Raw genomic sequence first — 143229 nt, forward strand, 5'->3', positions numbered from 1 at the left:
AGCCCCAGGACCAGGTGGCGGGACTACATCTCCGCACTGGCCTGTGAGTGGCTAAAGATTCCCCAGGCAGAGTTGGTTGATGCTGCTAGGGAAAGGGATGTCTAGGGCCCCCTGCTGGAACTCTGCTGCCTCCGCGACCGACCCTGGATAAGCAGATGACGATGGATGGATGGATGGATGGATGGATGGATGGATGGATGGATGGATGGATGGATGGATGGATGGATGGATGGATGGATGGATGGATGGATATTTCATAAAAATGGTGTAATAGTGTAGACAGTAATAATAATGATAATTGTAATAATAATAATACCTATTATATAACTATATTACTTTTCTATATGGTCTATATGGGGTGGTATGTATACAGATGAGATTTGTGGTAGAGTTAAAACTATTGCTAGTGGGTTATACTATATAGAAATGCAAGGGTATGCACAGATCACCATTTAAAGCAGTTTTTTAAATAGCAGTGATTTACAGGTGATTTACAGAGTGTAAGCATTGTGTACAGTTGTGGTGGGTTATGTACTATAAATACTCACAGTGAACACTAATTTAACATCCATCATAAAAATAAGGTGCTGTTAGTCCAATTTTGCATCCCTGATGAAAACTGGCAGTGCATTCCACAATGTCGGTGCACAAAATTAGTATGCCACAATGGATTCACTAAGCTGATAATCAATCAATCAATCAATCAAAGCTTTATTTGTATAGCGCATTTCATACCCAGAGGCAACACAATGCGCTTTACAGAGAACAAGGGAGGTGGGCATACGACCCACTCTCTACATATTCCAGAGGGAAGCAAAAAGACAGTAATCACCCGGGGCCAGATAAGTGAGCTGTAAAAAATCCCTGACCCCTCTCAACAAGGCGATTGAGCAAGCTCCAGGAGTATGTTTGTCTACCGGCTAAGAACATTTATGAAGCAATACATTGCATTTAATTACATTTCAGAGTGAGAGAGGCTAAAAGCATCATAGGAGAAAGAATATTCTACGGACATGCTACATCATCCACAGTAGACACAGGGGTATCTATCGGACTTCGGGAGGTCTGCTGGTGACAGTGGGGCATCCACTGGACCTGGTTAGAAGATAGGAGGGAGAAAGAGAGGCACTAGGGAGAGGGAAGGCAGAGGGAAGGCAGAGCAGGGTTAGTAGCACATAGAGCCATTCAGACCACACAGATATTGAAACAGGCAACCTGGGGCAGGCTCCTGGAATATATTTGTCTAATGGCTAAGAACATTTAAAGAACAATAAATAATATTAAATTAAGTTTAAATTAAGTTTTCGGAGCAAGAAAGGCTAAGAGCATCAGGTCCAGGCCTAAGCCGGATGTGGACTGATGTGTGTCTGTGTGTACGTGTGTGTGTGTGTGTGTGTACTAAATACTACGATATCCACAGCTCCGCAGCTGACACTGGACCTGGTTAGAGGATAGGAGGGAGAGAGAGAGACACTAGGGGAGACAGAAAACGGTTAGTAGAACACTGAGTCATTGAAGCAACACAACAGTCAGAACAAGCCTGTTTCAGGATAACCAGCTTCTGTACACTACTTGATATACATACATTGCATAGCAGGACAAATATCAATGTATACAGAGGATTCACAGGTAGGTTTGAGGTTGCCTTTCTGTATCTCAAGGTCCTAGCTAGTGATTGTAGGCTAGGTCGAAAAGGTACGTCTTGAGGTCTCGCTTGAAGACCTCCGTTGTTTCAGCCCTTCTTAGGCACTCCGGTAGGGTGTTCCAGAGGTTGGGGGCATAGAAACTAAAAGCTGCCTCTCCATGTTTCTTGGTCCTGGCTTTTGGAACTGTTAAAAGTTCAGTGCCTGAGGATCTAAGTGGTCTGTTTGGCATGTACTTAACAAGCATGTCTGAAATATATTCTGGTGAGTGACTGTGGAGAGATTTATAGACTAGTAATAGTATTTTAAAGTCTATTCTAGAGTTGACTGGTAACCAGTGTAGTGATTTTAACGCTGGTGTGATGTGTGCCCTTCGTCTAGTCTTAGTGAGGACTCTTGCTGCAGCATTCTGTATTATTTGTAGCTTAGAGATTGCTTTCTTTGGTAGGCCTGATAGTAGAGCATTGCAGTAGTCCAGCCTGCTTGTGATGAAAGCATGCATTAATCTTTCGGTGTCAGCCTGAGAGAGAAAGGGTTGCACCTTGGCAATGTTCCTTAGGTGGTAAAAGGATGTCTTTGTAATATTCTTGATGTGGTTTTCGAAATTAAGATCTGAGTCAAGTATGACACCTAGGTTTTTAGCCCGGCAATTGGTGTCAATTTCCAGAGTTTTTAGGTGTGCAGCTAGTTTCTCTCTTTCAGCTTTTTCTCCAGTGATCAGTACTTCTGTTTTGTCCTGGTTTAGTTGGAGGAAATTATGTGACATCCATACATTTATATCTGTAATACACTTGACAAGGCAGTCAACCAAGCTGTAGTTACTGGGTGTTACGGAAATATAAAGTTGAGTATCATCTGCGTAGCTATGGTAGCTAATATTGTGCCTCCTGATGACACTGCCAAGGGGCAGCATGTACAGGCTGAAGAGTAGAGGTCCTAGGATCGATCCTTGGGGCACCCCACAGGTCATAGGGATCTTTCTTGAGCTATATTCACCGAGGGCAACGAAGAAATCACGACCGGTTAGATAGGTCTTAAGCCAATTTAGGACTGGACCAGAGAGGCCAACCCACTTTTCCAGTCTTTCGATGAGGATTGCATGATCTATAGTATCAAAGGCTGCACTCAGGTCCAGGAGGACAAGAACAGAAAGCTCTTTGGAGTCAGCATTAATTCTGAGGACATTTACAACTTTGACTAATGCCGTCTCTGTGCTATGGTGGGCACGGAAGCCGGACTGGAAAAGGTCAAGGGTACAACTTGTATCTAGGAAATCATTAATCTGTTTGAAAACAATTTTTTCCCGAATTTTACTCAAAAAGGGAAGGTTGGAGATTGGTCTAAAATTGCGAAAAACTGAAGTGTCTAAGTTGTTTTTCTTCAGTACGGGTCTCACCAGAGCAGTTTTAAGTATTGGTGGGAAGACACCTGTAGATAGGGAGTCATTAACAATGGATAAAATGTCATAGGATACAGAGTCAAAAATAGTTTTGAAAAAATCGGTGGGGATGGGATCCAGCAGGCATGTGGAGGTTTTGAGTTTGGATACTACTTTTCTCAACATTTCTGTGTCCATCAGTGTAAACAGGCTCATATGTCCATTACATGGAGGGAGAGGATCTGTGAACGGGATGCATGGCCTTTCCTGAGTGATATTCCTCCTAATATTCATAATCTTATCTCTGAAGTAAGCTGCAAATTCCTCACATTTGGAGGTAGAGAGCAGGTTTCCAGGTGTTTTTACGGCAGGGTTTATTAGGCTATCAATTGTTGAGAAGAGCACTCTTGAATTATTTCGGTTGATAGATATCAATTTTGAGAAGTGGTCTTTCCTTGCATTTCTTATTGCTTTATTAAAAACAGAGAGATGATCTTTAAGAATATCATGGTGGACCTGTAGCTTGGTTTTTCGCCATATACGCTCAGAACTTCTGCAGGTTCTCTTTAGTTGATATGTTTCCTCATTTCGCCATGGGGCTTTATTATTGGTTGTGATAATGTGATGGTCTTGCTGGGAGCCAGCTTGGGTATACTGGTGTGATGTAGTAAAAAGAGTCCATGGGAATAAATATGTTTTATTTATTTTATTTTTTTGTAAAGTAGGCCTACCTGACACATACACTTAGGTTACAATTTTCATTTTAATAATTTTCTGGAGATTTAAATTGCTAGGGTGAAATTGACCCCAAGGAAACCAAATGTAATGTAAAATTGAGGATAGCAGGAGGTTAAATGCACACAGAATTACTTAAACCTTTCCTGAGCTAGACATTAGCAAACAGATCTACAATATAAGCAGATTTATGGATGTCTGGCATCTTCATGTCATGACAACTAAAGCTCTTTAACAATTGGCTGGAGTTAAAATGACTTTTACCTGTAGCAAGCTGCCGACCCAACGAAGCGGAAAGATGAAGAGAATCACAGGTACTCTCACTTGTTCAGTCCTTGGCGAGGACCAGGAGGACATGTTCAGCTCTGAGGATGAGCTACATACAAGGGGTCTGCCTGGACACATGACATCAGTGGTGGTCCACTTGTCACCTCTAACATGTCACTTTCCCATGACTGCACAGCAACCTGGCAAACATACTTTTGCCCATTCCACAGGGTGTTCACACATAATTTTGCCTTCACTCTAAAGGAAATATGTTTCACATAGACCCCTAGTACCAGTCTTATCTACAGAGTGCACTGATGCTCTGCTACAGTATATCATAGTAAAGCCATTGAGCCCTCATGATCATGATGTACAAATTACCTTCACGTATTACCAGATATAAAATACCTTTATCTTTTACAATATCCTCTTTATGGTTTATTCTGTATAGATGGTTAATCAGTAAATGGGTTTGATTGTTTGTGTTTCTTATTGCTTTGATAAGGAACTCATGGAGATTCAAACAGATAACAAATCTGCACCTCATGATTGTTAAGACCCAGCTGTTAAGAGCCAAAACAAGGAGGGAGTCACACATCAAACTTAAGTTTAACAACTAATTTACATAAAGCTCTGTAACAATAATCAAAGAGGTATGGGATGTGAGTATCAGTAATATCAGTGGTGTAGTGTAGTGAATGGATGCAGTGAGAAAAAGAGTGTGACTTGGCAGTGAGTGTGACTTGACAGTGAGTGTGACTTGGTGAGAGCTATGGGGTGGTCATGGGAGCTGTAGATGGACAGCTCTTCTCTGCTGGGCCATGGGTCGGTTTCCACCTCCACTATCGTCCTTGGCATGCCTGGAGAGATATCAGATGTACCACACATATGTATTTGTTATAGTCTAAATATGTGATATTACATAGGCCTATTACAACAGTGTGGTCGGAGAAAGTCAACAACAATGTTTTAGTGAACAGCAGGCTAGGCCTACCATCTAAACAATTTACTAGGCTAGTTTTAGTGATTCAGCACCATGGACGGACAGACAAATGCCACAAATCTAGGTTATCATTAAAACAATGCACAACGGGAACACTAAATAATGCCCCATTTAATACCTGCACCATTATAATAGGTTGCAAAACCTGTCAGCATGGACATAATTACATAGTGTGTTATGCAGTGCAGACAGGAAACTTTCCTCTGGAAAGAGAGTGAGACAGTTATCTGAAAGACTACTGATACTGTCCCTTACCATACCAATCAATATTTGTCCTGTTCTATCAACATGTTTTACCTGACAGGATGCGTTACCCATGAATTAAACATAATATAATAATGGGTAGTAACCGTTAGGTCATCCTGAGAAGGTAGGCCAACTTTTCAGAACACTGGCTGTTTCAGAACACTACGCTACGATCGGCTTGTTGGTGCCTGGAATATTGTGTGCAATATGGCTGAATATTTATCAGATTTTGAGGATATAGAAGATGACTTAGAATATGATGGAAGCCGATCGTAGCGTAGAGAATGTGAGCCGCGAGTGTAGCCTACAGACGGAGAATAGCCGGTCTGCACGCTGTGCGCATGCGTGCTGGAGCAAGTGGGGAAGCTATTTCATTTCTAAAGACGTTTCTAAAGATCATATTACAGAGGCATGTGAAAACCACAACAAGCCCTCGCTCTATGTAAGCACAACTAGCGATTCCTAAAGACAGATTGATTAAAACAACCGTTTCGCGGCAGACAATAGATTTTTTAGAAGCTCATTCTCAGTGCCCCGTCCGCCGCCATTACATGGATATACTTGGCTCACGCTGGATGTTAAATTATTTCTACAGGCCTCCGAATTACACCAAAGTTATCTCGGTGAGTCAAACGTCTTATAATATGTCGTAAATAAGGTCCAGGTTGTCAAAAACGAACATTCTCCTTTAATGGTAGCGGTCAGTGGCTAAAGCAGTTACAATGATGATTACTACGTTAGCTATTTTGCTTTGAATTGGTTCAGGACAAAGGTAAGGGATAAAAAGATTGGAGTGAAAGGATGGACATGTGGAGGTTTGGGGTATAGTCCCATAAAGTAATCCCCACTAGGGCCTTGAACCCCCATCTCCCGGGCGGGAGTCCAATGCTCTCACCACTACTCTACTTGTGCAGCGGAGATTGGTGGGTCGGTTTTGGTGTCCTTCTTCCAGTCCCTAGTGTGGGTTGGGGTTAGAATATGGGTTGGGGTTGGGACAGGATCTGATCTATAAGGCAAGGGGTAAAGGTTGGAGTGAAAGGATGAACATGTGGACGTTTGGGGTATAGTCCCATAAAGTCATCCCCACCAGGGCCTTGAACCCCGTCTCCCGGGTGGGAGTCCTATGCTTTCACCGCTATTATACTTGTGCAGTGGAGATCAGCAGGTTGATTTTGGTGTCTTTCTTTATTTTGGTGTGCTGGGACTACTGCCTCTTGTGGTGCCAACAAAGAAATGCAGGTCAACATTGACCGGAAGGAGGGAGGGAGTGATAACCGGACAGATTTTCATTACATTACATTTTCACTGGAAGCCATATTTCAAAGTTTTCTCTAGGTATTGTAGTCGAGCCGAGTTGAGAGACTCCACGCTCTCGTAACGTCATTATTACTATTCTAGCACGCCATCCGCATGCACACTAGTCACATCGAGCTGTAGACCCCATAGACCCTGCTCTGCGGCTCTGCGGATATCCCCTGTTGGCTTTTATTACCAATGATAAAAGACTGTGAGGACAGCCAAAAGTCACCAGCATCTCTTCAAAGAACCATGGCACCATCTACTGGTCAATAGCTACACTGCACCCTGGAGCCTGTCACTGTCATCCAACAGCTCCTTCCTCCTGGTTGGTCTTTGGTATTCCAAGTTCCATATTGTTTTGCATAATTATGGAATGTATCTAGCCCAATTCCAGCCCTTTCTCAACCACTTCAAAAAAAAAAAAAACACATCCAGGTATTCAATTCAATAGCCTTTATCTATACTCGAAGGCCACTGAGGTTTGCCCTCACTTTCAGTGACGACGAGTAAGGTAAGGTAGAGCTATAGAAGGTAAGGTAAGGTAGAGCTATAGAAGGTAAGGTAAGGTAGAGCTATAGAAGGTAAGGTAAGGTAGAGCTATAGAAGGTAAGGTAAGGTAGAGCTATAGAAGGCAAGGTAAGGTAGAGCTATAGAAGGTAAGGTAAGGTAGAGCTATAGAAGGCAAGGTAAGGTAGAGCTATAGAAGGTAAGGTAAGGTAGAGCTATAGAAGGCAAGGTAAGGTAGAGCTATAGAAGGTAAGGTAAGGTAGAGCTATAGAAGGTAAGGTAAGGTAGAGCTATAGAAGGTAAGGTAAGGTAGAGCTATAGAAGGTAAGGTAAGGTAGAGCTATAGAAGGTAAGGTAAGGTAAAGCTATAGAAGGTAAGGTAAGGTAGAGCTATAGAAGGTAAGGTAAGGTAGAGCTATAAAAGGGAGCTGACTCCATGCAGAGCTGCTCCCCTGAGATGATGTAGAAGTACTGTACCTTAGAGCTGCCTCACATCACTAATTTATTCTGCAGACTTAAATCATCAGGGGCAAAAGACTCCAGATTTATTTAGACAATTCGCTACAATAGTGATATTAGTGGTCTTTAACTATTAAAAGTCCACCAATATCACTACTGCAACGAAATGTCATATATATACATATATACATATATATACTGTATATGATTTGACTTTATATGTTATTGTGTATTTGTATGAACTCGTCAACACTGTAAATGAGGGAAACCTCAGTGCTTTACGAGTATAAATAAAAGTTTGAAATGCATATACATTATATATATATATATATATATATATACAGAGCTGCTGAGAGAGAGAGAGAGGGATGGTACTTTCCACTCCTGCATTTTTCTTGAGTACGTACAGGTATAGTATGTACAGCTCCTGGTGTCTCTGGCAGTGACCTGCCAGCCTCATGCTCCTGGCTGCTATTTTCTCACTCACTCCTCATACAGACGCTTGTTGGTAACCTGCTCCTTCTTGTTGACGTTAAGTACTGCACGCAGCTTCTGGTGTAGCACCCATCTAGAGACTTCTGCAGGGTGGACTTCATGGTCTAGCCTTCACAGCCATCTTTTTTGCACTAGAATGTGTACTTGCTCTTTACACTGTCCTGTCTTGGCACTGTCCTGTCTCATCCCTGCACCCTGTCCAATGTTGTCTCCGTGTTATGCACCACGACCGAAAGAAAATTCCTAGTACGTTAAAAAACTGCATGGCAATTTTGATTCTGATTCGGATATGAAAGCAGACTACCGTCGTGTAGAAGAAGCTGAGTTTGATTTGTTTGAGGAGGTTGGAGTTCCACACATTGGCTATGCCATTCAAGCAAGCGCTTTCCTCACTTTAAGGTCTTGCTCGGAAGAGTTGACCCATGAGTCCAGTTACTTGAAGTCATTGACTTCCTTCAGAGCAGTGCCTGAGAGGTGGATGGTCCGGGAGGATGTTGTAGTTAATAACCTTGGTTTTCTTGGCATTTAGCCAAAGGCCAACCTTGGCACAATCTGTCTCCACTCTGCACAGGAGCTCCTGTGCTTGCTCTACATGGTGGAAGAGCAGGCTGATGTGGTGTGTGTAGTCCAGGCCCGTTAGGACTACAGCGGGGGTGTGGTCTCCACCTCCTAGGTGTTATAGTGAGTCTTAGTTCCTGCTTCCGTCCACTGATGGCGTCGCTGAGCGCAGAGTCCCAGGACTATGATGAAGAGGAAGGGGGCGAGGGCGTCCCCTTGCAACACCCCAGCCAGGATGTCAAACTCCTCTCTGATGCCGTCTGGGGTCCCCACCTTTGCTCTTGTACCCATGTTCATGGTTTCTATGGCCCGGAGTAGATTGGGAGGGACACCATAGGCTTTAAGTATCCTCATCATCACGCCCCTGTGTATCGAGTCAAATGCCTTTCGATAAAACACAGTACCGAAGTCAGGTTGTTCTTTGTTACCTCCTCGATGATCCTCCTTAAGGCCCAGATCTGGACCACGGTGGTCCTCCCCTCTCCAAAACCACTGAAGCTATTGGTGCATATTTAATAGGTTACTTCAAATTATAACAATAGGCACTACCTATCGTCCTGGTCCTGGCTAACCCAGTCCTAGGACCCAGCGGATGCCACTGATAGGCAGCCTTTATTTATTTATTTAAATTCAAGTACAGAAATTCTGCAACAATAGAATATATGTATACACAAATTAACAATATAATTATTGTTTATTATTAATTATTATTATTATTGTTATATTGTTTGTTATATAACAATATTATTATTGTATACACTTGGACAGGACACCAAATACAGCACATTGTATACACTTAGACAGGACACCAAATATAAAACAAAACAAAACACAGGGGTACCTTAATCAAAAAGTTCTAGAGATGGCGTATTAGCTGACATAATATTAAAATCTGGGCTCTTTTTAGCACTGAAACTTTTTCTAAAAGGCTGCCTGAGTGATTTACCATGTGACCAAAAGCTCTCTACCAGACACTGATGTCTTATGGCTACATACTGCAGCTAACCTTACAAAGTGCATAATATTGCATGCGGTATGCATACAATTAATAGGCTACACTACTTCCAGCTAAGTATGGATGAGAGAATACTGTATTTTCTCAATTAACGTGCCTAGTGAAATAAAGGTTAAATAAGTTAAGTGATTCAAGTTCATGGGTGATCTTAAAAGTACTCCTTTTTTGCTGATGATGAGGCTATATATTCAAGAAAGGAAAATCCTGGCACCCTCTGAAGAACAATGAGCTATCGCTGCTCCTCCAAATGTACAACAAAACAGAACCACAGGTAAGATTACTCAACAAAACACAGATCATGCAAATTGAAGTAGCTCCTGAAAGCATCGATATCACCTCAAACTCCATTTCAATGATTCCTCACTGCTTCCTCAGATGTGTTTCACTGATGCCAGTGCAACGTTCCTCCAGTCTTATTGAACCCAACAGTTTCATTACAGTCTGCAAAAATAACCAACAAATACTAGAGGTTGTGCCTATTTATTCATTATTATCTTTATTTGGTCAGCTAACATTATCCCAATACACACCAGTTGTGAGTTTTATATGATTATATGAATGCTATCTCTGCATTGTGTCAACATGGCTGAACACAACAACAGCTGAGTGCTCATAACGAGGCGTCATTAGTAAAATGGACAGACATTCACACAAGCACCCTAACCCTATGTTTCAGCAAATTCACAAGCATATGGGCTTCATTATAAATGTTTTCTATACAGATGTATTATTATTATTGAATAATATAAAGTATAATAAAATAATATAAAGTACATTTGATGATAGATAATACATTCCTAATGAGTTTGACTGATATCCTGGTTGATATGGATGAATAGAACACTATTGTGTCATAAGGCCCACTATGATGTCATCAGAAAAACCTCATAGTCACTAGAAACAAAGAAAGCTTCTAGAACACCCAAAACATTCTGAGAAGATAGAACATAATCAAAGACAAAACCTTCAGAGAGACATCACATCTATTTCATGATTGACACGCGACCATCATTAAGATGAAACCCGTCAGTGTTGGGGATCAAGTTTATTGCCCTGGTAAGTACTTTTAAGAAGATGATTTTATGAAGATGAAAATTAGAATACAGTAATTTGAAAAAAATATAACATACAGGTTTGTTGAAGGTTTAGCAAAGAAATGGTTTTGGTATGAAAAGGGTTTGGATTCTTGTAGAGAGGATATGCCTAACTTGTTAGCTTAGTGGACAGTTCATGTCAAAACCTATCCTAACACTTCTAAACATGTCAGTTCTGTGTATGGTTCGTGTTAAAAACGATTCTTCTGAACTTTTAAGTTGAGTAAGCAGTTTATTCTCAATAACTGCACTTCTAAACGTCTTTGTTCCCCCAGCTGGAGACTCTTCTCAGCACTCTCAGCTCCCTGCTCCAGGGTCCAATGCAGGACAAGAGGACGCGGTTGTGGCGCAGAGGAGTCACCGGATAAGTTCTCCGGATAAGTCCTCATCAGCCGTCCTCTTGCAGCAAAAGTTGGCCAGCCAGATGGCCCTCACGCCCTCTGGCAGCTATGTGGCGACTCAGCTGGGATCCAGCCGCACCATGGCCTCCAGCTTCCCTCCACCACAGCCTGCCAGCGCTAGCTGCCCTCAACAACAGCACAGGCCAAGCATCTCTACCTGCCCCAAGCCTAGCACTTCTATCTGCCCTCCACAGCAGGCTGGCTGCTCCAGCTATCCCAGGTCGAGCTCCCCTTGGCCTGGCAAGTCCATCTGCCCGCCACACCACCCTCCACCATCTGCTAGCGCCTACACCTACCCAAAGCCTAGTACCACTATCCACCCTGGTCCTAGCACCACTATCCACCCTGGTCCTAGCACCACTATCCCCCCTGGTCCTAGCGCTTCTGGATCCAACCCTGGTCCTAGCGCCTCTGGATCCAAACCTGGTCCTAGCGCTTCTGGATCCAACCCTGGTCCTAGCGCTTCTGGATCCAACCCTGGTCCTAGCGCTTCTGGATCCAACCCTGGTCCTAGCGCCTCTGGATACAACCCTGGTCCTAGCGCCTCTGGATTCAAAACTGGTTATATCGTTGATGAGGATGAAGTGGAGGACATGGAGGTGGATGACTACAGCGCCTACACCATCTCTGGCTCCAGCATCGGCTTCAGTTTCAAGGCCCCGACCAACACCGTCTCTGCTCCCATCCAGAACCAGTCTGTCCTCAGCAGCAGAAAGAGGAGCTGGGAGGAAACGGTGGACCCCAACAGCAGAGCCGAGGTGGATCCCATCCCCAAGAAGAAGAGGAAGACCACCAAGGCCAACACCGTCACTGCTCCCATCCAGAACCAGTCTGTCCTCAGCAGCAGAAAGAGGAGCTGGGAGGAAACGTTGGACCCCCACAGCAGAGCCGAGGTGGATCCCATCCCCAAGAAGAAGAGGAAGACCACCAAGGCCAGCCGTCCTCACAGACGCTGGAGAGCACGATGAGTCACCACACCAGGCTCCGCCTCTCCCTCTCTGAGGCGCAGGGACTTGTAGTACTAGTATATGTGCCTACAAAAACTTTTGTTTCTGTCTTATTTCTCCTGTTTTCCTTGTATTCTTCCCATAAATAACAATAAAAAATTGCTAAAAAAATACAGATGCAATGGTGTTTAAGCTTTTTTTGTACCTTGAAGAGTAGAGTAATATGAATGTGATATTAGAGTAATGTGATATTAAGATAAATAGGGATCGAATGCTGAATGCTGAGGACTGCTGAAACGTTGTCATAATCATCTGTGGTAAGCAATGGAGAAGTGCATAAGCACTGGTATCGGTTCACTTGGTACTATGGCACTCGGTATGGAGCAACTATGTGTCCTAAGATCCTAAAAACCCAGTCTAGATTGTTTTGATGTCTTCTTGTTCTTCCTCTTCTTTTAATTTCCATCAGACTAGGTACAGGAATTGCATTGCTGCCTCCCTCCAGTTAAAAACAACAACGTGTTTGGTCTTTGCAGATGTAAATGATGTAGTGTAGGTGTTTATAAATGATGTAGGTGTTTATTAATGATGTAGGTGTTTATAAATGATGTAGGTGTTTATAAATGATGTAGGTGTTTATTTGCAGACAGAGCAGGGAAGTGAGCTCTGATCCCAGGTGGACCAGACGCACATGGAGACTCATGCTAATGCCAGGTGTGAACTGACGTACTTAGAGCTTCACTTGTGATCGGATCACCCAGGATGCATTTTAATGCTAGGTGTGAACAGGACCATACAGCTGTAAGTGAGTAAATCCTGTAATTTGAGGGTTTTTAGTGTACAACGTATGAACTAGCTTCTATCTATTGACTTTATTAGAGTGAACCAGGTGCAACCAGCCATCCACGTCTGACCGCCCACTAACATCCCTAACTCTAACCCTACGTCTGACCGCCCATCGGCTAATGGATAGAGAGAACAGCTGAGCAGCTTCCCTCCACATTAGATCCACCCAGACCCTAGAGGTTCTACATTTTTTATTGAACACCCACTTTTTCTCCCTGGCCTTCAATTCTAGTTGAGCATGACTCCCAGACAAGTGTGTGAATTGTTGTATTTATGTGTATGGTTGTCTTTGTGTGTATTGTTGTGTTTGTGTGTATTGTTGTGTTTTGTAGTATTATTGTTGTTATTTATTTCACCTACCTGTACAGCACTCTGGTCAAACACAGTCATTTTTAAATGTGCTCTATAAATAAAGTTTGAGTTTGAGTTGAGAATCCTCATCATGTGACTGTATCTAAACATGTGACTGTATCACATCAACCTCACAGCGCGAGGAGGAAGCCCAGGGACCAGGAGGGAGGGAGTGGGACATGGAGACAGGGAAGCAGGCAAGATGGACCAGTATGATAGATGGACCAGTAGGGGATAGATGGACCGGTAGGGGATAGATGGACCGGTAGGATAGATGGACCAGTAGGATAGATGGACCGGTAGGGGATAGATGGACCAGTAGGGGATAGATGGACCAGTAGGACAGATGGACCAGTAGGACAGATGGACCAGTAGGACAGATGGACCAGTAGGGGATGGTGGACCAGTAGGATAGGTGGACCAGTAGGGGATAGATGGACCAGTAGGGGATAGATGGACCAGTAGGATAGGTGGACCAGTAGGGGATAGATGGACCAGTATGATAGATGGACCAGTAGGATAGATGGACCAGTATGATAGATGGACCAGTAGGATAGATGGACCAGTATGATAGATGGACCAGTAGGGGATAGATGGACCAGTAGGATAGATGGACCCGTAGGGGATATATGGACTAGTAGGATAGTTGGACCAGTAGGGGATAGATGGACCAATAGGATAGGTGGACCAGTAGGGGATATATGGACCAGTAGGATAGATGGAGGAGGAGGGAGGGAGCAAAGTTAGATTCACGTTCATTCCAGTAGTCTAGCATCATCTCAGAGGAAACCATCTTGCCTCCAAAACACATGGTGACATCACTGTAGGCTACTGTACTGTACTGTGAACTCCATCAGGGTAGGGCACATGAGCTGTAATGACATTACCATCTCCCCTTCAATATTTCTGCTTCAGTTAGCGTTAGCATCCTTTCTTGTGCTAATCACAGTAGCACACGTTCACATTTTGCTTACTCATTTAAGATGATTACATCTATAAATCCCCTATTGATTTCTCCAGATGCTGTTTAGTTGTCCATGTCCCTTTTTTATTGCCAGCTACATCACTGTTGCTGTGTAGCCTATTTCCTCCCTGCGGCTTTAACACTGAGCTATTCCTCTTCCCAATGGCTTTAGAAGGTATAAGCACGGCAGAAACAAATATCATAGAGAAATATTTAAGGCCTTACAAATATCTAATGTTTTCACTGCTTTACTGTTCTGTTGTCCATGCAGTGCTCGAAAATAATATCTAATTTCTATTTCGAAATGTTGAATATGTTGTATCTGTCCAGTCGCCGATAGGCAGCCTTTAACGTGTCTGCATGAAGAAAGACCCCGTAATACCTGTATTTCCTATTGCAAAATGTTGCACATTTTGAGTGCCCACGTGCGCATTGCTCCGCACAATCTATCCACCAGGGTCAGAGAACTTTACTGCGACCTATTTCTGTACAATGTCGATGTTCGATTTAAGAGTCCAGACACAACTATTGTAAAGGGAAACCAATCTCATCGATGGCATCGTCACGTGACTTTCCTTAGCAACGGTGACTGTCATCGGTTCCGCTCGGGAAGAAACAGCGCAGCCTCTCTGGGAGCGTATAAAACACGCACCGGTTAGGGCCCGAACTGGGTACTAGGATTACGCAGAATTGTCTCTCGGTCCGAACATATCTGGCGTATGTATTTGAGTTAAGACGACAATTTACACAAACGGAGACCTGCGTGAATTGCAACTGCGACAATCATGAGTCACCTCAATTCAGGGTAGGTAGGCTACCATTCATTGTTGCTTATATTAGAAAGCCTATTCAACAGGTGTGTGTGTGTGTGTGTGTGTGTGACAGTGATAGGCAGAAGCAGAATGCAGACACATCCTCTCAGGGCAGGTGCAAACTACTGAGGCTGGATTTTAAAATCTAATGAAAAATCTGTAGAAGTGAAATCTAATTGCATGCAATAAAATGCAATACATGCATGTGCATACACTTAAAAAGTCTGCAAAATGTAGTCTATAAATTTAATTTGCAATAAAATATTTAACTTGGAAACATTTAGTTGTCATAATTTCCAGGAGGGTACGATTTCTATACAGACTGGAAATTGGCCCACTCAATAGGCTGTTGTGGTTGTCTAGACAAGAACTGGATGATCATTCATGCTCTTCTTGGACATGCTCTAGTGACCCTATTCTGGTACCATGGCTCTAGAGCAGAGAGACGGGGTACAAAAGGGTGATTGGGTTAAGTGTGCTATCCATCCCCTCTAATTCTCAAGGAAATCAGACACCGGTAATGGATCCGACAGTTGTAGAGATCCTGTTGTCCCACTCACAAATGGTCTAGGAAATAAAATCTGCGTTGGAAAAAACAGGCAGGCAAGTACGTAGGGTAGACCTGACACTGTCTAGGTAAATAAGAAAACAACCTTGTAATGGTTTCCTTTGGTCAAACAGGCAATTAGCAATTAATGCCATCTTGTCAATCAACCCTTAAGGGTCAATGACTCTTGTACAGAGGTGGGCGATGAGGACTTGGTGTATTTTGTATTGAAAATCTCCTGCCTAAAACATTGATCACTGTCTTCCCAACATGGGGCTTTTGTTTTGTTCAGACTGCTTTCAGCCTACAACAGTCTCACAGACAAACACCTCACCGGGTACTTCAACAACACCAGGATCAGGAGACATCTTCAAAGAGTTGGACTGGTACATACATGATGATGATGATGATGATGATAGAAGTGATCTACAGCACATTGACTATAGAACGTGTAAATAGAGTATGAATGTGGCCAGACTGGCCACCATTGAGACTGAAGAGCCCTGGACCTTCTTTAACCCAGTCTGTGTGTCCGATCAGATCACCAGGAGTGGGAAGATCGTCCCAGATAAGGAGTACCGACACAAGCTGATCCAGAGGGCTCATCAGAGGCATGTACGCGAATGCCTGGCCCAGGCCATCTTCCACAAGGTTCTGGACATGGAGGTGAGGCGGTCAAACCGGTCACTCAGCCTTCGGCCCGGAGTGAGTGGTGGTCTTGGTTTACCTCTTTGCATAATGCAATATGTCCTCCTCTGTCTCTTCCTCACCAAGCGCGTCCATCAGATTGAGATCAAGCGGAAACTGGAGGAGTTTGCCCGGAGAGAAAGAGTGCATAAAATCAAGGTAGTTACGTCATAGCCACACAGACATGCTCTATGGCATGATCACATGATCATTGGTTGGTTCTAGTTACCGTACATCATAGATAATCTACTGCTGATAAGAGTGACTTGATTAGGTAGTCAGCTCACAGTTGGCAAACAAACATAAGTAAGCTGACCTGTCCCATGTTATGTAGATCAGAAGAATACATCATCCAGTTCAGTGAACAACAGCATGATCTTGTCGCTAGGTTGAACGCTCGAAGAGATATGAGGATGATGTCATCCATATCCTGTCTCCACGGCCCCCCACCCGCCCGAAGGTCTCCCGTGCTGACCACTCCGGGCCAGAGGGGGAGCACTCTGAGTCCTCTGAATCTGTGAGTCACACCTCTCTGTTGCATAAACAGTGTGGTTTGCACACGCATAACAACAATTGTGTCAATCATCAACTGTGTGAATGAATGTGATGATGATGCTTGTCTCAGGACATCCGTACTGACACGCCGCTGCTGTGGTATTGACGGTAAAGAGAGTTCATTATTGGCACACAGGAAATGCCTGCCTTTCAGTCTTGGCATGTGTGGTTTGTTTTTAAGCAGCTTTTAATATCTATTTTCTCTTGATGGTTTCTATTGTGGGTATACAGTATGTCAGCATAAACTGAATCCTAACATAATTCCAACTGCAGTCTCTGTCATCTCTGTCAAGATGAATTACTGTCATTGACACAGTTTTGAGAATGAGGGTCTTTGGAACCCACTGCCTGTGTGCGTGGGTTCCACCAAATTCCACAGGGGCGATCCACAAAATTCTGGGCCCTATACATTAACAACATTAACAATCTCTGTGGGCCCCCCGCCCCCCCTGAAGATTTTTTCACTTAGACACAACCCCCCCACCCCCCCGCCACGAAACAACTCTTTCTCTTCTGCCCCACCCCACCCAGCTCAATGCGTGACACTTGGCAGCCCTGTCAATTCTAACAAATTCCACAATTTTCAAGGGCCCCCTCCCTACTGGGGCCCTGGTTAGTCAGCTCCATTCCCCCCACCCCTGGAACGCCCATGCCTGTGTGTTCTGAGATAGTTGCCAGGTTTGAGTTGACATAGGCTTACTGGTCAGCCGATTGGAAGGGCACTTCTGCCTCATGTTTGTTCAGTGTTTCGTGTATGAACGTTACTCAAAGCCAAGTGGTGGGATTACAAGGACATTATCATTATCATTTATTATTGAAACATAAGATGTGTCAGGTCTTAATGGCTGAATAAACATATTATGAGGTACGAACGAGAACAAATGAATGACCGAACGCCTGCTTGGGTTTCTTGGCTTTGGTGGCTCTGTTTATATTTCCTCTCCTGCCTAAGCTGGCAAACATCTCCCCCAGTGTGTTGGGGCTTGTTCCATCATAACACTGCTGAATTTCCAAAAACGGGTTTCCATGCAGTACACCATAAAAAGACAGCTGGTTGGTAGTTACGCTTAACATTGTTAGCATTGTCCAAAGAAATGTATAGTACACTGAATATGTACACAATGCATACTGGATGAACAGTACATAATGTATTGAGAAAGAGCATGTTTTGAATCTAATCTGCACAATGATGAGATTTTACTCATTAAACATGCACATACAGTAACAATTATACACTAGGCTACTTTAAAGTCTAGACTTTCAGCAGACACAGGTGTGCTCTCAAAGACCAGGGGGAGAGCACACATTACTCTTGGTTTTAAAGTCCCTTCATTGGTTAATTTTAGTTTAGATATTATTTTATTGGTTGTTTAATCACTCAACAATCTCAATGGATATTTTAAGGTATGTGCCAAGCAGATCCCTCAGGTAGTGTCTATGAGGAGGTGTAGTGTTGAGGAGGTGTAGTGTCTATGAGGAGGTGTAGTGTTGAGGAGGTGTAGTGTTGAGGAGGTGTAGTGTCTATGAGGAGGTGTAGTGTTGCGGAGGTGTAGTGTCTGTGAGGAGGTGTAGTGTTGAGGAGTTGTAGTGTCTATGAGGAGGTGTAGTGTTGAGGAGGTGTAGTGTCTATTAGGAGGTGTAGTGTTGAGGAGGTGTAGTGTCTATGAGGAGGAATAGTGTCTATGAGGAGGTGTAGTGTCTATGGGAGGTGTAGTGTTTATGAGGAGGTGTAGTGTCTATGAGGAGGTGTAGTGTTGAGGAGGTGTAGTGTCTATGGGAGGTGTAGTGTCTATGAGGAGGTGTAGTGTCTATGAGGAGGTGTAGTGTTGAGGAGGTGTAGTGTCTGTGAGGAGGTGTAGTGTTGAGGAGGTGTAGTGTCTATGAGGAGGTGTAGTGTTGAGGAGGTGTAGTGTCTATGAGGAGGTGTAGTGTTGAGGAGGTGTAGTGTCTATGAGGAGGAATAGTGTCTATGAGGAGGTGTAGTGTCTATGGGAGGTGTAGTGTTTATGAGGAGGTGTAGTGTCTATGAGGAGGTGTAGTGTTGAGGAGGTGTAGTGTCTATGGGAGGTGTAGTGTCTATGAGGAGGTGTAGTGTCTATGAGGAGGTGTAGTGTTGAGGAGGTGTAGTGTCTATGGGAGGTGTAGTGTCTATGAGGAGGTGTAGTGTCTATGAGGAGGTGTAGTGTTGAGGAGGTGTAGTGTCTGTGAGGAGGTGTAGTGTTGAGGAGGTGTAGTGTCTATGAGGAGGTGTAGTGTTGAGGAGGTGTAGTGTCTATGAGGAGGTGTAGTGTTGAGGAGGTGTAGTGTCTGTGAGGAGGTGTAGTGTTGAGGAGGTGTAGTGTCTGTGAGGAGGTGTAGTGTTGAGGATCTGTAGTGTCTATGAGGAGGTGTAGTGTTGAGGAGGTGTAGTGTCTATGAGGAGATGTAGTGTTGAGGAGGTGTAGTGTCTGTGAGGAGGTGTAGTGTTGAGGAGGTGTAGTGTCTATGAGGAGGTGTAGTGTCTATGAGGTGTAGTGTTGAGGAGGTGTAGTGTCTATGAGGAGGTGTAGTGTCTATGGGAGGTGTAGTGTCTATGAGGAGGTGTAGTGTCTATGAGGAGGTGTAGTGTCTATAGGGAGGTGTAGTGTCTATGAGGAGGTGTAGTGTCTATAGGGAGGTGTAGTGTCTATGAGGAGGTGTAGTGTCTATGGTCCTTTGGAACAGTCTGCTTGGGGATCTGAGAGCAGGGGTGGGGATCCTGGGGGGGTCAGGGGGGGACATGTCCCCCCAATATTTGAGATCATTAAATTAGTCTCCCCCAATATTTAGATTGGGGTAGTGGCATTCAAATGACCATACAGCCGCGTAGGAAGATGTCCCCCCAAAAAAATACTCTTTGTAAAATTTCAATGTAAATGTCCCCCCCCAAAGTTGGATACGGATCCCCGCCACTGTCTGAGGGCCCATACAGGCTAGGGATTTTAAGTGGAACCATGAGAATTTAGCCTGGCTGAAACATGAGGGTGTTTTTGTGCATAGCTGAAAGCCAGTGCACCATAGGTGCGTGGCTGTAAGCCAGCGCAGCATGGAGAGCAAATATCGGGTTGTCCCTCTCTCCCTTCCCAATTAATACATCCCTATGTGTTCCCCTGCAGTTCGATGTTGCTACCACAAGAGGCAGTGGTCCCAGAACATCAAAACAAAAGACTATGAGACTCTTTCAAAAGCTCTGGTGGCCTAGTGGTTAAGGAGCTTGTCTACCATGCTGAACGTTGCGAGTTCAAAACTTTTGGTGTGGACAACATTTTGTCACTGGATGTTATAGAAGCTATGTAAAAATGTGGTTACCTGGTGGTTCTATGTCAGTTATTGAATATATGTGCAGTAATTGAACATTTGAAATACTCCTGTTATGAAATTATACCTACGGTATATGTGTCTCAGTAATTACCCATTATAGGCTATACTTTGCATGTATTTACCAGGTAAGAGACAGGAGAGATCCCATGGGAACAAAACTTTTTTTTCATCTTTAAAGAAATGTACAGTCTGTTTTGCAGATGAATTAACTGTGTTAAACTGATTGTGCCACCACTACATCAAAGTCCCAGAACATCAAACACTATAGCTGTTTTTCCACTGTCGGGCCGAAGGCAGTTTCGTTTGGCTCTGTTCTGTCTCGGACTCATGAGAACCATTACCATCTGTTTTTTCACTGTTGGGCCGCTAACAGTATGGAGGAGGATTTGGTTTATTTTGGACTATTTCTGGTTTTTCTTTTTATGCGCCTACATGAGTGCACAAACCGTACCTGGCGTGATGGTGTTGAAAGAAGCAGACAGATAAGAAAGAGAGAGGAAGATACTGTAGTAAGCAGGAGGAGGACACAAATCAAAGTAGGTAATAACTAACGTTACACACTAACTACAAAAAGTAAACCTGTTGCGTTCTTGTGATTGGAACAAGTTTAGGTAGGCTACAGTAACATTATATTACACAGGCTAGCAGCAGTGTTTCCCCTATGATACAGTTGCAGAAGACAGCCTAAGCTGGAACACAACCAGACAAGGGATTTGAGGCATGTTCAAGTAACTAACTTTGGCCAATACGACTGGCTAACGGCTAGCAAAACCTAATGAAATGGTGAGTCTTGCTTTGCAGCTTTAGGGTGCGTGTCCACCGGCAAGCTGAATGTAGCTAAACAGCGCCAAGCTTACAGCTTCTTAGAGCGCACTAGAGCTGGGGTTTAGAGCTGGCAATGTTTTACACCTATGTTAGCAACGAATGTCGTGTTTTTGCAGACTGCAGATTAACTAGCCTGGTTAAGATAGCTAGCTAATGTTAGCTAATGCTAACGTTTGCTGTCTCTGCAGTTTTGCCAAAAACCGACCGCTGTCGTCATCAGAATAGCCTTTTACAGCCTGTGCTCTAGCACAAAAAGTTATTTTTTTCAACTGCAAAAAAAGCCTAGAGCTCACGGCGCTATAGCGCTAAAAAGCGATTGGAACACAGCTCTCGTCCCTATAGCACCCTAGACCTCATTAATGATTGTAAACTACAAGAAAACAGCGGCAGCTCTAAAATACAGCTTGTCGGTGGACACGCAACCTTATGCATTTCAGATTGATCATGTTGGCAATGTGTGTGAATTTGCCAATCTGCTATGTGAGAGATAAGAACCTGTTGTTGCATGTCGTTGACAAAAGCTTCCCCTTATTATGGTGTCAGAACGATGGCTTATGAATGTGATGTTATACAGTAGCCCAGAGATGGTTAGCACTGGCAGGGCTATTTCAGTTTGATAAAAGGCGTTGTGGTGTTTGAGCACGAGTTGTCGTGATGGACTTCGTTTTGGTGTGGAATAATAGCTGTTTACGTTTTGATAGGAACAATTAAATTGTCCCAAATTATTGGTACCCCTATCAGTGGCGATTACTCCTATAAGCTAGGGCACGAAAATTGACTTAAATGCGTCTTATATTCTGCCATATCGCTTCATTTTCATCCGTGTTTAGCGTTTTGGTAGTGCTCCGTCGCCCCCTACAGTCCTCATGAAAATACAGTCCACGTTACGGTCCGTTGACACCATGCTTACTAGGGCGTTATTCACTTAACATTGTAGGCCAGGTAAAATGATTCTAGCTTACGGAAGTCAAGACCAAATCAAAACCAAATCAAGACCTGGGGCGGTGGGCTAATACGCTTAGTAGCCTAGTACGCTAGTAGCCTAAACACTGATTAGTGAAGTAGGGGAGTAGGCTATTGAGTGCTGTGCCCTAAGGGGGTGTATTTTATCGTCCTGTCATTCGTGGTGCTTGGCCATTGTTGTCATATAATGGCTCTGTAGTTTATTTAGTGTGTCCCTAAAAGCTTGGTTGTTTCGGCCTAAATATTGCCCTCTTATTCACTCGCTCTCAAAATATTGGCCTTTGTTGATGTGTTAAAAAAAACATCAGTAGCCTAGGCTACTATAGTTTTCCTATATGTTTTTACATATAAATGCCAATGCTCAGCACCCTTCTGGTGCTGTGAAACCCATGCAGTGTATTTCAAAAGTATAATCTTTGTGTGGCACAGAACTTCAAGGAGGCCAAAACCGTCGAATCAACAATTTATTGAGCATGCCTAACACAGGGCCGAATCTCTAGGCAATACTGACTTTCTCATCAAGGTGCCAAGTTTATGTCCTGGCTTCAGGCCAGGATCACATGACGAACACATTTGCATACAAGGAATGTTCATTAACACAAACATGGTCACAAACGGTCAACTAGTCTTCTTGAATGGTCAATGGGTCAGATGAGCTCTGCCCCCCTCGGACACGGATCATGTTACAAACTGTAGGCTACTGGCTCAAGAGGCAACAATTTGCTATCTTATTAACTCAGGACAGGACAAAGGAATGCTGACTCAGAGACAAAGGACATATGTTAAACTCCTTATATTAACACTGTTCTAACTAAAGTGAAGTTTATTCATTATTCTACTAAAATGATTACTACATGAGAGTAATACAGTATAACACAGCATAAAAATATACTACACCCATCAGGGCATGCTTTGAAAGCGCATCCCCTCAAAAAATTGTGCGCGCTGCGCATGCTTCGTTGGTCCTGGCTTACCCGGTTGTAGGACCCACCAGACGCCACTGAACCCTACGTGCGTAGTTTCTCTCCCTATCGGCGTGTGTGTGTACGGGGTGTGCGGGGGGAGGGGGGCATTGGGAGTAATAACAATGTCGGAGAAGACCCTGTGCAAGACCCCACGGTACGCTACTGCATTATAGACAGACAGTCCTCATTACAATAGGAGTAGGACACTTCAAATCCTATAGTAATTCATTTTTGTATGGGATACAAGTCGCTCTACGCCTACATGTGGTTTATTTTCGGTGATTATACTGACTGTTGACTTGCACAGCTTTAGGTGGTGATGGAGGAATGAGCTTAATGTTTGATGCTTTTTTGTGCGTGGCTGTAAGCCAGCGCACCTAGTATAGCGTTCGTCCGGTTATCACTCCCTCCCTCCCTTACTCCCTCCATTACTGCGGACAGTGTTGGCCTGCATTTCTCTGTTGGCACCACAAGAGGCTGTAGTCCCAGCACACCAAAATCAAGAAGGACACCAAAATCAACCCGTCCATCTCCACTGCACAAGTAGAGTAGTGGTGAGAGCATTCGACTCCCACCCTGGAGACTGGGGTTGAAGACCCGGTGGGGATGACTTTATGGGACTATACCCCAAACCTCCACATGTTCATCCTTTCACTCCAACCTTTACCCCTTGCCTTATAGATCAGATCCTGTCCCAACCTCAACCCATATTCTAACCCCAACCAACGCTAGGGACTGGAAGAAGGACACCAAATCCCACCCGCCGATCTCCACTGCACAAGTAGAGTAGTGGTGTGAGCATTGGACTCACACCCAGGAGAGCGGGGTTCCCAGTGGGGATGACTTTATGTTATCAACAGTGTAACTGCTTTAGCCACTGACCGCTACCATTAATGTTATGGAAGCTGCTGCTAGTTGTTGTGAGCTCATGAGCTAACTGGCTATCCAGCTCTTATTGTGCTGGATTAGCATTGGAAGCCTTAGAACTGATGTGTCCAGGTGACAAGACCCATCTTTATTTATCAGACATAATTTCATATCATTTCAATTCACAGCTATTTCAGTGGCAGGACTAGCTTCCGTCCTACCAGTCCTGAACAGAAACAAGCCAGCCACGCACATAAGCCAGGCTAGACTTGGCCTGGTTTCATCAACACTGAAGGAGGGGGACTTAAGAGACCCCTGTTCCTTGGTTATCGGTGTTACTCTGTGTTACTCGGTGTTACTCAGTGTTCAGGCATACACCGGTCATTCCCCGTTGCATTACTTGCCCAGCGTCCCACCGTAGTATTGCTTTTTAAAAACACATTTAGTTCATTTTCGTGTATCAGCACCTCATCAGATATAAAAATTCTAATTTGTAAAATAGCGTGTTATCAGTACTTGGTGACGACTCAGCTGTCCTCCCTCCATGCGGCAGGCAGAATGAGTGACGGCTCCCGACACAGAGCAGCACAGTGTCAAATTCCACTCCTCTAAAGTTAGAGCCATCAGCCCTCAGCCTTCTTCACTGTCCTTCATGAACTTACTATTTTAAACTTCACACAAGCGGCTCTAAGTAGCCTAAAAAAGCTCTCGTTGCCATGGCTGTTTATGTTTAATGCAAACAATTTTCTCTTAAAAAGCTGTTCAAATGTAACCGACCAAAGAAAACATGATGCACGCGGAACAGACGCTTGTAAAAAAGTAGAGCCTACGACTACTGGTAACATCGGTGTTGTCATGAGTTTATTAACCGGTGGGAAAAGATCCTCACCTAGCATCCCTAGCGTGTGTACATACGTCCGCCACACATGTACCAGAGCCCACCACCAGGGGGCAGTCGCCAAAATTCATTTTTACCCATTGCCAACTACTTTTTGCTTTGTAGACAAAAAAAACCCAATGCTTTGTCTCAGTAAAAGCATGTAGTCTAGTCTACTGAGGAGGCCGTCTACTTTGTAAATCCACAGAGTTCAGAGCTTGGAGGTGTTTAGTAGCTCTTTTTATGCTTATTATTATTTAGACCCTCTAGAATGGATCCACTATGGCGCAGTAGCACTATGGACAGTGGAGAGAGACATAGACCAAATGTACAGTAGATTATATTATCATCTTATTACATGGCCTGTTTTCAGGTCCCCTATTAGTTGATATAAGTCTCTGGGGTCCTCAAAACATGTCTTTGAATATTAAATATAATAATATTTCAAACGCCACTCAGATTAAGGGTTTTAGCATGCCTCTGTACCCCAGTCCTGTGGCCGTTTTGTAGCTTTAACGCTAATGAGCTGCTGCTCCCCACCCCCACTCCATCATCATCGTCTCCAGACGTTCAAACAAAGCAAATGCAACAGGATGTTTCTGAATGGCTAGTTAACTGGCAATTATTTCCCCAAACTTTCTTTTTCAGTTGGGGGTGGTATAATTCTCCTGAGTCCTGTTCTGAGGGGGGAATCAAATCTGAATGGCTTATTGAATCACATTTTCTGAATTTGGCTGCCAAAAAGAAAGTGACTGGGTCTTCTTATTTCACAGTTTGTGTGTTAGTAGGCATGAGCACTGAAAAGCGTTTTCATAATAGGGGACCCTTTACAACATTGTTGTGAGGTTCACTGATATTTTAATTCACAATTTTACTTTCAAATAAATGCTCACATTTTAGACCAAACAAAAAATACCATTGGCCTATATGCCGGCTGCATACTGACGACATGCATCATGGGTGGGAGACAACATTTGCACTTGGTATACTTTGTCTATTTTTTCCATCATACTTTTATTTAGATGTATTACTCACGTTATTTAGTCCTGGATTTTTTTAACTAGGGTCAAATTTTTTACTGTTTTGAATGTTGTTGATTGATGGAGATCATTTTCAGCTGTTTGCATGCTATCACTCATTCTGGCGTTCACTGCTCGCTAATGCTAGCGCAATCGAACTGAACCAGCTAGCATTCAAAGAAAACTCACTTAAACCCTCCACAGTGCGCCCAAAACAAATATGAGGACCGTCTGTCGGGGGTTCATTTGAATATTAATCCATCCATCGTTTTTCAAGTCCAACATTGAACCCAACCCATTCGTTTCTTCGGACCTGTATGGCTCTCTGTAAATTGGGAGGCAGAGCGATACTTCTACTTGCCACATAACTAACCGGCGCTATTGTCTTCACAACAACAACCCGACAACAACGAACAGAAGAGCAGACTATTCTCTTACTATCAACACAACAAGTTGCAGTGGCCACGTTCGAAAGAGATATGTCTGACTTTGAAGAGGATGTTTAAGTGAGTTTTGTTTGGAGTGTTTAAGCGAGTTCAATCAAATCAATCAATCAAAGCTTTATTTGTAATAGCGCATTTCATACACAGAGGCAACACAATGCGCTTTACAGAGAACAAGGGAGGTGGGCATAGGTCCCACTCCTACATATTCCAGAGAGAAGCAAAAAAAACAAACAGTATCACCCAGGGGCCAGAAAAGTCAGCTGTAAAAATTCTTCCCTGACCCTGAGTTTTCTTTGAATGCTAGCCGGTTGGGTTGGACTGCGCTTCAGTAGCAGAGTGTTCAGTAGGGTTGATTGTGCCCGGCAGCCTGGATCCTCGAGGCCCAACACAGCCCCAGGGAAGATGCAGAGGCCAGTGCGTCTGAAGCCCATCACCACAGCCCCCCAGAGACACAGATCCCCTCACAGACCCCATGACTCCTCCAACGATACTGACCAGTCATTCAACGGCACTGTAAGACCATCATCATCATCATCACACACACACACACACACACACACACACACACACACACACACACACACACACACAACATAAAATAAAGTGTTTACATATACAACAGGTACAGTATTGTTTATTTAATTTTCAGGTGTAGAGAAAATTTTAAACCAGTATTGTTTATTCCATTTTCAGAAAGATTCCAGGAGGCATTTGACCACGGCCGAGTTTTCCCGTGGTATCTCCCCCTACCGTCTTCCAGTCATCAATAACTTCCTGACCCCGGTGCCCCCTCCACCTAAGAGGAAAGAGAGGGGGGTAAAGGGCACCCCCAACGGCACACTCCGGGGTCGGAGACTGCGCCCCACCACAGCCCCTAGTGGCCCTGGTATCATTGAGGTCTGTAGGAGTATGTCGTTTACACACCTGAGCACTCTTGTCACACCCCATAGAGACTATTACAATTTCATGGTGCATATGGTCATTGTACATATTATTATGTTCAGTTTGTTGGCAGAATCATTTATAAACTTCACCAAAACCACATCTAATATCTAAACAGACATGTTAAAACTCATCTGTTCAATTCTACCGTGTTGTCGTCCAGGACTCCCCAACGCTCAGGATGTTGGTGCAGAGTAAAGTGTGTGTGAGCATGGTGTACTTTGGGAAGACAGTGCACCTGTCCCACGACTTCATCGACATGAGGGACGAGGTGAAGGTTTTCCAGCAGCACTGTGGAGGAGAGAACCTGTGTGTGTTCAGGGGCAAACTGAGGGAGGGAGGTCAGTATTGGAAACCTACTGGGTCGTTTGGCCTTCAGCTTTTTAAACAGTAAACCCCAGGTCGTAACATCGAGTAGAATAGAATCTGGACCTTTGCACTTCTTCTTGTAATTGTTTTAATTGATTTTATTGATTTTGTATGCATTTGTCTGTTTGTGTCTATTATGAACTCGTCAACCCTGAAAATGAGGGAAACCTCAGTGCTTTTACGAGTCAAAATAAAGGTTTGAAATGAAATTAAAAATAGAATCGGAACACGACCCGTCAGCCCCCCGTCTCCTTCTTCGTTCTCCCGTAGAGATGTTCCACTTCGTGTCTCGTCGGCACCGCGGGTTCCCTTTCAGCCTGACGTTCTTCCTCAACGGGCTGCAGGTGGAGCGCCTCAGCTCCTGCTGCGAGTTCAAACACAGGAAGGGCTATCGGCTCGGCGGAAGGCACGGCCATTTTGGCGTCACCAGCGTGGAGGGGGCCTCGCCCTGCTACAGGTAAGACTCCGCTAGTCTGGCTGAATGTACTGCATGAACAGATCGTTTAGGTTGCTGACAAGAAAGGTCAGCCAATGGAATTGAAATTGTACTGTATTTTTCACTCATTTCATAGCAGTAGAACATTTCCCGTAAAATTATATTAAATTATGGTTCCTTTTATACTGTACTGTATGTTTATATGTAAGCACTCAAGGTTCAAATGAGAATATGTATTTATTATTTCCAGATGTATCATAGCCATGGGATTGGACAAGAAGCCCACCCCACCTCCCAGGAGAGCCCTGGAGAATGTTGGGAGACATGTCTCCACCCCCAGTCCCCAGGAGACAGCTGAGGACACTTCCCAGGTGGAGGAGAAGGTGGTAGGGAAAGACGCTGGCTCTGAACCGGCCAGCCAGCCACAGGACATGGAGACTGAGAGGAAAGAGGACTCGCCGCCCGGGGAGGACAAACCCAGAGACGGTACCGTATCTAAACAATTAACCGACAAGAATTCGACCAGGATGCCATTGCACTGTATAATCTGTATATGGCACAGGAGCTCCAGTAGTGGCTATGATGAAAATACACCGAATGGAAACTTCTCACCGTTATTACAGACTCACACAGTCCGTTTTAGTTTGGAAGGGCGTACAGTAAGATGATAGCTTTTCGTGCTGACAGACTATGAAGAGGACTTTGAGGCAGACGACGAGGGACCTGTTGAGGACGGGGGGGAGGATAAAGACAAGAACACTCTCCTTCCATCCCCTCGGAGAGAGGGAGAGGAAGATGGCCACTCTGACGCTGAGGAAGACAAAGGTGAGCCAACCTCAACTTAAACTTGAATTAGTAATGGTCAAATATTTTGCTTTATTTTTTTCAATTAATTAATTAATTAATTGTTTACATCATCCAGTAGAAGAGGGAATTACAACACAAACATTATTTCGGATTCTTTCTAATTCTTGAGAAAAGAGACTACTAACCATGTCCTGGACATTAACACATTATTTTTGCATACTTTTTTGTGATAAAAAAAAAAAAAAAATAGTGACAAAAAGAGGAAAACAAGGGGACTGATAAACGTAATATCAGAATTAAACACCTAAGACATCCTTTGATCATTTATTAAATACTGTGTCTAATGGAGTTGACATAATCCCTCCCAAAACATTTTTTTTGGGGGGGGGGGGACTTTTATTTATTTATTTTTGTCTAAAATAATTTGTCAAAATTTCGATAAGAAAAATTAGCGTGGAGAAAAATGTGGCCCTTTTCTCAAGAAATAATGAAAAGTGAACAATTGTTAGTTTACAAACTCTTATCTCTCATGTAGAGGAGAATAGGTTGGGTTCTGCCTCCAGCTCAGACAGTGACAGTGAGCCTGGACCTGAAGCCAGAGAGGACCAGCCAGCAGACCGGCCCAAAGAACCTGAGGAGGCTCCTCAGAAAGATCCGGATGGAGTCACCACTGACATAGCAGCAGAGAAAGACAAGAAACCCATAGGGAACACCAACGCCACCGAGGGTGTCTCCTCTACCCCACCCCAGACCACGGGTGGGGACACAGGGACACAGGACACCCCAGAGGACAGCGCAGGAAGGACAGCGTTGGAGGTGTCGGATACCAGTGGGCCCTCAGAGACGGAGGGTAAGAGAAATCAGGACACTCTTGGCGCTTTGGAGGAGAGCAACGCTGAGAGACCAGTGGACCAGTCCATAAAGGGGGAGGAGCCAGTGGACCAGTCCACACAGGGGGAGGAGCCAGAGAGGGGTACGTACGCTCTGCCTGAGTGAGAGATCAGCTGTATCCTTCCCTCTCCGCCATTTCCACCATCAGACAGCCAATCACACCTTTCCATCTGCAAGCTCAGTCTGATTGTTATCAGAAGTATGAACTATGAGTTTGATACAAATCTCTCAGGCTTTTAAATGAAATTGAGAAGATGGGTCCAGGTTCTGATGGTGGAAAATGTGCACCTGTATGTTCAATCTAAAGTTGTGTCAAATGAGCTCTGGCTGTGGCTCAGATCCTAGTGTTTTTTCTCAGAGCCTCTCTCATTGTCCTTTACACTTTGTAATCAGAATGAGAATATTCTATGTTTTTGGGCTGCCGGAGTGGGACCATGCATGGATGGTTAAATCTGTGTCTGTGTGCTAATGAATCCCAGTATTTTTAGACTTGCATTTCATAAACAATGTAATTTGTAAAATACATTTTTATCGAATGTTTTAGTATGGTTGACCTTCTAACCTTTAATAACAACTTTTCATTGTCTGTGTCATTAGTCTAAAAAATACTGAGCTGCGGATTGTGAACATCTGTGATTGATTTTACCATGTCATTCTCTGTCATGTTGGCAGTTTTATTTTGCAGCGTACAGTTTGTGCTTTGAACAATGATTATAATGCTTGTTTGCTGGTCTTGGCTTGTTTGTCATTGCACATGGGACATTTGCACGCTATTTTGTTAGTCAATTTTGTACCATTTTCGCCAAATTTGCATGTGTGAAAATTAAAGCAATGCGCTCTTTGATGTTCTGCTTCATTTTCCTCTGTTCTGTCTTATGTCCGATCATTGCTTTCATTGAAACATTGCAGTTAATTTTGATTATATTCCTCAGAATATTCAAATGGACAAAAAGGTTTTGTTTTGTAGTTTCTTTGTGGTCAGTGTAAACTGCATACTTCACTTCTCTGTCTCTCTCCCACGCCTAACCCAAGCCAAGTCTGTGCAGGAGAAACTAGTGGCAGCCATTTTGAAGGAGTCCCAGTGCAGCTCAGAGCCAGAACTGAGTGACACAAGCACAGATGACAGCAACGGTACTAGCATTGATCTATTCCCAATAACCCTTGTACAATGTATTGGAATGGATAGTTGTTTTCTTTACGGTTACATTTGAATGTTTATTGACATTTATCCAAATTGACAACAAAAATTTTCTCAGCAGATGCTGGACCGGAGAAAGCAGCCACCTTTACCCTGAAGAGGCAAATCAGGCGACTTGAGGTGAAGTGTGAGGAGACGGTGGTCAGTGCTCAGGAAGTGACCTCTCAGATTGAGGTAGAACAGCGCCAGTGCAGAGCAGAAAACAGAGGAACATGACACCACACCAGAGTCTGACCAGAAAACTGAAGAAGCTAGTGGTTCAACAGAGAAAAAAGAGGATGTATTTAGTCCAGCGACGTTTGGGAAAATAGAGGCTGATGATGAGGCTGTGGAGGTTCAGGCAGTCAAGCCAGCAGAAGGAAGTGATGCTGAGAATGCTGTAGACACAGGCCAGCAGGAGGAGGAGCATAAAATCACTGAAGAGACTGACACACAAGTTGAGGGTGATGTAGAAGTAGCTAGAAAGAGAGATAAACCAGGAACAGAAGACACTAAGGACAAAGATGGAGAACAGGAGAACACTGTAGAAGATAATACAAGTGATGAGGTAGAGAAAGATTTATTTAAAATGTATTCATTTATTTAAAATGTAGATGTATTTAAATATGTATTTCCATTTTATTTTATTTTATTTATTGAACCTTTATCTAACCAGAGAAATCACACTGAGGTTTGCATCTCTTTTTCAGGTGAGCCCTGGTGGATACAACCTGAAGGATGGAGAAGAGACTGGTGTTGCGGAAGCTGAAAAGGGGGTGACTAATGAAGACGAGGTAGGAGAGAAAGACGCAGGGAGAAATGGAATAGAAGACGATGGAGATAAAGTGTTCAAGACTGGGGAAGACAAGGTGGAGGAGGAAGAGAAAAAGAGCAAAGGCAAGGAGGAAGAAAAGGAGAAAGAAGAAGAAGTGAGTGAGGAGGAAGGTAAAGGAGATGAGGGAAAACAAGGTGCTGGGAAGGTTGAAGAGGCTGAGAAGGTTGGAAAGACTAAAGCAGAGGGTGAGGAAACACTCGCAGAGGATACATCGTATGCTGGGGAAGAAACTGACCAGGATGCAACAAGGAAAGTCGAGGAGATATTGGAAGGTGATGAAAAAACGTATAAGAAAGATGAGCAATCAGAGGTATCTGTGAACAGAACAGAAGAGAAAGAGGGAAAGGATGCAGACACGGTCGAGGAAAAGGCTGAGAATATAGATGAGACGAGTGATAGTAAAGCAGAGGCGGTAGAAACTGGGGACAAAGATCAGAAGGACGAGGTCAAAGACAAAGTTCCAGAATCAGAAAAGGAGGAAACGCAGAGTCACAAGGAGAAAAAAGATGGAACCACTTGTGAGGATGGTGGTGCTGAGGTCAAAGATGAGATGTTATCCAGCAAGGAAGAGAAAAAGAACAGTGAGATAGACCATGGAGAAACAGCCAGTGAAGCTCAGAATGAAAGCCAGAAGGTGGAGACCGAATCCACAGTCCAAGGTGGCAAAGATAAACATGAGACGAAAGAACGGAGCACGGAGACATCTGACCTTGGGGAAGCAAAGGCAGTCAAAGAAGCACAGGAATCTGGGGAGTCTCAGCAGCATTCAAAGCAAGAAATTGACACCAACGAAAACAATGTGAAAACTACTAGTAATGTTGAAAATGAAGACAAAACCGCAGCAGAAACGCAGCAGCAGGAAGCTCAAGGACTTGATGTTGAGGCTCAAGAACAGGTGGTAACGCCAGAGAGCTTGGAGAAAGAAGACCACAGGGATCTCGTGTCAAACTGGGTGAACCTACATCAAACCCGTAAGTTCTTTGAGAACTACATTGAACCCTATGAGATGAGGGGTCTGACTTCTGATGATACAGCCAGAGAATCAAATTCTAATGCTAGAGCCTTAGAGTCTCCACAAGTGTTGGCGCAGTCAAGATCAGAGAGTCCTGATAAAACATTGAGGACAACAGAACAGAAAGTTGAGGAAGACGTCAATACTGACAGTGTAGATACAGACCATAAGGACGCAGATCCAATAACAAAAGATGAACATAACTATGACACAAACGCCAAGGTGGAGGCTATACAATCAGACCCGAAGAGCAACGATTTAGGACAGGATGAACCCAGTGAAACTGGGCCCACGGAGGAGGTTAAAGAACAGGCCGAGGTCACTGACTTTTTGCCCACTGCTGAGGCTGAACACTGCCGCAGAGAAAATGCGGTCAAGACAATGGAGAAACGTCGGATATCTTCAGAGGAGATGAGGGAAACGAAAGACATCTCGGAGCACGACAACACAAAACACATAGACAACAAAGATACAACACAGAAAAAGACTGAGGCAACGGATGTCAAAACCGACATGGAAAGCCTATCAGGTAGTAACCAAACAGTGACTAGCGTTAAAAAGAATATCAGTGAGAATCCAGCAGAGCCTGAAGACAATACAACACAGAAAGAGACTGAGGCAACATATTTCTCAAAAATCAAGACGGAAAGCCTATCAGGCAGTAACCAATCAGTGACTAGTGTTGAAAAGAATATCAGTGAGAATCCAGGAGAGGTTGAAGACAATACAACACAGAAAGAGACAACCGATGTCTCCAAAACCGATGTGGAAAGCCTATCAGGTAGTAACCAATCAGTAACGAGTGTTAAAAAGAATACCAGTGAGAATCCAGCAGAGCCTGAGGTCACCACAACACAGAAAAAGACTGAGGCAACCGATGTCTCCAAAACCAACATGGGAAGCCTATCAGGTAGTAACCAATCAGTAAGTAGTGTTAAAGAGAATACCAGTGCGAATCCAGCAGATGCTGAAGACAATACAACACAGAAAGAGACAACAGATGTCTCCAAAACCAACATGGAAAGCTTATCAGGTAGTAACCAATCAGTAAGTAGTGTTAAAGAGAATACCAGTGAGAATCCAGCAGAAGCTGAAGACAATATAACACAGAAAAAGACTGAGGCAACAGATGTCTCCAAAACCAACATGGGAAGCCTATCAGGTAGTAACCAATCAGTAAGTAGTGTTAAAGAGAATACCAGTGCGAATCCAGCAGATGCTGAAGACAATACAACACAGAAAGAGACAACAGATGTCTCCAAAACCAACATGGAAAGCTCATCAGGTAGTAACCAATCAGTAAGTAGTGTTAAAGAGAATACCAGTGTGAATCCAGCAGAAACTGAAGACAATATAACACAGAAAAAGACTGAGACAACAGATGTCTCCAAGACCGATGTGGAAAGCCTATCAGGTAGTAACCAATCAGTAACTAGTGTTAAAAAGAATATCAGTGAGAATCCAGCAGAAACTGAAGACAATATAACACAGAAAAAGACTGAGGCAACAGATGTCTCCAAAACCAACATGGGAAGCCTATCAGGTAGTAACCAATCAGTAAGTAGTGTTAAAGAGAATACAAGTGAGAATCCAGCAGAAAATGAAGACAATATAACACAGAAAAAGACTGAGACAACAGATGTATCCAAGACAGATGTGGAAAGCTTATCAGGTAGTAACCAATCAGTAAGTAGTGTTAAAGAGAATACCAGTGTGAATCCAGCAGATGCTGAAGACAATACAACACAGAAAAAGACTGAGGCAACAGATGTCTCCAAAACAAACATAGAAAGCCTATCGGGTAGTAACCAATCAGTAACTAGTGTTAAGAAGAATATCAGTGAGAATCCAGCAGAGCCTGAGGTCAACACAACACAGAAAAAGACTGAGGCAACAGATGTCTCCAAAATCGATGTGGAAAGCCTATCAGGTAGTAACCAATCAGTGACTAGTGTTAAAAAGGATACCAGTGAGAATCCAGCAGAGGCTGAAGACAATATAACACAGAAAAAGACTGAGGCAACAGATGTCTCCAAAACTGATGTGGAAAGCCTATCAGGTAGTAACCATTCAGTGACTAGCGTTAAAAAGAATACCAGTGAGAATCCAGCAGAGGCTGAAGACAATATAACACAGAAAAAGACTGAGGCAACAGATTTCTCCAAAACCGATGTGGAAAGCCTATCAGGTAGTAACCAATCAGTGACTAGTGTTAAAAAAATTAACAGTACGAATCTAGCAGAGGGTGAAGACAATAAAACACAGAAAGAGGTAATGGATGTCTTTAAAACCAATGTGGAAAGCCTATCAGGTAGTAACCAATCAGTAACTAGTGTTAAAAAGGTTTACAGTGAGAATCCAGCAGAGGCTGAAGACAATATAACACAGAAAAAGACTGAGCCAACGGATGTCTCCAAAACCGATGTGGAAAGCCTATCAGGTAGTAACCAATCAGTAAGTAGTGTTAAAAAGAATATCAGTGAGAATCCAGCAGAGGCTGAGGACAGCAAAGACAGGTCTGGGATGGATGAACATCAAACTACAGTGGAGGAGCTAACTGACTTGCTAACACTTTCCAAAACCAAGGAGGAACCGCAGGAGCATTCTGAGAGTCCTAAGCACCATTCCAATTCTGAGAGAGCATCTGAAGATACCAAAGATATCAAGGAGCCTAAAGAGCAAGAAACCACAGAGGTGACAGAAGTAACAGACCTCACAGTAGTAACTCCCAAACCTGAAAATGGCAGTCAAGGGGACCAAGACAAAGAACCATCCAGAAATGGGAGTGGAGACAACAAAGAGCTGGAGCTCGTTGGTGACATTAAGGAGACACTTAGTAAGGATGGGTTGAGCACTTTCTCAGTGGATGAGTCTTCAGTGTTTTCCCGAACATCATATCCTCTGTTGACTACTGCACGCACAGAGAGTGGCTATTAGAGAGTGGCACACAAGGTAAGTTCTAGTTTTGCCATTTCTAGGATTGTCTTTGTCTGAAAAGGAATATGTTAATGTTGATATATGAAAAAGCATGTTTTAATGGAAGTCTCTGTTATTTTCTGTTTCACTACAGCACAGATGACCATGATAATTGTTCTTGATCATATCCTTTCCAGATACATTAATAATGCTTTAACAAGTTCGATCATCAACTGTTTGATTTGTACTGTAGATTATTTTATACCTGTGAACAAAATTTTAAAGCACAACTGAGAATGAAGAAAATATATATTTCCCCTGAACAAGGTTAGGATAACTATTTTGTTTACACAAGTTTTGTTAGATGATATAAATGTTTACAATACTGTACCAACATATCCCTTTTGTTAGACAAACACAATGAGGCCCTGCTTGTGGAGGTATTGAGCACAGGTGCTGTCGCCAGCCCCTGTAAGTAGATCCTCTTCTACTCGTGCTGCACAAATAAATAAATAATTGATAGTCTTTGTGCCTACTGCGGGTCACCCTGCCCAAAGCACCCTAACATACCTCCAAGACCACGTCTGATTGATTTGCATGACAAACTACTGCACAATGACACTTTTACTGACACATATACAGTACTGTAGGCCTTATAGCATTTGATTTGCACGAGGACATGCATTTTAAAGAAATATTAATTTTAAGGAGTGACAGTGCAATACATGGAGTACAGTTATCAGTCATGGCTGGTAAAATGTAGACATTTCAAAGTGAGTGTTGATTTATATTACGCTGCTATCACACATTTTTGTGGATCATTTTTTTCTTCAGTTGCCATTCATTCTGAATTCGGTTTTTAATTTGTTTTACCTCATGCACTGTAGCTGCTCATTTAACCTCTTTCAATGTGTCTTAATGAAATGGAATGATTGTGTGATGCATCCTCTCCATGGAAAATAAAAGCAAATTTGATTTAAAAAAATGAATAAACAATTGAAATCAAAATGTTTACAGAAGGACATTGAGAATAGACAGGATCTGGGGAAGATGCTTGGTGCAATGCACTTTAAGATGCTACCTTTTGGTTGAAGTGTTTTTATAATCATGACTGACGAGCCCTAGCCATCCGTTAGCCTGCAGGGGTTTCTTTAGCACAAACATGACATGCAGTAATCACATCACGATCAGATTTAAAACTGTTTATATGCTGATGAGCTGGCAGAACAGTGCATTCTTGAAATATTGTCATAGAATACATCAGTTATTTACAAAATAAAGCCAAAGTTAACACTCCAGGCTAGTGAGCCTACTGAACACGGGTGTAGACTACTAACAGTGCATGTTGTGGTGCTGCTGTAGTCGAGCTCCCAGCAGGATTAGTTGCTGTCTTCAAAGCTGCCGTTGCTGCTGCACGAGTGGTAGCGCATGGTGCTCATAGGATCAGACACGTACCCTGAGGAGCAGATAGAGACGGTCCACAATGCAATGCAACGCAACACAGTAGATGTGCGCTCTACCTAATTGCTGTACATAGTTTGATGTGTCTTTTCAAAATGCAAAGATTTTATTTATTTTTTACAAACCATTTCGGTCAGTGGGTGGAAACTGCATGTTCTTCCGCAGTTCTTCCAACGACAATCCTTGAGAGGACCGCCGTCCCTCACTGAAAAAAATATAAAATGCTATAAGAAACATATGAATGTATAACCTATCCCATTCCACATGCCTTCACATAGTATGAAAACTAGAATGTACACCATACTGTTGGGGAATATTGTTTTGTTATGGTCCCTCCAAGCAGTTAAAGATAGATGAGGTAGAGTTGGATTCAGTGAGATTCACATGTCCGAGCAGACACCGATCACACAGCTGAATCTAGCATGACCTGTGTCCTGGTAACATGATTAACCCCAGACCCGATAACCAGGTGCTCTTACTTTCTACGCAGGTTCTACAACATTTATGACACTTTTGATGCGCTGCCAGGGAATTTCTGTTAGCTAAGCACTTCAGTAGGACAGCTTAAAACTCCACCTCCTATTACTGTGTCCATAGAGACTGTTACCAGGTTCCCTCTCTCCATTCTTGCTGCATACAAACCTGAGTACACACACACCCACGCGCACGCACGCACCAACACGCACGCACACACACACACACACACACACACACACACACACACACACACACACACACACACACACACACACACACACACACACACACACAGGCTTACAGGCTAAGCACCATGGAGGCTCTAGTCAGAATGCCATGCATGTTTTATTGCATTTGCTTTCCCTTGTTTTCTTTACCCCGTATCCTGGCAACCCCACTCGTAACTGTTGCAGTAAAGTGTCCCTCAAGTGTTGTACATACAACCAGTCTAACAACGGAGCAGGCTGAGTCTGCAATCATCGGGACAAAGCTCCTTTATATCACTACAGGCCCAGACATGATGTCTCTGGCAGGGTGCACTTGCTTATAGTGCACTTGCAGCACATCAAAAGACACAAAGGTCAACATGCCCTTATAGTGAGGACTATACAGCCTGTTCTGCTCTCCTTTGGTGAGTAAAGAATAGAAGTCCGCACACTGTCTTAATGCTCCCAAGGGTGAATTTAATGGCACACCGTTTCGGCCGATGTGGCCTTCGTCAGGTGCAATACCAAACATGTGAGAGGGGTGGGAAATATATACAGGAGGGAAGTGGGTTGGACCCGAGTAGGGTCAAAGTGTCCAAACCGATTAAGACATCTCATATGCTAAAACAGTGTATCATGCACAATAAAGGCATACATATAGGAGGTAGTAATGGTCATACTGTACAAACATTAGCACACAGGCTCACATGTCATGACATTGACATGTCATAAATTCACCCTTGGGAGCATTAAGACGGTGTGCGGACTTCTATTCTTTACTCATGTCATGTTTTAGTCGAGCACCTGTAACTATCCGTTTGGATGTGCGTGCGTCACCCTATCACACTGCTCCCCCTCGGTACCTCTGGGTCCAGACGGCGTAGGCGCGGGCGTTGAGGGCGTACTCCAGCTCGAACCGGGAGCGCAACGCCGCCACGTGGCTCCGCCCCGGCCCCGCCCGCGCCAGACAGTCAGAGGAAGACGAGGGGGACAGGGAGCCGCTGCTGTTACTGGAGGCTGGGGACATGAGCTGTGGAGCACATATACGCACACGCGCACACGCACGCACACACACACACGAATACACATACACCTACTGTGCCTTGTACGTATGATCCTGAACAGATATGAACTGATAAGTAAACTATCTCAATGAAGGTTCTGTAGTTTTCAATATCTAAATTGTGTAAGCGTTTTTAGTTTCACTCGGTAACCTCTGGGCTTGTAGCACATACCTCAACGTTGCATAGGCATTCCTCCAGTTTGCTGACCACCTCAGAGAACTCAGGCCTATCCTGAATCAGGAAAAAAAAGCTTTATTTTTGCACACACACACACACACACACACACCAAAGCACCTCTGTGTTCTCTCTGCCTGGTGAATTGTGTCCACCCACACAGCAAGCAAAGGTGATGGTGCTTCAAAAGACCCACCACAGACCTGTTCAATAATACATTAAACATGGCCGCCTTGCATCTTTGTGCTGTTGCTGACTAAACCCAAAGCCAGAAGAGGAACACTGTGCTCTATGATTTTGATTGTGTACAAGTTCTACCTCTTGGACATTTCACACTTTCGAATGTTTAAGCATGCTCATTAATAATAAGGTGCATGCTATTAAAATGCGACTTCTATAAGGTCTGCTAATCTGCTTAGATTGTAGTGGATGTCCCGAGAGGGGATCTCAGCATGTACAGGACAGAACACTCTGTCTCTCAGGGAAGACTAGGACACTGTGTCCCGAACAGGAGACAGTAACCACGGCGTCCAGGCCTGCTGATAACAGCACATCCTCGATGTCCAGAGAGACAGTTGTCTGGCAACCCAGCGTGGCAAACAGAAAGAGCGGATTCACCCTGGGAAAGAAGGCTGACTGCGCCGACATGCCTGGCTGTCTAATGATGGCGCGGTAATAGGATCATAAACACGTTGCGCCCATCGGGTTCCTGAAAGACTGCCTCTGAGGGAGGGCCAGCCGCTTCATCAGTGCGGTAGAAAGTGTGGAGTCATGCGATAGCGAACCGTCGGGGAATACGGCTGTTCCGTTCATTAGGGTCTCAACTCCCTGTGCTGGCGCCTGACTCAGCGTTCACTACTGCCTGTAAACACCTCGACATGGCCACAGATTTCAAGCAGGGTGGTTTGAGTGAACCAAAAGCGGTATAACAAACGACAACGTCGCTGGGGTGATTGAGATGAACGCCCACCTCTGGACAGACGTTCCAGCCTCTCATCAGCAGGCTGGAGATGGGTTTGGGGATGGAGTAGCCAATCGGAGGCCGGATGTGGTGGTAGGCCATGTCGGCTGCTGCAGCTGCTGGTATGGAGAGAGGGAGAAGGAGACACGCTGTGAATGTCAGATCTAAAACATAGCTACAGTAAGAGTCATGTAGATACAGCTACAGTCATGTAGATACAGCTACAGACAGATACTGTGCTGTAGATAGAGCTACAGTACAGTAAGGTACTGTAGAGGTACTGTAGCCTCGCAATTAAGCACCTGCTAGGCTTGTGACAGTTCAGGTCAACATTTGCGACCCTTGGTCAACATTTGCGACCCTAAAGCGTGTGTGTGTGTGTGTGTGTGTGTGTGTGTGTGTCTTCGCACCCATTGCACGCACGTGATGGTGTATGTATACCGTACGACCAATAAACCATGTTTGTTTTGTTTGTGAGATACAGCTAGTCATATAGATACAGCTACAGTCATATAGATACAGCTACAGTCATATAGATACAGCTACAGTCATATAGATACAGCTAGTCATATAGATACAGCTACAGTCATAAAAATACAGCTACAGTCATATAGATACAGCTACAGTCATATAGATACAGCTACAGTCATATAGATACAGCTAGTCATATAGATACAGCTACAGTCATATAGATACAGCTACAGTCGTATAGATAAAGCTACAGTCATATAGATACAGCTACAGTCATATAGATACAGCTACAGTCATATAGATACAGCTAGTCATATAGATACAGCTAGTCGTATAGATACAGCTACAGTCATATAGATACAGCTACAGTCGTATAGATACAGCTACAGTCATATAGATACAGCTACAGTCATATAGATAGCATACTGTATATAAACAATACACATTCATATTGCCTGTCATGCTTCAAAAAATGGTACCACACACATAAAGGTACACAGAGATGTACCTTTCGCAATGGTGCCACAGGTATGTCAATACCTGTGTGTGTGTGTGTGTGTGTGTGTGTGTGTGTGTGTGTGTGTGTGTGTGTGTGTGTGTGTGTGCGTGTGTGTGTGTGTGTGTGTGTGTGTGTGTGTATGTTGGTGCATGTTCGTGTGTTGGTGCATGTTCGTTTGCAATTGGTGTTATATGACCTTTTATGTGTTGCACTTTGTCTTGATGCTTTTAATGTCTCACATAAAGCACTTTGAATTGCCTTGTTGCTGAAATGTGCTACACGAATAAACTTGCCTTGCCTTGCCTGGTGTGTATGTCATTACCTGTGTGTGTGTGTGTGTGTGTGTGTGTGTGTGTGTGTGTGTGTGTGTGTGTGTGTGTGTGTTGGTGTGTGTGTGTGTGTGTGCGTGTGTGTGTTGGTGTGTGTGTTGGTGTGTGTGTATGTGTGTGTGTGTTGGTGTATGAATGCAGCAGTTACCGGGTTTGAGGTGAGCAAAGGGCATCTCTCCTGTGAGCAGCTCCCACAGACACAGGGCATAGCTGAACATGTCTGCCTTCACCGTGTAGCGGGTGCACTGGGTGAACACCTCCGGGGCCATCCACCGCAGGTTCTACCCCCCAACACAGTCAACAACACAGCCCCGTTACCCACACAAAACACCATCCTCGGCAAAGACAGCAGAACAGGCTGCACCGAACTGCTGGCTATGCACTCTGGAGATGATGACTCAGCAACACATTCTGTGTCAGTGCAGCTGAATCCCATTAAAAGTGACTGTAATTGACAGTTGTGAGTTTTTATGCATCAGGCAAGGGAGACGCTGGACTGACCCCTGGCTGCTTCGTCATATTGTCCGCATCCACGGACAGAAGAAATCTGGATTCTGAGGAGAGAACACATTTTCAATGATGTTGAATTCACTGCCGTATCACTTACAGATATATTCAACAATATACACACAGTATATATATATGTATATATATATATGTTTATATATAAACCACATCTTCCAGACCGTTCCTTGTATTTCAATATCACATATGACTAATATCAAGCTTTACCTCCAAAATCTGCCACCACGGCATGTCCATCTTCATACAGCAGAATGTTGTGACTGAAAGAGGCAAATTACACCAGTAACTCAAACAGTCAATGTCCCCCCAATTACCCCTCAATTACCCCAATTACCCCTCAATTACCCCAATTATCCCTCTATCCGTCCCGCTGACCTGTTGAGGTCCCTGTGGATGATTGGCTGGGTCAGGTTGTGCAGGTACTCCATGCCCTTGGCCACGTCGATGGCGATGATGAGCTTGGACGGCAGGTCGATGATCCTGTCCATTGACACGGCGTTAGAAGAGCAAACACTCAGCGCCCAATCAATGGCCTCCGCCAATCACTGACAGCGCATTACACAGATCGATCGGCCCTGTCTATAGACTGCACCTGGACTCACAGTAACACTACGAGATCAATAGGGGAGTAGGAAGAAGTAGAAGAGACTTGTAGATACTGTCCACTTCAAGGAAGGAGGATTTAAACATAAATTACTGAACATGTACTGTATGTGAATAGAGAATATCAATTTGGAGATTACAATCATTGGAGATTACATCAATTCAAACTTTTTCATTTGAAGTCAGTGTGTCTGTATCCGTGACAACTCATTCTTCATTTTCCCTAGACTTAACCGTCAATAACTAGCAATGGACCCTAGCCAATGATAGTCATAGTTATAACTAGCCAATGATAGTCATAGTTATTACTAGCCAATGATAGTCATAGTTATAACTAGCCAATGATAGTCATAGTTATTACTAGCCGATGATAGTCATAGTTATTACTAGCCAATGATAGTCATAGTTATAACTAGCCAATGATAGTCATAGTTATTACTAGCCAATGATAGTCATAGTTAGAACTAGCCAATGATAGTCATAGTTAGAACTAGCCAATGATAGTCATAGTTAGAACTAGCCAATGATAATCATAGTTAGAACTAGCCAATGATAGTCATAGTTAGAACTAGCCAATGACAGTCATAGTTAGAACTAGCCAATGATAGTCATAGTTATATTATAACTTTGACTCTCATTGGCTGGGGTCCATTGCCAGCGGTATTGCCGGTGTTGTGATGTGAGACATGTCTTCACCTCTTCTGCTCGTGTAGCAGGGAGAACAGCGACCCTCCCGACACGTACTGGGTGACTATAGCGAACTGGCTGGGGTCGTCCAGACACGCCCCCACGAACTGGATCACCGACGGGTGGTTGAGACGGCACAGGATTGAGACTTCGCGACAGAACATGTCCACGTCTGACTTGGAGCAGTAGGTGTTGGCGCGATACCTGCACACGAAAAGCTTCTGGGAAACTGAGAAGCAGTGTGAACCATCTCTTACCCAGCCATCACATGACCAGAGCGCCAAGCATGTAAAGGTGTGAGTTTAAAATTGAATTGCATGTCTTCAAGAACATACCATGGACATATCATTGATGTCTGAAGATGTCTCAAGACATACAGTGATGGTGGTGGTGAGGAGAGCTGGTGTCTCAAGAAGACATGTCTTCAGAACACATGAGATTCATAAGACATCTGAGGACATCTGATGGCCAGGAGATGGCTTGGTATCGTAAACGTGTTGATAATGTTAGCCTCATCTTACCTTTTGATGGCAACTACCTTGTTCCTGCACTTGCCTCTGTAGACCTTTCCAAAGGAACCTGTGTGAGGAGCATTTGATATGAATGGTACACGGTAAATGGACTGCACTTATCCAAAGCGCTTTACAATGGCCTCTCATTCACCCATTCACACACCAATGGCGGCAGCTGCCATGCAAGGTGCTAGCCTGCTCACTGGGAGCAATTTGGGGTTCAGTGTCTTGCCCAAGGACACTTCGACATGTGGACAGGAGGAGGGGGCGGGATTCAAACCGCCGACCCTACGATCATTGGACGACCCGCTTTACCACTGAGCCACAGCCGCCCCTGAATAATGCTGAGTGTGTAGAAAAGCGTGTAGTTGACAGCAGACTCTAGGGTTTGGTCTTGATACCTGAGCCGATGATCTCGTTAAATTCCAGCTCAGACAGTTGCAGGTGGAAGTTGGATGGGAGGCTGGCCCTGAGCAAAAGAACATCTGCCTTTTCTGAAGAAAAAAAGCATTTTAGACTTGAATATATATCAAAGTATCAGTTCTCCAGACACGTACGGTATAACAAAAGAGTAGGTGAACATAGAGAAGAATCGACTGTATAACTAAACATTTTGTTTGCAGTTGATTTCCATACATCATCTGATTGGGTCCCATAGCAACAGAAAGATGTGTTTGATTTTCTGCAGCATAGATTCACTTCAGTACCTTTTTCATATTTTTTCATTTAACCTTCATTTAACCAGGTAAAGAAGCTTGAGATCAAAGAACTCATTTTCCAGCAACATCTGACCAAAATAGCAGCATAAAAAGTACCTTTGGTCATGCTTTTGATCTTTCCCAGGGGAGAGGGGACTGACACGTAGGAGCCATCTGACAGGGGCAACAGGAGACACCACATAAACAGGCCGTTTCAGAAAAAGCCAAGATCTCCTCTCCAGCCTTTTCTGGTGTAGAAATTAGGGATGCACGATATATCGGCAATCATATCGGTATCGGTCGATGTTAGTCATTTTTTAATATATCGGTATCGGTCCGATGTGCAAAACAGGGCAGATGTGAACAGCCGATAATTATTTCTGTCTAGCTGCTGTTGTGTGTGTTGTTTTTGAGAAGAAACAATGTGGTAAATCTGATTTATTTGGAGATAGAGACAGTGAGAGACAGATACAGACAGTGTTTCCATGTGTTTTTCAGTATGTATAACATTTGATTATCATATAAACTTTTCATTCATTTCGTTTTTATACAGATCCTATCGACATCGGTAAATATCGGTTATCGGCCATAACAGCAATGTTAATATCTGTTATCGGTATCGGCCAAAATGTTCGGTGCATCCCTAGTAGAAATAAACTGTGCGCCAGTAGGTCTGGCTTCTACCCACTCACCCCCTCCTGGTTGGGAGTACTCATTACAGGGAGAGTCATCCTGAGGGCGCTTATAGTGTTTGAGCAGTGTCACTATGGCATCATGACCTGTCGGATAAGAACACATGGGTCACAAATACGTTTTTTGCTCAATTCAGGTGCGCTATGCAGCACTTTATCAGTCCGCTCGATTAGCCAGGAGCACCTGTCACTCACAGTACTGACCTTTCTCATAGGCCCACACCTGTCCCTCACAGTAACTGACCTTTCTCATAGGCCCACATGAGGCAGGTCTGCTCGTCCTTCTCACCGCTGGACCTGCTGGGGTCACAGGCCACCAGGTTCATGTCCGACCCGCTGTCCAGAAGGAACTGCACCAGACGGATGTGGCCATGGAAACAAGCGCTGTGCAGACCTAAGCAAGCAGAGGGTCAAGGCTGATGACATAGCTGCAAACATTGCGCAATAACGAGGAGATTGGATGATTTGTTGAAAACAGCTTCATCAGGGTCAAAGCTAATCACTGTATTTTATGGATTAATCTAACCCAGTTGGGGCGTTTCAGTTCTGTACATGAGCCCAGGTGAGTGTTTATATGGTGGAGATGGTTGATGGTATATAGAGTACTGTACTGTATGTACAGTATACACCTGTGTGTCCATCCCTGCCTTGATGGTTGATACTCATGGCGTTCTGGCTGAGCAGGAACTTGACCATCTCCAGGCTTTTCCCAAAGGTGCAGGCGCTGTGGACCACAGATACACTATCGTCACCTCAGAGCAAGAGGGCAGGCAAGGTGCAGGTCAACAGCCCAGGTGTGGTGTAGGGTGTAACAGGGTCTACCTGTGAAAGGCAGTCTCACTGAAGATGTTCTCCTTGGACAGGCTCTCTGTGCCCGACAGCTGAACGATCTCCTTCACCACCTCAAACTTCCCGTTGTAGCAGGCTCTGTAGAGGACAAATTACAGTGGAGACATACTGTGCTGTAGGCCTACTATGGACATTAGCTTTTCTCTACATCTGCACCAATCAGGATATAGGCCTACTGTGCCCACAGCCAACTCTGTGTGACCAACTGTTTGACTTTAAAAATAATGTGTTTAATGATGAATCAATATGAAAAAAATAATTTAAAAAAAAAAATGAAAAAAAAATAGTGTAGATTCACAGATGGAGAGGCGTGTCTCCGTAGATATTGACGGAGTGCGGCTGCAGCTTGGCGTTGCTCTGAAGCAGGAAGCGCACCACCTCCTCGTGGCCGAAGCGCGCGCAAAAGTGCAGCGGAACGTGGTCCTCGTTATCCTGGGCGTTCACTGCGGGGGTGGAGGAGGAACTGGGATTAATGAGGTTCCGCTTCCAGCATTGATCTGCGTTGTCCATTTCATTGAATATTAGCTGATAGTTAGCTAACTGTTTTAGCAGAGTTAGTTAACTCGCAGAGTTAGCGGATAGCAGATAGCAGCAGTTAGCAGAGTTAGCTAACTCGCACCGTCGGTCCTGCTCCCATCGCCCGTCAGCAGCTTGACGATGCGGAGGAAGCCCTTGGCCGCGGCCAGGTGTAGAGGCCTGTCTCCCACCTCCCCGCTCACATTCACGTCTGCCCCGAACTTCAGCAACAGCTTCGCCACCTGAGAGAGAGAGAAGGTGGTGAGAGGGGGGTTCCCCTACTGTGTTATTAGGATATGAGCAGAGAAGTCTAATCACTTCCATATTGCTCCTCAGAAAGGACAAAGGCATAGCCTACAGTAGTGAAAGGCCATTGCAGTAGGCTACATTACATTACAGTCATTTAGCAGATGCTTTTATCCAAAGCGACTAACAATAATTGCAGTTAACGTAGGAAAAGCCAGCATACTAGTCACTTGTTTTAGAAAGGAGATGCACTTGTGAGTTTAGTATCTAGCCTACTCCCAGAACTCACAAGTGCATCTTCTTTCTAAAACAAGTGACTAAGAGCATAAGGATAATCTAGTGCTGAAGGCAAAGTGCAAGGCTAGCAATCTAAAATACAATAGGTGCAGTACAGTAGCCTACAGTACTTCAGTTCAGCACCTTATGACAAACTCCATTACCTGTTCGTGGCCAAAGTAAGCAGCAATATGCAGTGGTGTGAAGAACACAGCATCCTGGACGTTGACATAGGCTCCATGCTGGAGAAGAATGTCCACGGCCTAAACCATAACAACATGCCCATGATTTGTGAGTGTATTCATAATCAGGGCCCAAAACTCAAGGAACATGATGGGATTTTAGTTAATGTGACAAGAAGTATATGGGGTCAAATCTGATTAGGATTATATCCGGGGACCGTGCCCACCTCATGGTGCCCAGCCACTGTGGCGATGTGCAGGGCAGTGAGGGCGCCATAGCCAACTTGCTGGATGTCTGCGCCTCCATGGAGCAGAGCGGTCACCAGCTCTCCATTGTCCTGGGAAAAAACACAGCCAAGACTGAATAAAACAGGTCACAGTGAGGTGATACGTTACAACACACATTGAGCTTTGTAACTTGCACTCCACCATATGGCGAAACTATGAATGCTCATCAAAAAGAATACAGTATGTAAACCCGAAAAAGACAATAGAATCTTTTTCTGAAGCTTTTTTTTTTTTTTTTTTAGCCCTTTTCAGATATTATTTTTAAGGTGACCGTTTCCCCTTAACTGCCTTACCTTATAGGCAGCAAGGTGCAGGGCAGTGAATCCATTCTTGGTCAGTCTAGACGGACGCAGGCCTTTCAGCATGAGTGTCCTGATGTGAGCTTTGTTTCCTGCTCACAAAGATACACAGTGTTGGCCTGCACTACGCCTGAATCTAAATCAAATCTCCTGTAACTATTGGCCCCGGGCCCCAAGGGCAGATCTCAATATAGTGTATTGTTTTGGTCAGGCGTTATAAATAGAGGGCCTAGTGGACATACCTCCACACATGCAGCAGAGATGCAGTAGGGACAGACCACTCTCGGTACGGTAATTCAGATTCACCTTCTGAAAAGCCTCATCAGAGCTGACACAGAAAAATAAACCATCAATCATCAATGTTTTACATCAACAAACCCTCTACTTTATGTCGCAATGTGAATAAGTGGGAGTGGAGGTAAGAAAATAAAGTACTTTTTACAGAGTTTAAATGTTGTAATACACTGTATAATGACGTCCAGTGCGAGCGTTGTGAAATATCATTCTCCCCTGAGTACATGGTTTCTCACCTGAAGACATGTTTGAGCTCCATGAACTCGCTGTCTTTGATGTGCAAGTCATCCTCCAGCCTCTCGATGATCACAGAGTACGACTCGCTCACCTTCTTCTTCCACTCATCTCCACAGGCAGGCCAAAGGGTTACAGTCAGCAGTGATAACATGTTACTCATGTTATAGCCAGCAGTGATAACATGTTACTCATGTTATAGCCAGCAGTGATAACATGTTACTCATGTTATAGTCAGCAGTGATAACATGTTACTTCATGTTACATGTACGCACATCACCTAACGACCTGCAGCGCACTGTAGATTTGTTCAATGTATCAGATGCTCGCTGCAATATCTCCAATCACACACGACCAAATGAACACTGTCCCTTTAAGTGTTTTTTTCCTCTCGAAAATTATACAGTAAGTCCCTATCATTTGAAGCATTTATTTCAGTGTTCCACTAAAAACAGTACTTAATGCCCAAAACATCAAGGCAGTGAACCCCACTTACTACAGAACCTCCCCCTTCAATCCAAAGCCAGTTGACAGGCTCTTGCATAGTAAAATTAACTACTAAAACATCCCCAAATAAAGACGATAAGCCATACCTGTACATGTCTGAGTGGGCCGTGATTTATAGTTCCCCATTCAACCTGTTCTTTTCTGTGTGTTCTAAAGCTTGGTGAAGCAGAGCAGTGAAGCAGTAACACGATCCCTCTCTCAGTCACAATAGCAGGCTGAGATAAAGAGGGATTGCAGTTGTGGGCTAAAAATAAACTGAGTGGAATGTCTGACAACTCTGATAACTGATCTCCCTGTGTGTGTCTGGGTGAGATCTCCCTGTGTGTGTCTGTGGGTGAGATCTCCCTGTGTGTGTCTGTGGGTGAGATCTCCCTGTGGGTGAGATCTCCCTGTGTGTGTCTGTGGGTGAGATCTCCCTGTGTGTGTCTGTGGGTGAGATCTCCCTGTGTGTGTCTGTGGGTGAGATCTCCCTGTGTGTGTCTGTGGGTGAGATCTCCCTGTGTGTCTGTGGGTGAGATCTCCCTGTGTGTGTCTGTGGGTGAGATCTCCCTGTGGGTGAGATCTCCCTGTGTGTGTCTGTGGGTGAGATCTCCCTGTGTGTGTCTGTGGGTGAGATCTCCCTGTGTGTGTCTGTGGGTGAGATCTCCCTGTGTGTGTCTGTGGGTGAGATCTCCCTGTGTGTGTGTGGGTGAGATCTCCCTGTGTGTGTCTGTGGGTGAGATCTCCCTGTGTGGGTGTGTGGGTGAGATCTCCCTGTGTGGATGAGATCTCCCTGTGTGTGTGTGGGTGAGATCTCCCTGTGTGTGTGTGTGGGTGAGATCTCCCTGTGTGGATGAGATCTCCCTGTGTGTGTGTGGGTGAGATCTCCCTGTGTGTGTGTGTGTGGGTGAGTGAGCAGTGGGACAAAGGGGGGATTTTTGCCTTTTTTTAGATAGCAGGTGTAAATTATTTTGTACTGTCCGGCCCGTGTCTCTGGCTGGCGGTAAGTGTCCTAGTTGATATCTTGACTTTCTGTGTGGGAAAACCAGAGTCCAGAGGAATAACAGCACACCACTGTGGGTCAGCAGGTAGGTTAGACCACAACTTTTGCATAAGTCAGCCAACAGCTTTCACTCCAAAAACATAAAGCATAGCACCGATGGAACGCCAAACTGATCAGTGTAAGTAGCTAAACAGGAAGACAATTGCAGTAATACCTAACCTGAACGACAATAAAGAGTATGAAAACATGGGAAGTAGTCTTTTTTTAATATTTTAATATGCATTGTCGAGTGTATCATCTGATCATACAGTGGGCTATCACATACACAATTCTACAAATGCAGAAAGTCTTGAATCTTAAATGTGGGTTAATGTCATCATTATAATTAAAGCTACTCAAATCTATTCAGATTCATCCAACTAATCCCACCTCAAATTCTATTATACACATTCAACTCAATCAACCAAATACATAAGACACCCCATAATAGCAAGACAACATGACGACACTCAACAAGACAAAAGCCAAGTAGTAGCCTCAGTCCTGGTCAGTTGAATGTTTTCTGCAGTATGTCTTCATGGAGCCCCCTCCTGAATGAGAGCATCTCCTCCAGGTTCTTCCACCGCAGGGCCTCCTGCAGGGAGGTCAGCCTGGTGTCAGAGGTCAGCTGGAGGGCCTCGCCTCGCTGCGCCACCTGCACCATCTCCAGGGTCCTGGAGAACGAGGCGCGTGGGTCAGGACACACGGGGAACAGACAGGCGTTCCACAGCCTACAATTGGACATGTCCTCAGAGAAGCGCAGGGCTTCTTTATCCAGACTCCACCGGGTCAGACACTTCGCCAGACTGACCCCAAACAGCCTGAGCTTCTCCGCGTGGGCAGGGGCTTCGACGCTCTGTTTGAGGTCGTCCTCGATACCGAAGGCGGCAGTCACGTAGCCCGTCTGGCCCTTGTGGTTCATGCAGAGAGAGTGCATGAAGACTCCCTCAGGGACACACAGGCCCGGGCTGACCCAGCAGCCACTGAGGATGGACCCCTCACCCACTCGGACGCCGGCCTCAAGCCTGGAGTACTCCACGACTGACCGCTGGGCCACGGAGCAGCTGGGGTGCAGGACGCTGTGCATCACACAGCAGATAGTGGGGCTCTCAGGGGTTTCACTCTGACCAACACTGAAGGCAGAGGATAGGAGGCCCAGCTCGGCCCTCAAGCTCTGGTCCTCGGTGAGGTGGAAGAGGTATTCCGTGGTGGTGCCGATGTGGTAGAACTTGGAGTTGTTGAGGAGGATGACGTTGAGCGGGGTTCCCCTGAGACGGTGGAAAATCTTCTGGCGGACCTCCACCAGGCTGGCTTCCTGCGTGGTGACGTTGGTGATGTTGTTGGTGTAGTCCACAGTAGCTTTGGGCCCCAGAGCCTGAAGAAAGTCCCCATAGGCGTCTATCTCACAGCTTAAAGGCCCGACCTCTCTGAGCAAACCAAGCAGAGCTGTTGCAGTAGCACTATCTACATAATATGTACTGTCTGTGTATACGAACTCAGAGTCACTCACAGACACACAGCCACCATGACTAGCGCACACAGCTCCACTATCGCGCATCTTGTCAATACTTGGTTTGTGTAGAAAATGGAGGCAGGACCTGCATTCCATCTCAGAGATTTTGGACTCCTCGGGTTGCAGCACAAACACTCCGTGTGTGGTTCCTATGGACAGAGGGGAGGGGTGGGCTAAAGCAGTGAAGCCAGGCCTGTCAAACCTAACACTCTCATCCTCTGCAATACTGTAGAGCTCTATGTCATCCGCACAGGTCACCAGCACGCCAGGTTTCATATGTGAGGGGAAATCCACATACATGGCCAGTTTGAGCTCCAGCATTTGGTACAGGGGGTCACCCAGGGGCAGGGCTGTGAAGATCTTTCCCAGGGCACTGGCATTGGGCAGACGCTGGCTAAATCCTCCTAGAGAATTTGGAGGCAATTTGAGAGGTTGTATGCATATCTTTTTAACAGACTATAATCACAGACTGTGTTTCAATAACCAAAATAAATTTAAATTAGGCTAAATGATTTACCTGCATGAATCAAGATGACCCTGAATCTGCCCAGAGCCTTCCCATACATCTCGTCCAGCTGTTGCAATGAGTGCAGCGTCGAACCTCCATTTCCTATGAAAAGGTTGTCACTTAGAGCAATGCTAGATAGGACAACTACGGTTTAGATCATCAGGATGGTCAGATTTGCTCACCTATCTTGAATCCGGGAGGATCTGAGATCACGTGGTACTGAATGCCAAGCGGTAGCTCTTTTCTCCCAAGTTTCTCAGTGATCTGGAGCTCATAGGCTTCTCTCTGTTTCTCATCCACAGCTGTGATCACCACTAGATCCCAGAATTCTCCCTGCTGCACCTCCTTACCTAAGTGTGATAAAAGGTTGGTGCTGAATAGGTTTGACACATCTGACCAGTGTCACATTGGCCCACGCAAAGCAGGCACAGAAAAGCAGGTGCGAGTCAGCAGTACAGTAAAACTTACCTCGTAATGCATTGAATTTTCTGAGTTTTTCTCGTGTTGCATTTTGTAACTTTTTACTCCCCTGTTCATTCATTTTCATGGCTTTGCATCTGGCACTAAATATCAACAGACATACTGTATACCATCCGTTTTTTACCCACTAAAAACTATAAAACAATGGTGAACTATACGTCTGAATCCGTGCTGTCAGATCGCTATGGGGCACTTCCGGGTTTAGTCTTTAGCCGAGGTTATGCCACCAGAAGCGCCGGTTGTATGCAATTTTACCACCAGATGGCGCACGGAGAGAACTTCGTGGTCGTCGTTTGATATCAACCAGCAAATGGCTTAAGTTTGAACTGAAATAGGACCAAACATTTACTATGTGTCCCAAGGTGGTGCCTGCTTGGCGCCGTCACAGTGAGGATACATGCGCCTTCATCTAGTCAGACAGCATTTCGAGGAAACAAGTCGGACAGGAATCTCTCTAAAAGGTACAACAAGGCAGTGTGCAGCGCAAATTATTGGGTGCTGTAGACTCACGAGTCTGCGCTAACTCGGCGGGGATCTCGAAAGTCTGGCATCGCGAGACAAAGTGCGTAGTCATTACGAACGAGTGTCACGTGGCTGTGTTGTTTACATGGGGCGGGTGTTGTAGCTCAGCTACTTTGTGGCCACTGAGGTCGCAGTGGTTACACACAGTAGGTAGAACATACAGTAGGCTACCTTGTAACCGACTAGTCTATAGAACTTGTTACCAGAAAGTAGCCTAGTAATAATTGTATGCCGTTGCAAAGTTTGTGTGAGTTTTGAACAATCTTCAGTTTGAATGAATTATAGCCTAAATCCACTTTTGTAGCCAATAGGCTAATTTTATGAACGAAGATTGGACGCTTGTATCAATACCCAAGTTGGAGAGATTCTAGGCTACTAGTTTTAGTCGTAGTCATGGCAACATAAAACATCATAAGGACAGCATGTGAGTAGCCTCCCTCCGACTTCAGTAGGCTATTTTCTTTAGGACAACAAGTTCTTCATCCTCTACAATTGCTGTTCTATCTCATTAACTTTTCATGTTGCAAGCTGCAAGCAATATATGCTATTATATTCAATAACTTGAAACCAGTGTTTTTAGAAAATGAAGAAGCTATAGACTAGCCAATTTGTAAATATTGTTTCTTCCTCCAGGAAGAAATTATGAAGACTCCTCTCTAAATAGAGGACATGGATTCATTTAATGCCCGGAAAACCTACCTGGTTACCTGCTCAGAGTCCATCATCTTGGGCCATGGGCAGGGTTTGAAGACTGAGAGAGCGTCTGACCTTGAGCAAATAGTTATGGTCAGACTGAAACATTTACTCTTGAAGAATGTTGAAAACCTGGGATGCTGCAGATCATTAAGGATCTGCACATTGGCAGATAATTTCATAACTAAAATCAATGCTCTCATTGAATGTATACATTTAGTGAAGTTGGACCTCAAAGGAAATCAGGTAGGGTACTAATGTATTGAGGACGACAGTGTTTACATTTCATTTACAGTAACATCTTGGGAGTCCTTGACACTTTGCATAAGATTAAGAAAATGTTTGTTCCCCTTTTGGACTACATTGTTTATTTAATATATGCCTCTTTCAGATAACTCAGCTTCCTTGTGTAGCGTTTTGGGACAGACTGAGAAGACTACAGCTTCTTAATCTCCATGACAACACTATGGCGACCAGGAAGAATATCCAGGGCTTGGCAGGCTGCCAGAACCTCACAGCCTTAACCCTTTACGACACTCCACTCAGCCTGAAAGGAAACTACAGACACTGCATCGTCAACAGCATATTGTCACTGAAGGCTCTGGACAACTATGTGATATCTGACGAAGAGATCATTGAGAACTGGTGTCTCCCTTTCAGATTCAAATCCCTAAAGCCTAATTTTTACATGAACCTCTATCCAGTGTCTAAGATGGTTTGTACACATAATTGTGCTCTCATATGTACACCTAATTTCTGGTGTCTTGTTTCTTTAGGTGTCTATTTCTTTTGTTGAACTGCTTGTAAATCATCTCATACAGGGATCATATCAAAGTGAAATGAAAACAGTACATGAGATGATATCGGCGATCAATAGGATCCAGTCACTTCACTCACCGACATTGATCATCCAACGATATATTCGGGGTTATCTGACCAGGAAAAGGCTTGGGTAAGTATCTGATTGGTTATAACAGTACCATGTCATGAACTATTGAACAAAATATCATGGGTACTTAGTGAAATCTTGTTGTTGGTGTTCTGTCAGACGTCTCAGTGTGGGACCATGTCAGAGGAAGATTACAATCCGTCTCTTGGCAGTTCCTTCAGTGGAGACCAGTGGTGAACTCACAGAGAGATCTGAAGACAATCGAGGAGAGGGCTGTGTCAAAGAATGTGTGGTTGACAAGCAGGCACAGGTCTGAACCACACAACAGACACCGCCTCCCCTAATACACTGTCATATTCAGCTCTGACAGTATATGCAATTTACTGATGCAGCGCTTCACATTGCAGACACATAAATACTGTAGGGACATCTGTTTTGAGATAAACTATTGAACATTAACAAACTATTGAACATAAACTATTAATCTGAGGATGTTTTCCAGAGGCACAAAGTGCGAGATATGAAAATGAAGAGATTGTTTGTAAATCTGGAGGGACTAGTACAAACTGACAGCCCAGAGGTAAATAAACCAGCTTGTGCTCTTAGTACACTTCCACACCAGAGCTGCCCTCATCGCACCATGCATAGCTCGAGCTACAAGTGTTTTTCTGTCTCATAGGTTTTACCGGAGGTGACCAGTTTAGCCTTACTGGAGGCCAGGAAACAAAAAGACTCGGGCCCTCCAAACACCCCTCATTACAACAAAATAATTGAGCCCAGCCGGCCGAACCACATTGATAGAGAAAGTACAGCACATCAATTTATTCGAGAGACAATTATATTAGCAGTGAAATTGAAGTATATATTTATGATGTGTTTTTGTTTTCTCTCCCTGATCAAACCCCTCAGGTCAGGAGGACGTTTCCAAAGAGGATCTTGGGAAGATGAGTTTCCGCGTACGTGGCTGCAAGGCCCTGTTCCACCTGGCCGAACCGGTCAGCGACATGCTCCTCTCCCGCCGGCGGGCTGGCCGGGACGTCCGCAGCGCCGTCCGCCGCTTCCACTCCCGGCAGACAGACCCAGCCAGCCTCCCCCGCCCGCGGCCCCCCGCGATCAACGCAGAGAGGAGGCTTATAGGTAGGGATGGAACGGTATGCAAATTTCATACCACGATTTTAGTGACCAAAATTACCATGGTTATCGGTATTATCACAGTATTATTATTATTTTTAATATGCTGAAAATGCTCAATAAGTACTGATAGACAGTCTGGAATCATTTCAACAACTTTTATAAAAAATAAAAAAGACACAAATAACATAGGGAAAGCCAGGCCTCAACGGTTGAAAGTGCATCATGTAATATGTAATATGGAAGGGCTGCAGTGAGGTATTTGGCATTTTGGGATGTGGGTGCGTAAGCGTATCATTTCCTCTGAAGTGGAAACTGGGAATGACGTCGGACTGTATGTCTATAGTAGCCTGTTTACCGTGGTTATTTGAAGCACGGTAATCGAACACGGTTTTAATGATAATTTATTTTGAAACGGTCGGGAATTTTCATGTGGTTTACCGTGAAACTGTACTTATAGGCCGCTGCCATGGCTCCATCAGCATGGCGCCCTTCGAGATGATCGAGCGCGCCTACCTGGCGCGGGAGCAGGCCGAGGCGCTGAGGAGTCGCGCGGAGCGCGTGGCCCTGTGCCAGGCGAGGAGGGAGGGGGCCCGGGGACAGCGCCTGGGCCTCCTGGACGCCTGCAGGAAAGAGCTGCTCCAGGAGAAGGACAGGGAGCGGTCACAGACGAAGGGGGATCTGGCGCTGCTGAAGGCCCGTCGGGACAGAGAGGTCCAGGCCGCCAGGGGGAGGTACGCGGGCTTCCTGGAAGAGAAGAGGAGACGGGCGTCGGAGCGGGCGCTGGTGACGGCCTTCAGTGGGCATATCACATCGCTGACCGCGTGGGAGTGGAAATGTGCCGCCCGCCAGAAGAGGAGAGACGTGGTGGACAGATGCCGGATGAAGGCCCAGTCCAGGAACAGGTACAATACCATACTGGCAACAAGAGATAAAGCATAGAACTGCTGCCCATGTGTCTCTTATTCGAATTATCGTTTCAACAGACCATAATATGATCATTTCAAGATTCAACACATTTGAATGCTTTATCTTAGGGATGCCAGAGATCAATATCTCATCTGGTTATGCCTTTTTTGACCTCATGGTTTAGCCTTTCTGTCTGGTTTTACAGGAAGCAGTGTGTGAAAGATGACGCCATCACTTCCTGTGTGAATAGAGACACTTATCTGGCAGTGAAGCAGGACTACTGCACCAGCTCCTCCAGGCCCAGGCCAGAGTGGCCAGTCTGAGGCCAGCCACCCCACGAGACCACCTAGGTCACGCGGCCTGTCCCCGTCACCACCCACATTGTGTAGTCTGTCCCCGTCACGACTGAGGTCACGCAGCGTCCCCATCAATCACTTTAGTATCCTCCCTTTTCTGCTCCACCTGTGTCACTCTGGTACAGTATAATCCAAACGCTTAGAATCATTGCTTCAGCAAGCTTTGTATTGATTTTATCGTTAATCATTTTTGTTTATGAAACATGAACATGAAATGCCTGGAATAGCAGGGGATGAACATCAACAAAGGAAACAGAAAACGTCCACTGGTCTACTGGGTTTATTATTAGAGTGAAATCATGTCATGTAAAACACGTTTGTCAAATGTGTATGTGGATTATATGATAACCTTTCAAATCAAAGTGCTTATACAGTAACAGTAGTTGTACATAATCTTGACCTAATATTGATGAAAGGATTCTTGGAGGTAGAAAATAGGCCATTTCCTAACAAGGTGCTCCTCAATGCCCAGACACATTTTCAGATTGATCTTCCTATTAGTAATGCAGAAGTATCACATCAAGATCATCATTACAAAATTAACTATTCATTCGAATGGATGTTTTCAACAGCTTGATCATTATAATATAAAAGAGGGACCTGTACTGGAATACTGGGCAATGTTGAAACCAATTGCAACATTAACAAGTAATAAGACAAGGCTTTTGATAGAGGCTAGTTTGAACCCTCCCAGATCTTTTGATGACGAGAGGGCTGCAGACGGGCAGGCTTTTCCCAAGTTCATAAGGGATTCAAAGAGAACAATCTTGTTGGATTCTCCAAGTGCACTGAAGGGAGGAGGGTCAGCAGGAAGGTACCATTATCTCACAGTACAGGGGGGCAGGTCAGTCAAGGGGTACCACCATTCTCTCCCAGTGCATAAGAGGGAAGTGAGGTTGGGGGGGTATCAGAGGGCAGAGGGGTGACAGAGGGGTGCATCAGGGCAGAGCGGTGCAGGGGGGGGGGGGGTATCAGAGGGCAGAGGGGTGCGGGGGGGGTTATCAGAGGGCAGAGGGGTGCAGGGCAGCCGGGCTGTCTCTGTTCTCCTCTAGGTAGTGTTTGCAGGAAGAGAATGCGTAGCAGAAGCCGGAGGACAGTCCAGCGATGTCTGTGGAGATGTAGGGAAGCACGCCGGGGGTGGCCTTGTTGTAGTAGGAGATCTGAGGCAGAATACACACACAGATCAGTGATGGAAATCAATCAATCAATCTATCTATCTATCTGTCTGTCTGTCTCTCACACAAATTAAAGGTTCAAAGACATTAACTGAGTGGCCCTCCTTGTTAAATCCATCAAGAGCCCTGATTGGCCTACCTTAGTGACAGTGCTGGACTCCTCCCAGATACTGAACCCAGCACAGAGCACCTCTCCCCGGGTGCAGAGCTCAGTGGGAGGATGGGTGGGCAAAGTGACAGAGCGCAGGGCAATCAGGTAAGGGTCCCTGAGAGGGACAAAAAGAGTCGCAAAACAGATCATGTGTAAGAGGAGGTCACTGTGCAGTTGATGGAAATAATTGCGCAATGCAGGGAGGCACAAATAGAGGTCAAACATCAACGCATGTAAAAATGCAAAAAGAGGGGGGATATTAGAATGCAGACCAATGGTAAAACCCCATTGGTTGATCAGGGTGATCGAGGATGTTTTACCTGGAGTCACAAGGCTTCCTCCTGGAGGCGAGCAGAATGAAGTCCTGCCCTTTACTGTCTCTACTGACGGACGGAGTGACCACGCGGTAGATGGTGTCATCTTCATCCACCTGGTTTATCACGTCACACTGTCTGCAATCGCCACAAAGGATCATATATTCGGTTCAGAGAAGATCCCAAGACATCAATGTCTTACACAACAGTTGAATCAGTGCAGATGGAGTCATAACACTATCAGATGGAATGACCCAGACACCGTAGGACATAGTAAAAGTGAATTTTGACCAACAAAAAGCTCAAATTAAAAACAGGCAGTTTCATAACACTGTGATGAGTCCTAAGGTGTCCAGTCACCCTGTGGTGTGTGTGTGTGTGTATATGTTTGTGTGTGTGTGTGTGTGTCTGTGCGCGCGCGAGTGTGGGTGTGTGTGTGTGTGTGTACTGTATATGTGTGTGTGCGCGTATGTGTGTGTGTGTGTGTGTGTATGTATATGTGTGTGTGCGCGTATGTGTGTGTGTGCGTGTGGCAGCGGTGCTCACTCATAGTGCCGGTCCCAGGCCTGTCTCCTCCTCAGGTCGGAGAGCAGGTGGAAGGTCTGCTCAGCTGGGACGTTCACCTGCATCTCCACCTTGAAACACAGCCGCTGGTTCTCCTCCAGGGTGTACAGACTGACCTGGGAGGGAAGACGGCGGCCATGACAGGCGTAGGAGGGGGTTAGAGCACAGAATCTCAATGGGTGACCAGTCTAATGTTTAAAGTGCACGGTGAGCTTTTTGAGTATTTGTTTTCAAAATGTATGGACTGTTTTTTACAATCTCAAACGTTCTGTCGAAGTTTTGCAGGGAGGTAGTAGTGGAGAAATCCCACAATTCCAGCTCTGATCAAAGGCTGTTCACTTGTTCCAGAAACTGTACAGTCGCTAGCTTAATCAAATCAATGTGAGCCGACTTTGAGCACAGTCACCATGACTGCTCGTTTGAAGTTTTTATTTTTTATGTTTAGTTCTCTTTCAGTGTAAAGGCTGAAAAGGTGAGAGCAGAGATCAGAGCAAAACGTAAAAACGTTCAAGAAGCTTAGTGAGTAAGGTTTATTTTGATCATTTACTGTACACATTTTCTTCTGCTACAAACAATACTGACCTTATTCTTTTCAGAGCTCAACACCCAGTTGTTCCGCGCAGCTAGAAGTCTCAGTGCCGACACATTGTTGTAGCTGAGGTACAGCTGAAAACGAGGATTGGATTATAGACAGCACGATACTTGTTTTTAAACTTACATAAGCCTGGGGCCACAGTTGGTCAGTACAGAACATAGTGACCAATCAGATTCAAGGCAATACAGTAGCAGTTACTTTACGACAGTGTGTGAGCGGGTTCTACCTGGTTACTGGGGTCCCAGGGCACAGACAGAGGCACTTCAGTTTGCCTGCAGGAAATGATATACTTCCTGTAGGCAGAGAAGTCGATTTGTACTTTAGTGTTTTCATATCCTTGGTCAAACAGAGAGAGGCATACCTACAGTAGGAATCAGGGGAACGTTGATCACGTTACTCCTCACCTGTCCAAGCGGATTTTCTTTCTGGCGATGGCCTCCTGGTAACGCCTCTTCCCATCCTGAGGGTCAAATCAAAATCAGAAATCAATCTAAAACTAAATCAGAAATCGATCATGAGGAGAAAGTGTTGACGGACAAGGAACTGAATGTAAAATACGTCTCTGAATGGTTTGATGCTACCGATCTATTTCCAGTGCCCTCCTAACTCAGCTCACGGCACAAGCCCACACGGCACACCCCACAGGTCCAACCTGTTTCTCTGAGGTAATTGGAAGAACTCACCACAGGTTCAGGCCGTAACCGCGGCAACGTGCGTGGCTTCCTGTCGCTCTCCAGAACCTCGAAGGTCATGAAGGCGCTGTTGATGTGACGCAGTGGTTCTCCGCCCTGATAGGCTTCTGCACATACGCCCACCTCCATACTGCACGCACGCACACACACACACACACACACACACACACACACACACACACACACACACATTAAAACAATCACATCATGCAAACATGAAAGCTGACAAACGAGTTTCCTGTCCTGTTGCTGGCAGAGGAGCGGAGAAGAGCTCTCCTGTTGTCGGAACACGCCTTTTCTTGAAGGTATTGTTGACGATGGCCTTCAGCACCAGTCGATCACCAATGTGAGACGGACCTCGAAAGTGGAACATGTCTATAGTCCTCAGGGTAGGATGGGCATTACACAGGCGGCTAGACAGAGACAGAGAAAAAGACAGAGAGAGAGAGAGAGAGAGTGAATACGGAAAGTTAAGAAAGACGTAGATTCAACTCTTTCCAGACTATTGGGTTTTTTACTTATACCGCACACCAGTCCTATTATACATATGTATCGCAATTCGATTCCTCTGTATCTCTGTGAAGATAGCCAGGCTCACCTGGCAGCAATGGTGGCCACATTCTCCATCCAGGCCATGATCTGACCGCCGAAGGTGCTGACCTGGTGGTTGGCGTGGGGGGGCAGCACCAGCTCCACACTCTCCACCCGGGTCCTCTCGGCGGGCACAGCGTCCTGGTACTCCTGGCACTCCCCTGGTACGGTACGCACAGACAGAAACAGACGGAGAGAAACACTCACACTAATACTGCTGCTGGATGAGACTTAAGAACTTGGCTTGTTACATATTGTGCATGTCTGTGATGTCTGTGCTGTAACTAGCCGAGCTGTGTTGCTGGTCTGTATCGTGTGTCTGTCATGTCTGTTGGCTGTGCTGTAGCGTTACCTAGCTGGGCCGGGCTGTAACGTTACCTAGCTGGGCTGTAACGTTACCTAGCTGGGCTGTAACGTTACCTAGCTGGGCTGTAGCGTTACCTAGCTGGGCTGGGCTGTAGTTTTACCTAGCTGGGCCGTGCTGTAACGTTACCTAGCTGGGCCGGACTGTAACGTTACCTAGCTGGGCTATAACGTTACCTAGCTGGGCTGTGTGCTGTAACGTTATCTTGCTGGGCTGGGCTGTAACGTTACCTAGCTGGGCTGTGCTGTAGCGTTACCTAGCTGGGCTGTACTGTAGTGTTACCTAGCTGGGCTGTAACGTTACCTAGCTGGGCTGTAACGTTACCTAGCTGGTCTGGACTGTGCTGTAACGTTACCTAGCTGGGCTGGGCTGTAACGTTACCTAGCTGGTCTGGGCTGTGCTGTAACGTTACCTAGCTGCGCCGTGCTGCTGCTCAGCAGGTCGGTGATGATCTGAGCATGGATGAGTCTCATCCTCCGCCTCTCGGCTGCTATGCTGTACTCCAACTGCTCCGCCTGCGTGCGTGGAACCACCTGCTTCAGCTGCACCTGCGCAGACACACAGACAGCACACACGCAGGCAGACACACACACACACACACACACACACACACACACACGCAGCCAGACAGACCCACTCACACAAACACACACAGACATAAAGACAGACAGACCCACACACAGACATACAGACAGACAGACCCACAAAAAGACAGACAGACAGACACAGACAGACCCACCCACACAAACACACACACACAGACAGACATAAAGACAGACAGACCCACACAAACACAGACAGACAGACAGACAGACCCACACACACACACACACACAGTGTTGGACAGGTGTGTTGAGCTCTCATTTACGTGAGATATACAGGAGTGGTTGAGGTGTCAGAGACTGAGACGTATAACTGCTCCTCTCTCTCTCTCTCTCTCTCTGGCCTAACCTTCCCAGCCTCTGTGCGTCGGGCCACAAAGGTGGCGAAGGCGTGGCACACCTTCCACTGCCGGTTGGTGAAGAGGTCCTCACAGCTGACCAGGATGCCCACCTGAGAGGAACGACGCATCAACACATGGCAGCTGAACAGGATACATACTGTATGTACATCACACCACACCGCATCTACACTTATCTGATGTCACATGACGTGGAGACAATGAAAACCGTGGCTCTCCAACAAACCTCCATGCTGGATGTGAAGGCTCTGTTGACTTTTGCTTTGATGCTGACCACCTGTCCAACCCTACAGACACAGAGGACTGTTTACTACCAACACTGGACCAAGTTTACAGTATAAAGAGTTAGAGATCCAGACCTTCCTGTGTGGCATTAGACAAAATAGCCCACATATAGGCCTACTCACATCGAAACAGAGCAGCTCTCAAGACAGAAACACATACCCAATGGTGTGTTCGAAGTGGATATCATCCACAGACGCAGTGATGCAGGAACACCCAGCATGCCTCTCAGCTGTTAGAGAAGATAAATACATAGACAAGCACTGAACAAAGGTCAGCCATCATTGGTGAGTGTCGGCAAGAAAACACAAAGGCATTTCTTCAAACCAAGCCTTGGAGGGACTGACTGCTGAGTTTCTTGCTTTTAGAGATGATGAATTAATCAACGAATCAATGAACCTATCAGGTGAAGAGTTTACACAGCGCCAGAAAACACTCCAAACGGTTCCCTGATAGGTGGAACTATGTTTAGAGAGCACACTATGAGGTCATGGGTTATCATTGCTCACCGGAAAGGCAGGCTGTTGAGTCCATCCACTTGAGCAGTTGGCCTACGCTGAGCTCTTCGCAGTGGTTGGCATGGCAAGGCAGGACTATCTGGCTCATCTTGACCTCGGTAGGGTTCCTATACACCTCTCCACTCTCCAGGATAAAGAGAGGGTCGTCCATAGCGTCTTCATCTCTTGCGTCGGATGCCATGCTGACTCAGGGAACTGGACAGAGGGAGGAAAGGCAAGGAGAAAGCAATCCCAGAACAGATTAAGCTCTTTGAGTCACAGAACTATTTGGCTCAGCAGCAGCACATTCGATCTGGCTGAAACAATGCAGCTTAAAGTGAACAAGAGGCTTCCATCCTCACATGTCCAAATAATAGCCTATATAACAGGCCATGATGAGACAATTATAGTTTCAGTTTGTGAGTAGGTTCAGTTTTGATCACGTCTCAATGAGTAAATAAGTAAATAAGATCAATTATAATATTCCTTGATTTTTTTCTGATACAAATAGAAAAATAGTTCCAGCCAGACCGGTGCCGTTGCATAAACCAACGAGTTTTTGTGCTCTCAAAACAAGATGCTTTGAATAGCCCATCAGCTCAATGTATCATCTGACAGATTGCTCAGTGACCAAATAGCCTACAACCCCAAGTAGAAATGCTATAGGCTAACTATTATAGCGTGCTATGAATCTACTTTGTATAATTAGTTTGTTGTTGTGAACAGACGGGGAAAACATCACCCCCGAGAAACATGCGTGCAATTATACTGTATTGTAACCTAGCCTATTATCATTGATGGACATTTTAGAGGACTACAGGACAACTGTCGCTTTGAGGGATTCCAGCGATCACAAGTACTGTAGAGGTCACCTGCCTCTCAGACGCTAAACGCAACGTCGGATTGCATGAACATCAAAATACAGTGTTTACAGTGTGTAGCATGTTTTACAGTGTTGATATGCCGAAGAAGTGAAACATGTCAACATTTTCAGACTGTATGTCTTTACAATATAATACATTTTCTAACTCACAGAAAACTAAATATGCTTACCCAAAAGTAGGCCTAATCAGATTGTCAGGTCACATTTGTATGAATAAATGTGCCCAAATAACAACTCTCAGCCTCTTGTAGCCTCACAAATACTCGGTCCCATGAAGGTATTATACAACTCGATCCGCATTCCTCCCCCTTCGCACGCCCCCTGCCCTTGCAGAGTATCTCGCTACAGAGTTGCGACCACCTTCTTAAATGGCCACACTTGAAAGCCTTGCTTAAACTTTTTAAGGTGGAACTTCCGAGATGTACAACTTTGGAATCGCACAATACTGGTGAAAGTGGATCAATTGCCCCATTTGGATACTGCAAGACAGAAAGACAATAATAAGTGTTTACTGATGTTGACCTATGAGGTCATGCTGAAATACACATCGTTCCCCTGTTCTGGATGAAATGATTGGAGTAGCCTACGCAAAATCTATCTTCTTTAATCAATTTTATTGGCAGATCGCAGCCACAGCGCAAAGTAGTCTCTAAAGGCCTACATGGCTGCATGTAATGATTTTCTTTTCCACCTATCTACTACAAGAAAGGGATATTGAGTCTTGAGTCTACTGAATATTCTACTGAATAAAGCTATGGGGACGGTTGACGGTTGGTGGCTATAGCTATTGTCTATATTATGTTTTTATAGGCTAGATTAGGACATATAGCCTTCGACAATTTACTAAAGTTTACTGGATTGTCTGAAAGACGAATGCCAATTAGGGATTAAAAGGAAACGAGACACGTGTATGCTACTTATTTTTTATTGTAATGATAGCGTAACATGCCCAGTGGAAAACAAAACGCACGACATATTGTACAGGCAGACCTTAAAGAGATCGCCGTGCTCCCATTGGTCAGAGTGGATGTCAATCAGCCTGGCCTACCCTCTTCCCCTTAGCCAGGCTTGGTGGAAGTGCGGTTGGAGTGTGCGAGGGTCGCGGCCGTGATGGTCTGACAGATGAAATAGTGAAAAGAAAGAGAAGGCGATCGTCCTCCTTTACAAAACCATGTTCCCCAAAGGCAAAGGCACCCCTGTGCCGTCGGATGGCCAAGCGCGAGAAAAGTAAGTTCCAAATTCCATGGATTTATTTTGCAAGTTGCTTTCTCTTGTTCTGTGCGGTTCGCTGGGCAGCTCACACGAAGCTATTTCCTCCTACCGAGGATGGAATTGAATGAACCGCCTTGACTGCTCGCCATTCCTCCCTTGGTCATATTCTTCGCCTTTGGCTTTATTCTCTCTGTTCAGTGATGCGTCGTTTGCACGTTGTAATTTGCTAAGTAAATACGCATTTTGTGCGACATTTTAGATTCGAAGTTGCCTATATATATTGCAGGCTATGGTGCGGATAAAATACTATCAACGCTGTATTTTGCTGTTTCTCTCGTCCTTTTTGATACATTTCCTACCAATAGCGTCCATTCTACACTTTGTCTCTGCTCGTTGCGAGGGTCACTCTACATTCACGATTGCTTGTAAAGGGTCTGCTTGGTTTCCAAACTCGAATTTTGTCGATTAAGTTTGGCGTTGACTGCCCTTTGTTGAGAAGGCCTGTAGCTTCATACGACGCGTGTGAACGTAGCCACTGTTTATGATAAGGTTGAATATGTTTTCATGTTTTCTTTCCACAGATTGGCCTTATACGTCTATGAATATTTGTTACACATAGGAGCCCAGAAGTCAGCACAGACCTTTTTGTCAGAGGTAAGGGATCACAAGTTCAAACCTAATGTACCCCATTATTATCAACATTATCAATTAAAATGGAATATAACTGTTTGGGTGCTGTAGGCTAATATGGGCCTATTCAAGGATGTCTAACTCATATGCTATACCTTCATTTTTAGATTCGATGGGAGAAGAACATCACACTTGGTGAACCTCCTGGATTCCTGCATTCTTGGTGGTGGTGAGTAGGCAATCTAGTGCTCGTCAAGTCACCTTTATTTGCCATCCAGTATAATACAGCCAGTAATTGTTATGCGTTTGTGTATTGTTTGGTTAGTGTATTTGTATGGTTCATCCACCGGCCTGTTTGTTTCCTCGTGACTTGTCTTGTCAACAGTGTATTCTGGGACCTGTACTGTGCTGCCCCAGAGAGGAGAGAGACCTGTGACCACTCCAGTGAGGCCAAAGCCTTCCATGATTACGTGAGTAGGCCTGCTCCTCGTAACAAGCATCGCATACGTTGCTATCAGCATGTAAAAAAAAAAAAAGACATGGGTCAAAAGTCAATCCAAAACTGGACAACATTTCACTTTCAGTAAGAATCTTTGCAGAACACCAACTTCCCAATAATGATTTGCTGCTTGTGTAGACAGTTACTGTCCGAGCCATAGGAGACAGCTATGGCACTTGTGATTAGAGCCTAGTGTATTCAATCAGACCATTCTGTCTTAACCACCTTCAGTCCTGCAGTTTTACATTGCAGAGTTTATATTCCAGGGGGTGTAACAGTTTGTAAAGGCTAGACTGTTTTTATACGTTTCTTTCCATCTCTGGGTTCTATGGCTTGCAGATGTGTGTTGGTCTGGTTTATTGATGCTACTCAATCTTCAAAGTCTAAGGGTTTGTAGCATCTATTGGGTGTTTTGGAAGTGTGTGTGTGTGCGTGCGTGCGTGCGTGCGTGCGTGCGTGCGTGCGTGCGTGCGTGCGTGTGTGCGTGCGTGTGTGCGTGTGTGTGTGTGTGCGCGCTCGTGCTAGTGTGTGCATGGAGGCTGTAGTATGTCTTAGTTTCCTGGTGCTCCATCCAGCTGTCATCTTGTCCTGTCATTGGCCCAGATGACGCTTGCTCAGAAGAGGTGCTTAGGGGCTTCTCAGAAAAAGGTGCTGACGTCAGCATGTCTTGAGCTAGGACCATCGATTTGTTTTCCGGAATCTCTTGCCTTCTGACTACCTTGCCTCTTACCAGTCCCCATCACCATCATCCTCATCACCACCACCATCATCACCACCACCCCCATCCCCACCATCATCCCCACCCCCATCACCATCACCACCACCACCATCCCCATCACCATAGCCCCCATCATCATCACCACCACCACCATCCCCATCACCACCATCCCCACCACCACCACCATCACCACCACTACCATCCCCATCACCACCACCATCACCATCCCCAAGAGAGAGAAACTCAACCTGAACCGTCGTTCCTGTGACTCAGGCCAGAATTGCTGTGTCCAGTCAGAGTAGCACAATGTCCAAAAGCTCATTTTTTTTGACAAGTTTGCTTGAATATTTCCAGTGTCTTCAGAAACATCATGGAAAAGAGTTGCATGTCTTTCAAGATGAATCTGCCCAATAGTGTCTCTGAACAGGTTCCAACTGTTTGTTCCCAGACAGATCCAGACAGTTCAGTGGCCTGTCAGTTCAACTGGCATTTGCATGGAATGTGTTTGTCTTTGCATGTTTGCTACGAAGCCTCTGAGGAAATTAGAAGGCTGATTACCTAGTGGCTTTTCCTCCATGCCTCCCTTTATCAGGGATAATGGGAAAATAGAATAAAATAAATAAATAAAACATTGTGAGAGAAGCTGACTGAACCACTTACTCTCATCTGTTCAGTGTCTGGCGCTATCATATCAATTCAGCTGAGGGGAATCGGATGAGGAAAGGAAGGACTCATTCGGACCAATCGCATCCACTCGCCGTCTGGTCGGCGTCTCGGAGAGGAAGGAGTTAAAACGGAGATGTAGGCTCTGCTCTTGCCAGATAGGGTTGTCACGGCAACAACCCTCCCGATCAGGCAGGTGACCTGGGAGCCGGGAGGAGGAGGAGGCTCGGCTGTTTCTCTGGGTAGCCCACATTCCTGCTCCTGGCTAGCTAACCAGACGAGCGTGGCTCGCTACGTGGCTCTTCTTTATGAAAAGGGAAGAGTTTTCAGGGGTGGGGGTCTGATTTAATATTCACCCCTCGAGGTCTGTTGCTTTTTGTAGTATTGCCTTCAAAGCGGTAGGCTATGACATGAATCCTGTTATGTCAATGTGTTATCAAACACTGATGTAATTATGTATCAATGATCAATTGTTTTTGTCCTTTTCCACATTTAATAGTCGTCAGTGGATGAGGCTTATGTTGTCTGTTCATGAGGAGAAATTTCAGTTTCAGTAAGTCCCCTGTTCAGCCATTTTCATACTATGAAAAGTATAAGCAAATGAAGGCAACTATCACTCCAGGTGGGGCTGGCAGGGAGCTTGTTTGGTCCCTGGGACTTGAGAGAAATTGGTCTTGATGTAGAGACCTGGGGTCATATGTCTTTGTTTATGTAGGCCCAGACCTCTCTCTGTCTCTCTCTCTCTCTTTCTCTCCCTCTGTCTCACTCTCTCTCTCTTTCTCTCTCTCTGTCTCACTCTCTTTCTCTCCCTCTCTCTCTCTCTGTCTCACTCTTTCTCTCCCTCTCTCTCTCTGTCTCACTCTCTTTCTCTCCCTCTCTCTCTGTCTCACTCTCTCTGTCTCTCTCTCTCTCACTCTCTTTCTCTCTCTCTGTCTCTTTCTCTCTGTCTCACTCTCTCTCTTTCTTTCTCTCTCTCTCTGTCTCACTCTCTGTCTGTCTCTCACTCTTTCTTTCTCTGTCTCTCTCTCTCCTCACCCCCTCCCCCCTCCTATCTCTGTGGACAGTAGTACCAGGGCCCAGTCTTTGTCTCTAGGCTGTGGGGGAAGGTCTGTGCTGGCTGCTGGTGCGGCTCGTAAACCCCCCTGGTGTCACGCTGGGTCTGACGGACACTCCCCCGGGGCCCCGTCGCCATGGCGTCAGCTGCTGATTGATGGCTGTCAGGGAGCTGAGGGACAGATTGGATGGAGGGAGGGGGGCGGGGGGGGGGGCCCTATGGCACATGCCCAGTAACCACGGAAGAACAGAGAGAATGGAGAGAGGAGAGGGAGAGACGGGGGTAGGAAGGAGGAGGAGAGGGAGAGACGGGGTGAAGGGAGGAGGAGAGGGAGAGTTGTTTGGCCAGTCTTGGCTCCGGGCTCCTCTGCCATGACTGATCAGCAACCGGGTCATCCCACACGGACGCGGAGCCGGGTTCAGTGATGGGTAGTGATAGTAGTGGTTCAGTGATGGGTAGTGATAGTAGTGCTTCAGTGATGGGTAGTGATAGTAGAGCTTCAGTGATAGTAGTGCTTCAGTGATGGTAGTGATAGTAGTGCTTCAGTGATGGTAGTGATAGTAGTGCTTCAGTGATGGTAGTGATAGTAGTGCTTCAGTGATGGTAGTGATAGTAGTGCTTCAGTGATGGTAGTGATAGTAGTGCTTCAGTGATGGTAGTGATAGAAGTGCTTCAGTGATGGTAGTGATAGTAGTGCTTCAGTGATGGTAGTGCTTCAGTGATGGGTAGTGATTAGTAGTGGTTTAGTGATGGGTAGTGATAGTAGTGGTTTGGTGATGGGTAGTGATGGTAGTGGTTCAGTGATGGTAGTGATAGTAGTGGTTCAGTGATGGTTCAGTAGTGGTTCAGTGATGGTAGTGATAGTAGTGGTTCAGTGATAGTAGTGATAGTAGTGATGGTAGTGATAGTAGTGATTCAGTGATGGTAGTGATAGTAGTGCTTCAGTGATGGTAGTGGTTCAGTGATAGTAGTGATGGTAGTGGTTTAGTGATAGTAGTGATAGTAGTGATAGTAGTGATAGTAGTGGTTCAGTGATGGGTAGTGATAGTAGTGGTTCAGTGATGGGTAGTGATAGTAGTGGTTCAGTGATAGTAGTGATAGTAGTGGTTCAGTGATAGTAGTGATGGTAGTGGTTCAGTGATGGTAGTGATAGTAGTGGTTCAGTGATAGTAGTGATAGTAGTGGTTCAGTGATAGTAGTGATAGTGGTTCAGTGATGGTAGTGATGGTAGTGGTTCAGTGATAGTAGTGGTTCAGTGATGGTAGTGATAGTAGTGGTTCAGTGATAGTAGTGGTTCAGTGATGGGTAGTGGTTCAGTGATAGTAGTGATGGTAGTGGTTCAGTGATGGTAGTGATAGTAGTGGTTCAGTGATAGTAGTGATGGTAGTGGTTCAGTGATAGTAGTGATGGTAGTGGGTTTAGTGATGGGTAGTGATAGTAGTGGTTCAGTGATAGTAGTAATGGTAGTGGTTCATTGATGGGTAGTGATAGTAGTGGTTCAGTGATGGGTAGTGATAGTAGTGGTTCAGTGATAGTAGTGATGGTAGTGGTTCAGTGATGGTAGTGATAGTAGTGATGGTAGTGATAGGAGTGGTTCAGTGATAGTAGTGGTTCAGTGATGGTAGTAATAGTAGTGGTTCAGTGATAGTAGTGATGGTAGTGGTTCAGTGATGTGTAGTGATGGTAGTGGTTCAGTGATGGGTAGTGATAGGAGTGGTTCAGTGATAGTAGTGATAGGAGTGGTTCAGTGATAGTAGTGATGGTAGTGGTTCAGTGATGTGTAGTGATGGTAGTGGTTCAGTGATGGGTAGTGATAGGAGTGGTTCAGTGATGGTAGTGGTTCAGTGATAGTAGTGATGGTAGTGGTTCAGTGATAGTAGTGATAGGAGTGGTTCAGTGATAGTAGTGATAGGAGTGGTTCAGTGATGGTAGTGGTTCAGTGATAGTAGTGATAGTAGTGGTTCAGTGATGGTAGTGATAGTAGTGGTTCAGTGATGGGTAGTGATAATAGTGGTTCAGTGATGGGTAGTGAGAGGAGTGGTTCAGTGATAGTAGTGATAGGAGTGGTTCAGTGATATTAGTGATAGGAGTGGTTCAGTGATAGGAGTGGTTCAGTGATAGTAGTGATAGGAGTGGTTCAGTGATAGTAGTGATAGGAGTGGTTCAGTGATAGTAGTGATGGTAGTGGTTCAGTGATAGTAGTGATGGTGGTTCAGTGATAGTAGTGGTTCAGTGATAGTAGTGATGGTGGTTCAGTGATAGTAGTGGTTCAGTGATAGTAGTGATAGGAGTGGTTCAGTGATAGTAGTGATGGTGGTTCAGTGATAGTAGTGATAGGAGTGGTTCAGTGATAGTAGTGATAGGAGTGGTTCAGTGATAGTAGTGATTGTGGTTCAGTGATAGTAGTGATAGGAGTGGTATAGTGATAGTAGTGGGTACAGTGATGTCGATGGACGGGTCTGACATTGTACCAGCGCAGGGCGGTCTGGCTTCCCTTTGTTTTGTCTGAAGTGGACCAGGAGAGAGACGGTTCAGGTTAGGGGGAGAGACGGTTCAGGTTAGGTCATGAGCAGCGGTCGGCTGTGTGGTCTCTCTGATCCCGCCCCCACTCCTCGCTGCAGTAGAGACCACCTCACCCTGCTCTGGGCTTTGTCTCCCTGCTCTCTCAACCCCGATATTTGCACCCTATATTCTCAGAGAGGAGGCTTCAGTCAAGCACTTTGTCTTTGTCAGCCCACCCCCCTCCATCTCTCTCTCTCTCTCTCTCTCTCTCTCTCTCTCTCCCTCCCTCTCTCTCCCCCTCCCTCCTTCTCATTGTTTTTGTAGAGAGCACACAAGCACATCCGCAGTGACTGAAGCCTCTCCTTTCCTAAACCTCTTTAATGACCCGCTACGAGACAAGGATTGCTTCTCGGCTGTTCTTTTTAACACACACACACACACACCCCTACACACACGCACACACAGACTTGGGAGGAGGGCCTAGTCTGTCATAAATTATGCCCCTTAGGGAGGTTGAAAGGTGGGGCCCTCCTCTAAACCCCCCCCCCCCCCCCCCACAGCCGCAGGCTGGCTGTTTGACATCTGCCCCTCTCCCGTATGGAGCATCTGGTGGGAGACCAGGCACAGACCGACGGCCCAGGTCCTGACCACGCGGCCGTCTGGACAGCTCTGCTCAGCAAGTCAGCCCTAATGGAACATGAAAAGAACGGCATGCATGCAAATTCACCACGCACGTCACTAGTAGGTGTACAGTCAGTTATGGCGTAATGGACATAACTGGCACTCTACTTGGTATTGTTCACAAACGATTATTATGAAGGGATCTTTGTGTTGAGGAAATGTGCCTCGTAGTCATCTCTAACAAAGACATTCCTTGGCTTCGGGAGGTAAGTTGTAAGAGGTTTTCTTCGGCGCCCCACAGTTCCATCACACACGAGCACCAGCTTCACTAACTCATTCGTAACTCCTCAGTAACCTACAATACAATTCAAAATCTAAACGTAAACGTCCATGTGTGAGTGATTGTAGACATACTTGCACCAGAATGACGATAAGCAGAATGATCATAGGATTCCCATAACTGTGAGTGTGTCTACCAGGGAAGGAGGTCTGTTTGGGGCAGGGCTCTCCTCTGTGAGTGTGTCTACCAGGGAAGGAGGGTCTGTTTGGGGCAGGGCTCTCTCCTCTGTGAGTGTGTCTACCAGGGTAGGAGGTCTGTTTGGGGCAGGGCTCTCTCCTCTGTGTGTGTGTCTACCAGGGAAGGAGGTCTGTTTGGGGCAGGGCTCGCTCTGCTGTGAGTGTGTCTACCAGGGAAGGAGGTCTGTTTGAGGCCCGGCTCTCTCTCTCTCTCCCGCCTCACTTCTCTCCCTGTTGTGGTATTTCACAGTGGTCCTGCAGCACTATGCTGCTGGATCTAATTAGGGAGGGTGCAGTCGATACGGTAGAGTGTGCAGCCCTATTGAACAGCGCTGTTGCCTGTGGAGCTCCAGTGCTTCACAGAGCCTGCAAGCGGACTGGAGGAGGCTGGCGTTGTGTGTAGCGCGCCCGTGCGTCCGTATGAAGCCGTGCGCCTGCGTGTTGTACGTAGCACGCGTGCTCGAGCATATTCACGCGCCGCCTCTGTCGTTCTATAACTTCGATGATTTCATTCTTCACCCGCCTTCTGCCCCACCAGCACTGTTAGCTCGTCTCCTTGACTAAAGCAAACGGCACATTAGTGAATTATGGCTGTGGTTGGGACAGGAAATTGGCCAGTGAACTCCTGCTGTGTCTAAGCACTTTGCAGGGGATCAGTGAATCCCACAGATTCTTATCAGGATCCTGGACCAGCATGGCTCCGGGTCGTCCTCCGTTAGATCCTCCACCTGGGAAAATACTGAGTACTGACAAAAAATGCAGTACAATAATCTGTCAGATTGATTTGTGGTGTGTGTTTCCAATGCATTTATTATTTCCACCTTCATGTATCAAGTGCTGATGTAGGTAATGGAGGTGCTGATTTTGACGGTGTTCCTCCTGTCTCCTCCAGAGCGCGGCGGCGGCCCCCAGTCCCGTGATGGCGGGGATGCCCCCCGGGGAGGGCATGCCAGGAGGACCCATGCCCCCCGGCTTCTTCCAGGTCAGTGTCGTGTTCTGCTCTCGCTGCGTCGCCACCCTCACGGCCCTCGAACCACCCCGCTACACGGCTCCCCTGCACACGTAGCTGGAAACACCGTCAGCTTGTACAGTAACTAACCGCCTGGCTCTCATCACGCCTTCACTACCGTATGTCTGCGTTTTGGTCTGCGTTTTGGTCTGCGTTTGGGTCTGCGTTTGGTCCGTGTTTGGTCTGCGTTTTGGTCTGCGTTTGGTCTGTTTCTATGCACCGTCCTGCTAAGTTGCCCCCCAGTGTCGAGTTTCTCCTCTAAGACTGTTGTTGATATCTTAGGAATCCTCTGTTTGCTCATGCAGGCGCGGTCGGGCCTATACACTTAATGGAGAAATCGAAAGGTGCACCACCTACAGTAAATCAATAGCTCTTGGGGATAAACTCTTGGCAAGCAGCTGGAGGATTCACTCTGAGGGGGGATATGGAGTGTTGGCCTTCGTTCCTGCCTTCCTCCGGAAAGATCTGACTGGTTTTATATGAATATAGGCTGTGTTGTGTGTGCATGTGTGGGAGACATATGGTAAATGGACTGCACTTATATAGCGCTTTTATCCAAAGCGCTTTACAATGGCCTCTCATTCACCCAATGCAACATACAACAATGCAACATACATAATCTCCCCCTACATACACACACACACTTTTTTTCAGAGCTGTTTGAGTAGTGTCAATTAGGCGACCCTCTCATTAGTTTTATCAGCTGTGCAGCACTGGTGAGCAGGAATGCTGCTCTAGAGCTGATTGATAGCTTAATTGATACTGTGATAATTCAGAGGAAATGACCCGTGATGCCGTGCTGGATGCAGCCTGCCTAACGCCTTGAATGGGACGCTCAAGAGCACACGTTCTCTCGTTTGCTACGGTTTCACTCTTTCAAAGTTCTCTCTCTCTCTCTCTCTTACTAAGATCCCCAATAACATGCTAAATTGATTGGTCATTGCATGCATGTTGATTTACTTCCTGCACGTGATCAACAGCGGTGCAGCAACCATATTTAAATGACATTTTAAATAGATTTCCTAACATGGAAGAGAGAGGTGAGGTGCATGGACAGACAGCGCATGTGAATAACTGGCCCTGGAGCTCCCAGGGGTGACGGGTACCGGGAAGTGACCCAAAGGCAGGGAGACGCAGGTTCTAGAAGTTTGGGCCTTGCGGTTATCGCTTCTTTTCTTGTGACTGGCTCTCAATCACCATGTATTTCATCCAATGGTATTTCTGGATAAGCTATTCATTGGACTTTTTGTTTCTGATATTTCAAAAGCATTTTAAGAGTTGAATATACCTGTTCTCAAAGTATTCTTTGATTTTGCTGTCACGTTCTAACTACAATGAGAGCAGTCATCTTTCTGAACGCGTGTCTGTTTATTACCTGCTCCCCATTCGTATTAGAATACAGACTCAATCACCTGTCCCATACTTCACTCTCAGGCTCGGTAAATCGCATTTAGATGTGCTAAATTCACCTGTCTGCGTTTTCTCCTCGCACTGTTTTGCTCCGTCACGTAGAGATCGCCTATTCATTAAGGCGAACGCGCAGAAACAGATGACGTGTATCTTTTCTATTTGAGACGCAGTCTTCCGATCAGCTTGGACATGTTTATGCTCACGGTAACCGTTAACGCACATGGTTTCCTACACGCACACCATTAGGAGATTGTTTTATGAATTGCCTAATCAAAAAGGTAAGTTTCTCTAGTTGCTCCCTGCTGTCTCACACCTTCCAGCTCTCCTTTGCTCAGCAGTAACCTCGCCGCTCTCTCTCTCTCTCTCCTCTTTCCTCTGCTCTCCCTCCTGCTCTGTGACGCTGCCACAGGGCCCCCCCGGTCCCCAGGGCTCACCTCATCCTCAGCCTCCTCCCCCTAACAGTATGATGGGGCCGCACAGTCAGGTAAAACAAACACCCCACTCTCTGGCTCAGTGTCCCGCTTCCCTCTGCTTTCGTTTTGGGGTGAACTCTTTAAGTTTCTTGTGGCCACGCCCCCTTTGAGCTTCTCGCGCTTTCGCATACGTGCCTCGGCTTGACGCTCCCACCGGTCGAGGTCCGTCTCCGAGGTATTATGTGGACTGTTTGCGGCTCATATTACTCGTCACTTGTTTGATGAGTCCACATTTGTGCGTTTGTGCTGACATCCTTTTTCCGGTCTTTCCAGTCCTTCATGTCTCCGCGCTTCGCTGGAGGCCCGCGGGGTCCCCCCATCCGGATGGGCAACCAGGTGAGCACAACGCCCCAGTCTGGGACAGTTGAAGTGGCATTTTACGCTCATCCGTGACAGCCTTTGGAAATGTGTGTTTGAATATATGTCTCTCTTTCTCCATCTCTTATCTGGTGTCTCTCTCTCTCTCTTTTATCCGGTCTCTCTCTCTTATCTGGTCTCTCTCCCTCCCTCGTCTCTTATCTGGTCTCTCTTTCTCTCTCTCCCTCCCTCCCTCCCCTCCCCGTCTGTCTCTTAGCCCCCTGGTGGTGGACCAGGTCCCCATCCCATGCTGGCCAACATGGACCCCACACGACCCCCACAGGGTGAGTGTCCTCAGACGTCCCCTCTTCGTACCGTCTCAAGATGTCTGGCAGGCAACGATGTCCATCCCCTGTCGTCCCAGTCCACGGACTAGAAAAACGGAACGTTCTGACGATGGTAACATTTTACTTGTATGTCCCTTCTCCTCCAGGCCATCCCAACTTGGGGCCGATGCAGAGAATGAGTGGCCCTCGAGGCATGGGCCCCATGGGGCCAGGACCGCAGGTAGGACAGCCTGCTCAGGGGGCCTCAGTCACACTGTCCCATTGAGCCTTTATTGGTTGATTATGTGCTCTGGTTCTGATGGTCTGATCCTTGGTTGACTTTGCAGAACTTTGGCGGCGGCATGCGGCCTCCACACAACGCCATGGGTCCAGGCTTGCCAGGAGTGAACATGTAAGCTTTCTCTGTCCGCCTCACGAGAGCGCATCTCAGGTGTGCGTGTGTAGTGTGCGTGTGTAGTGTGCGCGTGTGTGTGTGTTTTCCTGTTTGTCTTAACGGTCGGTCATGTAACTGTTATGCAGGGGCCCAGGTGGGGGGAGGCCATGGCCTGGTCCCAACAATGCCAACTCTGTAAGTCCATCCCCCCTTCAGCTACACACACACACACACACACACGCACGCACGCTGCTGGTTCAGATTGCAGGGAAGTGTGTGCTTTGGAGGTCTAATGCATTCGCGTTCTCTCTAGTGCTGGATGTAATTGTAGTATTATGTGTCCAAGTTTCCATGGAAGCTAAAACACTGGTCATGATGCTGTGACAATGCTAGGAACAGGATGTTTTGATTGGTGGACATCGATGACATTCCCTGTTCTGCTCTGTGATGTTTGTTTTGATTTCAGATGCCTTACTCATCCCCATCCCCTGGTGCGTACGGGGTAAGAAGGACACACTCCTCTAGACTAATATTATTTTGAATATGAAATAATAATTAGTGAATGGTCATGGATGATGATTCTTACTGTGTGTTTAAGGGGGCTTCTGGAGGAGGGGGACCCCCTGGAACACCCATCATGCCTAGCCCTGCTGGTACGTGCCCCCCTCCCACACACACACACACACACACTCTCTCTCTCTCTCTCTTTCACTCTCACACACTCACTCACACACACACAGCATAAATTGTTTATTGATTGGCATCAGACTAATTATGAAACGTTCCTTTCAGACTCCAACAATTCTGGCGACAACCTCTACACCATGATCAACCCTGGACCTGGCAACCGAAATAACGTCAGTTAACCCCCTCATCGTGTCATTCACAACTGGTTTCGAAATGGCTCACCCCACATGTTGTTGGCTCTTCCACCTTTACTGGACACCACTACATTACCGCATGACAACAAAGCTCTTGCCAGTCCTTTGATTGATTGTCTTTGTCCAAGATGTGGTGTGACTGCAAAAGCCTGTTGGTGTGGGTAGTGATGCCTGTGGTGTGACTGCTAGGGTTGCAAATTTCAAGGAATTTCATTAATCGATAACTATTAACCTTAACAAACGATAGTCGATTAATTGATGAGAATGTCCCACGCTGGACTGCGCTTTGCTCGCTTCATTTTTTTGTCGTCTTCCACTGTGTTGTTGAAATTTCCCGGCATCCCAATTAGCCTTCACTACATGGCGTGGCGCCCTCATGTGCAGTCAGACCTTAAATCATGATTACATTTCACGCAACTCCCGTTGATAACGTTCGTAAAAAAAAAAAAAAAGTTATGTTCCATTAACAAGCAATTAATCAAGTAACCAAATCTTACTCAAGTAAATTCTTATCGGCAATTAATCGATAGTCGACTAACTATTAACATCCCTAGTGACTGCAGAAGCCTGTTGGTGTGGGTAGTGATGCCGTGCTTGTCTCTCTTCTGTAGTTCCCTATGGGCCCCGGCTCCGACGGGCCCCTGGGGGCCATGGCCGGCATGGAACCACACCACTTGAACGGATCGCTAGGTAACGCAGCTCAGCCTACCTCTGTGTCGCGCTCAACACATGGGGACATGGGATGCATCCGGAGAACAGCACTAGCACTAGATTGATTGAATTTTTGCCATATGTCTCTTGTTCTGTTGTGTATTGCTGTGTCGTTCTGTTGTGTTGTGCCGTGAGCTTTTAGATGCATAGAATTTCCCCAAGGGGATTAATAAAGTATCTATCTATCTAGCACTGATGGTGTAGATGGTGCTACTAGTTTGATATAGTTGCTGAATAGGAATTGACATTAGTGGTAAAGGGTAAACCAGAACTGCACTGCTTAGAGATGGATACCTTTTGGTGCTCATTTGCTTAGTCTCATGGCAAACCATAGATGTTATTTGTGAACTCGCATGAATTGATGCTTTGCCTTTTAAAAAGAGCATGTTCACATTCTCGTCCATAGGCTCTGGTGACATGGATGGACTCAACAAGGTGAATATCAAAATAACCTTATGTTTTTAATCTAAAGCTATTTCAGGTCTACAATGAAGTAACTGTCAACTGTGGAATTTGTCTTTTAAGTGGTATTTTCTGTTTAAATGTCAATGTTTAAATCTGAATATTCTGTTCCCCATCTTGAAAGAACTCTCCAAACAACTTAAGTGGCATTAGCAATCCTCCTGGGACCCCCAGGGATGACGGAGAGTTGGGTGGAAACTTCCTCCACTCCTTCCAGAGTGAGAATGTGAGTACTCTCCCTCCCCCACCATGCAACACCTCTGCCCTACTTTACACAGCAGAAGTGTTGAGGCACAAAGTAGAGATTTAGCCAAAAAACTGACTCGCAGTCAGTTCTCACAACAGTTTTGAGGATGTGTGTATTTGTGTGCGCAGCTTCATTGTATTGATTCTTCTCTGTGCCCCCCAGTACTCCCCCACCATGACGATGAGTGTGTGAGCGCCTTCATTTCCCAGAAGCCCCAAGAGGACCTGAGCTCACGACAGGACACGGCCAAACACATCAGCACAGAATCAGGGACGGGCACCATTTTGGTTCCGCGCAATTTCAGAATGCTGATAAGAAAAACAAAATGGCTGGCGACTACTGCTCCTACTGCTCCAAAATGAAGGACAATTTTTCATTCATCACAACGCCCAAGTGTGACGAAACCAGCTACTGAAATAATGCATACGCGACATGTTTTGCAGATAATCTTTTTTGCTCCTCAAAGCTAAGAAAATGGTCAAAGTTTACCTCTTATGATTTTATTATTGCTTTGTGGTGCAACATGTGCAGAAAATGTCGACGCTTTTGCCACTTAAAACACTGGAGAGTGTGCATATGCATATCGTGAACTCTCAAATCTCTTCCATGTTTTGCTTTTAGCCACATGTAAATTGTCACAAAGTCAGAACATTATACTCAGAATCTGCCAGTGACTTTTAAGATGTCCTCCCCAGTGCCCATCCCAATATTTAGCCATGTTCTAAGGGTGTTTTTAAGGGCGTGTCCCAGTTTGTAAGTCCGCAGTGGATTTTTAACATGTAAAACTGAATCCAATTTGGCAGAATGACATTGATAGGGAATGTGTTTTTGTTTGCTTTTATTCAACCAGTTGGGACTGATCTTCTGTTCTGTCAAGGGAAACCAAACGTGGCGAGTGCATGAATGCTGAGATCTGTGTACAACATACTACCTAGCGCTGCTCCTCTCTGTGGACACCTGCTTTAAAGACGTGGCGTAGCCTCTTACCTGCCTGTGCTTAACACTCTGTGCTCTCTGTCCATTGTTGTAGCCTTCCGTGCTCTCCTATTGGTTCATATCATCGTTAGATGATAATGAGTTGCCCATTGTAAATTCATATTGGTCGTTCATATTTCCTCCGGGTTTTTCTTCGTATGTTTGCCCCCCCCCCCCCCCCCCGTTCCTCAGTTTTTTATATTTTGATACAGACTTTGACTGTGTATATTTCCCCAGTTATTAAGACACTTAGTCAAAGCTTTCTAAACTGATTATAGTAGGCATTATTATAAACCTAGCGGCGGTCTTCTAAATGTGATGAGAATTGTTTTTCATTTCCTGTGAGCATTAAGCATTATACGCGTCTCAACTATGTTGCCTTTTTTTTTTTTCAAAATGAGGAAAGATTGCTCGTTAATATAATTTTACAATAACTTAAGTGTTTGTCCTGTGTTTTGTATCTCTTTTGCTGCTTTTTATGTTGCATGTGGTTGAGGTATTTTCAAACGTCCAGAATCCATGCTCTCTCTCACACACACACACACACACACACACACACACACACACACACACACAGTCCATCATGCTTGCTACCTCAAGTTTATGATGGCAAGGAAAGTTCCTTGTGAAAAAACACTGGTATCTCAACTAACAGTTTATTCAAAATGCATTTTACATTACATTAGTCATTTAGCAGATGCTTTTATCCAAAGTGACTAACAATAATTGCATTTAACGTAGGAAAAGCCAATGTACTACTACTTGCCAGAACTCACAAGTAAGAGCATAATCTAGTGCTGAAGGCAAAGTGCAAGAATAGCAATCTGAAATTAAGTGCAATACAATAAAATACAATAAGTGCTTAGGAAATGCATGACACGACATTCACATAGTCTAATTTCAGTTCTTTTTCAAATGATTAATACATTAGGAATCTATGGTTGTCACCTTGTGATATGTCTCTTAATAATTCCTATTTTATTGGTAGTCTTCCTAAGGCCTTTGTTCACTCACAATAAACAGCAAACACATCAACGGTGCAGAACAGCTCCTGGTTCCGGTAGGTGTGTGAAACGCAGGTGTCGGTGTTGTGGTCCCATAGACAGCGACTAGCCACCAGAAGCCCCCCGCCTCCCTGCTTCCCCTCGGGTCCCAGCTGCCCCAGAGCCACCAGACACACCAGCCTGTAGCGGGAAGGACAAACCGTCCTCACCAGACCCCTCACCTCATCACTCAACACCTTAACCAGTGTTCCACTGCAGGGGGCGCTGTAGCGCAGGCCCTCCAGACGTGTTGAAAGGAAGTCGTGGAGCAGGCGAGACACAGCGGCGCAGGGGAAGTGCTCTGCGGGCCGGGCTGAGCCTGCGGGGACCTGGGCAGGAGGATACAGAAACAAAGCCATTGCTCATTCCTGTGTGAAAAAGGTGCTCAGGGGATTGTGTGTGTGTGTGTGGGGGGGTCTTTCCGACCTGTTCATAGATTATAGCAGTCGGTTTTCTCACTGGCGCCTTCCTTGCCGCGTGTTTCAGCGCTGCGCGTTCCTAAGGACACAGAAGGAGACTCCCTGACAACAGGCAATATCTCCTCACCATCACACACAGTGCCCCTCCAAATGTATTTGAGCAGTGACACACTTTTGTTTATTTTCTTTCTATTTGGATTTAAAATGACACATGACTTCGCTGTTAAAGTAGGCTATCCTACGGAATGTCAGCTCTATGGTTGATTGTTTTTCTTCACAAATTAGACAATTCTTCATCCACTAGGATATAGTGGCCGGTCGGTGGATCTTCCCTTGCTATTGATTAGTTCACCAGTATTTTTCTCTTTTCTAATGATCGATCAAAACATTCAGGTAACAAAGCATTTTGGTGTGCCTAATGTTTGGCTAGGTCACGACAAATACAAAACCTTGAATTAAAATTAGATATTGACAGCTCTCACATGCAAGCTAATACATGGGTCTAATGCAACAAAAACAAATACACATTTTCATTTTCTTTGCCCAACCGCTTCCAACTTGTTACGTAGGCTATTCAACGTTTGTTGTTGGTTGATCTATTTGTTTGTCTTTGTTCCATTTGTTTTCCTTTGTTCTGTAATGTGTTTACATTTGTAATTTATTTATTTATCTTTGATCTTCTTGTTTGATCTCATGCACTTTTTATTTTTTGTGTCAGCATGACCTTATTAGGTTATATTTCTTAAAATGTGTCAATAATTCCGTAAGGGATTGTGACGGCCGGACACAAATAAAATTAGAAAGTACATTTCCTGGAGAAAATGTGAGGTGGGCTAGCTGCTGCAGCTGTATCTAACAGCTACTGCTAGAACTACTACGGACTGGGCAATCTCCATGCACCCACCGGCGATGACCGTATGCTCTAGCCCACTCGGGCTGAATTGTGGGGTCCGTGGTGTGGTGACGAGACTCCGCCCCCTCAGGTCAGAGCTGGTCGGGGACAGTGTACCCCTCTCTGGGCCACCTACCCGCCCACACCGGTGAAGACCATGTGTCTCTAGCCCACTCAGGGGCTGAGTTGTGGGGCCCGTGGTGTGGATAGTGGCGTGGTGGTTAGGCTCCGCCCCCTTGGGTCACAGCCAGTCGGGGACAGTGTACCCCTCTCTGGGCCACCTACCTGACTCCACCGGTGAAGACCGTGTGTCTCTAACCCACTCAGGGGCTGAGTTGTGGGGCCCGTGGCGTGGATAGTGGCGTGCTGGTTAGGCTCCGCCCCCTTGGGTCACAGCTAGTCGGGGGCAGTACAGTGACCTCCGGGCAATTTCCATGCATCCACCATTGAAGACTGTGTGTCTGTAGCCCACTCAGGGGCTGAAAAGTGGGTTCTGTGGCGTGAATAGTGGCGTGGGGGAGAGGCTCCGCCCCTTTTGGTCATAGCCAGTCAGGGACGGTGTACTCCTCGCTGGGCTACCCACCGGCCCCCACCAGTGAAGATCATGTGTCTCTATTCCACTTTGGCTGAGTCCTGTGCTACCACATTAGTTATAATAGGGTGTCTGTACCTTTAAGAGAGGCTGCACATGCACACAAATTCAAAAAAAGCAACAGCTGCCACCACTTTAATCCCAACTGACACTCTGATCCTAGACATGGTCCACTTCAGACAGCTCTATCGCAAAAACTATAAATGTTACAGCTTATATATTGATACCATAGGAATCCTGAGAACTTGCAGAACATTTATGTATAATATGTCCGTATAGCTTAAACACTGTAGGCATTGCGACTAGTTAGAAAAAGGGTAAAAATGCAAAATTAGCAGCTCAAAAGTTAGTGCGGCACCATATGTTTCAATAGGGAGCGCAGATGCGGAACAAATTGTCATACCTCAAAAATGGTAAGTCACACAGCTTGGATACTTACATTGTACGAATCAGCACAGTTGTGTGAACGTTTTGATGTATAATATGTGTATGAGCTGTTAAAACTGTAGACATGGTGACAAGTTAGAAAAAGGGTAAAAATGCAAAATTAGCAGCTCAGAAGTTAGTGCGGCACCATATGTTTCAATGGGGAGCGCAGTTGCCGAACAAATCGTCATACCGTGAAAACTAAGTCACACAGCTTAGATACTTACATTGTACGAATCACGAACAGTTGTGTGAATGTTTTGATGTATAATATGTGTGTGAGCTGTCAAAACTGTAGGAGTGCCTATTGAATATTTTCAAAGCAACTGCTGCCACCACTCTAAAAACATAAAGTTTCTGAACATTCCAAAAGCAGTTTCAAGCAGTTTCAATAGGACAAAAAATAGTTTTAAAAGTTAAATTTCTCAAAAACTATAAAAAAATATCAAAAATCGGAATGGATCTGTTAAAGGGCTTAACATTATGAACATTATAAAGTTTGAATGAAGTTTCTAGCACAAAGTATGAAGAAGTAGTTAAGGAGACAAAAACTGGGGAGAATAATAATAAATAAAGAAAGAAAGAAATAGTGAGAATATCACAAGTTGTGATAATTATTATTCTAATTATTAATTCATTAATTCATTCATACACCTACCCGATTCAAACAGCTTGGAAGCCTTTTTGCACCCTCAAATAGGGGTGGTTGTACAGAAAGAGCTGTCATTTCTAAATGGTTTACCCGGTATGGATGAAAAACACCCTCAAATTAGACCTCAAACTACGGTACTATTGTATCAATTAAAAGTATCAGTTTGAGGGGGCAGGGCAATAATTAAACAATGTGTCACTGTATAAACACTCATGCATCTATGTACTGTAGGTGCGTTGGGCACACATGTACCAGAGCCCACCACTAGGGGGCGGTCTCATTCATTTTTCCCATTGCCAAGTATATTTTGCTTTGTACATCAAAAAAACGATTGCTTGGTGTCTCAGTATCTATTCTGCCCAAGAGGCCGTCTACTTTCTATATCCACAGAGTTCAGAGCTTGAGGTGTTTAGTTAGTCTCATATCAGACTGAATGTTAACTCGATAGTGGAGTGGGCGGATTCGAATGTCTGGACTCAGGCTAGTGTTTTGGCACTTCTTCTTACACTCTGTACAATGCAGCATTGAGCTGCATGCATATCCTAGTAACACTATACAGACAGCAGACAGAGGCATAGACCTGCCCAAACTAATTGTGTTTTGGACACATTTTAACGGGGTAGTTAAGAAGGACATAGAGGCTTGCCCATAATGTTGATGGAGAATATTTTCAGCTGATTCCATGCTGTTTCTCGTTCTGGTGTTGGAGGCATGCTAATGTTAGCGTAATGCAGTGGAAATGGCTAGCATTCAAACAAAACACACTTAACCCTCCACAGTTCACAGGACAGTCTGCCGGGGGCTCATTTGAGTTTTTATACTGTCATTTTTGAAGTCCAACTATTATTGAACCCATTCGTTTGTTCTGATCTATATGGCCTTCTCTGTAAATAGGGAGGCGGAGTGATACGTAACTAGCCGGCACTATTGTCTTCACAACAACAAGGAACAGAAGTGTGGACTATTCTCTTACTATCAATATAAGTTGCAATGACCATCTTTGAGAGGGATATGTCTGACTTTGATGAGGACTTTAGTTTATATGGCGATCCTTAATTGTTTGTAGTGCTTATAAGTGAGTTTTCTTTGAATGCTAGCCATTTTGGTTCAATTGCACTAGCATTAGCATGCCGCTAACGCCCGAAGGAGAGACGGCATGGAATCAGCTGAAAATGTTCTCCATCAATTAAGCATGTAACGGTAACCGCGGTATTACGGTAACTGCAGTATTTTTTGGTCACGCGGTAACCTTGGGACTGGTAAAACCGTAGGCTAAACTCATTGTTCTGGACTGGTCAGATGTCTTAGTTATATCTAGCTAACTATTGGCATCGGTGTGCTTATCGTGTCGTATTTATTCTGTTTGAGTAATTTACGATCGAGCTAGCTAACCACCTTTAGCTCAATTGGCTCAGTTGCTGGTTAGCGATGAGAGGCGGAGTCCCAGCCCAGCTGATAACCCTCCGTTGCGGGTTGGGGGGATGCAACGGTTGGCTAGGATCGTGCCTCTCATAGCTAACCAGCAACTGGTCACGTTGTGCGCATGTTCAATCCACACTAGTCACGTAGCTTTCCGTTGCCCTGGAGGTCCACCCGTCTGTGAGCGCAACAGAGGATGCCTGGGATAATTCACTGACAACTTTTGCCTTTTCCTGCTCATAAAGATTTGGCACGATCTTCTCAGCAAAGTGGGTGTGCGACGGGATCCGTAACGTGGCTCAAGCACATCCAGCATATGTTTAAACCCCTCGTTTTGCACAACGGAATATGGCCTCATGTCTGCAGCTATAAACACTCCAATAATACCTTTTGTAATAGCTTTAGCCCGGTCGGATTCTTTAGCTAAGGGCTGCTTAAATGGCGTGGTGATGAGTGGTTGTTGAGAAGGAGGTTTTTCAAGCTCTTCAGCTCCTCTGCTAGCCATGTCTACCGCTGGCAGCGCCTGACTAGTGTGGATGGAACATGCGCCCTACGTGACCACGTCGCCTACATCCTTTTTTGTTTTATTATTTTTTATAAACCTATCCGCGGACCACGTGCGAACCATAGAGAGATTTTCTGTAACTAGATGTCAGAACCATCTAGCCTAGATCTGCACCCCAAGGGGGGGGCCCTCTTGTCCTCCCATCGTTTCTTTCCATTCTCTCCTTCCTCATCTCTTCTTTCTCTTCCTCTTCTGTCGTTTTTTTCATTATTATTATTATTTATTTATTTTTTTTTTAGACCCGTCACTTCTTTCATCCAGTCTCCTGCCGTAGAAGCGCAGCATCAGAGATCAGACCTGGGCTCTTTGCTCAGCCTATTTCCCTCTTCTTCTCACTGCTCAACACACCATCTATACCCACAGACCTCCTCTATCACTGCTCAACACACCATCTATACCCACAGACCTCCTCTATCACTGCTCAACACACCATCTATACCCACAGACCTCCTCTATCACTGCTCAACACACAATCTATACCCACAGACCCCCTCTATCACTGCTCAACACACCATCTATACCCACAGACCTCCTCTATCACTGCTCAACACACCATCTATACCCACAGACCTCCTCTATCACTGCTCAACACACCATCTATACCCACAGACCTCCTCTATTACTGCTCAACACACCATCTATACCCACAGACCTCTATCACTGCTCAACACACCGTCTATACCCACAGACCTCTATCACTGCTCAACACACCGTCTATACCCACAGACCTCTATCACTGCTCAACACACCGTCTATACCCACAGACCTCTATCACTGCTCAACACACCGTCTATACCCACAGACCTCCTCTATCACTACTGAATAGTGGTGCAACGGATCATCGTTGATCCGTGATTGTAAGGAAAGCAGAAGCACTTTAAATTAAAAGAAAAAAACTGTACACATCAGAAATGTGTTTAATAAATGCTATGGTGTTTTTTCCAAAGTACAAATCTTCTTCCTCTTTAAATTTTGTGTTTTAAAACTGTGTCTAATACCGTGATATACCCTACCGTGGACCTTGATACCGTGATATTACTGTACCGTGAGTTTTTTATACCGTTACATGCTTACCATCAATCAATAACATTATGGATATGTCGTAAATGAGGCTCTGTCCAAAATTCTGAACTACCCCTTTAAATGAAAAATAGATTATCATACCATATTATTGCAGGCTTTTTTTTTTTCTTTTTTTAAAAGCATTGTCATTTTCATTAGGCCTACGTATTTTTGTCCTACAGAAAGTTAAAATCACTTGAGGTTATTTTTATAATAACCATTTTAATCACTGATATTTTAAATCACTACTTACTTTCAAATACATTCTTACATTTTAGACCAAACAAAAAATATGATTAGCCTAGCCAACTCTATAGATAAATGTAAACTAGAGAAGCCCACTCCTCATACACGCTAACAACATGCATCATGGGTGGGGGACCACAGGTTCACAGTGCACTTGTGTGATATTGTGTCCTCACCCGGAGTCCCTTGGAGAACTTGTGGGCTGTCAGGAGGCCCCTCAGGCTGATGAGCCCCGGGCCTTGGGCCTGACTGTGGCCGTGAGTCTGGCTGTGTGCCGGCCTGGACATGCGACGGGGCAAAGCAGGGGCTCCCACAGACACCTGGACACACAGACAGTATGTCCTCACCACAATCCTCACCACACCCAAGGACTGAATAAGACCTTCACTAAGAACACATCCATTTTACTATGATCAGCTTCTTTATGTGGACACACACAAATGCATGCACACACACAAGCATGGGTGCACACACACATGCATGCACACACACACACACACACACACACACATATGTTTAGACCTCTTTCATGGCTGTATTGCTCTTCTCCTGATCCTCTCTTACAGAAGAAGTCACCGTAGTCTTGGATCTGTCCATAGCTAAACAGGAGTAAGAAAGTCCAAAACTCATGGTTTTACTTTTCATTCTGCAAATCCAGTAAGGGACAACATACAATAAGGTTTTCACATACTGTATCCTTACCTTACATTGTATCCCTTTATCCCTTTATTAACGCAAGACTATATCTGATCTAATGATTCAAATGGTGCAATTCAACTGAAAAAACTGAGCCTATAGCTTGAGGTAAAATGTAGTTGATTGAAAGATGTTTTACCTGTGTCAGGCAGGGTCTGCTGTGTTGATGTGAACACAGAGCCACTGGTCATATGGGTACAACCATAGTGGAGTCCCTCCCACATCTCCTGAGCTGCAGTCCTCTGTAGGTTGCCTATGCTACTCAGCACACCTGACATTGTGGCTCACGCCAAGCCCCTGTCATTGATACTGTATTTCAACACAAACCAACGCAAGGCTCTCCATGCACTCTGCTCACTGGCAAAGCCTAATCAATCCCACTGGCAGGTCAACCTTGGGCTGAGTTCCAATCCAAAAATCTGCTTATATAATTCTCCACTCGTGTTCAGATCTGAAATTTCAGCAAATAGATGCACATTGCCGGTCGCACTAGTGGGTTAGACGCACAACCACCTCCATGTCAGATTGTAAGGAAAGTGATAAGGACACGGGGAAGCAGAGTAGTTTTCAGATTGGAATTGAGCCAGAGGCTCACTCTAACCACAGTGCCACTAACACAGTGTGTCAGCTCCGGTTTCACGATGGGAATCAGGCCTGCGCTGAGCGGCTCAGAGAGTGAGGTTGGGGGTTGTTCCTGACAGGATGTGGCCGGGCCAAGACCAGCTGGCTCGGCCCCTTACAAGTTGTAGCAACACAGAACTGTTTTGCTCTCTGTATCCTAGTAAGTGACATATTAACTTTGAGTTATGACGCATCGCTTTTGAAGTCTATTGGATTTGAGTTATGGCCTCATTTGCATTGTGCTTTTTTTACCCGTGTATTCTAGTCTTATAAAGCGGAAGCTATCTTTACGAGTACATGTAGACTATAAGATCGTCAATCTGTCTTCTAACACGGGCATGCCAGGGCCAACATTACTACTGTTTTTTTTTTTTTATGGGCCGTTGACATAATCCATTGTTAAAGTAAAGAAATGAGTGAAACTTTGTGGAATATGAGAAAAACCTCATCCCATCCATTAAGATAAACTGTTCTAATATCTATGGTCCCATCAGCCACTTTCAGGGATTAGAAAAGTTTGATGATCCATATATAGACTATTTGTGAGTAATTAAGGAATTAATTAAAACATTCATGAGCGTATGGTATGTAAAACAGGACCGACTATTCCATTTTACTTGAGTTAGATGAGAAAGTATTCATATGCAGTACAATGTCTGCCTATAAACATTACAGTTCAATGTCTGCTTATTAACATTACAGTTCAATGTCTTCTTATTAACATTACAGTACAATGTCTGCTTATAAACATTACAGTTCAATGTCTGCTTATAAACATTACAGTTCCATGTCTGCTTATAAACATTACAGTTCAATGTCAGCTTATAAACATCACAGTTCAATGTCTGCTTATTAACATTACAGTTCAATGTTGAAGTCACAATGATTGTCACATACCTGAGTGTGAAATTTGTTCTCCGCATTTGATCCATCCCCTGGGGGAGCGGTGAGCAGCTCGGGAATCATTTGGTGATGTAGCCCCCCAATTCCAACCCTTGATGCTGAGTGCCAAGCAGGGAGGCAATGGGTCTTTGGTCATACCTGTATGACTCGGCCAGGGCTCGAACTCCCGACCTCCCAGTCTCAGGGCCGACACTCTAACCACAAGGCCACTGAGCTGGTTCCTGTCTGCTTATTAGCATTACAGTAAAATGTCTGCTTATACACATTACAGTTCAGTGTCTGCTTATTAGCATTACAGTACAATATCTGCTTATAAACATTACAGTACAATATCTGCTCATTCCTTATTACGCGCAAAATATATCATGCATAGATTATCATAGAAAAACATGACACATGCTCACAAACAATGCAGCACATACTGTAGACTACTTTTGATTAATCAAATTTTAATAGTCAGAGACTTTTATCACCATGTACAAAGAAATGTAATGCAAATGTTTTCAGAGGCATTTATATCAGTTATTGACAGAAGGCACAACAATCACCACAATTATCACAAAGAGTTACTATATTGATAAGACAAAGGAACCCCCAAAAAATTTACAATAAAGCTTTTACAATGGCTTCATAACTTGAAATGCCTTCATGATAACATGATACCACTCCACCTCCCTCCCCAAAGATCTCTGGTCTGACCTGCAGTATGATGGCTACATGTCCTGGATTCAAACATCTCCACGTCTCTACATCTGGTTACAGAGGCCAAAGGTTTGATCTGTACCCGTCACTAATAAACATGGAGAATGTCCAAACTCCTCCTGACGAACAGGCATCCCAGAGAGTCTGATTACACACCAGCACACCATGGCAACCGAGCCTTAGAAAGCAAAATGAGTGACAAGCCATCGTCTACTCCATCTTCTGCAGGAACGTGCGGACCTCCTCAGGATCGTAGCCCCTTGGTCCCCTGGCACCCTGGGGAGAGGGACAGATGGCCAGTGGTCAAACACGTGTAAAGGGTACAGTCGGCAACAACTACATCTCCAGAATCTCCTCTCTGTAAAAATCACACGGTAGAGGATAAACCTAGAAAAAGAGGTAGAGCACACAGCTCCTGGATTAGTAGCATCATCCAGGTGCCCCGTAGGTAGAGTTCAAATGAAAAAAGAGGCCGGCACTCATGGTAGGCTAAGGAAACGTTCTTTCTATCTGCCCATTAAATGGCAATGTAATATAGCCTACCATGAGTGCCGGTCTCTTTTTTCATTAGAGGATAAACATACACAGGCCCCCACAAAACCTTCATCCTACAGTTGAGTTAGGCTCATGTAACAACTAATTAAGTCTGAGAGGTCCTTTAACCTGGATCTCATTGCAAATTGAGTCATTCTTAAATCTGTTCAATATAAGAGCGACACTATTTTGGGGGTAACCCTTCATTACCTTATAAACAACCTTCCCTGCCTGGAGGACATACAGCCTCTCGGGCAGAGCCCCGTATTTACAGGTTGTGGTGTCGGCCATGTCGTCCACTACGATGGGGCACAGTGGGTCCTCCTGGGCCAGCAGCCGAGCTGCCGCCAGTCTGTCCTCCAGGCTCTGGTGCTTCTTGATGTCAACATTGTTGCCAAAAGCCCAACCATCTAAGAAGAAGAAGAACAAGACCATACATACTGTAGCTTACTGTATAGGCTACCTGCAAACCTGAGAAAATGCTATTACAATGTATTTTAAAATGTTTAAGTAGGCCTACTACACAACTCAGAACTCCAATAAAACACCAACTATATACTGTAACAATTAAGTGATAACACATGAGTATTGGAATGGCTATGCTGCGCTCGTAGGCATGTTATCCTTTAACTCACCTGGAGTGACACTAACTGACCTTGAGTTGTACTGTAACTCATTTCGAGTTATACTAACTCACCTCAAGTTATACTGTAACTCATTTCGAGTTATACTAAGACCGCTGTCAGCCTGGCAAAACCTCCTTTTGCTAGTCTGAGACAGCAATGATTTGCATAACATACTGAGCTAATAAAATAGGCATCAAAATTATATGATTGTAGGTTCATAAGCATGAACACTCAGAAGTAAAAAAACAAACAGTAAAAATAAAAATATATAAAAATATATATAAAAATATATACTTTCTTACATCAAAAACTGACTTTTTGTCATAATTCTGATCATCTAAAAAAAGAAGAAAAAATAACTGATTTCGTCCAGGCAGGAAGTGGACCTAAGTGAGTATGTACAGAGTGAATAACATAATAATCTGATTGGATGAAATTGGGGTCTTACACTTAACCCCGTATTACACTTGATCCCACTCTCCCTACTCAGCTCGAGTCATAGGCTACATATATATATAACTCACCTGTTGAATGAGCCTCAGCGATGTAAACCACAAGGAAGTCCGCCACATCGCTGCAGTCCTTGACCAGTTGCTTGAACTGGTCAAGTTTGAACAGAAACGGGGGTCAGGAACAGCTTCCAAAACTCAGCACCAGCGGTCTGTTGTCTGTTGAAACGCATAATCATTCAGTTCAGTTCAGTTCAGTTCAAGACGTGTGCCACGATGTTAAGCTAATGTATGAAGGACGTCAATACTAACCTTTCATGAAATTGTAAATGCTCGTTCTCTGGCGGTCTAACATAATCACTGGCGTGTCAGGGGCCGTGCAGCCCTCAAACGCCTCTTGGCCGAGAGAGAGCCACATGTGACGGATCACTGTTTTGATGAAAGTGAAGGTCATAAAAGTTGGTCCCCAGTCTTCATACTTGAACTTTGGATTTTGGGTCATGGCAATCTTCTCGTCCATCTTTAAAATCAGTTTCTTGGTCAGGCTTGGCGAAATGATGTTCAGCATTAAGAGGATCAGAGTCTGTACGATTACATAGAAAACCATACACAGCGTTGATAAATAAACAAACAACCGCTTTAAAATCATGTTGTCTCGTGTCTTCGTGGTCTTTCAGAAGAGCACCAGTCACTCAGTCAAACAAGCTATATAGCATAGTGTAGCTGCCACTCCCACCCCGACGACTTTGGCATTACGCAGTAACAGTGCGATGGGTCAAACCAATATGGTGGAATATACTGTATTAACGCCGAGCACGTTGCTGGTTCACACCGTACACACATTTTAGTTGTAGTGATCTAAGTAGCCCACTTGTGCTATGCCTCTCACGTGAGCGCAGTCGCTGAGCGCGCAGAAGTTAACCCGTCCGTCCCACATCGCATCGTGATATACTTGTAGATTTAGCCTACCGGGAGTTCCTCTTGTGATATGGTTCCTTGCTCAATTCGGTCAATCAAATAAAATAAAAATGAAAGAAATTAGTAGCCACATTGGCCTATCGAGTGGCTTCGGTCCTTGAAAACATCTAGTTTTTTTATGTTCCGAACACTTGTCGAACACTTCCGAACACTTCTCCCTCTGTGGATCTTATCCCGTAGAGCCCACTAGATGGCGCCACTTACCTGCACGATATCTGACGATTAATCCATAAACTACTTTCACATGTCAACTACACGTCGAATTGAATCAATTTGGCTTCTGACCACTTTATCACCGTCCAGTGTAGCCTATGTCAAATATTTTTAATCAGTTCCTATGCAAAATGGATAGGCTATAAAAGTCCTTGGTAGGACTATCTAGTTAATTTAAAGGTGTAGTAGCCTATTAGGATATGCATTTTTTTCTTTTCTTTTAGGATTTTTACTAGGCTTTCTTAACGGATGTCATTAAGATTTATTGACTTTTAGATATTAATTGTATCTTAGCCTATAAAACGCTATAGCCATCATATTCCCACAATAATTTAGGCTACATTTTCAATTAGCCAGAAACAAAATGGCATTGTTTCTATTTCTGTTAATAATAGCCTATTATTGTAATAGCCTAATGTAGGCTAATGACAATGACAATATTATATAGCAGGCTAGGCTAGTTAGTTAGTTATGCTAATGGTAGCCTATACGTTAGGCTAAGCTATAAATACACTATTTGCCTAACACAAAGAAAAAAAACTAATTTACTTAAACATGATTTATTCTATCGGATTAAAAAAGAGCAGCCTACAGTGAACAAAAAATAGGGAGTGCTGCATCGGGTCAGTTGAAGGAATCATCTTCAAGGATGCGGCAAATAGCTGAAAAAGAATTAAAAACAACAGTGACTGTCCACGGTTGGCCGTCTGAAGAGAATCCGAGGCACTTAATATTTAAATTAATAATTTAAAAATAATTTATTGAATTTTGGACCAACGCGCTTCGACTCGTATTCATCAGGGTATAAAATGCAATGTGTCAAATTTAAAACCCATCAAGTGGTCATGTGACTAGGTTGTAACCACTTAAAGATAGCCTACCACATAGCCTACAAGACATGCAGGTAAACACATGACTGCAAGTACAAAACATAGGCTGCTCTAGCAGCCTGTAGATTGTATTTGAAATAGATATTAGGCCAATTAGTCTCAACAAACTCACTGATTAATATTCGTGTGGCCATGTGTTGTCACGCATGACGCCACAGATTTGAAATATAACAATTTCGACAGAAACATCTAGTAGCTTATGTTTCCAACCATAAATCTGGGCAATTATGCATTTGATTTTTAAACTTTTTATTGTTGGCCAAAAGCTGTTTTGTGTCCATCATTTCCCGTAGGCTATATTTCAGTAGCCTATTAGGCTGACTTAATTGAGTGATAACAAATTAGAAATTGGGTTCCTATGGCCTATGTGACACAAATGCTGTTAACTTATAGGCTAATTATCTTGGCACCTGTCCAGCTAGCAGCAAGCACTCTCAAACGTCAACATGAACACCCCGACACATTTTCTCACTCGAAATAGGCATAAGAACCACGATCAATATCCCCGTATCCTCCCCGATCCTCGCATCGCGCTCCCATTGGTCCAGAGAGGCGTTAGAGAAAAAACCCCGACTCACACTGGACTTATCCGATGTCAATCAGTGGGAAGACGCACGTTTTGGATGCTGAGACTTGAAACTCCAGATACTGTTTCAGGATGAGTGGAGGGGATGCTACTGAGGATTAATCCCATTGAAAACTACATAACATTTGGACGGAGATGCGGGCACAAACCGTTCAGATTCCCCCCCTTCAAGTTTGATAAGGTAGGTGCAATCACGAAGAGATTGGGTTGCGGTCCAGTGCATTGTCCACTGCCATCACCCGGATAAATGTTGTAGCCTAGGTAGATGACCAATGGTGCGTAACTTTACTGTGGTCAAGGCATGTTTTCGGCCCTCAAACCTGGTATGTTTTTGTCCCCGAACGCAGGTAAATGTGAGGAGCGCGTGCACACCGAGTACCCTGAGATTCCAATGCAGAAGTCTTCCGCGCTCATCGAGATGGTCAGTCACTGTCAAACCCCAGCTTTCTCAGACTTCCCGGGGATGACTCTCTCCATGTACAGCAGCAAATCGGAAATCTGTGCGAGACGCATCGGGAACGATGGTTTTGGACCTCAGACTTGCCTGAGCCCTCATCACTCGGGTCAGATGCACTGCCCCAGTCCGAAGCGACTCGCCGTGTCGGAGGAGCGCTATGGAAGTCAAGAGAAAGTGCATTTGACAGCCAAAGCTGATCGCGTGGGCTTCTCGCTTTCACCTGGACAAGGTAGGCAAAGCTTGAACATTGATCACTTAAATCCTCCCACTTTTATTGACGCCTCTAATCCTAGCAACTTCCGTAATTGTTAGCCTAATATCTTTACAGAAACTATTGCGACTTAATTTGGGAAAAATATTTTATATAATTAATTGAAATTCTATTTAGCATAGCCGTATAAATACATCTATAATAGCATATACATCAATTATATTTATATATTATAATAGGCTATTATATGATTTCAAGGCACACTATCTGAATATCATTAAATATTAAGCATGAACAACTATAATTTGGTCGATTTTATTAAGCTGCTTTCACACATGGCATCTTTATTCCCCTCTGTGATCTCGTCACACTGTTATTGACAAAACCATGTTTGCAGTTGTGGATGAGGCTTCACAGTATAGATTAATTAGGTACAGAGCTCAGAGATAATCGAGCCAATTTCTTAAAAACCACCACAATCAAAGTCATCTTAACACACAAAAGTGCTACATGTGGAAAAGACTAACTGCCAGATCATTTAGAACTTCCAGCAGTGTCTGTCTGTCTACAGATGTGACTGCACGCAGTCTGTTGGGCCAGTGGTGAACATGAAATCTCCGGAGCTTCCTTATGTACCTTCTATTTGTTATTCTGACATTCATAACATGACCAACATACAGTAACAATAATGGCCATAACACAATATTCTCGATGACAAAAATACAACAGAAACTGATAATACATGTAGTATATGTCCTGGATTTACGAAATATTCTTGTCCCTGACTCTCAGGAATCCGAGGAGGGCTCCATCCTATGCTGTACAGAGTAGATGTGTGTGATATTGTAATTCAATATAACTTAATAATGCACAGTATAAGTATGGCTACTGTAACTATTCCATATCATATTGTTGAGGAGAAAACAAGCAGCCACCAGGTGTGATGGCACTGCTGTGTGATGATTCTAGCTTGGAACCAGTATGTTTCTATATCTACCAACTGTAGGCTTCAGCGCAATGAGATAATGTAATCTTGGTGTGAGTAGATGATTGGCTCTACCTCACTAGCTGCATATGCAAATTATGTCTGCTTTATAATGGTATGATATGTGTACATATGGCTGTTCTTTGGTCCTTCCACAAAAGTATCAGTTTAGCCCTCACCTCATCCTTGAAACATACATAGCATTTGTTGTGTTAAAAGGTTTTCTGTTTTGTCACATACATACAGTATTATCATTTTAGATATTCGTCCATATGTGGGAGCATAATCTCTGGCCCCGTTGCCTGCTTGTCTATAACCACAGTCAACAGACAGCGGAGAACACAATCCACTGACTGTGTGGAAAACAGAATAGTCTCGTTGTCATTGTGAAAGCCTACTACATCCTGTTTAGATAGTGTTGTTGAGTAGGAGAGAGGGGGGAGGTAATTACTCACCCATCCTAAATTATGATTATACAGAACTGACTTTTATATTAGCAATCATCCTCTCACAAAAAAAGGCTCAAAGGGTTTGATTCTTGTTTCTTCTTGCCAAACACAAACCATGTGTGTCTGAATGTGTCCCAGAATTTAGGAGCTTTTGGAGCACAATCGTGCCCTAATCATCGTCCCAAACCGGCATGAATCGTCTCATTGTCTTTATAGTGCTTTTGAACTTGCTCTCTGTGAATGTTTTATGTTTGTGGATCAAGTTATTGTCTATGCTGATGGATATTCAGACAAGTGCCAATTTACTTCTTTTTTTTTTTTACTTTGGTGTCCTTTGTGGTAAAAAGTAAGCTTGAAAGGATACTTCTGAATTTCTACTTTTTCTTATTTTATTTTTTTTACAGTTTAGGGCATGTTTTTATATTGTAAAAGTGTGGGGAAGGTAGATTGATTTTATTTTATTGGGTTTACTGTGGACACACGTCTTAGTTTTCCCAGCGCGATCAGGCGTTCTTAGTATGTCACCATCATAGGAACACAAAGTAGGCCCTGTTGTACATCGATGGCACCGACACAGCCAACCATCCTGCCCCTCTGAACACAGACTCAGGAATGTTCCTGTAAATCAATTATATACATTTGACATGCAGTAGCAGAAAATACACATACACATCCAAGAGAGAAAAGTGACAGGTAGACCTAAAACTCTAAAACCGAAGAAAGAAGAGAGGTCTGTTTCAAAAGCTCCCAAGTGATGAAAGCACAGTTTCTTCAGGTAGGAATATTTTGGTGATTTGCTCTTTTGAAAATATAACAGTAGCAGTAACTACATGTTGTTATTGGACTGACACGTTTCTCAGGGGTACTCTTTCTTCTATACTTTTCCCATACGCTCTCCTTCTTGCTGAGAGGGGAACAGAAGTTGAGGCTCGCTCTCCTCAGGTACCCCCATCTCAGGTCTGTCTTGCGGGGTTTGCGGCTCGGTGGCTGAGCTGAGCGCATGCGCGATCTTCAGGCGTCTGTATCACGTGTGGTTTCAGTGATCCTGTCCCATGATCCTCTCTGTTACTTGGCCTAGGGCTCTAACTGACCTGTTGAGGATTATTGCAGATGTATGCGTTGGATATCTGGCCCTCAAAAATAGATAGCAGCTCTTTTTTCAGAAATGAGACACAGAACTTGTGTGACTTTGAACAGAGGAACCAAACCTGACAACTGAGCCTCTAATGAGGGACCTTCCGTGTTTGATTGGCTTTGATTTCAATCTTATTCAGTGGTTCTGTTTACTGATCAATTACCCATCTATACAATACAGTGCACTGTAAGTGTTTACAACGTTCATAGTTATCCAGTTATCCACATATAGTTTATAAATGGCTTATAAAGGACAGTTACTATAAACTGTTACCCAAAAGGTAATTAATTCCTGTTATTATTCATTGTCAGTCTATGCCGGAGCCCAGAAGCCATACTGTGTATGATGTAACTGAACGGCCGTAAGACAGTCCCATATTGTGGAGAAGACTCACCTTGAGACTGAACTGAGATATCTGGGATGAGCAGAGCAGGTTTCGGATGATCAGCTACCAGGAGAGACTCTTCTCAGCGTGTGAGGGAAGTCAGGGTGAGTGTGAGACCAGTGAGGGAGCTGGTGATGAGTAGTAGTAGTGACTGCATCCTGTACTCTGATAGAACGGCCATGACGGCCAGGGAGAGACCCAGACAAACGACGCTCAAACTGAGAACCCTGTCGAACCTAAGCAGCTTACTGGGTTCCCACTAATGGACAGCAACTTTCTTCCAAACAGTGGTTGATTATGAAAGTGAAATCAAATCATGGTTATCGTTTTCCTTAATACAGTGTTGTGAAGGAATCTTGTGCTAAAAATTGCATAAAGGTTAGTGAAAAGCTGCTTCATGAAAACTTCTCCTGGTTAGTATTGCTCTTACAGAGGGTAACAGGAGTTGATCATCTCCACCATGAGGCTACTGAACTATAAATATCAGTGCCCACCAGCAAAGAAAATATTTAGCTTGCTAAGAAAAATACTTTCTGTAAAAGGAATATGTTTGAATGACAGTGAATGAATGAATTAAGTGTGTATTTGAACATAATTTGATACCTTACTAAAGTTTCTCCTGGCTGAGTCTTTGTTGCCTGGGATCTTGTGAGCGTTCTTGAGGAAACTGTTTGAATTAGAGGATTGTGCTGGAATCGCTCTCTTAGATAAATGCACTGGCCTGACTGTTGATTCAGCTTATAAAACGATGAGTAATCGATTCAGGACTGAGTCCTTGTGGCTATGGCAACGTCCTCTTACTGTACATACACACACACACACACACACACACACACACACACACACACACACACACACACACACACACACACACACCCTCTCTCTCTCTCTCTCTTTTTCTGTGTGGACAATGTAGATGAAGTGGCATTGGCACCCACGTTGAAATTCCCTAAACTGACTTGATTTCCTGTGTTTTCCCCCAACAGACGCATGTACCCCTAGGAATGACGAGTGTGATAATGTGTAACAGCCGACTGTTAAAGTGCTTGCTTTTAAGTTGCTACTGTGTCATAAGTGCCTCATGGCCCTTTTCCAAGCCTTTGTGCATAGCTTGTGTAAGTTGCTTGTAGACAAGTATTTCAACAAGAGCGAGAACCACCAGCAGTCCCAATGCCAGAGAAACAAACAGGATAAGTGCCATTTTTCTTTTTTACTACTATACCTAAAATATGAAGTGCGAGTGCTATTCTGGATGCTGGTGGGACAAGCCTCTGCTAGCTGCCCAACTGGAGCTACACCTGACATCCAAATCAATCCCAGACTTGAGAAAGTATGCGCAGAGCAGACCATCATGAAACTGACCCTGTTCTGACTTCATCTGAGCCTCTCTCTCCACCGCGCGTTCCCAGGGTCCGGCGCTTCCCAGCCCACGTCTCTCGGTGACTCGTATGACCTCAGCCGTGAGGCACGGGCACATTGGACGGCGCGGCTCGTAGCGGGGACGGGCGGAGCGGGGTGGCGGGGTAATATTTGCAGCATGTTCCGTTGATTCATAAAGCTCTGTCCATGATGATCTGGCTGTGGTATTCCTGTAAACCTCCGTCTGGGCCGAGGGTGAGAGGAGGGAACTCTGGGTAATTGAGTGAGAGCACTTCCTGAGTCAGAGAGAGAGGGAGAGGGGAAGAGAGAGAGAGGGAGAGAGAGAGAGAGAAAGAGAGAGAGAGAGACTGTTGAGTCTGGCAACAGGCAGAGTTGAATCACCTCTCTCCATCACAGCCTAGGAATACTCATGACGTCTGTGGAAATTAAAGATGTTCTGAGATTAAGAAATTCATGTTGCATCAGCTTGGCCGAGGCTGAGTTAAGAGAGATAAGGCGATAAGATAAGGTTCTGATGACACAGCATTTCCTCAGGAGTGTCATCTGAGAAGCAAAGGACCTGTGGGCTGCGAATCCCTTGGATGAAAATGTGAGGAAACGCACACAAACACACTGGGTTCCCCTCGACTCCCTCCTCTCCGCTGCTCTGTGGTACATCCCTTGGATGTTACAAGGTCAATTGTTTCCATTCGTATTCGATCAACGTGGTACGACTGTGGCATGTCGCTATAACCAAAGGAATCTTAAACTTTAAAGAGCAAGAGTTCCCTGCCAATGAAACCCAAACAGTCTCTCTGCTAAATTATAATGTGGTTCAAATGAATGTCGAAATATCTCTGGAATACCAGAGGAAATGTGATTTGTACTTAAGTTTAATCGAGAGGGGGGGGCGTCTTTGGCTCTGACATGTCATCATAAAATGTATTTTTAGCCTGAACCTTGTCTTGAGAATCACTCATGTAGGTTCAGACACACTTTCCCATTCTTTATTTGACTTTTTTTGAGAAAGAATATTCAGTTTCTTCTTCATGTGAAATAGATATGATTGTTTTGCCTGAACTCTTTCACTGACTCCCAGCAGAGATTAAGGGGGTTCTCCCTCTCTCACTTTCTCCATCTCTCTCTCTCTTTCCCCTCTTCCCCCTTTCTCTCTCTCTCTCTCTCTCTCTCTCTTGTTCCCTCACTCCTCTTCCCCTCTCGTTCTCCTCTCTCTCTCCCAGTGCCAGGAGAGACATGCCTCAGCTAACCACACTGTGCATAGAAGCGGTATTACTCATGCATTTTCAGACGGCAGCGCCTGCGTCTGCATCTCTCCTGGATGACTGAGCGCACGGGTGGCTCTGTGATTTACATCTCGGCCGGGGCACTTGCTGTTCTTGGCTCTGCGCTGCTTTTGCCTCATCAAAGAAAAATCCTCTGGGATCTGCGGCACCGAGATGACCGGCCGTCGCTCCGCGGGGCCCCGGAGGGCCAGTCAGACAGGCTCCCTGCTGAGAGAGAGAGAGAGAGAGAGAGATGGACAGAGAGAGACATGAGAAATGAGGAGGAGGAGGAAGAGGAGGAGGAGGAAAGGGAGAGAAGGAGGGAGGGAGAGAGAGTGAGGAAGAGAGAGAGGGAGGAAGGCGGAGCGGGAGGGAGGAAGGAAGGGAGAGAGGGAGGAAAGGAGGGAGGAGGGGAGGGAGCGAGGGAGGGAGAGAGGGAGGTAAGGAGGGAGGAGGGGAGGGAGAGAGGGAGGAAGGGAGAGAGGAAAGAAGGGAGGGAGGAAGAGAGAGAGGAAGTAAGGAAGGAAGGGAGAGAGGAAGGGAGGGAGGAAGGGTGAGAGGAAGGGAGGGAGAGAGGAAAGAAGGGAGGGAGGAAGGGAGAGAGAGAGGAAGGGAGGGAGGAAGGGAGGGAGGAAGAGAGAGAGGGAGGAAGGAAGGGAGGGAGGGATGAAGGGAGAGAGGGAGGGAGGAAGGGAGGGAGAGAGGAAGGGAGAGAGGGAGGAAGGGAGAGAGGGAGGAAAGGAGTGACTTGTTACTTGTAATACTGTACATTTTCTAACATATGAACAATTTTTATAATAAGCAGCAGTGGTATTGCGCTGTACTCAACTCAACACCAGTTCTAAAAGCATCAACATGTTCTAAGAGCATCAGCATGTTCTGCATGTTCTAAGAGCATCAGCATGTTCTGCATGTTCTAAGAGCAGCAGCATGTTCTGGATGTTCTAAGGGCAGCAGCGTGTTCTGGATGTTCTAAGAGCAGCAGCGTGTTCTGGATGTTCTAAGAGCAGCAGCATGTTCTGCATGTTCTAAGAGAATCAGCATGTACTGCATGTTCTAAGAGCAGCAGCATGTTCTGGATGTTCTAAGAGCAGCAACATGTTCTAGATGTACATATTCTGCTGTGGTTACTGTCTGAAACAGCCTTTTACAAGGCTGAGCATGTCAGAGACCAATCACCAGACCAATCAGCCATCGGCTTCATCTGACTGGTCAAAAACAAACGAGCAAACATGCTGATCTCGGAGCGGGTTTATGCCTTCATTAGCAGAGCCCAGAAATCAGCCAACAGGCTCAGTTTATCCGCTCTGTTGTTCGCTCTGCGTTTGTGCCAGGAAGCTGCCATGGGGCAGTGCCCAGCCAGCGGACATGCCGATTGGCTGGCTTGGCCCTAGAGAACTATGAAAGACATTATAAAGTCTAATAGTGCAGTTTATATATTTTATTACTGCTTGCTAATAAAAGCCCCAGCGTTCGTGAAGAATTAGTTATTCTCCAGCCCTCTGCAATCCAATCCAGCTCTGCGCGATATTAAATTACCCTCCGAGCCTACCCCGGACTAATAACCGCATAAGAGTAGGCACTGCCACTGAATTTAGTTTGTTTAGAGAAAAAACACTTTTCTTTCGCAATGCTTGTGAATTATGTGGGCCGTCATCCACCATAAACCGAAGAAAGAGAAATGATGTTACTGTGTTACTTGTAGTTTTCATGTGTATGTTCAGATGAGTCTGTAGGGGTGATGTTTTATAGACATGTAGTGTAATAACAATGGTGCAGTAACTATGTCACAACACAGTTGTCTACTCTATTTGGCTCTATTAAAATAGAAAACATTTTCAGAGAACACACCGTGCTTCTATTATCTGACCAGAAAACTGAAGCACAGGTGTATCTACTGTATGTCCTCTTGAAACTCTTCACAGCTCCCTATCTTGTGGGTGTCGTGGATATACTGTGCTACTGTACATACGGTAGGCGCTCAGAGGAAGTGGAGGGCTACAGGCGGGGGGCTTGGTGCCACGCTCAGGTTAATGCCCACAGTAGGCGGGAACCGGAAGCTGGGAGCTGGGAGCTGGGAGCTGGGCCAGACCAGCGCTGGATGTTCATAAAGTCAGGAGGATCCATGCCAGTGCTGCGATCTCCCAGCATGCTCTGGGTTATTTTTTACATCCTTCAATTATATTTGAATTGAGGGGACCACTGTTCAGTGGGTTAATATTGGAGTTGGGAGATGCTATATGTGATAAGAAGATGACATTTCCCATGGTAGATTGTGATTCTGCATGTAGCGTCTTTTCTGTCCTGGACCCGGAGGGGAACCGGATCCTCCTGTCCTCTGTGTTCACTGTAGCTGGACCACCTCAGCCTGAAGCTGCACGGCGCCGGCCGTTTGGACCAGGGATACTCACCTTAAATGGATCATTCAAGGGATTGTTGGGGTTGTTTAGGTGAACTATCCCCTCATAAAGATGGAGTTTCTTGTCAGACATTACTTCTATGGCAGTGTCTTGTGGTGTTTGATAACACTCGCTAGGGTGTTTTAACGGGTTAGGGAATCAGAGGAATGTGAGATGACTTGAGCTTTTAGCTTATGTTGCTAGAGATGTGGACTTGATCTCACCCTCTGGAGTTGAAACCATATCTCACAGATGAGCTACTTCCTGTTTCCAAACGTTTCCACCGGGACATGAGAAGACATCAGTCATCCATTCACTCGTTTGATCTCAGTGAAACCGGGCTGATTCAGCATTTCATGCTTTGCGATATTTTGCTCTTGTACCTGTTCTTCTACTGTGCCTGTTCTTCTACTGTACCTGTTCTTCTACTGTACCTGTTCATCTACTGTTCCTTTGCGGTGACTGTAGCTCTTATCAAGGATGAGCCTCAAACCATCAAGCCAATTGGAAGACAAGACCTCTTGTAATGTGCACAGGTCATAGGTTAGCGTAGGTCAAAGCGAGGACTCTCGCGCCCTGTGTGTGCACCTCCTCACATACTTCCAGAATGTTCCCTGCCGGTTCAACTGTCGGTTTATTTAAAAAGCTGCTTAATACAAACATCATGTTGAGCACTTAGTGGGTTAGTGCTGGCAAGGGCAGCAGGGAGGGGGGGCAGCAGGGAGGGGGCAGCAGGGAGGGGGCAGCAGGGAGGGGGGGTAGTAGAACACGTGTGGGAGGGGGGCAGAGCTGGAGCAGGGCACAGTAGGGGACAGGAGATGGACAGGTATGGGAACACTGAACCAGCCTTCAAAGAGGGCCATGACTTGTGTGCCAGCGAGCTGTGTGTGTGTGTGTGTGTGTGTGTGTGCGCGCACGCTTGTGTGTGTGTGTGTGTGTGTGTGTACAGTATGTGTATGTGTAGTATTCAGAGTGGGATAACACACATCTGACTCAAACAAGCTTTGAGAAAGAGTTTGATCCCACGCAGGGGGGGTGGGGGATGGAGGGGGGTAGAGGAGAGGGGGGTTGAAGAGGGGTGTGGGGGGTGGAGGGGAAGAGTAGAGAGTGTTGGGGGTTGGGGGTGGAGGGGTAGAGGAGTGGGGGTTGGGGGGTAGAGGAGTGGGGGGGGTAGAGGAGTGTGGGGGGGGTGGAGGGGTAGAGGAGTGGGGGTGGGGGGGTAGAGGAGAGGTGGAGGGGTAGAGGAGTGGGGGTGGGTGGGTAGAGCAGAGGGGGGTGGGGGGTGGAGGGTGGAGGGATAGAGGTGTGGGGGTGGGGGGATAGAGGAGTGGGGGGGGGTGGAGGGTGGAGGGGTAGAGGAGAGGGGGTGGGGTTGGAGGGTGGAGGGGTAGAGGAGTGGGGGGGTGGAGGGGTAGAGGAGAGGGGGTGGGGGGGTAGAGGAGTGGGGGGGGGGTGGAGGGTGGAGGGGTAGAGGAGAGGGGGTGGGGTTGGTGGGTAGAGGGGTAGAGGAGTGGGGGTAGGGGGATAGAGGAGTGGGGGGGGTGGAGGGTGGAGGGGTAGAGGAGAGGGGGTGGGGTTGGTGGGTAGAGGGGTAGAGGAGTGGGGGTAGGGGGATAGAGGAGTGGGGGGGGTGGAGGGTGGAGGGGTAGAGGAGTGGGGGGGTGGAGGGTGGAGGGGTAGAGGAGAGGGGGTGGGGTTGGAGGGTGGAGGGGTAGAGGAGTGGGGGGGTGGAGGGTGGAGGGGTAGAGGAGAGGGGGTGGGGTTGGAGGGTGGAGGGGTAGAGGAGTGGGGGTGGGGGGGGGGGGGTGCTGGGAGTGGACCATGGCTCATTCTGGCCATAGCAAATGTGGAAAAGAAAACAATCTCCTACTAATAGGAACCAGGGCAGCTGACTGTCCTCGCTGGCCTGACGGTTATACGGGCTTTCCCAGCTCAACGGAAGTACAGCCCAGCGAGAGAAGCCATGTACCATATATACCATTGTACCATATATACCATTATACCATATATACCATTATACCATTATACCATATATACCATTATACCATATATACCATTATACCATTATACCATATATACCATTATACCATTATACCATTATACCATATATACCATATATACCATTATACCATTATACCATATATACCATATATACCATTATACCATTATACCATATATACCAATATACCATATACACCATACATATACACCATATATACCATATATACCATATACACCATATATCACATATACACCATATATACCATATACACCATATATACAATATATACCATTATACCATATATACCATATACACCATATATACCATATACACCACATATACCATATATACCATAGATACTATATATACCATATATACCATATACACCATATATACTATATATGCCATTATACCATACATACCATAGATACCATATACACCATATATACCATATATACCATATATACCATTATTCCATAGATACCATATACACCATATATACCATATATACCATATATACCATTATTCCATATATACCATATACACCATATACACCATACATACCATTATACCATATATACCATATACACCATATATACCATATACACCATATACACCACATATACCATATATACCATATATGCCATTATACCATATATACCATAGATACCATATACACCATATACACCATATATACCTTATACACCATATATACCATCTATACCATATACACCATATATACCATATACACCATATATACCATATATACCATATACATCATATATACCATTATACCATATACACCATATATACCATATACATCATATATACCATTATACCATATACACCATATATACCATATACACCATATATACCATATATACCATATATGCCATATATACCATCAAACTGATTTTCTGGGATTCTTCGATCTGTATAAAAAAAGAACGACGCACAGGCTCACAAGGCTTCCATTTAAACCTACACACGTAACAGGAAACGATTCTTATATATCACTTTGAGTTTTTGACAAGAATATTTGGGAGAAAAATTGGCGTCTGCCCCAGTATGTGTTCAGCGAAGCTGAGTCATACGTTTGAGGAAGGAGGGAATCTGGGGTTTTGTGTTTTTTTTGTCCTCTCGCTCTTTTCTGCCCTTAAAAAGTGGCCTCACTGCACATGTTGACTAATACTGATAAAAAGCCTTAATCAGTCTCTTTGAGCTGGCATTGACAGCGCTCTAATAGCTGAGCTTTTAAAGCTGAAGTGAAGCAGGGCAGAGAAGCCAGTGACAGCCAGGTGCTGAGCAGTTGGCCTCCGTCTCCAGAACGTCGGCCAGTTGGAAAATGCTTTGCAAAATTTATCTGCACTCTTTTCCCCTGACAAATTATTTTATTGTTCCCGCACAGTTGGTTTTCATTTAGCGTCTTGGCTAATGATGGCCTCTATGAGCATGTGGACCATTCATTTTGCATTATTCAGCATACATACCCAAACTGGGACTGTTCACATCTGACAGAACATCTCTGTGCTCTCCGAGCTGACCACAAATGTGGAATCCAAGCTAGAGAAGTACAGTACGGTACGGTACGGTTCACTTTAGCTCCCTGTAGAATGGACGTCTCTCCTAACTGTTAACTACTTCTTCACTGGGAGCTAAAGCATGTCTCTGTGGGGTGACATGGGCGCTGTGTGTCCCACCAGGAAACGAGACCCGCAGGAGCATAGTCACACGCACATGTCACACACACACACACACACACATACACACACACACACACACTACAAAAAAGCATAATCACATTACAGGCCAGTGCCTGGTGTGTTTGTAGCAGACAGCCCGTGTGACTGGCTCAGATGGGCCAGATAGGGCTGGATCTCCTCGCCCTCCTCCATCCACTCGCTGCCCTCCCCCTGACCTGGGCTCACTACACCGGGCCCCGGCCACTCTCCCCCTGACCTGGGCTCACTACACCGGGCCACTCTCCCCCTGACCTGGGCTCACTACACCGGGCCACTCTCCCCCTGACCTGGGCTCACTACACCGGGCCACTCTCCCCCTGACCTGGGCTCACTACACCGGGCCACTCTCCCCCTTACCTGGGCTCACTACACCGGGCCACTCTCCCCCTGACCTCACTACACCGGGCCACTCTCCCCCTGACCTCACTACACCGGGCCCCGGCCACTCTCCCCCTGACCTGGGCTCACTACACCGGGCCACTCTCCCCCTGACCTGGGCTCACTACACCGGGGCCACTCTCCCCCTGACCTGGGCTCACTACACCGGGCCACTCTCCCCCTGACCTGGGCTCACTACACCGGGCCACTCTCCCCCTGACCTCACTACACCGGGCCACTCTCCCCCTGACCTCACTACACCGGGCCCCGGCCACTCTCCCCCTGACCTCACTACGTCGGGCCCAGGCCGCTAATCTCTTACACATGCTGTGCGTCTCCACGGCCGGACCCTCTCTGAGACAGCTCAGTCAAAACAGCCCGGCGCTCCTGAGAGGGGCGGGCCGGGCCTAATTGGAACACTCACTAACTAACAAATGCCTGCTGCCTGTTGGGCTGCCCCTGTTGGGCAGCGTTATGCATGGCGGGGCCATCAGAGGGGTACATGGGCTTTGACAGGGTGTTTGCTGTTCCAGGGGGTAACATAGGCCTACTGTGGGACTGTGCGACTGCGACTGACAGCTTGTAAGTCGACGCCTGAGACGCTGAAGGTACACATTGCTCGGGTAAAGAGGATTTTAAGGTTTAGGACTGTGATCTGTGACTTTGTGACTTCCTTTGACAATTTACAGTTTACAGAGAAAAACATTTGATGAAATAATAAGGATTTATATGATAATGGGCGGCCATTTTGCCGTGTTGTAGGTTTCATTATAGCTGTGTTCCTCACCTACTCCCTCTGCCCCGTCCGTCAAAGAAAGACACTTTCGTTTCGAGATGAACGCGGAGCTTGAGAAACATGTTTCTCATTCCACACGAGGAGAACGCTGCCAACCACACATCTCTGAGAAGACTCTGCCTGGTCTTCTCCTGCGCTGTCTTTGTTTACACAGGGTTAGCCACATCTTCAGACCACTTTGGCTTTCTAATGATCTCCAGGCAGTCCCGGCCAGTTAGGCCGCTCTTTCTAGGCTCAAACCGAGAAACTGCCTTCGCACACCAAGCTGCCGGCACAGCCTCGTTGAGCATGTTGAATAAAACATGACCTTTTATACTCAAACTTGTCCCCCGGCCTTTAGATGTTTCTACAGTATTCCGCGTGTTTTACAGTATTCATAGTATCTTAGAGTGGCAGACTTAATTGCTCAATAAAAGATATCCGATATACCAGTATCAAAGCAATGTGAGTAGCTTTTCAAAATGTTGTCCCCTCAATTGGCTTTGGCAGTAATTTGATGGCTTATTTGAATCGCTATAGTTACAGATTCATATTGATTCCTCCGTCATGTTTCTGATTATTTTGATGCATGTCGTGATATCATATTGCAAAGAAATGACATGGTATTGGCTTCCCACTAAACTACAAACATGTGTTTTTTTTATTTGTAAACATTTTTTAAGGATTTTGATACACTTTATTCTGGGAACAATAAATCTATTGTTATTTTTACAACACAGACATTATTGTTCTGAAAAATGCTGCTTTTGACTCCAACTAGACACAAGCTGGAACTATAAACGAAATGGGCTAGTGAACTTATGGAGCTACTAAATGCATATTTTGAAAGCAGGTAGTCTGAGGGCTTTAAAAGAAATATTTTTAGTATTGTAAAATAAGCATTATATTTTATCAATGAAAAGTTTGGTATTTACTCTGAAAACCACAACTTTTAGTGAAAGTAAACTAATCTTATTAGCCCCATTGGACAGTAGATACTGAAGCATTAGTCATAAATCTAAAATCCCATTTAGTTAGAGTGCACATTTTACAAGCCTGGTCTCATCATGAAAACATGGATGATCTGGCCACGGTAGACGCCAGTCTTCTACAAGGCCCACCAGCTCTCCGGCATGAGGTGAGCCGGCCAGAGAGAGAGAGAGAGAGAGAGAGAGAGAGAGAGGCGAAGCATCAGGATATGTACACTAGCTCCTGCCAAGATATACTCATTTAACAGCACAAAAAGATTGCACCATCCTGAACCCAACCATTTTCTTGGCTTGTTTGTCTTCGGGATGATGTCAAATGGTGAGAATTCATATTTCACAACAAATTTCTTTTTTTTAAGATCTCGTATTCATCTTTTTCTGTGCGTAAGCAAACAAACATTTGCATTTCAAAGTGCTTCAAATAAAAGTAAAACCCTTTTATGGGTTTGGAGTCGTTATTGGAAAACAGTTCAGGGACTAAATTAATATTTTTTTATGGTCCGTAAAAGAACTTCACAATGAATGCCAGGTTATGTGAAGGACTTGACACATGGCAGGGCCCCGAGCCCTCGAGGATTCCTCCTCGCGCAGCCCTTAAAACTCACTGGCCATGCAGAGCCAAACAACACAGATGGTTAAGATGGAGTGGTTCAAATGAAGAAGAATGATTTCTTTATTTCTACTCATTATCGTCTGCATGTGCTACACAGTACGATCTCACGCCGAGCCAAAACGCAGGCATTCCCCCAGACGCCTACGCCCATCCACACCAGCACGACGGACCCTCCTCGGACACAGGGGGCCATGTTGCACTCACCGACCCAGGACTGTCGCAGCAGAGAGAAGGAGAACGCCTGAAAGACAAATTAACAACACCGAAAAAAGCGCTTTGTCTCCAGTATATAGACCGGGCCCAGGTCTCATCTCAGCCATGTCTTGTGGTCTTTGGGACCTGACTCAGAGACTGTTCGGGGGGAAGAGTGTTGTGAGAGCAGAAATCATAATAAAAGAGGTCTTATTACAGCCATTAAACGAGGGAAGGGAAAACACTGGATGGTTTAATGCCTGGACATCCAAATGCTTACACAGTGGGAATATATTTGCTTGTAAAGTTCTTTGATGGTGGCCCTGTCTCATCCAGTGTGCCGTGCCCTGCTGCTGTCTGTATAAATAGCTGAATATTGACCCCCCACCATGCAAGATTGAATGTGTTTCCATAGGTGTCATTCGGTACTATTTCACTGGCCTCACAGCACCTTAATCCCTCCAAACACTGGGGTTCCTAAGTCATGGCATCATTTCTCAAGTGGTGTCCCACCATGTGTCCTTCCTGAGTCCTCAGTCAGATGAGGGGCTGGCTGGACGCCCCACCCCCCTCCCCACCACCAGCATTGTGAGGCTCTGTTTGATGTGAGATGATATATAATGTCTGGTGGACCGTCCATCTCAGGTTACCTGAGGCCTTAGCTGTGTGTGTGTGTATGTGTGTGTGTGTGTGTGTGTGTGTGTGTGTGTGTGTGTGTGTGTGTGTGTGTGTGTGGAGGCGAGCTGGAAGGGATGTGGAGGGGGAGCGCAGAGAGCCAAATCTTTTGGTGAGAGAGGACTCCCCACACGATAAAAGGGAGAATGGGATCGCTCACGTCCTTAGGTATGTGTGGTTTGAAACTCAACACAGGTTTACACAGTGAAAAATGCAGGGGCCCCCGTCCTATTGGCTCTGAAGAGTTATGAAGATACTCTGTCACTGTTGCACCTTCTATGCTAGCGAGGCCCAATAGAGAAGGGTCATGAAAAGATGTCGTTTTCTGTATCCTGCCTGCCTAGGCGTATGATAGTGATTGGTGTGCTCCACAACGACATTTTACCACATCCCTCTGTGTTTGTGTCGGGGGACATGTCCTGATGGTGATCCAGCCATGTGTGTCATGCGCTGAGTGAATAAGCGAGGAAGTGCCAGTGTTCAGGTGCTGTATGTGTGTTCAGGTGATGTATGTGTGTTCAGGTGATGCATGTGTGTTCAGGTGATGCATGTGTGTTCAGGTGATGCATGTGTGTTCAGGTGATGCATGTGTGTTCAGGTGATGCATGTGTTTTCAGGTGATGTATGTGTGTTCAGGTGATGCATGTGTGTTCAGGTGATGCATGTGTGTTCAGGTGATGCATGTGTGTTCAGGTGATGCATGTGTGTTCAGGTGATGCATGTGTGTTCAGGTGATGCATGTGTGTTCAGGTGATGCATGTGTGTTCAGGTGATGTATGTGTGTTCAGGTGATGTATGTGGAGTGACATCGTTAGGGGGGCACTGCGTCGCCCTCTCTTTAACACAGAATGGAGGGACCAGGAGTAAGGGTCCGTGTGTCATCAGTCCTCAGATGTAAGAATACGTTTGTTTTGAGGATACGCTCAGGGGTTAAGTTCCTATTTTGGATCAGATCACTTTACTCCCTGCTCTGAGATCTGAGGCCATGGAAATGCTGACATGAAACAACACGAATAATCAAATCAAAATAAAAGCTTCCCCTCTCTGCCTCTGCTGTCAAAGCAAATTATGTCTTTTTCGAAAAAACTCATTTTCCTCAAAGAGGAAAAGGCCAAGTCGCCCCCTAATCACCTTGACTAGCTAATACTCATTATTTTGCCCAAACGTGGAGGAGCTTTGAGGAGCATTGCCTCAACCCTCGGCGGAACCCTCAAAGCCAAGCAATTACCACGCATGCTTTGAACAGATCCCCCTCACCAACAACCAGTCCAATATTCCTCTTCCACTAAAACATCATAACAAAAATAGGATGTGTAATATGATCTGCCGTCTTTCCCCATGCATGTAAACATCTGTTTTTGCCCCTTTTTTTTTAATAACAGGCATCCCCTTGGAGAATTACAGAAGGTTATGCACAGTGTGTAGGTAACACAATAATCATTTTCAAATGTTTTTCCATTTAAATACAATGTAATTATGGCCACTTAAATTCAACCCCTCATTTTGGACTGTGCAAGGCATCATGGGAATTTCCCCTCATTGCCTAAACATTCATTTATTTCGCCCGACGCCCCTCTGAAACCATTAAAAAATATACAATAATTGCTGCAAATTGATTACTTGTTTTACAGAAGTCCTATAAATCTTCACTCATGTCAGACGGTAATCAGGGGCAGATGGAGTGGGGGGGGGGGCGTTGGGGGAGGGGGGGTGAGGAAGACAGTCCATAAGATGTGCTCCATGCGTCTCCTATCCAGGGTTACTCTCATGTTTTGTGGTTGAGTTTGGCCACTGTCATTTCAGAGGTATTTCCTGCCATCTGTGTTCAATTGAATTCTCTTACGGATTTGGGTGTGCTTGTAAATATTGGGAACCAGCTTAGGGGACGAGTGCGTTCGTACCCGACGCAGCCAGCAGAGTCAGACTGAGAACACGGTGCTGGCTGAGAGTGGCGGTTCTGCTAACAAAGCCCTATTAATGGAGGAACAGCGCAGTCGTGAGCGGGAAAGATCGGGTCCTGGAGTCAGTTAGGAGATTCTCTTCTCTCAGCCAGACATTCATTCAAATCACTTTCTTTCTGTGTGCCTCTCTGTCTCTGAGACATGTAGAGAGAAAACACACACACACACACACACACACACACACATACACACACACATACACACACACACATACATACATACACACATACACACACATACACATACACACACACACACACACACACGCATACACACACAAACACACACATACATACACACATACACACATATACACACACACACACACACACATACACACACACACACATATACACACACACACACACACACACGCAAACACACACACACACACATACATATACATACACACACACACACGCAAACACACACAAACACGCACACACACACACACACATGCACATACATGCGGGTGACAAGATTATCTGTGAATGTATTCCCTTGCTCATTGTTGTCATACTGTAGGAATGTTTAGAAGAACTTTCTATGTGTCTTAACCTCATGTGTACCTGGGAATGTATGAGCTGTACAGGATATACATGTGAATAAGAACATTAAAATCACCCGTTTGACTAAATCAATTTTCATGATTTCAGCTGTTTTCACCCTGGCAGTATTATTGCATGGTTACTGTAATTGTGACAAATAGAGCTACATTTGAAATTAGACAGTTTGGCAAATGGATATGATTTCATATAGGTTTCTGAAGGAATACAAGTGTGTTTTGATATGGTTCAAGCAGGCGCACGGGGAAACTGAGGACTATTGTTGGACAGGAAAGCTCAGTTTCTGTGTTAACTCTCCCTGTTTATTTTTCACTGCAGATTTATATACAGTGGTTATTCTCAGGAGCAATTGTACACACACACACACGCACACACACACACACACACATACAGTACATACACACGCACATCACACATATGCACACAAACACACGAGCGCACGCGCGCACACACATACACATTCTTTCTCTCTCTCTCTCTCTCTCTCTCTCTCTCTCTCTCACACACACACACACACACAGATAAGTACTGGAGGAGACAAAACTGTTTCAGGTAAATGTTTTTATGCTAAAACCAATTCGGAGCGCTTTCAATAAAACTCTCTTGCTCTCCCTTGGGTGTGGTGTTCCTAACCCTGGTCAGCTCTGACACTCACAGCCCCGGGGCTACCTCACTCTGCTAGCGCTCACTCCAGCGCTGCGCTTCCCGCCCGCTGCCCGCCCGCTGGCCTAAACAGACCCGCCTCTTGTTTGCCTCAGTACCTTGTCCTGACTGCCTGACTGACTCCAGGGCTGCAGCCGTGGGGCCCTCCCTGTCCCTCCCTGTCTCCAGGACCGTGGGGCCCTCCCTGTCTCCGGGACCGCAGGTCCCTCCCTGTCTCCGGGACCACGGGGCCCTCCCTGTCCCTCCCTGTCTCCGGGACCGTGGGGCCCTCCCTCTCTCCGGGACCGTGGGGCCCTCCCTGTCTTCGGGACCGTGGGGCCCTCCCTCTCCCTCCCTCTCTCCGGGACCACGGGGCCCTCCCTGTCCCTCCCTGTCTCCGGGACCGCGGGTCCCTCCCTGTCCCTCCCTGTCTTCGGGACCGTGGGGCCCTCCCTCTCCCTCCCTGTCTCCGGGAACGCGGGTCCCTCCCTGTCTCCGGGACCGCGGGGCCCTCCCTGTCCCTCCCTGTCTCCGGGTCCCTCCCTCCCCTCCGCCTCATAAAGATGTGGGTCGCTCCACCAGCGGCTGCTGTCACGTCTGGTCGTCAGCGCTGGCCCCCAGAACGCCACCTTCCCTGGCCCGGCTCCTGGCCCGGCTCCTGGCCCGGCTTCTGGCCCGGCTCCTGGCCCGGCTTCTGGCCCGGCTCCTGGCCCGGCTCCTGGCCCGGCTGGCTCACGGCCGCTATGGACGCTGGACACAGTCTGAGCCTCAGGTATTTGACTGGACCCGAGGGGTGGTTCAGTGTGGTTTTGTGAGCGCCAACTTCTCTTGATTCAGTGAGATTGTGTCCTCAGAGTAGTAGTGATCAGAGTAGTAGTGATCTGAGTGGTAGTGATCAGAGTAGTAGTGATCAGAGTAGTAGTGATCAGAGTAGTAGTGATCTGAGTAGTAGTGATCTGAGTGGTAGTGATCAGAGTAGTAGTGATCAGAGTAGTAGTGATCTGAGTAGTAGTGATCTGAGTGGTAGTGATCAGAGTAGTAGTGATCTGAGTGGTAGTGATCAGAGTAGTAGTGATCTTAGTAGTAGTGATCTGAGTGGTAGTGATCAGAGTAGTAGTGATCTGAGTAGTAGTGATCTGAGTGGTAGTGATCTGAGTAGTAGTGATCTGAGTAGTAGTGATCTGAGTGGTAGTGATCAGAGTGGTAGTGATCAGAGTAGTAGTGATCTGAGTAGTAGTGATCTGAGTGGTAGTGATCAGAGTAGTAGTGATCAGAGTAGTAGTGATCTGAGTGGTAGTGATCAGAGTAGTAGTGATCAGAGTAGTAGTGATCTGAGTAGTAGTGATCTGAGTGGTAGTGATCTGAGTGGTAGTGATCAGAGTAGTAGTGATCTGAGTAGTAGTGATCTGAGTGGTAGTGATCAGAGTAGTAGTGATCAGAGTAGTAGTGATCTGAGTGGTAGTGATCAGAGTAGTAGTGATCAGAGTAGTAGTGATCTGAGTGGTAGTGATCTGAGTGGTAGTGATCAGAGTAGTAGTGATCAGAGTAGTAGTGATCTGAGTGGTAGTGATCTGAGTGGTAGTGATCAGAGTAGTAGTGATCAGAGTAGTAGTGATCTGAGTGGTAGTGATCAGAGTAGTAGTGATCTGAGTGGTAGTGATCTGAGTGGTAGTGATCTGAGTGGTAGTGATCAGAGTAGTAGTGATCAGAGTAGTAGTGATCTGTCGACCTGTTGGAGCTTATAGAAATGTTGACCGCTCTGGAGAAGCTCTGTGCAGAATGAAGGGAGGTGAACGGTAAGGTGCGCCATACAAGTGCATGAGAATGATTTAGTAGATAATGGTGTGTGTGTGTGTGTGTGTGTGTTAGTGTGTGTGTGGGTGTGTGTGGGGGGTCGGTGCGTGTGTGTGCGTGCATGCGTATATGTGTGTCTGTGTATGTGGATGGGTGTGTGTATGTGCGTGTGTGTGTGTGCGTGCATATGTGTGTGTGTGTGGGGGGGTGTGCGTGCGTGTGTGCGTGCGTGTGTGTGCGAGTGGGTGCGTGTGTGTGTGCGTGGGTGCGTGTGTGTCACTGGTGGTTGTGCACCTCAACATATGTCACACACACTGGGGGCCAGACGTTCAGGCTCCGGTCACATGACCCCTCTCTGCGTGTCACCTCTGTGGGAGTGTTGGGCCACACCTCCAGTGGCATGGTGTGACCAGCAGGGGGGGACATGCACAAGTGTAAAGCTCTAATTACAACAAAGAAGGAGAAGATCAGAGGAAGGGCCTGTCATTGGTCAGATATCTAATCACACCAATCCAAGGCACATTAATGGAGAAGAATGTTCTGCTTCTTCCATTATGTGTGTGTCTGTGTGTGTGTGTGTGTGCGTGCGTGCTTGTGTGTGTTTGTGTGTGTGTGTATGCGTGCATGTGTGTGTTGTGTGTGCATTAGCTTCTGTACAGAGTCAAGTTCTAAACAGACTCATAATGTGCTAGCCCGTGAGTCGCTAGTGGGCTGAGATTGACAGGTTCCCCTTGTCCAGCGCGAAGAACACGCCGGCCTGTGGAGGAACGCGGGCCGGACTTCTGAAGGCGTGGCGCGCTCACAGGCTGCTGTTTGTTTGTGTTCAGACTGCGGTCAGTTTGAATGGGGTTAGTGTTACGAGGAAGTCTGCTTCCCACAACATATGTTGTCTTTCTCTGAAAGGCTGGAAACCCATTCATTCATCTGACCACTGCAATATCAATCTGGCTTTGGACAAAACAGTCAACTCTAATGACCACAGAGGAGGGCCACAAAGAACTTTCTTTGTAAGGCTGGCTTGAATTTCAGACTGAAAAGGCATCCAGCATCTCCTGGAGGAAATACATTGTAAAAGGAAGTCGGCCTTTGAAAATATTGTTTTAGATCTTTTATTATTCCAGGCAATTGTCTTATCTGTTGGGAGTTTTTTACAGACTGAGATCCAAAGGTACGGGATGCCTTGCAGAGCACAGCTAAAAACAGCCATAACAAACTGATTTCATCCTCATGAACATTCTCATGTCCGCTGGTGCTGGTAATCCTGCTAAGAAAACACAGACATTTCTGTGCTCTTTAATTTAATAGTTTTTCTTCGTCCCTGCTCAGTGGAGCACCTGTTTGAAAGGAGCCTTCCTGCTAGACTTTGTTATTTTTCATTTACTTGTGCCCCCAGGTTTTCAATCCTACATCCATTACTAAGCAAACAAAGAAGTTCCGGGACCGATGCCGCAGACACAAATATAGACACGAGTTATGAGATTTGAAGAAGCGGAGGAAGGCTTTGGACGATAATACACAACATCTGCGCTCCCAAAACCCGAGTGTCCCTCTACACCGGTGTGTACCCCCGCTCTGGCTCTGGCATCACACAGCCGCGTCTGCGGACATGCTACACGTTGAAAGAGAAGAAGAGAGAGAGAGTGGAGGAAGTGTGTGTGTGGGGGGGGAGGAGGGGGGATAAACTGATCATTATTAACTGTTTAAGTGCTGATGTTATGATTTATGGAGCGAAAGTGGCCCGAGTTTAAATGTCACGGTGGATTTCCAGATGCATCTGTCTTGTGGTTTTGGCAGCTTGTTGTACCCTGGGTTCAGATGGTTGCCTGGGTCTTGACATCCTGTCCGCTCTTAAGCCCAGAGCTCCCAATACAGAACACCTCTGAACGAGCCCCCCCCCTCCCTTTGAAACCGTCCTCCACATCTGCTTTTCATTCCCGCTCGCATCTCGGAATACTTGAACACATTAAGCGCTGGCACAAGTCTCGCTCCAGCACTTAACACAGCGCTTAGGTGACTTAAAAGGCAGAGGCGAGAATTACAGAAAATGAAGTGTCACTGAAATAAATAAAAAAAATCACCAGAGATTACCACCAATTACACTTAATAATGCAGCCCATCTGCAGATCAGATGAGGAAGGAGCCATACTGTCCAAAGACAGAGAGAGAGAGAGAGAGAGTGAGTGTGTGAGTGAGTGAGAGTGCGAGAGTGTGCGTGAGAAAGAGTGAGAGAGAGTTCAGTGAGATAAGTATAGTGTTTGAGGAGAGCGTGAGAGAGAGAGAGGGAAAGAGAGAGAGAGTTCAGTGAGATAGAGTATAGTGTTTGAGGAGAGAGTGAGAGAGAGAGAGGGAAAGAGGGAGAGAGAGAGTGAGAGAGTTCAGTGAGATAGAGTAGGCCTATAGTGTTTGAGGAGAGAGTGAGAGAGAGAGAGAGAGAGAGGGAAAGAGAGAGAGAGAGAGTTCAGTGAGATAGAGTACAGTGTTTGAGGAGAGAGTGAGAGAGAGAGGGAAAGAGAGAGAGTGAGAGAGAATGAGAGAGAGTTCAGTGAGATAGAGTATAGTGTTTGAGGAGAGAGAGAGAGAGAGAGAGAGAGGGAAAGAGAGAGTGAGAGAGAGTTCAGTGAGATAGAGTATAGTGTGTGAGGAGAGAGTGAGAGAGAGTTCAGTGAGATAGAGTATAGTGTTTGAGGAGAGAGAGAGAGAGAGAGAGAGAGAGAGAGAGAGAGAGAGAGTTCAGTGAGATAGAGTAGGCTATAGTGTGAGTGCTGTGCTTGGTGAGACCAGACTGAGGGAGCAGAGCAGCTCAGTTCATAACAGCCCGTGTGTTTTCACCTCTGAGACACGTCTGCTCTGCTTCATTAGTCAGGTGTGAGCGTCCGCCAGAACATGACTCCTAAGATTATCAGTCCTGTAGACGATACAAACAGCCATGTCGTTGTCCATTGTCTGATTTACCAAACTCTTTTTATAGCACGAAGATGAATCCATCATGGAAAGCGATTAAAAGAGTGTTCTTGTAGTTCAGATGTATCTGATTTTTATGGCTGAGCTCTGGGTTCTCCAGGGCTTTTGAAAGGAGGAAGCATGACAAATAGATGACATCAGAGCCCTCCCGTTGGGGGTGATTGGAACCTTGTTTCTCTCCTCGACACAAGCCAGAAAATAATCACATATGTTTCACAATAAGTTCTCCAGTAACCACATATATCCCTTATAATCACCCCATGTCTTCAGCAATAGTTTATATGTTTGTTGTTTCCAACGGGGCTCATCATTCCTCACTAAACTCACCACCCCCCCACCCCCCCCCCCAACAACATTCTTTGGTGAGATCCTCCGTTTACCATCATTCTGTACCGAGGCTCGTGAATACGGTTCAAACCACTCCCGCTAAAGGAGGGGAGGTTGATATCAACAGGCAGGATAGCATGACATCAACAGCGCATTTTCCTATGGTCCTTTTCCAGATCTGTCTTATGTGGGGAGGTAACAATGAAGGCCTTCTTCTTGTCTCTGTCTCTGGTTGTTAACGCTGACATCAGCGGCTGTTTGTGAGGATGCGCCAGCAGCACATCTGCGCGCGCTCTTGATAGCGGCAGCACGGTTGCCGCCGGTGGTTCTGGCAGCCGCTGGCGGTAAACAACCTTCCTGATCTGACGCCCTGGATTGTCCCTCTAATCGGCCCTGAGTGCTTGCAAGTGTGCGTCTCAAACCAGCAGCCCAACCGTGCTGGCTTTGGTCAGTTAGAATTTACGCAGTACTGAACGCGTTGCCTCTTTCGCGTTTATTTATGTAATTTACGAACACATGTAGGCTAATTTTCGCGCAATTTTGGGGTACATAATGTCTTATGAATCCCTGTAAATTCCAAGTAAACACGTGATGATCGGCCACTATCAACACACGGAGTCTCTCATGTGTAGTTAGACTGATGGTCACTCACTCAACCAGACGACTGGAACAGCGTAGCCTAGGCTACTCGTGAATCACTGTGTCATTGTTCAACAACCTCCATCTCTACCCCCGTTCCCCTTTCTTTCTTTCTTTCTTTCTTTCTTTCTTTCTTTCTTTCTTTCTTTCTTTCTTTCTTTCTTTCTTTCTTTCTTTCTTTCTTTATTTACCTCTCCCACTCTCTCTCTGTCTCTGTCACCATCCCTGGCTGTCTTGCGTTTCACCTCAGTCCCTGGTGGATTCTCTGGCCTCGTGAGCGGACCAGGCCCTCACACACAATGAAATATTCAGCACTGAATTACCATGGCACATTCAATATAAACTTCATTTACCTTTGGTCCTCTTCCAGGCCACCATATGTTGCGAAGCCTCTTCCTCTGGCCTGAGCATGACTGACTCTGTTAATGTAGCAAAGCTTTAAATCACCAGAGCACTCACTTTATGGCACAGAATTGGCTTTAGTGCTGAAACCGAGACGGGAAACACCTTGGCGTTATTGAACTGACGGACTTTTATAGTTCTGAAGACATGCTGCTTGAAACGATCACAGCTCACTTGACCGTTCTATTGTTTGTTCATCTAAAGTCATGTTCTCATCCACTCCCACTGCAGTGTAGGCTAGGCTATACAGTGCCGTGAGCACGTGCGGGAGACGTGTGTTTCCGAGAGAGCCAGGAGCAGAGCTGTGGAAGTATAGGCTACTTTTCGAACGCGTCCCTTTCAAATAAATTCTCAGAAGCCGTCTAATTTTGAATAGATTGTTTTTCAGTCTCTGTAAGCAAAACAAGTCGTGGGTAGGACTAATCGGGGAACTGGGTCGTCCGATCTAACACAAATACTTTCACAGGCAAGCATAGATCCAGCAAGATAAATGTCTGTTATTTGGGCTCGCTGGATTTGTTCCTCACTCAGATTTAATATTTCAGTACATCTAGGCTATTCATAGTTTGCTAATGTGTGAGTGTGTATTCGTGTGTGTGTGTGTGTGTGTGTGTGTGTGTTGCAATAGTACTGACAGTCACCCAAAACCACCCTGATCAAATCACTCTTGTTCCAGATGGGGCAATAAATGCTTGTACGTTGTCGATCAACAGGCCCTGAAGGTCTCATGCAGAGACACAGTGGGTATGCTGCTAACTGGGGAGAAAAACAGAGACCGTGATCCAGGAGGACGACTAATAAACAGAGCCGTTTTTATTCCTCGAAAACAGAACACAAGAGTTTTCTCTCTCTCTCTTCCTCTCTCTCTATCTCTCCCTCTCTCTTTCTCTGTGACTATCTCATTGCTGCAAGATGTCTCTCTCTGCATGTTTCACCTCTCCTGTCTTTATCAAAGTCTCTTCTCGGCATCTCTCTTTTCTTCCCCCTGTTCCTCTGGTTTCCTGCTCTCTTCTCTCACCCCGCGTGTGTTTTGGTGCCGGTATTAAAGATGGCTCATGGGGTGTGATAACATTGTCAATAACATCGTTAAGAGCAAATTGAATTGGAGGAATCGAGTTATGGAAGCTGGGAAGGGGATGTGCGGCCGCCTACACACGAGGGAACTGTGGTGTCGTCTTTCCCTCTGCAAATATTTCCTCATACGCCAACTCCCTTCGCCTGCTTTCATCAGTCATCTTTCTATTTCTGTACATGTTTTATTGGAAGCGTTCTGTCAGGACAACTGTAAAAAGTGTCTTTAGCAATTCACTATCACACTTCTGGATTAAACTGTATTTTCATGGAACTATGCTTATGCTAGTTTGCAACTTGTAATAAGGTATTCTACACATTAAGAATTAAATATCTACTTTACAGTACATAATATCTAGTGTATGATATAACTTCATGTTTTATTAAGGATGCAGTATATAATTATAGTAATCATAGTCGTCTAAGAACTCCAGTCCTACACATGTAAACACAAGGACGATGGAACATCGATCAGTTCTGTTAATTCATTTACAGCTACTGTACAGTAGTTGGTTTTCCCATGGTAGCAATGAAATAAATGAGATTCGCGACATAATGTGCTATGCCTAGACTCAGAACACACACTTCAAGCTAGCGAAGCTCTCTGTGGCATCAAGGCGGCTGTCATCAAGTTATGAAGTTCACATGAGCACAAATGTCCTCCATAGATCATCACATACTCAAAGTTGCAGCCAGCTGTGCTCCTCGAGAGAAATTTCATAATTTAATAGAATTTCAACATGTCATTGCTGGAACAGACTCAGCGAGAATCTATGGCTTTCTATGGCAGTACGGCTGTCAGTGGAGGCGCGTACAGAGCCAACTTTCACAATGTGAGGGATTTAGGGCGAATGTGTTTTCATAGTAGTCATCTTCCCTTTGCAGACTTGTATACAAGTTAGTATGATGCCATTCATACCGCGTGCTAAGTTAATGTGGATGTTGGAACATACTCATGGTTTAGTATGATGTCATTCATACTACATACTAAGTTAATGTGGATGTTGGAACATACTCATGGTTTAGTATGATGTCATTCATACTACATACTAAGTTAATGTGGATGTTGGAACATACTCATGGTTTAGTATGATGTCATTCATACTACATACTAAGTTAATGTGGATGTTGGAACATACTCATGGTTTAGTATGATGTCATTCATACTACATACTAAGTTAATGTGGATGTTGGGACATACTCATGGTTTAGTATGATGTCATTCATACTACATACTAAGTTAATGTGGATGTTGGGACATACTCATGGTCTCTCTCCTGCTGTTTTATTCATCCTTTATTTATACAGGGTTTAGCCTGTTGAGCCCGATACGACTCTTTTCCAAAGACGCCTTGTGAACACAAGCAATGGAATACAAAAACTGAATACAACAGCAGCATTCAATAAACACAGCTATGAAACCAAAATAAAATGAAATTTTATTGATGAAATGAAATTGAGTAAGAGAAAACAACAAAGTATGCACTTTTAAAAAAATTGGGGGGGGGGAATGCTAAAAGCAGCAGCGTTCTACGTAGGTGTTAGTGTTTGGACACCTGAATAGGTGTTAGTGTTTGGACACCTGAATAGGTGTTAGTGTTTGGACCTGAAATGGTCGCCAGGAACCGTTGTTGAACCGTCATTGTTTGACCACGGCTGTGTGGTGAGGTCGTTTCTGGGGAGCATTTTGAAAATAAGTAAATGTTCCGGTTTTGTGACCTCCAAGCCCAACCCCCACGCTGATCACGGGCGCATTGATGAGCAGTGTATTTCTCTCCTGTCTTAGATCAAGTTGCGCTGTGTTTTCCAGTGAACGGAGGATGTGGCGCCTACAGCTCTGTGAAGGACGGGGCCGCTGAGCTGAGGGGCGGTGAGGGCCCCCTGATGCGCTGTGGGAGCCTGGCCATGCCGGCGGGGGCCGGGGGCCCCTACCACCACAGCCTGCACTGTGACAGACCCACCCAGGACCTGCACCTCCAGGACCAGCTGCACCCGGCCAGGTCAGACACACACTGAGCTCTGGGTCTTGGGTCTCCTAAGCACTTATTATATTTGATTGTATTGTATTGTGTTGTATTTTAGATTGCACTTTGCCTTCAGCACTAGATTATGCTCTTAGTCACTTGTTTTAGAGAGAAGATGCACTTGTGAGTTCAGGCAAGTAGTAGTACATTGGCTTTTCCTACGTTAAATGCAGTTATTGTTAGTCGCTTTGAATAAAAGCGTCAGCTAAATGACTGTAATGTAATGTAATGTAATGTCTTCTTACACAGATTAGAAAAGGCTCCTAGAAAGCCAGATAGCAGTATAAGCATTAGCAAAACACTTTAGTTCCTACTAACATACTTCTGTTGAAATAATCAGATATTTTGAAAAATATGTCAATCTTATTTTACACGTGATAATAATGAAATCTGTGCGATTTGATCTACTACAGGTATGTAGCCAAAATATTTTTGTGGATAATTGTACCTGCATCTTTTCATGACCTCTGGGTAGTTTCCCTGCCGTTCTCATCTCCTCCCCTGCTCCTGCTCCTCTGCCGTTCTCATCTCCTCCCCTGCTCCTGCTCCTCCTCTCTCTCCCTCAGATTGCGGTCGTACACCACAAAGTGCTTCTGGACAGACATTCATCTCTTATATTGTGTCTGAATACCACGGCAACAGCCAAACAGGAAATAGCGCTCATGAAAGACGGGCGGCTCGTTATTGACCACGACCGAGTCCGACCGCGGCTTTACACAAGCCCGAGGTAGCGCACTCCCAGAATGCCCCGGGAGAGCAGACAAAAAGGATTCCTTCATGGACAGGAGAGAGAAAGACGAGCCGTCTCACATCACTCAGGAGCTTTGCACAAAATCCATAATGAGGGAACTGACAGGAATTATTCTGTAGGAGATCCCAGCGACGCTGGAGAAATACGACCTGGCTCCCATTCAGCGGGGGCACCATTCCCACCATAATACACAGGATTGTAAACGCTGACTCTTCTGAGCAGCCATTATGCCAACAAACCAGTCATTCCCATTTTTCCCAGATGTAGGGTAGGGTTTAACCCCTTTGTGTCATCAAAGCCTGTCACACACAAACACACACACACACACAAGGCTATGGCCTCTTTGTCTCCAGAGAGGTCTATATTCTATTCTTAGTCGTAAATGGCCATTCAATCAAACTCACAGGCTCCAGGTTCAATTTCATTTATTCATGAAATCATTCTGGGTCAGCGAAGGTGGTGGATGATGTCTGTAACAAGTCACAAGCTCTTGTATATTGCTGACCATGTTTATTCCGAAAACTGTGTCGGCTGTAGACCCATAACTAGTCATTAGAGAGAGGCTTGTAGCTCTGTGGTTGCTCTCAGGTGACAGGTGAGCTGTCTCTATGTAAACAGAGAGAGAGACAGAGAGAGAGATATATATAGAGAGAGAGAGAGAGAGAGAGAAAGCTGGAACTGAGGGTCCTGCTTTTGAAGGGGGGTGGGGGGGTTGAAATGGGGGGTTGTGGGAAGGAGGAAGATGATCTGGCAGGACGCCGACAGCCGTAGCATTTATCTATCAACAGTGGGCGGTTAACGGCGCTCATATTTTCCCCCCCGTGTCAAAGCCTACTGCTCACCCCCCCACCCGCGCGTCTCTCCCCCCCGCGTGTCTCTCCCTCTGCAGGTCATCTGCCGCTGCCTACCACAGATCTCTCACCTCACCAGACCCAGCCTGCAGCGCCAACGGACCCAGGTCCTCACACCCCTACCCTATCAAACAGGAGACCTCCATGGGCTACAAGATGACGTCCGGACCGGGGGTCCCCATCTCTCCCCAGGCCGGCTTCCAGAGCAACCGGGGGGCCGTGGGTGGGAGGCGGGGGGAGGCGGAGGCTCTGGACGCGCCGTACCCGTTTAATAATGAAGATGGCTCCTCCCCGCTGTCATTGTCCCCCGCCGGCGCCGGCGCCCGTCATTCAGCGCGTCCGCTCCCCTCCGGCAGCCTGAAGAGACGCTGCCTCTCCCTGGCCTCGCAGTCCCACGCCGCCTCCGAGGGGATCGATATCACCGCCATCATCTGCTCCTCCCAGATGTCAGTGGTGGCCTGCGTCAACGGGCTCCGGACCAACCCCTCTCCTGCCCAGCCGCCGAACGCCGCCGCCACCGCCGCCGGCTTCCCCGCCTCCTCCTCCTCCCCCTCCTCCTCCTCCTCCGTCGCCTCCTCCTCCTCCAGGGCAGCGCCGCTCCGCAAACCCCCGCCCCCCTCCGAGCCCCCGCCCCCCCCCAGCCCCCGGCATCCCCCGGCGGAGAGCTGCCCCCTGCCCTCGCCCGCCGCCTGCCTGCTGGCGCTGTCCTCCTCGTCCTCGCTGTCCTCCTCGTCCTCCTCGGAGCCGGAGCGGGGCCGGGGGCCGGGGGGAGACGAGCCGGGGTCCATGCAGCGGGGGCCGGGGGTCGGAGGCGGGGTCGGAGGAGGACGAGGAGGAGGAGGGGGCGGGGGAGGAGGAGGATCGGCAGAGGGGCTCGGGCTGCTGATGAGCGGGATGCAGCCGGGAGGGGTGTCCCTCCTGGAGGGGTGTCAGAGGGCCGCGGGGGCCCTGAAGCAGGAGCCCCTGGACGACTTCTCCCCCAGCGAGGAGGAGCTCTTCCAGCACCACTACCACCACCACCACCACCCCCACCACCAGCTGACGGGCCGAGCCGGGCCCCCCCACCACCAGCCCGCCCCCTCCCGACCCGCCATGCCCCCGCCCTACCACCTGCACCAGTACGTGAGCCCCAGCCCCGGCCTGCTGCACCTCCAGGGCACGCCCCCGGGGCCAAAGACCCCCACCGCCGCCGCCTCCGGCCTCGGCGGCTCCCACTTGGCCCCCGACAGGGAGGACGTCGGCGGGGGTCCGCCGGGCGACAAGCAGGCGTGCCGCTGGATCGACTGCAGCGCCGCGTACGAACAGCAGGAGGAGCTGGTGAGGCACATCGAGAAGGTGCACATCGACCAGCGGAAAGGCGAGGACTTCACCTGCTTCTGGGCCGGCTGCATCCGCCGCTACAAGCCCTTCAACGCCCGCTACAAGCTGCTCATCCACATGAGGGTCCACTCCGGGGAGAAGCCCAACAAGTGTATGGTGAGTGTCCAGCCAGCCCTGGTCAGAAGGCAGATCTCAACTGTAGCTGCTAAACGGTCAGGGCTGTTCACAGTCCACTCGTTCTTGTCACGGTGATTTTATAACCAGAATCGAGGCCTTCGAGAGTCTAGACGTCTCTCACAGGGAGGGTCTGTCCAGTTGTTGTCTTTCTGTTTCCCTGTCTACAGTATAGATCACCTCAGGTGTCCTAGCTGACAGGACGCAGCCATGGCCTAGTCACACCCATAGCATCGCATAGTTCAGGAAACCTACATTTTGAAACACTGTTGTGTTGTGGAGAGCTGAGCCATTTGAGCATATTGAAACCTCTTTGTTGGATTTGTATCAGAGTCAGGATAGTTTCATGTCCCTGTTTTGTATCAATTCTAAAATGCTTTCCTAGCAAAACACTTTACTTTGTCCAAAAACAAGACTGGACTATTTTATAAGACTGGATTTTATAGCTGATGATTTTTCAGTATGAATTTAGATTTTTTTTTTTGGGGGGGGCTGAGATTGGATACATTTGTAGTGTCGGTATTTTTCTGCATAATGTTTCAAACACAAGTTTTCCACTGAAGATGTGAGTTGTTATAATTGGAGCCGTAACTTGCAGCTTGTATAAATAGATTTGTGGTTGTATTCTTTACAGGTAAAGCTCTCCAATTCCACAAGTCAACACACTAATCAATGTCAAACTGTCATTCCGCGCCGCCCCTGAGCGCATGGAAAAAGCCCTCCAACCTTAAGAATGATTTAGTCCAAATACACAATTAGTCCACAATTTGTGTAGGGCCAAGCAATGTTTATTTTCACTAGCCCTCTGTTTTTTAAGACGGGGTTCTGATCATGAAAACCCAACACATCTGGTTAACATAACTAAACAATGCAAACACTTGATCCCTTTAAATGGGAGGTTTAAACGTTTATCCGTCCCACAAGTATTAAGTGAATTGGCTTTTTATCCAAACCAAACAGAGGAAACGTAGTAGTCTTCTGGTAGGAGCGGAGTGATGGTCAGCAATGTTTCACGTCTTGCTCAATCCAGAGTTTGACCAACCCCTTGTCACAAATGGTCTTCTTCATGGTAGGGAAACCGTCCAAAAATATAATTAGTGAAAAACGGATTCTGCTGTAGTTGTATAGTACCTGTTTTATTTCGCAAATTACTCGGATGAAGTCCAGACCTGGTTTATTTTAAGAAGTCAATGTGTGAAAATTGTTGAGAAGGCTATATTTTATTTTTTATTTTATATGGACATTTTTCACAGTGTTCACTGCACGTTAATATTGAGCCTGGTAGGGTGCCATGTGTGTGTGCTGAAAAGGCACAGGCTCTTTTTAGTTGTATCCTTATTCAGCTTTCTTATGGAGTGACATGTTTTTTTATGCTGTAGCACAAACTGTGGAGATTTGGATGTAGTCCAGTGTGTTGTGGACCAGATGTTATTTTTGAAATTGCTCAGTATGTTGCGTATACATTGACTTTTTTCCTGCTTTTGTGGTTGATAATGCTGATAGATCTTGGCTGTCTCAAGCGCCAGGACCAATGCCACCATTTGGTGTCAAATAGGATGAGAAGGTGTGTGTGTGTGTCTGTGTGTGTGTTATAGTGTGTTAGTGTACATGTACAGTATTCATTTACTTTATGCTTAAATGTGTGTGTGTGTGTGTGTGTGTGTGTGTGTGTGTGTGTGTGTGTGTGTGTGTGTGAGAGAAGATGTTTAGCAGATGTTAACATTAGAACAATTCAGCCCAGTGTAGTGGAGCTGCTGGACTCTGTCTGAGGACATGAAGCAACACACACACACACACACACACACACACACACACACACACACACACACACACACACACCTGCACACACACACATACACACAGACACACACACACCCGCACTTGCACACATATGGCTATGAAAATTGAAAGTTTGTTCCTGTTAACCCCTACGATAGGAAGTATTGATTTCAAGCATGATAGATTATACTCTCTTTTCCAACCTAACATAAACAGCAACGTAAACTGTATAATATAATTTAGCAGCCACACCTAATCAGCAGAGTTGAACAGAATTTATTTAGATTTGGATACTCTGTTGTGAGGAAAATAGGCATATGCTTTGCATGTGTGGGTGGATGTGTTTGTTGAGATTATTGTCATGCAAACGTGATGTTTGTGTTACTGAGTGGCTACATACGTTATGCAAGTGTATTCCAAAGTGTATTCAAAGTGCCATTTAAAATAATATTTGTGTGTGTGTTTGCGCGTGTGTGTGTTTGTGTGTGTGTGTGTGTGAGTGAGTGAGTGTGTTTGTGTGTGTGTGTGTGTGTGTGAGTGAGTGTGTTTGTGTGTGTGTGTGTGTGAGTGTGTGTGTGTGTTTGTGAGTGTGTGTGTGTGAGTGTGTGTGCTTGTGAGTGTGTGTGTGTGTGTGTGTGTGTGAGTGTGTGTGTGTATGTATGTATGTGTGTGAGTGTGTGTGTGAGTGTGTGTGTGTGTGTGTGTTAGCCCCATCCCTGTCCATTCACCTCTTATTCAGGCCCTGTTTCTCAGTGAGTCTCTGTCCCTGCAGTCAGACCCTCAGAGTGATGCGCGTTGTGTTTTTGCTGCACCCACGCAATAGACAAAGGCATTCAGGAATTCAAGCTATTTGCACAGAGGAAACAGATGAGACATTTTGATTTAGGACCAAATGCTCCAGAAAAACCCAAGCTAATCCCTTTATTATCTTTCCAGCGGCAGATTCCAGTGAGCGCTCATGAGGCAAGCTCCGTTCACATCCAAGTATAACACACACACACACACGCATGCACACATCCACACACACACACACACACACACACACACACACACACACACACACACACACACACACACACACACACACACACAAACTTCGCCCCAGCTGCACTGCATTTGGTTCACGCAGCGTCTTGGCAGGAAAAAGTCATTATCACAACACAAGTCGTACTCCGACCTCTCGCTTGTCACACTCTGATACCTGGCTACGTTTAACGCCATCCCACATAAAAATGCAGCCCCTCCATCTGTAAACGTTGAGTTCGGAGCACTTATGGAACCCCGTTAAGTTTTTAGAACGTACTTTTGGTTCCCCTTTCCAATTAACTGGGGCCCCGAGCTGTTGTGCAGAAGGCTAGGATAGTCAGGCAGGCAGGGACACACAGGCTAAAGGGAAACAGCATAATCTCCCTGCAATATCCTGTTGTGTTTCATGCCTAATTCGAGTGTTGTTTTAGTTTATTAAATTTTTTTGTCTTGTCTGCATGAATATTAAAAATATATCCAGCGACCTTCACCGACAGAGTCACAGGATTTGTTATCTCAGTGGCTCTCTGAGGCCGTCTTGTGGATTTGATGCATCTGATCGCTGGACTCCAGACCCCGAGGTTCAGATAAATATCCTGCGATCCCTCGGTAAACAGCCGTGCTGATGCAGAGTTGGCCGCGTTGCGTCACGCACGGCGAGAGCGGTTAGACTTTGTTGTTTTTATTCAATCTTCTCATGAGACAACAAGGTTCATAGTTGCGTTATACTGAACTGTGTGGGAAATCTGTCCATGGAGGCTCTTGCATAGGATCCTGAATTATTAAATGTTGAAAAGGTTTGTTGAATGATTTGTGCACCCCCCCCCTTTACATTTTCAGGGATGAGCATTCAACAAGTGTGAGGTCCTAGTGAGGTCTTACTGAGGTCTTAGTGAGGTCCTAGTGAGGCCCTAGTGAGATCCTAGTGAGGTCGTAGTGAGGTCTTAGTGAGGTCCTAGTGAGGCACTAGTGAGGTCATATTGAGGTCTTAGAGAGGTCCTAGTGAGGTCCTAGTGAGGTCCTACAGTAGTGAGGTCCTAGTGAGGTCTTAGTGAGGTCCTAGTGCAGATGAAGATACAGTGAGGCCCTAGTGAGGTCTTAGTGAGGTCCTAGTAAGGTCCTATTGAGGTCTTAGAGAGGTCCTAGTGAGGTCCTACAGTAGTGAGGTCCTAGTGAGGTCTTAGTGAGGTCCTACAGTAGTGAGGTCCTAGTGAGGTCTTAGTGAGGTCTTAGTGAGGTCCTAGTGCAGATGCAGATACAGTAGCCATTCTGTTCCTCTAATTTAGTTCTGGGGGCTGAGGTGTGGAGGTGAGTCTGGACAGGTGTGCTGTGTGTGAAGGGCTACTGTATATACAGTACTTGAAGTGACATTTAACAGAAATAACTGAGATGGTACGTACAGTTTGTAAGTACGGTTTGTAAGTACAGTTTGTAAGTACAGTTTTTCATCAATAAGAAGCCCTCAAGTTCAGCTTTGGCAAAGTTAGTTATTACAGTACATTTAAAAAGAAAATATATTGTTCTCATAGAAATACTTAGTAAATGGGATGTTGTTTATTTGAATTGGGTTTGTTTAGTTAATTCACAGTGAAATGAAGTGATTAAATAGTATTTTTTGACACTACAAAAACAGTCATGCCTTCCAAATTCAGAATAAATTTAATTTTAGCAGTACATGATGATAAAACACACTACAGCCCTACCTGCCTAATGAAGGCCCTCTCTAAACACACACACACACACACACACACACGCACGCACACACACACATACACACACACACACACACACACACACACACACACACACACACACTACTTGCTAAAGGAAAGTTGGATGCTGGGCCCTGCTGGAAAAAGCATAGATCATGGAATTTCCTCCTTTTTTTTTTACTGGTGTGAAACCAGCAAACATATATATTTAGATTTATTAGACTGATTTTTGGAAGAGACTAGCGAACTCTCCCAGAAGCAGACATTGAGACATACAGTGGAGGCCGCTGCCAAGATGGCGTGTGTTTTCAGAGGTAAATGGAGTCTTTTGTGAGCAATCAGCGCAGAAGCAGGAGATGAAACGAGGAGTGCCATTAGCTAATTAAAACTGAGGTTCTTTACATGACCCGACTTTTCCCCCTGAATGTGGAGTGAAACCGGAGTTGTCTGGGCGCAGGGCGTGGGTGATGACTGACATTGATATTAATGTGTCTGAACCGCTACGAGCCACTGACACTCAGGCCTGTCTGGACAACTTAGCCGCCACAATCTTTCAGAGCCCCGCGACTGGCCGGTAGCAGCTACCTGCAACCAACACGAAGGATTGTGTGCTTTCACCTTGACGACATCTCAGAGAGCGCCTTCAGACACACACTCAGACCAGTACAGTATACAGCACTCTACACACACCTAACAACAAAACACACAAGCACGCTCGCAAACATGCACAACACCAGCTGTATAGTCTGTCAGGGAAAACAGAACAGTCCACTGTGTCCTCAGTGTTCCCTGTGCTTTGGTCCATTATCAATAAAGCCACTAATCTGATTGAATGATTTTAGAAAACCAATTTTGTCCTAGCATGGTTATCTTGCGCCCTCTGACAGATCCAATGTGCCACTTGGCTGTGTCCTGGTCATGCTAATAGTGAAGAAACACTGTCCATATGCCATACATATATTAGCATGATGAAACCGCTGGCAGGAGTTCTCCAAGACTGATGTTTTGGCAGCGGAATGAAAGGCCTGGAAATAGATGGATCTTGCTTGTTTTCCTTGTCGACTAGGCCAGGCTAAGTTCTTGTCAGGCCATAAAAGTTTTCCAGTCAATCTTACAGTAATACAATCCAGTTCTCTCTCTCTCTCTCTCTCTCTCTCTCTCTCTCTCTCTCTCTCTCACTCTCCCCATCTCTCTATCTTTCTGAAGCAAATTTGGATCTGCTTCTCAAAACTATAATTTTGGATTTCCACGACACTATCGTCGCTATCGCCGCTCCAATATCTCAAAACTCTGTTTGGATCACTTCCTCCATTACCTACAGTATTTTTGTGCCACAATGTAGGAAAAACCTGAACACAGAGTGACAAAGTTGCCCAGTTTCAAACTGCGTAACCAGGTATCAAAGCATGGAAGGATCTACATGTGATACACCTTAATTGCATTTGTCTGGAATGCAATATTTTGAGTTAGCAATTTCCGTAACATTTAATCATGGTCTTGTATCGAAACCTGAGGACTGAGGCTGCATTGCACAGCGGTTGTGTCATAATTGTGTCCCAGCCAAGGCCTTAATCAGTTTAACCCAGCTAGCCGGCCAGATCAGTTTACTAATACATACGAGAGACCAAGTTGGGCCTTTGGTCGGGGCCCTGGTCACGTTCAGGGGCCTTTCCGAGGGACAGGGACCCAAGTATGGAGAGCTTACGGGGGGTAGGGGACTGCTCTGGGGACAGGGACCCAGGTATGGGGAGATTACGGGGGGGGGGGGTAGGAGACTGTTCTGGGGACAGGGACCCAGGTATGGGGAGCTTACGGGGGGGGGGGGGTAGGGGACTGTTCTGGTGGAGCCTCAGGAACTCCCCCATCTGCCTCTAAGGTCTTAATCCTGCGATATCTACGTGCTTTTTAGCAACGCGTATGTGTACACAAGCGCATATTTTGCGGCGCGTTGAAGACCTGCGCAGCCGACGCTCGGATGGAAGGCAGGAGACGCGTGGTAGACGAGGAGATAGACGTGCACGCGGGATTAAAAGCAAATATATCCAGTAGCCAGATGAACGGTGGATCGGGGTGACTGGACGCGCCGGTGGAGACCTACAGTACAGTCTGACCTGTAGCTGCATACGGACGACCCTCCCAAACACGCCAACAATGAGCTCTCTGGCTGCACTGTCACGGGTCAGATCAAACACCACCTGGGGCCATTTTCTCTCTCCATTGCTGGAGTCAGCTACAGTAATTAAAGGAAAATAAACATATTCGGGGCGTTTTACGGGGCGAATGAAAACATACGGCTGTTTTCTGGAGGTGAGCGAGACAAGCGCCAGTAACTCTACGGCAACAGTAGCTTCGTTTTGTGCGCAGACACAAATGGTGCCACGGCGGCCACTGGCGAAAACATTCCCCGGGTGACCGCAGTGTGTGAAGAGTGTGTGAGCAGGGAACAGAGGTAACCCTCTCAGTGCGTCCAGGTGGGGCTTGTTGAGGTATTGATGTGCTGGAAGACCTGGATGACCTGGGTAGGACAGGCCGCCTCACCAAGACCTGAGCCCAGAGCAACATCTGCCCCAACCGCCGACACGTCTCCCAATAAACAAGCAAACAAGAGAGACCTTCATGCCGGCGCGGATCCAGACCACGTCTGACCCAGGGCCAGACCACAGCCCAGGTCTGCGCTGTCCTTTTACCCTGCCCTGTCCACACTAGACCAGGACCTAGTGTCTACAGTCCACCTCAAACTACCCCTGTCCAGACTAGACCGGGACCTAGTGTCTACAGTCCACCTCAAACTACCCCTGTCCAGACTAGACCAGGACCTAGTGTCTACAGTCCACCTCAAACTACCCCTGCCCACAATAGACAAGACCTAGTATTACATTACATTACAGTCATTTAGCTGATGCTTTTATCCAAAACGACTTGACAATAATCACATTTAACGTAGGAAAAGCCAATGTACTTCTACTTGCCAGAACTCAAATGCCAAATGCCAAATGCAAGTTCAAGAATAGCAATCTCAAACTAACTAGCTATCTAACAAAGTATCTATGGTAGAGCTCAGTTCACCCCTGCCCAGACTAGACCGGTTAGGGACCAGACCAGGAAGTGTGTATACTGTACAACTTGGGCGGAATAGGAACCTACAGAAGCTACTTTACAGCTCACACATGGGTGAGGTGTGGGTGTGTCCTAACGTGCCACAAGTTAGAACAGTTTAAGAAGGGACACCGGCCCGGAGGAAAGACATTAGAAAGGCAGTGGAAGCAAACCTATGCAAGCAAACCTCTGCCAAAAGTCTGCTTACCAAGAATCCACTATGTACTTTACTGTGTGATGTATTGTATGACAGCGATGTGGCATGTATTGAATTTGATGCATTTTTGGGGCGCATTCTTGGAGTGTTGGCAGGACGTTGTGCGCTGTAACGCTGACTCACAGCTGGAATTCGGCGGAGCAATTAGAGCTTTTAAACGCTCCACACCAAGACCGTTCAGCTCAGGCCAACGTGGCTGGCTGCTCCCTCCAAGATCCGCCTGCATAACCTGACATGCTCAGCCCTCACTCTGCTGCCTTCACCCAGGGAAGAACCACGAGAGAGCGAGAGAGAGAGAGAGGGAAAGAGGAGGAGAGAGAGAGAGAGAGAGAGAGGGAGAGAGAGAGAGATGGAGAGCGAGAGAGAGAGAGGGATGGAGAGAGAGAGAGAGATGGACAGAGGGAGAGAGGTGGAGAGAGAGAGAGAGATGGAGAGAGAGAGAGATGGAGAGAGAGAGAGAGAGAGAGAGAGAGAGAGAGAGGACAGAGAGAGAGACAGAGGACAGAGAGAGAGAGATGGAGAGAGAGAGGACAGAGAGACAGAGGACAGAGAGAGAGAGAGGACAGAGAGAGAGGACAGAGAGAGACAGAGGACAGAGAGAGAGATGGAGAGAGAGAGAGGAAAGAGAGAGAGAGAGGACAGAGAGAGAGAGGACAGAGAGAGAGAGAGAGGACAGAGAGAGAGAGAGAGAGAGAGATGGAGAGAGAGAGAGAGGACAGAGAGAGAGAGGACAGAGAGAGAGAGAGGACAGAGAGAGAGAGAGGACAGAGAGAGAGAGAGAGAGGACAGAGAGAGAGAGAGAGAGAGAGAGAGAGGACAGAGAGAGAGAGAGAGAGCATCTGGAGATAAGTAACATATCCTCACAGTGGGACATGTCACCTGCTCTCTACATAACTCCATTTTTACGGTTTACTTTGTATAACTGGCGAGATTTAGACCAAGTCACAGAGTCTGATATTTAAGAGCTGATTTATATTTTCTCCATGTCCTTTTACACCAGGAGGGATGCCTAGCGCTTTCCAAAGAGAGATACTGCTCAACTACAAACATGTGTTTCAGATTTGATCAGTTCAGCCTTGGAATTAGTTTAACATACTAGATGTAAAAGCGTTATTCCGGGGTTATAACTGGCTGGATTGCAGAGATGTTTTCTTTGTTTTAATATGCAGCTTTGGTTTCTGTAATACAGACAATTCAGATCGTGGCTTGTTGAAAGTATCCTTTCAGAATGCATACCATTTAATTCAGAAGTAAAACAAAACCAAAAGATGTGCATATAGATGTGCCAGTTTCATATTTTAATGGGTTCAAGCCAAATATTTGATTAGGTCATGCGCAATTTCATGTACAGATGGAAAAACGGATAGTGCTTTTGTAGAAAACATAGTATCATAATGTAGTCACCGCTCTCACTGGCTGAGAGTGTGAGGCCGGCAAACGCCAGGCTTAGACTCCTATTACCGCTAACATAAACACACATCTGATGAGAAATCTCAAGGAAAATATTCCATAAATATGAAAACGTTTACTGCAGAATATCTGTAGACACTGGACCCTCACAATTTCAGAGAGTTGGCAGGTTGCTTTTGTCCAGAATAATTGCCCAGGATCAGAGTGTGTTATTACACTATGAATGTGTTCATAGGGCATGAGAATGGGCAGCCACATAAATTCATAGTGAATAGAGACTGACATATATGAGTGTAGTACGCTGAAATATGGATATGAATTGATTTATTAAATTGTGAATGTGTGCTGATTTGTTGAAGTGTGAATACTTAGTGACATATTTGACCCTTGATAAGGACGGACACGTTGAGCGGCGGTCATAGACTAATGCATCACAGCCAGCCGGAGACCCGTTCCCACTGGAAATTAGACCCTGAAATCAAAAGGGGGAAGAGAACACGACCTTGGCACGCTAAAGGCTAAACAAACGGTTGGGAACCCTGGCATTTCACTTTTACTACATTCCTCAAGCATCCGTCGTGTTACCCAGAATGCTCTTGCGGTCTGGTCGTTCTCCAGTGGAACGAAGCGTTGCGTAAAATGCCCTCTCTCCCTCTTCGCCCGGGCGGGCTGGTGTTGATCACGGTGCCATCTTGACCTATTGTTCCGTTTAGCTGGCGTGTTTTCTCTCTGGATATCACGGTGCCTCTGGCGTCACAGTGTTTGGCTTGGCCGCCCGCTGGGCCTTCTGAAATGTTTATTTGTTGTCACGCCGGAGTTATAGAGTGGCCCAATGTACAGTAGGCATGAGCCTCTGGACAGCTGTGTCAACTCTCCTTGTGTGGACAAGGAATGGGGCTGCCAAAATAGGAGAAGGGTAGAGAGAAAGAGAGGGAGGGCAAGAGAGAGAGACGCAATGGCAGACACCAGAGAACGAGGGAGAGGTGGAAAGACTGTTATGGGCGTGAGGGTAGCATACAGATAGAGGTGTGGAGAGGATTCATTGGAGGTACGGTGGCACCAAGGAGAGGCGGGGCTGATATTTAACTTTATTGAAGGATAACCCCCTTGAGATGAGTAGTAACAATGTTCTAAAACTGGCAGCAAAAGCGTGGAACAATGAATAGTGATATTAGTTGTGATTGCTTCTAGCTGTCGCTGAACCAGCTGACCGGTGGTGGTGGCAGGCCGCTCCACGCGGAGCACAGGCTCTGTTCTGGACCCAGAGGAAGAGGAGCTGTGGCCAGACAGAGGTGTGGAGAGAGGGGGAACGAGAGAAAGAACGAGACAGAGAGAGAGAGAGAGTGACAGACAGACAGAGAGAGAGGCGGGTGATATTGACGAGTGAGGGACAGATTGAAGCCAGTGATACCGAGCCCTGGCGGTCTCATCCCAGTCTCAGAGGGTACAGTATTAACTCACAGTAACACCAGTCCAGAGGTAAGCCAATGAGCCAGTTTCATGAGGTCTTGAGTTACACAAATGGGTATATAATTAATGCCTTGATGGTATACTAATGGCCATGGCACTGGTGAACTGTGTAATACCAGCTAATTAGCCATTATAAATGGTTAGCACAGCTACAGTAGCTAGCGCAAGGGAGAGCTAGGGAGGGTCTGTTATAGTAGCCTGTCTGACTACAAATTTGCCAAAAATAAATAAAATCCAAAAGTATATCTTTTTTTTCCATCACAATCTAAAAGTATATTATACTTCCTGTATTGATGAAACCCATATGCAAGCTCCCTAGCTGAACTTTCCCAACAACAACACAAAGATACCGAAATGTAAATCCTTCAAAAATACTTAATGCCAAGTCTTTGCACAACCGTGAGATAAAAGTCGAGTTCTGCTCGGTAACATCAAAGAATGCCAAACATCCCTACTACTGTTAGAGCCGGCGTTCGGCTGCGTGTCCAAACACTGTCCGCTCTCATTCGAAAGCCTTGATATGGATGTGCTTGGTCACTTGGCTGAAACTTGACCCTGCCTGTGTTGGAAGTTGAGAGCATTTCAAAGAGAGCTGAGGGATCCCCCATACAGTCGGTCTGCTTTAGGATTGGACATCAAGGTGTGCCACTTGACCAGTGATAGAACTGTATATACTGTAGAAACGGGGCACTTGGGTGGAGTGCGTATCCGGGTCAACGGTAACAGCGCTGTGTAATAGCACACAAGCGCTTGTTCCCTTTCCTGGTTTTATGGAAGATGAAGGCGTTGCGCTTGTGACCCTACTTTCCGTTTTCTGGCGAGCCGGTACCAGTCGTCTCGGGAGGAAACCCCATTGCAGGCCTCTAATACGACGCAGGGCCTCGGAGCTGGTACACATGTACAATGCAGCGGCCGTGAACCGTGGCAGGTTAAGTGTTTCCATGAAGACCTGTGTTTCAGTCCAGCCGGTCTGGACCAGAGTAGCCCCGCTCCACGCCTCCGCGGCAACAGGGGTTCAAATCCATCACGCGCTTTCTCCTCAATCTCCATCAAACGGCTTGTTAGACGCACCCGCCAGCTGGCCCGTCATTATACTACACCGGCAGCCTCATTTAGTCATCATAGGAATACCTCCGGTTGTACCATCCGCATAGTTTTTAATCTCCTCCCAAACTATGCAGGCACGAGGGCAAAATGGCTGTTCGGAGCAATTTCTCCAGTCATTTATATGAGTACTTCCCTCCCCACCAATTTATCGGCTGAGCTATCGCGTCACTGCTCGGTTCCATCTGGACAACAGTCCTGCTGTTTAGTCATTACCATGTGCACTCATATCTCACCATTCATAAATCAAGTCTTCTCAAAATGTGGGCTGAGGATCGGGGAGGGGGGGGGGAGACACTGGGCGAGTAAACAAAGTGAGTGTGTGTGTGAATTCATCTCTATCCAGCATCAGGGGGGAAGAAAAAAAATCCGGCCCTATCTTTTGATTTGATCAAATTAGGGCCGTACTCGCAACAGATGAGCCTGGCTGCTAAAACGAGTCCCGCTTGGCTGTAGAAATGATATGTGTAAACTATGTAATGCGAATGTTTTAGCAAAGCTGTGTTTAATTTTGTACCCTGACGAAGCGCATGAGAAACCTGCCTCTCCTTAGCTGTCTCGTTGAATCATATGGATATAATTTCATCCATTTACGTTTTTCTGCTCTTTGCTGTGGTTGCCACGGGGCATTTGGAAACAGGCAGATTAAATGCACATGTTCCTCTCAGCCACAGCCCAAGCGCTCCGCTCCAATATCCCTCCGCACAGCACATCCTGGAAGTGTCGGTGGTTTGCCTCATTGGTCAATGAGCAGAAAGGCACCTTGTGATAAACAGATCCTTTCACTGCCTTTTTTTGGTACCGTGTACTGTATATTGAAAAGCCTTGAATAACTTTATTTAGTGTTTTATTCTGTGGTGTGTTTTTTTTACTCCCACAAGAGAAGCCCTCACCTTGTGTGAGCTTTGGCGGATGAGGGGGCTCAGTGCATCAGCTAGTCAACGAGGGAAAGACGGTGGAGTACCTCAGCTTTTACAGGGGGGCTGGACTCTAAACATGAGTAGGCCTAATACGGGATTTCACGCCAGTTAAACCGAGTGCGTTCTAATCCCATTTCTCCCATCATTAGTCAGAGGACTGCAGTCAAACCGCTGATCAGACCACGGGAGAATATTACAGTGTTGAAAGGGTTCAAATATATATTTTAAAAAGTTCCCTTATGTCGGCAGCAATATGTGAAGACATGGACTGTCGAGAGAAAGAACGACAACTCTATTTCCACAAAAGACAGCTTTGAGGGGGGTACGAGAGAGGTTTTGCGCAGACTGGCGCAAGGAGCAGTGGCGGTAAACCCAACCCCAACCTCAGTCTTTCCTACAGAGCGCTGTCAGCGGCGCGCCATAACGGGCGGTTTGTTTCGACGATCTCCCGCCTCTGCAGGTCACTAATGAGCTGCTCTCTTCTGAGGGGCCGTACACTGCGGCCATTTAACGTGGGAGCGGCGCGGGCCCCTCTCCGCCAGTCAGCAGTCATTTCCCATGAAGGCCTCAAGCAGGTGGCACCTCCGGGCCCGAGACCGCCGGACCCATAAGCTGTCTGTTGTGATCGCCTCCCAGCCCCTCAGCCCCGTCAGCCCCGGGTCCGAGCGCGCCCCGGGTGTTTACCGAGCTCCCGAGCCCCCCCGACAGAGAGAGAGAGAGAGAGAGAGACGGGTCGGACGCAGCTCAGCGGTCAGCTCTCTGTGGTTGCGGTCGTCATCATCACACCCAGTTTACCTTCGTCGCAGCGTTCAGAGGGCAAGTCCAAACATGTCTAAAGCAGTTCGTGTGATTAGCACCTAAACTGTTTTCATAGATAATACAGAAGGTTGTTCAGGTGAATCAGAAGCGGTCCTGTGTGGTTTCAGCTCCATCAAGGTCTCTCCGTATACCTCTTCATCCTCCATCTTCACCCTTCCTCATCAGCTACATTTGTTGTGGACATTTTTAACTCTGCACAAAATGTATCCGTCTGCTTTTACATGGATTCAGATTGAACTGTTTGCCAACGATTTCTGCAGCAACCTTGAGTCCAGTCAAGACTAAGTTCTGGGTTTAGGCTTGAACCTCGCTAGCTCACTGAGAGACGTCCGTTTGAACTGACCGATGAGAAACTCCCCGCCCGCTCCCAGTAAAGACCTGAAGAATAACACGTCCACATCCAGGGATGGCGTTAGCCGTTCGCTCCTCGCCTCAGCAGACAGGAAGTACTTTGCGCTGGCTGTCACTGGCGACGGACCGCGCGGACGAACAGCCAGCTCTACACGATTAGCACGCCTCTCTCCGCGGAGTCGTAACTCTCATTCAGGCGCAGATTTGTAGCGTTGCTACAGAGAGCAGTGAAAGAGTGATTACATCCCTCATACATAAATACACACATTCGGACCGGCCATAACGCCTGTGTTTGTTTTGCAAACTCTAATGTCCTGCCTGTGTTTCAGGAGCCAGCGTGGTCTGTGTCTGGCCTGTATGGATGTTCTCCTGGCTGGGGTTTTATTACCCCCCCCCTCTCTCTCCCACTCTGTCCTGTTCGACTTGATTAGATTCTGGAATAATACGGGTTCCAGTGTTCTTGGTGTAGATGTTTTCCGAGCCCTCTGGTCAGGGTCTGGGCAGACAGGGGCAGCGGGGTGCCTGGTCATAACACTGCTGTTGAAATATACCATCCGCTGGCTCATCTGACATGGGCACTCTGTTTTAGTGTGACGTGCTCCTTGCTTTCTCTCTGCATTCCCTATGAAGGCTACGTGTACTTCGTACTGTACAGTGTGTGTGTGTCTGTCTGTTGACAACTACTCTTACTATATCAGGTGTTCTGATAAATGGTCAGCTTAAAGCTCTTATACAAACACACACACACACGCGCGTGCGCGTTGTCCAGGCAGGCTACCTGACCCATCTGGACCATGACAGGCTCTGGTTTCTCCCGTATTAAATGGATCTGTGCTGAATAGAGGTCCGGTTCTCCCGGGTCGGGAGTGAATGAAGGAGGCTGCAGACGAGCCGAGCCCTGACGGGGCTGAAGGCCCATTAGAAGAATGGCATCTCTCTCTCTCCTTGGGCGTAACCTGACCTCCCCCAGCATGCAACACAGCGCAGGTGTCATTAAAGGTCAGGGGGGATGGTGAAGAGGACCTCCATGTCAGGTTCCATTTGCGTGCCCAGCGTAGGCTGACGCCCGTGATGACGTCGCCCTTAAGCACGCGTTCGGCGTCTCCTGCCTTCCTTTTGGGGCAGCAGATACACTAGCGGAAAATGAACGCGCCGCAAAATACGCACTGCTATACAGGAAGTAAGTCACGGGCTTAACGCTACTGTACAGAGACCACCCTGTCTGGCCCCGCCCACCGCTCCTGTCTGCGCTCTCCTTCTACCCCTCCCTCCTTCCACCCCTCCCTCCCTCCTTCTACCCCTCTCTCCCTCCCTCCCTCCGTCCCTCCGTCTGTCTGTCATCTCTCACCTCTACTAAAGCCCATCCCGTTATCCCCTGGCCTGAACCCCTTATCTCTAACCCTACACCACCCCTCCTCCTTCCACACCCTCCATCCCCCTCTCCCCCCTCCTCTCTCCTCCCCCCTCCATCCCCCTCTCCCCCCTCCTCTCTCCTCCCCTCTCCATCCATCCCTCCACCTTCCACACATTCCATCCCCCTCTCCACCCTTCTCTCTTTCGTCCACCCCTCCGTGCCTCCTCGTCCCTGGCCCCTGGCCCCTGAGCTGTTCGTGTCGTAGCGGGCCCTCAGATAAGGTGACAGGTAAGTAATAGTGCAGGGGAGGAGAGGCCCTTGACGGGAGCTTCTCAGCGGCCCGGAGGCCTGCATTGTTGTGGCCCCTGCAGCAGCTATGGCTGACCGCCCGTATTGATGTCAGGCCCCGCCCCCCCGCTAAAATGACCCTGCTGAATAGTTAAGTGGGATTAACCGGCTGGATATAGGTTACATTGAGGCACACTCTACTGTACGTGCGTACCGCGGTGCCCCCATACACTTCACGATCGTATACGGTAACATGTTTAGGCAGGGAGAGCGACGAGCTCGGTGACTGTCAGCCAATCGGCCGTGTTCGTGTTTATGAGAGGGAGAGGACACACGAGCCGCTTCATGAATAATGCGCGCCTTCACAAAAATCTGTGGCGTTCATTGGCTGAGTGTTCGGGATCGGATGGTTCTGAGTGGTCAGGAGGCGATGGGCTTGTTTACGGCCGACGGCACTTCGCCGTTCTCATGGAGGGACATTGCACTCATCGAATATGCTATGGATTACACCCGTTCACTGTCAAGCTACTGTACCACACCCTACTCCAGTTTCCTCTGCAGTTTAGGTGCACTGTGGCTTTAACAGGCTCAGATGCATGTAGCCTTCTCTTCGTTTTAAGTAGCTGTGTTATTCTATTGATAGAATGGGGCGGCTGTAGCTCAGTTGGTAGAGTGGGTCGTTCAATGATCGAAGGGTCGGTGGTTCGAATCCCAGCTCTGACTGTCCACATGTCGAAGTGTCCTTAAGATAGACACCTAACCCCAAATTGCTCCCAATGAGCAGGTTAGCACCTTGCATGGCAGCTACCGCCATTGGTGTGTGAATGGGTGAATGGGTGAATGAGAGGCCATTGTAAAGCGCTTTGAGTGCCACTAAGGTGGAAAAGCGCTATATAAGTGCAGTCCATTTACCATGATAGGCTTTAGCAAAGGTCAATGGAACTGCAGTATCATGTAAAAAACTGAAGGAGATTTTTAGCTAGTATTTTGTATTTTTCTATGGCCCACTGTGTGTTTTTGGGGGGTGAACTTTATCTATGTGAATGATAGTGAGTGGAGAAGAGAGTGAGGGACCCAAATCTGAGTCATAGCTTAGAGGCGCATGGATACAGTACGTGCATTCTGCCTGAATTCACTCACCATTAGTTTGATGTGCCTCTGTGTCTTTTTTTCTGTCTCTATGCTGCGTGTGCATGTGTTTGTGCGCCTGTATGTCCCTGTATCTGTGTGTGTGTGTGTGTGTGTGTGTGCGTCTATCCTCTACGACAGTTCGAGGGCTGCAACAAGGCCTTCTCTCGCCTGGAGAACCTGAAGATCCACCTGCGGAGCCACACGGGGGAGAAGCCGTACCTCTGCCAGCACCCCGGCTGCCTTAAGGCCTTCAGCAACTCCAGCGACCGCGCCAAGCACCAGCGAACTCACCTGGACACGGTCAGCCACCGGCAAACAAACTACACTTTCCCGTCTGGTCCGTGTGCTGTAGATCATGTCCTTGGAGTTAGAATGAGGGGTCATGTGAACATTAATACAAGGATTACATTGATATTAATGGGCTATTACTTTTCCAATGCTCATAAAGGTGTCTTCTTATGAGCTCCCATTTTTTAGGAATTTAGGATTTATGAATCCCTAAATTTGAGATCCCTGAATGAACAGTCTATGTGTGGGGATGAATGTAAATATAGCAGCACTGAAGGGTTTTCAATACTTCCCTTCCCCCCCTGAAGCACTTATTCTGCCTTCAACCCATTTCCAAGTCTCAATTCCCAGTTCCCTCTCTTGTCATTGTTACAGTTCACTTTGCGAAGCGTCAGTCAGTGAGGAACGAGGCGTCATCGCTCGCTGCACGCTCCTCTGACAGGCTCCAGGTCATTAGGGGATCAGCTGCGCGAGTCACAGCTTGGGGAAAGAGCCGGGGTTGTGCCGGAGCCGTCACACCGGGCTGCGCCTGTCTCCCCCCCCTGTCTCCCCCTGTCCCCCCCCCCCGTCTCCCCCTGTCTCCCCTCTGTCTCCCCCCCCTGCCCCCCCCCCCGTCTCCCCCTGTCTCCCCCTGTCCCCCCCCCCGTCTCCCCCTGTCTCCCCCCTGTACCCCCCTGTCTCCCATCTGTCCCCCCCCCCACGTCTCCCCCTGTCTCCCCCTGTCCCCCCCCCCGTCTCCCCCTGTCTCCCCCCCTGTCCCCCCCCCGTCCCCCCCCCTGTCTCCCCCTGTCTACCCCCCTGTCCCCCCCCCCCCCCTGTCTCCCCCCCTGTCTCCCCCTGTCTCCCCCCCTGTCCCCCCCCCCCCCTGTCTCCCCCTGTCTCCCCCCCCCTGTCTCCCCCTGTCCCCCCCCCCCTGTCCCCCCCTGTCTCCCCCTGCTCAGGACAGGAGAGGAAAGCGAGGGAAAGCTTGAGTCAGCCATTACTAATTTCTGTCTCAGTTAA

At 46.0% G+C, this 143229-nt stretch overlaps 8 protein-coding genes across 10 annotated transcripts; 3 read left to right on the forward strand and 5 right to left on the reverse strand.

Annotated features, from left to right (window-relative positions):
- Positions 1-36604: 36604 nt before the first annotated feature.
- Positions 36605-48671, reverse strand: tnni3k (TNNI3 interacting kinase; the record flags this gene model as incomplete). The annotated part of the gene is made up of 25 exons (XM_084435846.1): positions 36605-36951; positions 37082-37161; positions 38503-38669; positions 38875-38934; positions 39848-39957; positions 41286-41418; positions 41639-41691; positions 41870-41922; positions 42038-42142; positions 42962-43156; positions 43474-43531; positions 43866-43958; positions 44280-44336; positions 44855-44941; positions 45099-45248; positions 45484-45578; positions 45677-45781; positions 46002-46146; positions 46323-46461; positions 46906-47004; positions 47151-47261; positions 47505-47602; positions 47753-47838; positions 48041-48149; positions 48632-48671. 25 exons carry the CDS (start codon positions 48669-48671, stop codon positions 36875-36877), a joined length of 2505 nt encoding a protein of 834 aa, XP_084291972.1. The 3' UTR covers positions 36605-36874.
- A 1194-nt stretch (positions 48672-49865) lies between these two features.
- fpgt (fucose-1-phosphate guanylyltransferase) lies at positions 49866-52172 on the reverse strand. Its single transcript, XM_084435848.1, has 4 exons — positions 52056-52172; positions 51770-51937; positions 51597-51689; positions 49866-51483 (listed from the first exon to the last, which is right to left on the reverse strand). The coding sequence occupies exons 1-4, from the start codon at positions 52132-52134 to the stop codon at positions 50075-50077; spliced, it is 1749 nt and encodes a 582-aa protein (XP_084291974.1). The 5' UTR covers positions 52135-52172; the 3' UTR covers positions 49866-50074.
- Positions 52173-53258: 1086 nt separating this feature from the next.
- Positions 53259-54487, forward strand: LOC311307314 (leucine-rich repeat and IQ domain-containing protein 3-like; the record flags this gene model as incomplete). The annotated part of the gene is made up of 4 exons (XM_084436109.1): positions 53259-53528; positions 53674-53997; positions 54104-54234; positions 54331-54487. 4 exons carry the CDS (start codon positions 53259-53261, stop codon positions 54485-54487), a joined length of 882 nt encoding a protein of 293 aa, XP_084292235.1.
- A 144-nt stretch (positions 54488-54631) lies between these two features.
- On the forward strand, positions 54632-56720 carry LOC311307565 (uncharacterized protein). 2 transcript variants are annotated; one of them, XM_084436383.1, is made up of 4 exons: positions 54632-54751; positions 54851-55308; positions 55763-56207; positions 56417-56720. In XM_084436383.1, exons 2-4 carry the CDS (start codon positions 55116-55118, stop codon positions 56532-56534), a joined length of 756 nt encoding a protein of 251 aa, XP_084292509.1. In that variant the 5' UTR covers positions 54632-54751; positions 54851-55115; the 3' UTR covers positions 56535-56720. The 2 variants fall into 2 exon arrangements, with proteins under 2 accessions (XP_084292509.1, XP_084292510.1); XM_084436384.1 differs by lacking the exon at positions 54632-54751 and having other exon boundaries at positions 55296-55322.
- Positions 56721-56847: 127 nt separating this feature from the next.
- Positions 56848-63906, reverse strand: acot11b (acyl-CoA thioesterase 11b). The gene is made up of 16 exons (XM_084461675.1): positions 63807-63906; positions 62766-62969; positions 62419-62488; positions 62201-62261; positions 61965-62066; positions 61426-61561; positions 60657-60810; positions 60352-60471; positions 60050-60188; positions 59771-59826; positions 59593-59659; positions 59354-59437; positions 58754-58887; positions 58214-58345; positions 57882-58008; positions 56848-57727 (listed from the first exon to the last, which is right to left on the reverse strand). The coding sequence occupies exons 2-16, from the start codon at positions 62953-62955 to the stop codon at positions 57569-57571; spliced, it is 1731 nt and encodes a 576-aa protein (XP_084317801.1). The 5' UTR covers positions 62956-62969; positions 63807-63906; the 3' UTR covers positions 56848-57568.
- Positions 63907-64721: 815 nt separating this feature from the next.
- ssbp3b (single stranded DNA binding protein 3b) lies at positions 64722-79577 on the forward strand. Of its 2 annotated transcripts, XM_084461647.1 has the most exons (18): positions 64722-64863; positions 65430-65502; positions 65646-65707; positions 65864-65948; positions 72944-73033; positions 74880-74954; positions 75217-75279; positions 75518-75584; positions 75734-75807; positions 75914-75978; positions 76107-76155; positions 76427-76462; positions 76559-76613; positions 76753-76817; positions 77453-77531; positions 77959-77987; positions 78139-78240; positions 78424-79577. In XM_084461647.1, the coding sequence occupies exons 1-18, from the start codon at positions 64808-64810 to the stop codon at positions 78451-78453; spliced, it is 1155 nt and encodes a 384-aa protein (XP_084317773.1). In that variant the 5' UTR covers positions 64722-64807; the 3' UTR covers positions 78454-79577. The 2 variants fall into 2 exon arrangements, with proteins under 2 accessions (XP_084317773.1, XP_084317774.1); XM_084461648.1 differs by lacking the exon at positions 74880-74954.
- Positions 79578-80242: 665 nt separating this feature from the next.
- Positions 80243-87526, reverse strand: LOC311307315 (dynein light chain Tctex-type 5-B-like; the record flags this gene model as incomplete). Its single annotated transcript, XM_084436110.1, has 3 exons — positions 80243-80608; positions 86729-86831; positions 87471-87526. The coding sequence occupies 3 exons, from the start codon at positions 87524-87526 to the stop codon at positions 80243-80245; spliced, it is 525 nt and encodes a 174-aa protein (XP_084292236.1).
- Positions 87527-89219: 1693 nt separating this feature from the next.
- Positions 89220-91819, reverse strand: dio1 (iodothyronine deiodinase 1). The gene is made up of 4 exons (XM_084436455.1): positions 91396-91819; positions 91159-91302; positions 90219-90418; positions 89220-89750 (listed from the first exon to the last, which is right to left on the reverse strand). The coding sequence occupies exons 1-4, from the start codon at positions 91730-91732 to the stop codon at positions 89685-89687; spliced, it is 747 nt and encodes a 248-aa protein (XP_084292581.1). The 5' UTR covers positions 91733-91819; the 3' UTR covers positions 89220-89684.
- Positions 91820-143229: the final 51410 nt, after the last annotated feature.

Source organism: Borostomias antarcticus (genome assembly GCF_949987555.1).
Source record: "Borostomias antarcticus genome assembly, chromosome: 3".
NCBI lineage: Eukaryota > Metazoa > Chordata > Actinopteri > Stomiiformes > Stomiidae > Borostomias > Borostomias antarcticus.

What these genes read in the sequence shown, in the direction of transcription:
- acot11b (XM_084461675.1), bottom strand. Translation starts at nt 62,955, where the DNA reads ATGGCATCCGACGCAAGAGATGAAGACGCTATGGACGACCCTCTCTTT. An exon ending in GGTTACGGCCTGAACCTGTG is followed by an intron (nt 59,827 to 60,049) that starts GTGAGTTCTTCC and finishes TTTGACCCTCAG; the next exon opens with GATGGGAAGAGGCGTTACCA. An exon ending in TGAGCTCTGAAAAGAATAAG is followed by an intron (nt 58,888 to 59,353) that starts GTCAGTATTGTT and finishes CTTCCCTCCCAG; the next exon opens with GTCAGTCTGTACACCCTGGA.
- ssbp3b (XM_084461647.1), top strand. Translation starts at nt 64,808, where the DNA reads ATGTTCCCCAAAGGCAAAGGCACCCCTGTGCCGTCGGATGGCCAAGCG. An exon ending in CCAAAGCCTTCCATGATTAC is followed by an intron (nt 65,949 to 72,943) that starts GTGAGTAGGCCT and finishes TGTCTCCTCCAG; the next exon opens with AGCGCGGCGGCGGCCCCCAG. An exon ending in CATCATGCCTAGCCCTGCTG is followed by an intron (nt 76,614 to 76,752) that starts GTACGTGCCCCC and finishes CGTTCCTTTCAG; the next exon opens with ACTCCAACAATTCTGGCGAC.
- LOC311307565 (XM_084436383.1), top strand. Translation starts at nt 55,116, where the DNA reads ATGAGTTTCCGCGTACGTGGCTGCAAGGCCCTGTTCCACCTGGCCGAA. An exon ending in CGCAGAGAGGAGGCTTATAG is followed by an intron (nt 55,309 to 55,762) that starts GTAGGGATGGAA and finishes CTGTACTTATAG; the next exon opens with GCCGCTGCCATGGCTCCATC. An exon ending in AAGGCCCAGTCCAGGAACAG is followed by an intron (nt 56,208 to 56,416) that starts GTACAATACCAT and finishes CTGGTTTTACAG; the next exon opens with GAAGCAGTGTGTGAAAGATG.
- fpgt (XM_084435848.1), bottom strand. Translation starts at nt 52,134, where the DNA reads ATGAAAATGAATGAACAGGGGAGTAAAAAGTTACAAAATGCAACACGA. An exon ending in TCCTCCCGGATTCAAGATAG is followed by an intron (nt 51,690 to 51,769) that starts GTGAGCAAATCT and finishes ACCTTTTCATAG; the next exon opens with GAAATGGAGGTTCGACGCTG. An exon ending in GGTCATCTTGATTCATGCAG is followed by an intron (nt 51,484 to 51,596) that starts GTAAATCATTTA and finishes CAAATTCTCTAG; the next exon opens with GAGGATTTAGCCAGCGTCTG.